The sequence below is a fragment of the Marmota flaviventris genome, assembly GCF_047511675.1.
Source record: "Marmota flaviventris isolate mMarFla1 chromosome 5 unlocalized genomic scaffold, mMarFla1.hap1 SUPER_5_unloc_1, whole genome shotgun sequence".
Classification (NCBI taxonomy): Eukaryota; Metazoa; Chordata; class Mammalia; order Rodentia; family Sciuridae; genus Marmota; species Marmota flaviventris.
The window spans coordinates 12,529-156,707 of NW_027287679.1; the positions used below are offsets into that span (position 1 = coordinate 12,529).

At 35.9% G+C, this 144,179-nt stretch overlaps 1 protein-coding gene and 2 pseudogenes across 1 annotated transcript; all 3 read left to right on the forward strand.

Annotated features, from left to right (window-relative positions):
- Window positions 1–665: 665 nt before the first annotated feature.
- Window positions 666–2,201, forward strand: LOC139703616 (dehydrodolichyl diphosphate synthase complex subunit NUS1 pseudogene; annotated as a pseudogene).
- Window positions 2,202–3,657: 1,456 nt separating this feature from the next.
- Window positions 3,658–113,491, forward strand: LOC114083934 (titin homolog). Its single transcript, XM_071607115.1, has 48 exons — window positions 3,658–3,690; window positions 3,897–3,951; window positions 4,046–4,200; window positions 4,706–4,843; window positions 5,629–5,724; window positions 7,706–7,799; window positions 10,758–10,831; window positions 12,825–12,915; window positions 17,929–17,957; window positions 18,199–18,271; window positions 20,620–20,693; window positions 25,166–25,259; window positions 28,618–28,646; window positions 30,354–30,447; window positions 35,942–36,012; window positions 38,872–38,965; window positions 40,501–40,571; window positions 45,130–45,223; window positions 47,085–47,183; window positions 47,765–47,793; window positions 47,879–47,960; window positions 50,082–50,152; window positions 54,580–54,673; window positions 56,585–56,683; window positions 57,265–57,293; window positions 57,379–57,460; window positions 59,585–59,655; window positions 64,083–64,176; window positions 66,079–66,177; window positions 66,759–66,787; window positions 66,873–66,954; window positions 69,079–69,149; window positions 73,563–73,656; window positions 75,556–75,654; window positions 76,236–76,264; window positions 76,350–76,431; window positions 78,555–78,625; window positions 81,176–81,269; window positions 84,044–84,142; window positions 87,047–87,117; window positions 96,688–96,780; window positions 96,978–97,103; window positions 103,682–103,772; window positions 103,998–104,054; window positions 108,124–108,197; window positions 108,601–108,708; window positions 112,860–112,953; window positions 113,433–113,491. The coding sequence occupies exons 1-48, from the start codon at window positions 3,658–3,660 to the stop codon at window positions 113,489–113,491; spliced, it is 3,831 nt and encodes a 1,276-aa protein (XP_071463216.1).
- Window positions 15,323–17,395, forward strand: LOC139703612 (C-terminal-binding protein 1 pseudogene; annotated as a pseudogene).
- Window positions 113,492–144,179: the final 30,688 nt, after the last annotated feature.

Consider the following 144,179-nt stretch of genomic DNA (forward strand, 5'->3'; position numbering starts at 1 on the left):
GGAGCAGCTACAATATAGTTCAAATGTAAGAAAATAGCTTCTTAATTTTTTGAACATGAATAAATGTGTAAAAACACATGAAAAAAATTCTTTTTTTTTTTTTTTTTTTTTTTTGGTACTAAAGATTGAACTCAGAGGCACTTTACCACTGAGCCACATCCCAAGCCCTATTTTGTATTTTATTTAGAGACAGAGTCTCACTGAGTTGCTTAGAGGCTCACCATTGCTGAGGCTGGCTTTGAACTTGTGATCCTCCTGTCTTAGCCTCCCAAGCCACTGGTATTACAGAGGTGCACCACCACACCTGGCTTAGAAAAAAATTTCTACAGAATGAAGTGTTCTAAATAACATAGCATGCATGAGATGACTGTTAATTAACTACTGAATTCTAAAAATATGCTTTAAGTTTGAATTTTCTTTTGCTATCTGGGATGTATAAATTCAGGCGAGTTATCTTGAATTAGTGCCATAAAGAAGAAGCAAACTAGGGAGGCGGGCCGCTAAGGGAGGAGGAAGATGGCGGCGGGGGCGAGGTGAAGTGTTGGCAGTGGAAAGGGGTTCGGGCGCGGGGGGTGGGGGGACGCGGAGTGATGGCCCGCGACGGCAGCAGGGGAGGATAAAAAGCCATCACGCCGCGGGTGTGGGTGGGAGGGAGGGGTGGGCGCCCGAGCGCCACAAGAGTATGACGGGGCTGTACGAGCTGGTGTGGCGGGTGCTACACGCGCTGCTCTGCCTGCACCGCACGCTCACCTCCTGGCTCCGCGTTGGGTTCGGCACCTGGAACTGGATCTGGAGGCGCTGCTACCGTGCCGCCTCCGCCACGGTCCTAGCGCCGCTCGGCTTTGCGCTCCATAAGCCCCTGGCAGTAGGCAGGAACCGCCGTCACCACCGGCACCCGCGCGGGGGGCAGGGTCCGGCCGCCGCCCACCACCGGCTGCGCTGGCGCGCGGCGGCCGTTCCCTGGAGAAGCTAACTGTACATATGGGCCTGGTGATCACCGCGGAGGAGCAGGAGCCCAGCTTCTCGGACATCGCGAGCATCGTGGTGTGGTGTATGGCTGTGGGGATCTCCTACATTAGCGTCTACGACCACCAAGGTATTTTCAAAAGAAATAATTCCAGATTGATGGATGAAATTTTAAAACAACAGCAGGAACTTCTGGGCCTAGATTGTTCCAAATACTCACCGGGGTTTGCAAATAGTAATGACAAAGATGATCAAGTTTTAAATTGCCATTTGGCAGTGAAGGTGCTGTCCCCAGAAGATGGAAAAGCAGATATTGTGAGAGCTGCTCAGGACTTTTGCCAGTTAGTAGCCCAGCAGCAAAAGAGATCTACAGATTTGGATGTAGATACGTTAGACAGTTTACTTAGTTCAAATGGTTACCCTGATCCTGATTTAGTATTGAAGTTTGGTCCTGTGGACAGCACATTAGGCTTTCTTCCCTGGCAAATCAGATTGACTGAGATTGTCTCTTTGCCTTCCCACCTAAACATCAGTTATGAGGACTTTTTCTCTGCCCTTCGTCAATATGCAGCCTGTGAACAGCGTCTGGGAAAGTAGTGATCCCTGGTTGCATAATTTGATTTCAGGCTTTTGGAGAAAAGGACCCAAGTGACTCTGATGTTTACAAAGCACCTATGAAACCCTGTGCACACCTAGTTCATATTCCTCATAATTTATCAACAAACACAAAAAAGTGTCTTACTTGAGAGTGAGTGTATGGCTGTATGTGTGTGTGTGTGTGTGTGTGTATGTGTGTGTGTGTATGTGTGTGTGTATGGAATTAAACTTATAAATGGGGGAAGTATTGGATAATGAAATATATAGATCTACAACTTTGAGCATATAGCAATGTTATAGGAGCCAAGATTTCAGATATAAAGCTTTGGGCCCCTACCACTTCCCTGTTTTTGTGGGGAGTAGAGGGAGAGAGTGACTAGAACTGTTTGGGTTGTTTGGGGAGAAGGGAATAATTTTTGTTCAGTCTTTCCTAGTGACCAAACTTTAATTTTTAAAAATAATATATTATTAAATCAAGGTATTCTCAGTTTGAGGGAGTTGCAGGGGAGTGGAGTTCTGTGTTGCTCACTTGTTAAAAGCTTGCTCCTCTTCAGAGGAGAGAGAATATCTATCTTGAGATATCCGTCCACTTTCATTTCTTACTTCATTGTAGTTAAACAATGTGACTTGAGAATGTTGCTCTGGTGTCTGTGTTCTGTGTTGTGAAGAACATTTGAAAAGAACTCTTGCTACACTGAAATGCAGAATTTAAAAAAAATTAAATGTTGAATTAGGCAGTCAAAAGGGAAAAAAGTTGAATAAGTTGTAATCTTAAAAGTAAACATGGAAAATTTCCTAGAAAAGTTTTGATTTCCTATTTTGTGTAATGAGTAGTATGCTGCATACTATCCAAAGTTGGTTTAAAAAATATTTCCAGTAACTATTTTTATTTAAAATGAGCATTTGAGAGAAATTATTAGGGCAGCTCTTTTCCTTAGTAGTAACCTATTCATCTTTAAAATAACACCTGGGATTTTTTTTTTTCTTTTCCAGTAAATTCCAGTGGTGACTTTGCATAAAAAATTAAGTAGGATTGAGACCTGTGTGTGGGGAAGAATATTACCAAAGTCTACAAAAATAATTTAGATTAATTTTATATGTTCTCTTTTATGACAGAGAACTCATTGGTTCTGTTTTTTTAAATGAATAAATGATTTCTTGAAAGGTGTTTAATATTTTCCCCTCACTGCTGATCCTTGGACAGAAACCATACTTTATATTTGATGGTCTGTTTTCAGAAAACTCTCTTACAACAAGTGTACAGTAGTTATCTAAAATTGTACTTTTAAAATGGAGTAGTGTAAATACTAGGTCTCAGAAGTCTGAAAAACAGCAAAGAAGACTGAATTTGGAAAGCATGGTCTGGAATTGCTTGTCAGATTCTAAAGTAATGAAGAATAAATGTTTCAACTTTGGATTATAAAACCCCATTTATGATTTTAAAAATACACTTGAAATAAAAATGATTAAACTAAAAAAAAAAAAAAAAGAAGAAGCAAACTAGTCAGGGAAATTTCATAAATATGAAAGTAGGAACCAGAATATTCTTCAAGCATCCTCTCATTATGAGCACAGATTTGGACTTAAGATGAACATTTGTTTCACACTCCTTGTTTATTTTTTTAAAATTATTTAATCCAAGACTCAATATTCTCTTGAAGAAAACTTCTCTTCATTGTATGTTCTTTGAGTCATCTCTGTCTCCATTCTTTGGTTATTTGGTTAATCTTTCCATTTAGTAACTGTGAGGTTTTCATTCAGTGCTATTGCCCCCACGAGGTGGTTTTTGTCATTCTTCTCTATCTTGGAAGGCTCAACATTTATATTAACATTTTTAGCTATTTAACACACAAGATGGACAGAACTCATACTGTTTGTGATTTCTATCAGTTTTATTTATAAGATACTCTTAAAGCTTAGGTCTCATATTTTCCCTCAAGAGATAATTTATGCCAATATAAGTCACAAAAACACATGAAAAATATCACACATAATTATTTTAAATTTCTAAATTTTTTTTTTTTTTCAAAAGCACTATAAACTACGGATGGCTCCAATTACATCCTAGGTCATTTGGATTAATAAAATAATTTAATGGATGTCAGTATTTGTGAAATTATTTTGGAGGTAAGGGGAATAACATTTTGGAGATCTCTCATCATCCTCACCCCATGAGCAGACATAGCTTAGTAAGTGGCAAGATTAAATTGAGTTTACATTGGAATGGCTCAGAAACATATTCTCCTTCTCTTATATCCTGCAGTAATGGAAAATATTAAGCTAATTTTTCAAATTTGGTGCTTATTACACCTAAATATTTTTTTCCTTCCTAGGATATCCCCAAAGAAAATGGAGAATTACCTCACACTAATGAATCGAAGAATGATGGTAAAATATTTGAACAGTATCTATTGCAAGCTGATTATTGATTTAAAATTATGGAGCTTTTACTGTACTCTCTATTTTGCTTTTATTTTTGTAGAAGAAATAAATGAAACTGAGGAACCCAAACTTGAAACATTACCTGGAAACTGTGATGTGGATATTAAAAAGAAATATGTGATTGAAACCACTCCTGTGGAGGAAATCAATATAAAGAACTATCACAATATTTTTTCTTCCTCAGTTGGCTCAAAGGTAAGATTTTTAAAAAATTATTTTTCTTATTGTTTTTGCATATCATCTCTCATATACACATAATGATACCAAACAACCTAGAAATAAATATAAGGCCATAGAGTCCTAATAACAAGGATAGCAACAGTTTTAACTATACCATTAACAATTATAGAATGTGGTGGGACTAATCGTCAGGATGGCCTTAGGCCTGAGCCTAAGCAACTCCATTTTAACTTCATTTTAAAAGACCTGCAGTTTCACCAGGCACATCCACAGATCCCTCCAGAATGGCCTCAAACAATTTACTTCCCCTCACCGTGATAAAAGAGAGTGAAGCCTCTGGCAGGCTGTCCTCGCCTGATAAGAGGGAAAGGCCAGAAGATCAGGGTGGAGACCACCAGACCAGATGTTTCTGATCCCAGGATAAATAATGTCACTGAGAAATCCAGTGGTAGCTCATAAGGATTAAAAAGGGGGGTCAAAAGCCCCCAAATTTAGTATAAATGATAGAGCAAATGAACAGGGATTCAGCCAGCTGAAACAAGGATGCACTGGAGCTGGAGAGCCTTCTGAGGACCTGACATCCCATCACTTGTCATCATTCCTGAGCCTTTGTGTGATCCTCACCACTCTCAAACTCTACTGCCTCTTCTGGACCTTGGTGAGAGCCACAGATCCTCCCTACAACCCCTTCCTCAACCAGTCTTCTGCTCCACACCAGGAAAGCCTGCCTTGGTTCTCAACCTGATCACCGAGGTCTGAGTGAGTGTGCATCTGCTGGAAGCAAATCACATGTTAACTTGTAAAAAACCTTATTTAAAATGATTTCTAACTTTAATAACTGATAAGAAGTGATATGTGATAATGTACAATGTACAAAAAATAGGCACTAGTGATTCCAAAATTAATATTAAAATATATAGGCAAAAAATGGACTGAGAATACTGGTGCATGCCTGTAATTCTAGCATCTTAGGAGGCTAAGGCAGAAGGATCATGAGTATAAAGCCAACCTCAGCAACTTAGTGAGGGGCTAAGCAATCCTTGAGGCTCTATTTCTAATTAAAATATAAAATGATTGGGGATGTGGCTCCGTGGATGAATACCCTGAGTTCAATCCCTGGTGCCAAAACAAACAAAAAAAAAGTGGTGGAGGGGCAAAGGAAGGAGAATGAAGACAAAAATCACAAAATAAAAATTAAGAAGATACAGATGAGAGACAACAAAGCAAGTGCAAAGAAAACTAATAAAACAGTAAAAGATCATATGAATTGGAAAGATAAAAACTATAAAAACCACAAAAATACAAGAAAAGTATATAATTTCTTCATTCTGATGTAACTAAAATGTAGACACTTGTTTCCACAACTTCTAGTTGTATAATACACCAGTTTGGGGAGGTTTCTGTGGAGCAACTATATTTATGCTGTTTTTTTCTCAATTCTAGCCCAAACAGGCCAGAATTTTTTTTGGAGACATTAATGTGAAATCCTTTCATCCTTGCCTACCAGGGAGTGTTATGGAACCCTTTCCAGAACAAGAGGTGAATCACAAACTATATATATATTATATATAAATAATATATATAACCATAGAAGTGTAGTCATAATAGAAACTGTCAACAAAATTGTCACACAAGCAGCCTATGGGCCAGTTTGCACTGAAGACTCCCAATTCTAGAGTTTGACTGTCAGTGAGTTCAGGGATATTCAAGATTCTAGGCCCCTGTGGGGCTTGCTCCATCTCTAAGCATTGTAGAGGTGGACTGATTTCAGGATCCATGTTTGGTTTGTGAAAATCTAGACAACAAGTTCTCCATGAAACTCTTCCCAGCCCTCCCTGAATCTTCTACCTCACAAAACCACCCACAACATAACTCTGTTCCTGTCCCTAATCTCAAAACACCAATTTAAAAACAGAATTATCCCCACTGTCCATCATTTTACAGACTTGCCAAGCAGCAGACCACATTCCTTGTTGACCAGAGTTTTCAGCACATCCCTGTCAATCTATGCTCTGATCCTGGGCAAGTAGGGTGGAAATCCACAATTCCAGTATAGAGAGGTGGTCACTATGTCTTAGAGGTATACACCATGAAGATGATTCTCTTACAGAGAGTCACAACAATGGAATCTTTCTAAATGGGGTGCCCCCTCAGTGCTATACTTGAATTACATAGGAAGTGACTAATATTGTTTCAGGGGAAGAAGTAAGGTTTATTCCTTCAAATGCCTCTGAGCACAGTAAGGTGGTCAGACATGAAAGATCAGCTCAACTCTGTGGAGAGTCTAGCAGCAACTTTTCTACTAGAACCAACCTATCAGATTTCCTACAGCAACATTTAAATGAAATTCACCTCAGCTTCTAAACCTTGTATAGACCATGTGACTATGAATGACTACAGCATCCCAGAGGTTCCAACAGAGCTTTGTCTCAGTTTCTCTTTTAGACATAGTCTGATTCTTGTTGTGGGTGCCTCCTGAACTAGTGAAATCATATCATAGTGGGGTATTATAAATAAAAGAAAGTAAAGACTGGGTTTTCTGATCTCCTGTGAAGAAAGCAGAGGAAAAGGACACTGAGTGGAAAAGATTCCTGGACAAGCACTTTGATATTTCTGGGGAAAATCTGTAGTACACGTATCCTCCCTTGACATCTCAGGAATAAACAAACTTCCTCCTTTGTGGAAACTGTTTATTGGAATTTAGATGAACATGATTTTCTTGAAATTGCAGAGAGTCTTGGCTCACATGTGGGGAGCTTCCCCTCATTGAACCAGCCAGTTTTCACCTAACATTGCTGCAATCTATTTCTTATTTTATTATTCTATTATTATTATTATTATTTATTTTTAAAATATAATATTTATGTACTTCATTGGCCCTGCATTTGCACTCCAGTTTTTTTTTCCTACAGCCCTCTATCTCATTGCAAAGACATACACTAGTTTATTTGACTCAAATTCAGGGCATAGTCACTAAGCATACTATGATTTTAAACCACCATTTTTCTTCCATGGTATACCTTTTTGTAGTTTTTTCTTAAATGGAGATTCTATTTATTGTGTGCTCTCATATTAAGGTAAAATAAAGAAACTTTTTTTCTTACAACTTCATCATATTATAAAGCTAGTTTTCCATTCAATAAAAGTTTCCAAAAGAAATATAGATCTCTTTTCTTAAAGATATCTATCTATCTATCTATCTATCTATCTCTCTCTCTCTCTCTCTCTCTCTCTCTCTCTCTCTCTCTATATATATATATATATATATATATATATATATATATATATGTATAATATTCCCTGTGGTCCTTCTATTCTGGTTTATAAGCTCAGTAGCCAAAGGAAGGTAAAATTTTCCCTATTTGCAGAGAATATATGAGCTTATGGTATAAAATGTGTCAGTTTTCAATGTGTAATTCTCTATTTATTAAATCTAATTTATTTCAACCTGGGAAATTGGGTCTCACCTTAGTGATTAGCAAATCTTTAGGCAACTCATTATTTATATTCTTTTTGCCAGGATATGTCTCTGAGTCCTCCTCAGAAATACACTGGTCTTTTATCTGGTGATGCATATCAAGGAGCGGAATGGGGTATAACTAGACATATAGAAGGTAAGACCATGTACTCTAAAATAACATTGGGTATGATCTTCATTTAAAACATGGACACTAATAGATTCAATTAGTTGAAGAAATGAACCTAATAAGTATGTAGTAAGAAAAAAAGTGAAATGGTAATACGTAGTATATCTTATTAAGTTTCAGCAACAGAGTAAATATAAAGTGTCTCTAGTGGAGTTGAATTCCATTTCAAGACATGTGTAGATCAGAGGAAAGTTTGGAAATAAATAAGGGGTGGGGAGAAGAGAGAATGAAGAATAAGAATGTTAAAGATGACAGACAACAAAAAAAGAAAAGAAAAAGAAGTGCACATTGTGAAAGGAGGAAAATTCAGATTAAACATTAGAAAGTAGAAGAGCAGAGCATCAGAAAAATTTGTGAGTTTTTAGCACCAAAACTGTTTTGAGAGATACAGTAAAATTTTCCAACAGCTGTTTTCTTAATCAATATTGGAAAGTAATGAAGGAATGAATGCCAGATCATTAAGAGCTACATTTGGTTTGCCATAAGTAAAGGTATACCATAATTACTTCCTAGGAAAGTAATTATGGTAAAGAATAACATAATCTGGAAATAAAAAGGGTAGGATATATCATGAAATGATCAGCAAAGTATAACCTGATAAGATGTTCATTGGAAAGATTATGAATGCTAATATGCCTACAATTTGGGAACAAAATAGGAGGATTTTAAAGAGGCAAGTTAAGTTAGAGGAATTGGTAGAAGATGAATTATACCCAAGAATGCTCAAATTCTAGCAAATCATATGTTGGGGACCATATTCAAAATGCACATTCTCACTCAACAGGTCTTTGCTTACATTTCTAAAATATTTAAAGATGGTTCCAATGCTCTTTACCCACACACCAAATTCTGAGTTGCAAGGGAATGATGTACACTTTAGGAAGTCTAAAATGAAGAGCCATTGCATGTTAGTTCAGATATAACAAGATACAGTGAAAGCATAAATGTAGTTATAATTCCCAGCATGTCTCTGGGCAAAGGAAAAGGAAAAAAAGAGGAAGGTATAACAATTATATTTCCATCCAAGTATGGTGACACACCTATAATACCAATGAATCCAGAAGATGATGCAGGAGGATTGCAAGTTGAAGGCCAGCTTCAGGAAATTAGTGAAGCCATAGCAATTTAGCAAGAACTTGTCTCAAAAATAAATAAATAAATAAATAAATAAATAGTGCTAAGGATGAGGCTTAGTCATATAGCACTGCTGGGTTAAATCTCTCGATATTTATATTTTAACATACAGTTGCTGTATGGGGAAGAAATAGTAGTAAGAATAATCCAAACCACGAATGTAAAAGGAAATGACTCAAGACCAAACTCTAGAAAATTCTTTTTGAAAATCTAAAGGGAAGGGGAAATAAGCTAGGTAACTTTGACTGTAATGAAAAGGAAACTGAGAGGATGCATTTCAGCTGCCCCAGCTTTTTAAATTTTGTTCATTTTATTAAACTTCTTTCTACATAGGATATCGAAACTTTTCTATTGTCTGTATTTTTGGAAACATTCCCTCCATTCTTGCCTGCATGAACTTCACACTACACTGTTGCCTTCTCATTAATTTAACTTCACATTACCAGTCATTAACGCTAAGGTTAAAGCTTCCATTATCCCTTGAAATCATCTATATTCATGCACAGGCCCTTCATGTCTACCTGCCCACAGCATTGAGATTGGTCTAGTTAGATATATATGACCATCGGCCTTCTTTAGAATGTGGATGTCCAACCATCCTAAATTTCTTGGGAATCTACTATGATAAAAATTCTGCCCAACTGTGTTTCTTTATCCCTTCCCCTGCCTGTGCTGTCCTCTGTCATTACTCCTCACCCATCCCCATTAGGTCATAGAAATACTGACCCATTTAAACCTTCTATATTCTTACCATTTCCTGCCTCTGGTTGATAATCTCACTCCTTAAGTCTCTCTTCAACCCAACCTCCAGAAAAGCCACCTTTTTCTCCTAAACCCAACCTCCAGAAAAGCCACCTTTTTCTCCCACTACCTCTTACCAAGAACTTATTAGTTATGAGTTCAAATAGATAAGACTGTTGACACCAAAGTGATATAAAAAACATCCCCAACAATCTAGGAACAAATGGATTAGATTTATATAGGTAATTTCACAGGTCAATTTGTATGTCCTAAGTAGAATAGTTGTTGGATTACTAAGGTAGCCCCAAGGCAGGGGAAAACACTTTGTACCAGGAAGAATATCCATAGTCCTAAAGGACTGAACAAATAGATTAACTTCTAAAAGAAGAAAATCCAATTTGTCAGAATAGTGGAAAAAAAACATTTTAGATATAAAGGTATTCATTGACAAAGGTGTGAAAAGTATCAGTCATTAAGAAAACAATATTGATGAAGAGTGGTTGTTGAAAAGTTATTATTATGAGGAGAAAATAGCAAACTGTGAATTTTGATATTTTGCTGTTTTTTTAAGTATTTCTGGGAACTTTTAATTTATCTGGAGTTGATAATTCTTTGAGTTATTTTTATGCATTAAACCTGTTGACATCTAGTTTTTCCCGGATGAGTTTTGAAGTTTTGGTTTAGTAAAAGCATTCCAAAAAGTGGTAAATATTTGCTGGATACAGTTTGTTTCCCCTAAATACAGCTTCTTAGGAGGCTGAGTTGGGTGAATGGCATGATTCAGGACACCCTGAACACTTTAGAGTGACCCTATCTCCAAGTACAATAGGTTTGGCTATACCACCCATTGATAGAGTGATTGCCAAGGTGGTAAAACACCCTGAATAAAACTACAAGATATGAACACACACACACACACACACACACACAAAAGTAGTTTAAAAAATAAATGATCATCTAAAATAAAACTTATTATTAATTTTTAATTTGATAGACTGTCAGACTTTCTAGGAGTCCTTAGTAACTTAAGTAAACCTGTCCATTTTTCAGAAGATATACTATTAGATGTAACATCAGAGGAAGAGGAAGAAAGCCTTTTTGTCACTGAAAATAATCAGCCACAGGTATGTAAACATGTGAATTTGAATTCTTGGTTTCATCCTGTTTTTCTTACATTCAGAATGTAAATTAGGTCAAATGAAATTACCTTTTGGAAAACTCTTTGGAAATTTAAACATCATAAATTAATATTTAGGTCTAGTACAATCTAATTGGTCATGAATCTGAAAATAACATTGGAAGTCATGGCAACCTATAAATAAATTTTATCCTAGTAATTGAGTCAACTTTTTCTGAATATTGTTTGTGTTTTTATTATATAACCTTATTACATGATGAAAACATTAACTATGAGACTTATGAATAACTAGTTGAAATTATGAACATATGTAACTGTGATTGCCACTGATATAATTAATATTAAAGAACAGTTATTCCCAATAGCTCAAAATTTTAATTTCACATTACCAGTCATTAATGCTAAGGTTAAAGCTTCCATTATCCCTTGAAATCATTGTCTATGTTGAGGCAGACAATAGGCCTTTTGATCAAATAGAAACCTTCTAGAAAGGGACCTTTATGTACAAACAGTAATTTTCCAGTTCATTTTCTTTTCATGTAGGATATTAATAAATATCACTAAGCATTTTATCCTAACACTTTAGTGGATGTTACAAAAAAAGAGTTCTTGGGTTGGGGATGTGGCTCAAGCGGTAGCGTGCTCACCTGGCATGCTTGCGGCCCGGGTTCGATCCTTAGCACCACATACAAACAAAAATGTTGTGTCTGCAAAAACTAAAAAAAAATAAATATTAAAAAAGAAAAATAAAAAAGAGTCCTTGGATGCATCAGGGAATTATGAAATTTTGGAGACGTCTTATTACCTTGTTTTCTCATGTAGTCTGTTAATAGGCTGAAGTTTTGCATGCATTTAGATGGATTTCTCTTCCACTTTTATGTGTGGGTCCTTTTGTTGTATAGCTTTCTCTGTGTAATGTGCCTGGGCAATGGTTAGGTCTTAGTGTCAAATCCCCACTGAACTTGACCAACATGCAAGTTCATGGTCCACTTCTTTTTTTCCACTTACTAATTGGTTTGGTGAAATTCTCCTGAGTCCACTAGAGATTTTCTTATCTTTCACTCATCAAGTTTTCCCTGGCACAGCTGTAGACTTTTTCTTCTATGAATTATTTTCTTATTCTGAAAGCCAATACTTCTGGGTTTTATCTGGTAACAGGCTCTCTGTACTGACTCTCTACTGAGTCCCACAGCCCCTCTTTTTCATCATGCATTCACCCATACCAGTCAATCTGATTCCATATATATGGAAACAGTCAGTAAACACTGTATGTATCCATGCTGCCACCATTTTCCATTGGAAGACTTTTTAGTTTTTCTTCAATGAAAAGTATTGCATACTTTAGCCAAAGTGGGTATACTATGTCAAAGTAAAATATCAACATATTTTCATTCTTACTTTCTCATTTTATTGAACTAGATTTCAACTCAGGAAATATTTTTCTGAAAGTTAGGTTTTGGAAAATTCAAAGACCAATATGAAGGAAGTACAACAGTGTTTCATTTCTACTCTATGTGACATAATTCAGACTATCTTATCACACCAAGTATCATACTTTAACACTAAGAAGCATGCCAACCCAGTGTTGCAAATGTTTAGAGCTGTATAATATCAAAGACATTTCTAAAAAGAGTTCTAAATAAGTTTTCTACTGTGTTCCTATGTTTGGTGGGGAATAAAATGTTGAGTATTTATACTGAGGTCAGTTGCTTAGGGATATATGCACATCTTTTAGTATGTTGTCAGTGAATACATTTACTATGTTTTCATCCTGGTTTTACCCCATGAGTATCCAGATGAAAAAAAAAAAGCTGAATCTGTAAAGCATACTTTGTGTTCCTCTATGGAACATTTCACTTTTCAAAATGTATTTGTATTATATTTAATTCCCATAATTATAAAATTAGAAATTTAGGTGACTTCTAAAGAGAGTGGTGATGATATTTCTATGCAACTAATTTTTGACATAATCTTAACAGAGGGTCTCTGAGCATCATCTAACTGTGGGAGTTTCTCATATATCTGGCAAGGCCTATCAAAGAGAAAAGAGAGTAGATGGATATGGAGAAGGTAAGAACTATGTAGTATACAAAAATATTTGGATGGAATTCTGATCTAAAATATGCATATCTATTCAAGTAACATATCTATTAAGTAGGAAGTAAGGAAAAAGAAATGTAATCTAGGTATCTTATCAGGTTTAAGCCACAGTATAAATTAGGAGCTGAATTAGCAGTTGCATTTATATACACATATTTATCACAGAAAATGTAGAAATAGGAAAAGCAGAGGAAAAAAATGGGGATAAAGACTGAGAAAGGTAGAAAATTCAGGAAGACAGTGAAGGAAAAAAGAAGCAGATATACTCAGTGGAGAAATAGAAATTTATGTCACATATGAGAAGAAAAAAAAGAGCAGGGATTTAAAACCATGGGAAGAATTTGTGAATTTTCTTTCCCAAAGTTGAATGATTGGTAGGGGAAAATTTTCCCAATCTTCCTAACTTAGACTCAATTGGAAAGGAATTGAGTCTTGAAGGAGCAATCAGAAAATTTGACTGGTTTACCACAAATACAATTAAATGACATGCAACACACTGCTACTGCCTAGGATTAAAAAAATATATATAGGGCAGAAACAGCAAATGGGGAAGTAGAAAATGTAAGAATGGTTATGGATTGATCCCTATATTCACAGATTTCTAAAACTTATTTTGGAAAGTTATGGCTTCTTGTAAACTTTCATTTAGGGGAATATTATAAGGAGGAATCCAGAGCTAGCTACATTCAAGTTAAGATAGAGGAATTGGAAGCCTAGTAACTTCACACTGGAGCTCTCAATTTAATGTATTGTCTGTTGGGGATAATGTTCAAAGACTCATTCTGACTCTGAAGGTCTTTGCTTCTACATTTCTATTACATTCTAAGGTGATTCCATTAATCCAGGTCTGAAGAAGACCTAGTTTTCAGTGAGGGAAAGGATTTCCCTTAAGGAAAACTAAATAAAAAAACATTGGATGACATATATTATTATAAATCCAGAAAAAAGTGCAACCATAAATCTTGCTTTCATTTTGAGTATGTCCCTTGGTAAATGGGAAGGACTCAAGTCACAAAGGTGTAGAAATTATATTTCTAAGACATATTTGCTATATTGGTAGTCAAGAAAATATGGGAATAATCTACAAAGAATGTAAAATGAAAATAATTATGACCAGAGCTCTAGATGTTGCTTTTGAAAGGCAAAAGGCAGTGGAAAATGAGGACAGAACCAAATAAGGTAGCTAGGTAATTTTGGAGGGAATCAAAAGGACACTAAGAGAATGCAGTTCAGCTGCTTTCATAGTATCTTCATCAAACCCAAAGTGAAACTATTACTAATGCAGAGATAATTGGAGGCAGTAGGAACAGAGGGAACTATAGCAACCTGAAGATATAAAATTCTTCCATGCAAAGTTACCAGTCACTGAGATGTATGCAGCTTTCATGTGAGTTATTTGAATAAGAAACAGCATTTCAGATGCAGATGCAGCTAGATGTTTCTTTATTTTTTTAATTCTTGATTAGAAAATATACATTGGCCCTAGGCATTCCAGAAATGCACTCTCATTTCTGAGCTACATACTCATCCCCATACTATTAATTTTCTGATAATGCTTATGAAAGTATTTGAAAAGCTGAAAAGATATGTAAACCAGATTTATTTTGAAAACAGAAGTCTTTACTGACTTTACACCTTGAAAAACAAGACTGCTATTCTTAGTAGATATAGCATTACTTTAAAATATAAAGTTTATTGATATGTGATAATTTTGTGAGCTTTCAGATCACTTTTTCCTTTGTATTTCCATATCTTAAATCTTTGTTTATCATACATTGTTTCTAAGATGTAGAAACTGTATTTCTTCACAAGAGTGGATCAAGAAACTTGACATTAGATAAACCGAAAGATACAGGAACAGAAGTTTCAGCATGGTCTCACATTAGTATGAAAAAAAAAAAAATATATATATATATATATATATATATATAAATTAGCTGCTATTATAGAAGTGTGTATCTGAACAAATTACATAAGGTAAATTTCTTGATGAGAAATGATGTTATGGACAAAGGGGCCCGCGGGCCGCACAGGCCGCCGCCACCCCGCGGTCCCGGCCCCGCGCAGTCGCTCCGGCCTTTTTCCGGGAGCGGGGGCGCAAGTCCGGAGGTGGGCCTGTCGTGGGGGCGCCGCGAGGCCCGCGGCGACCTGCGGGGCTGCAGGGCCTGCGGCCTCCCCGGAGTTGGTCTGCAGAAGTCGCGGGATCCCGAGGCCCGCCGCTGGGCGTGCAGCCTCCCCATGCCGCGGCGCCCCCAGCTCTTGTCCACGGGCCCCTCCGCAGTGCTCGCGGGAGCGGCAGGGCGGCGTCGGCAGATCCGGGCCGGTCGGAGGCTGGGCTGCCCCTGGCGGGCGCGCGCCGCCGGGCCGGGCCCCGTGCCGAGGAGGCTCCCCGCCACTGGGTAGCGCAGAGAGGCCTTCTAGGAAGGAAACGGGTGCCCTCCATGGTCAGGAAGGCGTCCGACCCCCGATCATGAACGGGCCCATGCACCCTCGGCCCCTGGTGGCACTGCTTGACGGCCGGGACTGCACGGTGGAGATGCCCATCCTGAAGGACGTGGCTACGGTGGCCTTCTGTGACGCGCAGTCCACGCAGGAGATCCATGAGAAGGTGCTGAACGAGGCGGTGGGCGCCCTGATGTACCACACCATCACGCTGACCAGAGAAGACCTGGAGAAGTTCAAAGCTCTACGAATAATCGTGCGGATCGGCAGTGGTTTTGACAACATCGACATCAAGTCGGCTGGGGACCTAGGCATTGCTGTCTGCAACGTGCCTGCAGCATCTGTGGAGGAGACCGCGGACTCCACCATGTGCCACATCTTGAACCTGTACCGTCGGACCACTTGGCTGCACCAGGCATTGCGGGAAGGCACGCGGGTCCAGAGTGTTGAGCAGATCCGCGAAGTGGCCTCAGGAGCCGCTAGGATCCGCGGGGAGACCTTGGGCATCATTGGACTAGGTCGTGTGGGGCAGGCGGTGGCGCTATGGGCCAAGGCCTTCGGCTTCAGCGTGCTCTTCTACGACCCGTACCTGTCGGATGGCATGGAACGGGCCCTGGGGCTGCAGCGAGTGAGCACCCTGCAGGACCTGCTCTTCCACAGCGACTGTGTGACGCTGCACTGCGGCCTCAACGAGCACAACCACCACCTCATCAACGACTTCACCGTCAAGCAGATGAGACAAGGGGCCTTTCTGGTGAACACAGCCCGCGGCGGGCTGGTGGATGAGAAGGCGCTGGCCCAGGCCCTGAAGGAAGGACGCATCCGTGGCGCGGCACTGGACGTGCACGAGTCGGAGCCCTTCAGTCTCAGCCAGGGGCCGTTGAAGGATGCGCCCAACCTCATCTGCACCCCCCATGCTGCGTGGTACAGCGAGCAGGCGTCCATCGAGATGCTGGAGGAGGCAGCCCGGGAGATCCGGCGAGCCATCACAGGCCGGATCCCTGATAGCCTGAAAAACTGCGTCAACAAGGACCACCTGACGGCTGCCACGCACTGGGCCAGCATGGACCCTGCCGTGGTGCACCCTGAGCTCAACGGGGCTGCCTACAGCAGGTACCCCCCAGGCGTGGTGGGCGTGGCCCCCACTGGCATCCCGGCTGCAGTGGAAGGCATCGTACCCAGCGCCATGTCCCTGTCCCACGGCCTGCCCCCTGTGGCCCACCCACCCCATGCCCCTTCTCCTGGCCAAACTGTCAAGCCTGAGGCGGATAGAGACCACACGAGTGATCAGTTGTAGCCCGCGGGGAGCTCTCCAGCCTCGGCCCCTGGGGAGGGCACCGTGCACCCCAGCCCGGAGTGTGCAGAGAGGCGCCCGCGCCCTGCGCCCCAGAGACTGGCCCAGGCGTGTGCAGGGCGCGAGGCAGCGCAGCCTCTGTGTCGACTGTAGTTGTCCCGTCCTGTGGGCTGGCTCACTGTCCTGTGTCCTTTGCGTTCCTCGTTGAGCAAAAGAAGTTAGTAGTCAATTCTCTCGTGGATGTTCTTGTCTGTGTGCAGTCTTTAGGACATGACGGGGGATTCGTTTGCTTAGCTGTCAACAAAAGCCAGCCGCGGGACCTGTGGCCGTGGTCTGAGCTCCCTCTGCTGGACGCCCGCTGCGGCCCCTTCTCAGGACTTGGGTCCTTCCCGCTTCCTTCATGCCGCACAGTGCACTGTTTTTTCTACCTGCTTGTCTTATTTTTAGAATAATTTAGAAAAACAACAAAGGCTGTTTTCCTGATTTTGGCATGAACCCCCTTGTTCCAAATGGAGACGGCATCTCAAGCAGCTCAGAGGAGGGGGCGCCTGGAGCTCCCTGTGCTGACTGACCTGGGGGCGGCGGTTGCCAAGTCCCGCCTGCGCCCATGCCGTCCTGCTGATGTGGTAGGCTAGCAATATTTTGGTTAAAATCATGTTTGTGACTGTAACCATTTGTATGAATTATTTTAAAGAAATAAAAGTCCCAGAAAGAGCCAAAAAAAAAAAAAAAAAAAAAAGAAATGATGTTATTCTAGCCTGGAATCATATCCTTTCTTTGGGCTTACTAAATTGTAGGTCAAATGAAGGGACATGAAATATGGTTATAATAAAATGAATTAAAAAATTCTGATAGGGTTCACTCAAGATATTTGCTATGACACTATTAATTCAGTTTTGACATTGAAACTCTCATGTTCCTCCTTTATTTGTCTCACTGGAAATCACTGTGCTCTCCACAATTCTGCATCTGGACTGGGGTATATGGACCCTGGTATTTATTATTCATGTTCATCAGAAACATAATCTGACTTTGGAAATTAAACTGCATGTTTTGTTATACTTAAATTCCTTATTTGTCTTCATCTCTGTCATATGACTGTCCTAACAATGAAAAAAAGAAACATAGAACACCCAAAGCCAAACTAAATTTTATCAAGTAAAATTTACCAGAATCAGCTCCATAGTAATTCAACAGGAATATTATGGTGGTTCTGTCACATTCAAATTTTGTTGCTTGCTTTTCAGTATCTCGGGACTCGAGTGATTCCTGGAAGGTAAATCATCTTCTATGTTTGTGTTTAATTATTTTATTTATGTTAAATTATGTTATTTTATATTGCATTGTTTGTTAAATTAAAATATTATATATGTATCTAATAATAAGTAATATATTGTATATGATAATATATAATAACATGATATATCATTTACGTTAAATATATTATTTATGTTAAATTATTCACTGAAAACTGGATTCAGTGCACATTATTTACTAATTATTTTGTCTGCAAGCAGACTGAGAATGCCATGAAATGCAAAGATTTTCTTCCAATTAAAGCAAAGAGGGAAGCCTGGACAAAACAATCAGGTAATTTTTGCAGTACAATTTTCTGCAGAGAACTATAATAAACATCTAAGATGCTAGTGGACTTTACACTCGTTTCTTTTTTAATAAAATATTTTGAGGGAATTTGGCCTAATTACATCAGTGCCTATGTTTGTATCAACCTATTAAAATTTTTCAGAAAAAGCATAAAAATATTGTTAAAAAGAACCAAGTCAGCTGTTTCTACAATCAAACTTTCCAACATTATATCTGTTTGTAGGATTATGAGGTGGTTTTTCTTTCTCTCCCATGTTTTAAAAAGCTTGTGGTAGAGCTGGACTATGATCTCAGATGATTGTGAGACCAAGGAAAGAGATTTTTCTTGAAGTCAGTAGGTCAAGGCCAGTATGGGAAACACAGGAAAAGCACATCTAGAAGACAGTATAAACTATCATGACACTGAGTAAATCTACTAATTCCATGGACATTTGTTGGGCTATATGCAAACTATATTCCATGCTCCTCACCCAACATGTGGTCATATCTAAAGGAAGTATCCACACAATAGAGTATCACAAATTTTAATTTATTCATTTCCTATAAAATAAACACTGTTTATGGGAGAACACGATTTCCTACAATTTAGACTAAGAGATATAAATCCAAAAATACTTTTTTTTTCTTACATTTGTGGGGACTGAATCCAAATATTATAAGCAGTTACTTTTCCACTGAGTTTCACCCAATGACTTCATGGAATTACTGGTCAGCTTGATATATCTAGGTTCAAAGAAAATTGCCCACCAAGGATGTAAATGAATTCCCTCAACTTAGGAAGATATTGTCATGGAGAAACTACATGGCAAATGATAGCAACATTTATATTTCTTCTGTTCTATTATACATCTCAATGGATATCTCAAGTAACAGTCACAACCAGAATCTCATATCCAAGGAGCCCAGATCCTTACACTGTTCATTTAATTAGAATCATCCTACACGTGTATTTCTGGAAACATTCCCTCAATTCAGGCCTGCTTGAACTTCACACTGCTCTGTGGCCTTCTCATTATTCAACTGCTTTTATGTGCATGCCACTCACATTTCCCTGCCCACAGCATTAAGTGTGGTCTAACTACACTGCATATATGACCATCAACCCTCTTTACATTGAGACTATCAAAGCCTCTTAAATTTCTAGAAACCATTCAGAATACTAATTCTTCCTACCTTTGCATCATTAGCATTTCCCTACTGGCACTGTTCTCTGGATGTTCTCCTCGCCAATCCCCATGGTTACTAAATATTGTCCCCTTTAACATTGCTTCTATATCATGCTAGAGCCTTCTATTCTCTCTCCATTTCCCTCCCTCTGTCTCAAAACTTCCCTCCTATGTCAGTGTTCATATCTATCCTTAGAAAGGACACCAAACTGACACCTGTTATCTCCTCCAGCTTTACCACAAACTCAGTTATGCGTGGAAATAAATAAACTGTTGAGACAATATGATGTGAAAGCAGCCCCTTCAAGTGTAGGAGCCAAGGGACTAGAAATGGAAAGGAAAAATTTTCAGGTCAAGAGGTTATTCTCCAGTGCCAAAGCTGATTCACTGTCTGAGGTAATCCTAGGAAGAGCAAAATCAATTTGTGTCTGGAATAATAAGGACAGTCAGAGAACATTCACCAAACAGTGTGAGTCCTAATAGAAAAAAAAAAGATAAAAAAAAGATAAAAGTCAAGAAAGGAAAATAACAGAAAGGAACACTGCATTCTTTTGCTAAAGTTGTAATGGGATCGATCACTTGGGACAACAAAATTGATGTCCAATGGTTGTTGAAACCTTATTATTTGTGTGAAGAGATACTAGGCAGTATGATGTTTCTTGTTTCTTGGCAATTTAAATTTTTTTCATGACATTTTCTTTTACTTTGAGTAGATGAACTTTTGTCTAATTATATGCATTGAACCCCTAGTGTCTCCCCAAGTGGTGTTATGAAGTACTGGTTCAATAGAATTACACCTCAATGATCTCAATATATACTGGGCACAAAGGGACACATGTGTAATTGCAAATATTTGGAGACTGATTCAGGCCAAGGGAAGTTTTTCAGCCAGTTAGGGCACTTTGTAGAAAACCTGTCTTCAAATAAAAAGGCCTGGAATAAGGACTTAAAGTAAGTGCTACAATTACTGCCAAAGATACACAAGTTCCTGGGTACTGTCCTCAGATCCATATACAAATAACAATTTAAAAAGTTTAAAAAAATAATTATTCACCAAAAAGTAAGCTTAAATATAAATAAAATTTAGAAGATACAAATGTTATTACTTTTTATTTGCACAGATTGTTACACATTATAACTGTTTAATAAATCTATACTTTTTTTTAGAAAAGTCACATTCTGACATATCATTGTGTAAAACCCATGAGACACCTGATGGAACTGGACATAACCAGAAGCTGGTATGTAAATATGTCAAGTTAAAATTCTGGTTTATTCATCTTTTTCTGCTTTGGAAGATAAATTACTTCAAGTGAAATTACTTTAAAGTATACTCATTTGGGTATAAATATAAAATTTAATTTTAAGTCTAAAAGTATTTAAATGACCATGAATGAAAATAGCTTTAGAAATCATGGCAGCTTAAAGGTAAACTTTAGCATAGCAAATCAGCAATATTTAAAAATATTGTTTGCTTTTATCTGTGTAGCATTTTTAAATGATGCGGAATAAATTCCAGACTTAGGAATAACCAGTTGAAAGTATGAAGTGGTCATTGTACACATTCAAGTTAAGACATCATCATTTCCAATGGCTTAAAATTTTAGTTTTACATTGTCTCTCATTCATGCAGAGGTTAAAACTTTCATTTTCTCTTGACTCCAGTGTCTGTGTTGAGGCAGATAATGAGCCCAAATCAGACACAATACTGCCAGTTAATAGAATCAAAATCAAAAGGATGAGTTCTTTGCTATTAGGATACAAATGATAACTTCCTAGTTCAATTCCCTTGATGCAAGAAATCAATAGAATCAATAAATATTTTTAACCCTACTATGTTAGTGGATATTAGAAAAGGAACATGGATGCAGTTATTGGGAAATTATGAAAATTTTGAAAGTGTCATCTTGTCTCCTTGTGTGTGTTAGTAGGCTAAAATTTTGCATGCATTTGGGTGGACCTTTAGTCCACTTTTACATATGTCCTTCTACTATGCAGATTTATCTTTGGAATATGTCTTATGCTGGTTCATATCTCAACATCAAGTCTGCAACTGAGCATATCCTATGTACTAGTTTCACTCACCAGCATCTCTTTAAGGGAAGAGAACAGCCTGTGGCAACACTCTAAGCTTAAAAGAAAACATGTATCAACTATTAATAAAATAAATATAATTAATTATCTCTAAAACACTACAAACTGAAAACAAGGAGTATAAATAACAATGTACACTTGACTAAAAATACATGCATCGATGATAACAACATCTCTAGCAAATCAAAACTACTCTAAATGTACATGCTGAACTCCTCTGTTCATTGCACTTTGGCCACACCCATAAAAGCTGAGAGAACTTTTTCAAGTTGCACAGCAAAACTTACTCTCAGTACTTGTTTTGTACTTTGATATGTAGGTCTATCAAATGTAGAAACTGCCTGACACTTCCTGTGGTCCATGGAGGCTGGAGACAAGCCTGTAATTCAAAGATATCTTTTGGATTTCTGCAGTCAGAGACCTTGGAGGGTGCAATACTCCAAGTCTGTAAGGGTTTTCATTGCACGCTCTGGGAGCATGGCAGATATGGCATGCTTGCAGAATCTGTGACTTCTTCTGGTGAATGTTAGAAATTACCACTGGAACCAATTCTACCCTAGTTTTCCTGGACTTTTCTGTCAATTGAATTCTCAAACAGCCCTTCTCTCACACTATCATTATTCTCAAAGTACCCTTTGAAAGAGGCAGTACCCCTGTGGACCTGTGCTCTAGAAACTCTTCAGCAGGCATACACACATTTTTTGTTCAGAGTTTTCATCACATTCCTGCTAGTCCATTCCCAAGGCCCATACAGTGTTAACATCCAACATTCTTGGAGGTAAGCTGTCTACTGCATCTTACAGGTATAAACATGCAGTGGTTCCTGATCTCTCATACAGAGAGTCCATACAATAAGGCCCTTCTGAAATTGTTTTGACCTCAGGATTCTATTGAAATTGCTAAGGATACTCTCCAAATATTTTGTGCTCAACAATGAGGCAACAATTCCAAATGCTCTCAGCAGAGTTGGTTGACTGTACCTGATATATCTGCTCATGTTTTGGTTCTGCATGCAGCCAGTTTTCAACCAGACACATCCCTGGCACTTTTTTTTTACAGAGCTGCAACCTCCCCACCACCATTTGAATTGACCTCATGCACTTTAGATAGACCAGAGGGCTATGCTCTATCTGCACAGAGCATTCAGCAGATGTATGTCTCATTTCCTCACCTAAATCTTCCAGGATTTTTGTTGTGGGTGCCTTCAACTCACTGCTTTAAAAGATAAAGTTCAGTCTTAGAAAGTCTAAAAAAAGAAAGACCTTTTTGTTCTGTTATCTCTACAAGAAAGCCTAGATAAATGAACCTGAGTGAAGAGGCACCTGCACACATAATCCAATTCTCTTTAGAAGATTGTGCAGTGAATCCAACTCTACTTGACACATTAGGCAGAATCTAATACTGTTCTTTTCTGAAAATGTTGTATTGGAATTGGGAAAATCTGTATAACTTTGCAATTTTTTTTTCTATAAACTGTTATCCTTTAATAAAATGAGGGAGATTTTGATGTTATATGAGGGAGTTGGTTGATTGTACCTGATGTATCTGCTCAAATATATCTGTATTTGGTTCTGCATGCAGCCAGTTTTCAACCAGACACATCCCTGGCACTTTTTTTTCACACAGCTGCAACTCCCCCCACCATTTGAATTGACCATATATTTTGACCTCATGTTCTTTAGGTAGACCACAGGGCTATGCTCTACCTGCACAGAGCACTCAGAAGATCTATGTCTCAGTTCCTCTCCTAAATCTACTGGGATTTTTGTTGTGGGGTGCCTCCAACTCACTGCTTTAAAGACAATTTTCAGTTTTAGAAAGTCTACAAAAAGAAAGACTTTTTGTTCTGTTATCTCTACAAGAAAGCCTAGATAAATGAATCTGAGTGAGGACGCACCTGTACAATAAATCCAATTCTCCTCAGAAGATTGTGCAGTGAATCCAACTTTACTTGACACATTAGGCAGAATCTAATACTGTCCTTTGCTGAAAATGTTGAATTTGAGTTGGGGATAATCTATATAACATTGAAATTTTTTTCTATAAAGTGTTATCCTTTAATAAAATGAGGGAGATTTTGATGTTATAATTTTTATATTTTGGAAATTATAGGGCCATTCTGTATATTATATGGAGATTCATTTGGATATAATGATATATTATGAAAAACTAGTTTGCTCAAATTCAGTGTCCAGTGTCTCCACATGTTCTTTATACATCCTTCTGTTGATGGGGTACATGGCTATTTCTGTGATATTTTCATTGAGACTAGCATCAAACATTGAAGTTCGTGTGTTAAGCAAGTATGCTAGTTGGGTTGCAGGGCAAGAAGTGGAAAAAGTGTGGGTTATATGGTGGTCATATTCCTACTATTCTTAGGAATACCCATACTGCTTTCCATAGTGGAAGTCCTAAGTTTAGTCTCACAGTGTATGATTGTACTTTATTCTTCACATCCTCACCAGCACTTATAATTGCTATTCTGAATGGGTGAGCTGAAATATCAATGGAGTTTTGGATGTTTTCACCCTGAATGTTTTGAACACAGAAATTTTTTTTAACTTTGTAAGCAATTTGTATATCTTGTTCAGAGATGTATTGCTTTTTGCTATTTCTTAACTGGTTAGGAGAGTCTTCTCACCAACCAGAGAGCATATTCCTGTCTTTTACCCAACTAATTTCCCCTAGCACTGTTGCTGTCTATTTTTTTCTATGATTGCATTTGTTCTTTCCAATCCAATATAGTGTGTTTTATCTAGTCATAGGCTGTCTGTAGTAGCTCTCCAGTGTTTTTCTACACCAGGTTTTTTTTTTTTTTTTTTTTTTTTTTCATATGTAGCAACACACTGGTTCATCTGACTGACTTTCTTCTCTGGAAATAGTCCGTAATGCTCTATGAATCTGTACTGCCTCCTTTCTCCACTGGAATACCTGTTAGTTTTTTTTTTTTTTTTTTTTTTGATGAAAGAGTTTCATATTCTATCCAAATTGCATGTGCTGTTACATTCAAGCAGAATATAGACACGTTTTTCTTTCTATCTTCTACTTTTTCTAAATGCAATTTTAACTCCATAAATATTTTACTGAAATCTATGAAATTTTCAAAGGTTCTGATGACTCAAAGGAAGCAAGTGCAACAGTGTTTTATTCCTACACGAGTTGACAGAATATAAACTCTCTTATCAGTTCAAGCTTCATAATTTAACACCAAAAAATTGCATCCACTGTTAAAAATGTTGAATTCTGTATTACATCAAATGCATTTGTATAGACAGTTTTAAATATCTTTCTCCTGTTGCATAGTTTGGTGGGGAATGTGAAGTTGGCTAATAAAACACTTAGGATACTTTTTTGGGGAATATGCATGTCACTGACTATATTTCCAGGGAAAACATTTCCTATATACTCCATATAGGTTTTACCCCATCAGCAGCCAGATGAAGAGAAGAGCTCAGCTTAACCTGGAATGCGTAGGATGGCATCTCTTTTAGAAAGTGTGGTTGCTACAATATACTTGTATAATTTTTAATTCCCATGACTTTACACTTAGAAATATTGTGATAACTAAAGAGTGATGATGAAATCTTTGTAGAACTCATTATTAACATTAATTTTACAGAGTATTTCTGACAAACAGCCAGAGGTTTGTGCTTCTGGTGATTCTGGTGTGTCCCATCAAAGAGAAAAGTATAGAGAAAATGCACATATACAAGGTAAAAAAATACATATATAAATATATATGAATTACAAAATATTTTGGAGAGAATATTGCCTTCATTCATGAGCATTAGTATACTCTTATTGTTTGAATAATGTTTTTCTTAAATAACTAGAAAGAAAAAACTAAGGTACTATGTGTGTATCTTATTACATTTCAGGCTCAGATTAAATTAGGGATATTACTTAAAGAAGTGAATTATGAATTGCATTTTATACATGCTTTGATCACAGGAAAGTGGAAAATTGAAAATAAATAGAGAAAGAAGGAAGGAAAATTGAGACATGTAGTTAGTAAGGGACTCAATGAAAAAAAAAAAAACGGAGCAATAGTTCTCAGTGAAGGAAAGGAAATTCAAATTACCTATCAGAAGGAAAATAAAAACAGGGTTTTCAAAATGGGGAAGAAATGCAAGTTTCCTGTTCAAATGTTGATTAATGCATAAGTAAAATTATTTCAATCTTTCCTAGTATGGTTTGAAAAAAATTTGAGGAGTGAAGAACTAATCACTCAGACCTAAGCTCTTTTAGCAAAAATGATTATGTATGTACACATTTTAAAGAATGCAACATGTTGCTACTACCTACAACATCAAAAAAATATATAAGGCAGAAACAGAAATGGGGAAATATAAAGAAATATGAATGGTTATAGAGTGATGTCCAAACCACAGATATCTAAAATTCCCATTGGAAATATTATGGCTCCATTTAGACTTTCGTTTAGAGGGACTTCATAGGGAGGAACTGAGAGATGAATTCATGTTAAAGTATGAGAAGTGGAAGAAGACCAAGTTCACACTGGGAATCTCAAACTGCTGTGCATTGACTGTTGGGGACCATGTTCAGAAGCTCATTCTGAGGCAGCAGATCTTTCCTTTTATTTGCTAAGGTCATTCCAAAGAGCCTCATCCACAGACAACATTGTTCATAGCTTGGGAACTGATGTCTTTGGGAAATGTAAATGAACCCTATTTGTTCCTATACTTCAGGAGACAGCAGATGAAGTGTAAGCATACATCTTGCTTTCCTGTGAGGATATATCTTGGAAAGGGAGAAGGTCTAAAAAGAAAAAGACATACAAATTATACTTCCATGATACATTTCCTATATAGCGAGAAAAGAAGGAGTGGGAATAATCAATCCAAAGAATGTAAAATTCACAGTTTCAAACACAAGCCTCTAGAAGTTTCTTTGGAAATTTTAAAAAGAAGGAAAAAATGAAGTAGAATTTCTAAAAATGTAGTAGAAACCAAAGAGTTTTCTAGGTAATTTTGGAGGGAACCATTTTGAAACTGAGAGAAGGCAGCCCAGCTTCTTTCAGTTTATCTGCCTTCAGACCAAAGGTGAGACTATTCCTGGTCCAGAGATAATTGGAACCAGTATGGATTGGAAGAATTGGGGCAATGTGCAGCTACCAACTTCTCCCCTTCATACCTACCAGGTACCATGATATATGTGGCATCCATGTGGTTCATTCAGATGAGAAACCTAGCTTTATTTTTTTAGTTGTAAATGGACATAATATCTTTAGTTTTATTTATTCATTTTTAAGTGATGCAGAGGATTAAACTCAGGGCCTTAGGCATGCAAGCCAAGTGCTCTACCACTGAACTACAACCCTAGTCACAAACTAAATTTTCTATTATTATTATTACTACTATAGCAGTGCTTTGAAATGAAACCCTGTCTCTTGTCCTGCCAGTAATGTACTTTATTACTGAGATAAATTCTTATCTCCAGATAGCTAATTTTCTCTTCAGCCAGACATTTTATGAGAATATTTGAATAACTTTGAAGATATGCCATGCCAGTCTCATTTTTTCCACCTAAAGTTTTTAGGGAGTTTGGTCCTTGAACACCAAGATATTTATCAGGTGTGTGTGTGTGTGTGTGTGTGTGTGTGTGTGTGTACGTGTGTTTGTTTGTGTGTGTGTGTGTGTATGTCAATGATATTGAAGTTAGGGAGTTTATTGATATATTATCATTCTGCAAGCTTTCAGATTATGTTTTATTACTATATCTCACTTTATCATGGAACATGCAGCTACAAACTTCTCACCCACATACCTACCAGGCACAACAATGTATGTGGAATCCATGTGAGATATTCAGAAGAGAATCAGTATTGTTGATGCATTTGTTGTTGTAAAAGTAGCTAGTTGTTCCTTTATCTATTTATTGTTCCCTCAACATAAAAAACTTGTCCTTGGGCATTCCAGGAATATACTTGCATTACTAAACGCCATGTTCATCCTTAGACTACTAATTTTCTGATAATGCAGCATGGCCATGAATACTTGAAAAACTGACAAGATCTACTAAACCAGATTCATTTTGTAAACAAAAGTCATTATTAAGTTTATACCTTGTAACGCAAGACAGTTATTCCTAATATATATATATATATATATATATATATATATATATATATATATATATATATATATATATATATACTTATATATATCACTAACTTTGAAATAGAAAGGTTTACTGATATATGATATTCTGTGAGCTTTCAGATAGCTTTTTCCTTTAGAATGTCATATCTAAATTCTTTATGTTTACCATATATTGTTTCATAGGCTTAGGACTTTTATCTTTTCATGAGAGTAGGTCAAGAAACTTGATATTGGTTACACCAGAGGATAGAGGAAAAAAAATTCAGCAGGGTTCCACACAGATATTTTAAAAAAGAAGCATGCATACATACATGAATTGGCTGCTTTTCTAAAAGTAGATATCTGAACAAATTACTTCATATAAAATCTTTGATGGATACGATGTTTATTTAGCCTGAATTCCTATCATATATTTGGACTTACTAAATGTAAGATAAATGGATGCACAAGATATATAGTTATAATAAAATAGATTAAATAATTCTAATAGCATTAACTCAAGGTTACACAATTAATTCAGCCTTTTTACACAATTTATCCAGCTATTATTCTATTATTTCACCTTTGACATTGAAACTGTAAATATTCTCCTTTACTCATCTCACTGTAGATCACTGTGTTCTCCACAATTCTGCATCTGGATTTGGGTATATGTACCCTTGGCTATATTTTTTATGTTCACCAGAAACATGATCTCACATATGGTAAATTAGTGGATTTCCTCAGTGTCATGATAGAGTTGATACTGCATGTTTTGTTATATTATATTCCTGATATGTCTTCATCTCTGTCATATGACTGTCCTAAAAATGAAAAAAGAAAGAAACATAGAACACCTAAAGCCAAAGTAAATTTTATCAAGTAATTTTACCAGAATCAGCTCCATAGTAATTCAGCAGGAACATTATGTTGGTTTTGTCACATTCAAATTTTGTTCCTTGCTTTTCAGTATCTTGGGACTCAAGTGATTCCTGGAAGGTAAATCATCTTCTATGTTTGTGCTAAATTATTTTATTTATGTTAAATTGTGTTATTTTATATTGTATTGCTTATGTTAAATTAAAATATTATATATGTATCTAATAATAAGTAATATATTGTATATGATAATATATATTAACATAATATATCATTTATGTTAAAATATTATATTATTTATGTTAAATTATTCACTGAAAACTGGATTCAGTACACAGTATTTACTAATTATTTTGTCTGCAAGCAGATTGAGAATGCCATGAAACGCAAAGATTTTATACATCCTTCTGTCGATGGGGGGGGGTGGTACATGGCTATTTCTGTGATATTTTCATTGAGACTAGCACCAAACATTGAAGTTCTTGTGTTAAGCAAGTATGCTGATTTTATAAAGTTAGGATGCAGGGCAACAAGTTGGAAAGTTGGGTCATATGGTGGTCATATTCCTAGTATCCTGAGGAATCTCCGTACTGCTTTCCATAGTGGAAGTCCTAAGTTTAGTCTCACAGTGTATGATGATGATGATGATGATGATGATGATGATGATGATGATTCTCCACATCCTCACCAGCACCTATAATTTGATTACTTGATAAGTGCTGTTCTGAATGGGTGAGCTGAAATATCAATGGAGTTTTAAATATTTTACCCTCAATATTTTGAAGATAGAAAATTTTTCATAATTTGCTATGCAATTTGTATATCTTGTTCATAGATGTGTCTGTCTATTGCTTTTCTCTATTTTCTAATTAGGTTGGTGAAATTCTCTTTAGCCCACAGAGGGGAGATTCCTCGTTTTTACTCAGCTAATTTCCCCTGGCACTGCTACAGTCTATTTCCTCTATGATTGCATATTATATTTCATCTAGTCACAGGCTATCTGTAGTGGCTCTCCAGTGTTTTCCTTCAGTGTGTGTTTTTAATATGTAGCAAAACATTGGTTAACCTTGCTGACTTCATCTCTGGAAATAGTTAGTTATACTCTAAGATCCTGTGCTGCCACCTTTCTCTACCGGAACACTTGTTAGTTCTTTCTTTGAGGGGAATTGTTGCATATTCTATCCAAATTGCATGTGCTGTTACATGCAAGTAAAATGTAGACATGCATTTCTTACTTCCTTCTACATTTTCTAAATGTAATTTTAACTCCATACATATTTTATTGAAATACATGAAATTTTGGAAGTTTCTGATGACTCAAATGAAGCAAGTATACAGTAGTGTTTCATTTCTACACAAGGTGACAGAATTTGAACTGTCTTATCACATCAAGTACCATAATTTAACACTAAAAATAGGCCATATGGTGCTAAAAATGTTGCATTCTGATTTACATCAAGTGCATTTATATAAACAGTTTTAAATATATTTTCTCTTCTTGCATGCATAGATTTGGTGGGTAATGCAATGATTGCTATTTACTTAAATACTTAGTTGTTTTAGATATAGACATGCCATTGACAGTGTTGTCAGAGAAAACCATTTCCCATGTCCTCATTAGGGTTTTACCTCATCAGCAGCCAGATGAAGAGAAGAGCTCAGCTTAACGTGTAATGCGTAGGATAGAGTCTTTTATGGAAATATTTGTTGCTCCAAATGTACTTGTAAAAGTTTTAATTCCCATGATTTTACATTTAGAAATATGGTGATGTCCAAATATGATGATGAAATCTTTATAAAATTCATTATTAACATTAATTTTTCCAGAGTGTCTCTGATAAACAGCCAAAGGATTATGCTTCTAGTATATCTGGTATGTCCCATCAAAGTGCAAAGAAGAGAGAAAATGAATATATAAAAAGTAAGTGTATATATATATAATAAAAAATACTTTGGAGAGAATATTGCCTTCATTCATGAGCAGTAGTCTATTCTTATTGTTTTAATGATGTTCCTTTTAAATAGCTAGAAAGAAAAAAGGAAGGCAATATGTGGCATATACTATTTTATTTCATTCACAGAATAAATTAGGGGTATTGCTAAAAAACTGAATTATGAATTGCATTTTTCTACATGTCATGATGCACAAGAGAATCAAAAAATAGAGAAGGAGGAAAGGAAAACTGATAAGTATAGTTAGTACAATGAGTCAATGAAGAAAAAAGCAGCAGTTGTACTCAGTGGAGGAAAGGAAATTCAAATCACCTATGAGAAGGAAAATAAAAACAGGGTTTTCAAAATGGGGAAGAAATGTAAGTTTCCATTTCAAATATCAATTAATACATAAGTAAAATTATTTCAATCTTTCTTAGTATGTTTTGAAAAAAAATTAAGAGTGAAGAACTAATCACTCAGGCCTAAGCTCTTTTAGCAAAAATTATTATGTATGTACAGATTTTAATGAATGCAACATGTTGCTACTACCTATAACAACAAAATTATATAGGGCAGAAACAAAAATGGGAATATAAAGAAATATGAATGGTTATAGAGTGATGTCCAAACCACAGATATCTAAAATTCCCATTGGAAATATTATGGCTCCATTTAGACTTTCATTTAGAGGGACTTTGTAGGGAGGAACTGAGAGATAAATTCATGTTAAAGTATGAGAAGTGGAAGAAGACCAAGTTCACACTGGGAATCTCAAACTGCTATGCATTGACTGTTGGGGACCATGTTCAGAAGCTCATTCTGAGGCAGTAGATCTTTCCTTCCACATTTCCATTATGAAAAACATTATATTTTTAAACTATGATAAACATTATTTGCTAAGGTCATTTCAATGAGCCTCATCCACAGACAACATTGTTCATAGCTAGGAAACTGATGTCCTTTGGGAAATGTAAATGAACCCTATTTGTTCCTATACTTCAGGAGACAAGCAGATGAAGTGTAAGCATACATCTTGCTTTCCTGTGAGGATATATCTTGGAAAGAGGGAAGGTCTCAAAAGACAAAGACATACAAATTATACTTCCATGATACATTTCCTATATAGGGAGGCAAGAAGGAGTGGGAATAATTGAACCAAAGAATGTAAAATTTACGGTTTCAAACAAAAGCCTCTAGAAGTTGCTTTGAAAATGTTTAAAGGAAGGGAAAAATGAAGAAGGAACCAACGAGTTTTCTATGTAATTTTGGAGGGAATCATGTTGAAACTGAGAGAAGGCAGCCCAACTTCTTTCAGTTTATCTGCCTTCAGACCAAAGGTGAGACTATTCCTGGTCCAGAGATGATTGGAACCAGTATGGACTGGAAGAATTGGGGCAATGTGCAGCTACCAACTTCTCCCCTTCATACCTACCAGGTACCATGATATATGTGCCATTCATGTGATTCATTCAGCTGAGAAGCCTAGTGTTTTTGATGCTGCTAAATTTTTTATTATTAATATTATTACTGTATTGGTGCTTTGAAATAAAATCCTGTCCCTTGACCTGCCACTAATATACTTTATTATTGAGATAAATTCTCATCTCCAGATAGCTAATTTTCTGTTCATCCAGACATTGTATGAGAATACTTGAATAACTATCAAGATATGCCATGCCAGTTTCATTTTTTCTTCTAAAATCTTTAGTGAGTTTTCCCTTGAACACCAAGATGGTGGTTATTCTTTGTATATCAATAACATTGAAGTAAGGGAGTTTATTTATATATGATCACTCTGCAAGCTTTCAGATTATGGTGGTGGTTTGTTTTGTTTATTGTGGATCACTTCATTATGCAGCCTGTAGCTACAAACTTCTCATCTTCGTAAGTATCAGGCACCACAATGTGTGTGGAATCCTTATGAGATAGACAGATGAGTTCATACTGTCTTTGATGTATTTATTGTAAAGACAGCTAGTTGTTTACTTATTGGTTATGTTCCCTCAAAATGAAAACTTGGCCCTGGGCATTCTAGGAATGCACTCGCATTACTGAGCTCCATACTCATCCCTAGACTACTAATTTTCTGATAATGCAGCATGGCCATGAATACTTGAAAAGCTGACAAAAATCTACTAAACCAGATTCATTTTGTAAACAAAGTCTTTATTGAGTTTATACCTTGAAAACAAAGATTGTTATTCCTTGAATATATGACATTAACTTTGAAATAGAAATGTTTACTGATTTATGGTATTCTGTGAGCTTTCAGATCATTTTTCCTTTGGAATACCATATCTTAATTCTTTTTTAAAATATTTTTTAGTTGTAGTTTAAAATATTGTATTTTTTAGTTGTAGTTGATATACAATAAAAATACCTTTATTTTTATTTATTTACTTTTCTGTGGTGCTGAGGATTGAATCCAGCCCCCTGCACCACTGAGCCACAACCCCAGTCCCCATATCTTAATTCTTTATGTTTTTCATACATTGTTTCTTAGATGTGGGACCTGTATCTTCTCATGAGAGTGGGGTCAAGAAACTTGATATTGGTTAAACCAAAGGATAAAAGAAAAGAAATTTCATCAGTGTCCCACACGTGTATGATTAAAGAAACAAACAAACAAAAAAAACCCAAACAAACAAAATAGCTCCTTCATATATTAGCTGCTATTCTAAAAGCATGTATCTAAACAAATTACTTCATGTGAATTTCTTTGAAAAGAAATAGTGTTTATTTAGCCTGGAATAAAACGTAAGGATGGAAGAATGGACAAAAACTATCAGATATGGGGCTGGAATTATGGCTCAATGGTAGAGTGCTCGCCTAGCATGCATGAGGCACTGGGTTTGATCCTCAGAACCACATAAAAATAAAATAAAGATATAGTTTCCACCTAAAGCTAAAAAATAAATATTAAAAAATATATATCAGGTAATTTTTACAGTACAATTTTCTGCAAAGAGCTATGATAAACATCTACAATGCTAGCACACTTTCCACTCATTTTGTTTTAAATACAATATTTTGATAAAATTTGGCCCAATAGACCAGTGTCTATGTTTGCATAGATGTGTTGAAATTTTTTATAAAAAGCGTAAAAAAAGATTTTCAAAAGTAATCAGTAACTCAGATGTTTCTACGTGAAGTTCTCAAACTGGAGACATTAACCCTGTTTGTGGGATTATGAGGTGGTTTTTCTTTCCCCACAATGTTGTAAAAAGCTTATTGGAGAGCTAGGCTGTAGTTTCAGGTAATTGTGAGACTGAAAAAACAGATATTGCTTGAACTCAGTAGGTCAAGGCTATTCTGTGAAACACAAGAAAAACACATCTAAAAAAAATATTGACTCTATTATAACACTCAGTAAATCACCAGATCCATCAAACATTTGTTCTGTTTATGAACATTCCATGTTCTCCACCACTCATGGGTCAAATACTAAGTAAGAAATTACTCAATGTATAATCATACATTCTTCATTTTAATCCCTTTCCTATAAAATGAATACTGTTTATGGGATAAAATACTTTCTTGGAATTTAGACTAAGAGAAATAAATCCCCAAATACTTTTGTTTGGTCACATTTTATTGGTGTGTTTTGTTACTGGCTTTCCCTACATTGTTAGGGACCTTAATCCAAATCTTTTTACATGTTAAGCAGTTTATTTTCCACTGAGTTTCACCCACTGACTTCACGGATTCACTGGTGGGCTTGGTAAATCCAGGCTCAAGGAAATTGCCCACCAAGGACCTAAATGAGTTCCCTCAACATAGGAAGATGTTGCCATAGAAGAAACCACATGGTAAATGAAAGCAAAATTCACAGTTTCTGTGTTTTATTACACATCTCATTTGAAACCTTGAGTAACAGTCAGGAGCAGAATCTCCCTACCCAAGAGCCTAGCTTTTAATTTGTTCACTTCATTGAACTTTGTTATACATGGGCCACTGAAATTCTTCCATTTTCTGTATATCTGGAAACAGTCCCTCCATTACAGCATTCAGGCCTGCAATGCTCTCTCTTTATTCATCTCTATTTATTCACATGCCCCTCACATTCACCAACCCACAGCATTGAGAATGGTCTTGCTATTCTGAATATATGATCATTGGCCCTCTTTAGATTGAGGATGTCAAGCAATCTTAATTTTTTTAGAAATAACTCATGATACAAATTCTTTCTACCTCTGTATCTTTAGCCCTTTTCATGTCTGAACTCTCCTCTGGAAATTATCCTCACCAATCCCTTTATGTTCAGACAAATACTGTCCCACTTAACACTTGTCTCTATATCACACTATAGATTTTTATGCTCTTACCATTTCCTGTGTCTTGATGATGTCCTCACTACTTAGGTCTCTGTTTTTTTCCAGAAAAGACACAAACCCTGGTTATCTCTTCTAGCTCTTCTAGCTCTTACCACATACTCAATCATGGATGGAAATATATAAAACTTTTGACACTAACATGATGTACAAGCAGCCCCCGTAATTCAGCACCACATAAAAATAAAATAAAGATATTGTTTCCACCTAAAACTAAAAAATATCAAAAGCAACTATCAGGTAATTTTTACAGTACAATTTTCTGCAAAGAACTTTGATAAACATCAAAGGAATAATTTTCAGGTCTAAGTAGTTGTAATACAGTACAAAAGCTGGTCAAGTATCTGAGGTAGCCCCAGGAAAAGCAAAACCAGTTTGTGTCAGGAATAACAGGCATAATAAAAAGTTATATGTATATATAAAACTTTCTGTGAATATATATCTCAAGAAAGAAAAGGAAAAGAAATATGAGTTCTCTTGATGAAGGTATAAATTGGAATTCTTATGATGAAGTGTAAATGTGATCAATCATTTGGGCTGCCAAAATGATGTATAGCAATTGTTTATAACTTACCCTTTGGATGAAGAAAAAGAAAACATTGTGATATTTCTTGTTTCCATGGTATTTTTTTTTTTTTTTTGCAATTTTACCTTGAGTGGATGAACATGTGAATTATATGCATTCAACTTGGTGACACCCCATTTCTCTCCAAGTGGTATTCTGAAGTATTGAATCAGTAAAATTACTTTTTAAAGATCTCAATATATACTGGTACAGAGGGGGAATATCTGCAAATGTTGATATTTTATAAGTTGAGGCAGCCCAATGGCATGCTTTCTGCCAGACAGAGAATCTTACAGAAAACCTGTCTGCAAATTAAAAAAAAAAAAAAAAAAGGTTGGGATTTGAAATAAGTGCTACAGTTTTTGCCAACAATACACAAATCCCTGAATATAATATTCAGACCACACACAAACATAAATTTAAAGGTTTCAAAAAATAAATATTCACCTAAGAGTAAGCTTAAATTAAAATTATAGTTGGAAAACTTAACATATACTGTTGTTACAATTATTCCCTTTATTTGTATAGATTTTCACAATTCTAATTGTTTAAATAGTTAAGTAAATCTATTCATTAATCAACAGAGTCACATTTTGGCATGTCATCAGCAGAAGAACAGGAAAGTCTCAAGGACACTGAAAATAACCCACAACTGGTATGTGAATATGTCAATTTAAATTCCTGGTTTATTCCCCCCCACCCACTTTTTTTGCGCTCAGAATGTAAATTATGCCAAATGAAATGACCTCATAGAATACCCTTTTGTAATCCAAACATGGTTTAATATTTAAGTCTAAAGCAAATAACTTGTGATCAACATGAAAATAGCTTAGGAAACATAGTGGACTAAGGGTAAGTTTTGTAAGAGCAATTGAACAATTTTTTGAATATTGAGTGCTTTTATCTCTGTAACCTCATTTAATGATGAAGAATAATTTTGAAACTTATAAATAGCCAGTTGAAATTATGAACATATAACTTAGTAGCCACTGAAAACTCTTGCTCACTGTCATTTTTCTCAAAGCACCCATTTGAAAGAGGCAGTGCCCCTGTGGATCTCTGTTCTACAAACTGCCCAACAGGCACAACCCATCTCTTTCTTATAAAAGTTTTCAGCCCATTTCTGACAATCACTACTCTGAGTCCATATGATCAAGTTGAACATCTACCATCCTGTGAGGATAGCTGGGGTAGCTTCTTGTAGCTACAAGACATGTAGTGGTTTCTGATCTTTTCACACAGAGTCCCTACAATTGGACTCTTCTAAAAGGGTTTTGTAGTGAGGAATCTATTGGAATTCACTAGGTGAGTGACTCCGACCACTGTGTGGTGGAAATGGGGGCAACTACTCCCAATGCCTCTCAGCAGAGTAGGTTGAATATCTTGAATGTCTGCTCATGTGTGTGATTTTGCATGCAGTCAATTTTCTACCAGACTCACATATGCCATGTGCTGTCATGACAGTTTTCTATCAGACACATCTGTATCATAAGCTGCAAATACTGCATTTCAATGAAAGTGCCATGAGATACTTTAGATTAGGTAGACCACAAGACCATGCTCTAGCTGCCCAGAGGTCTCAGCAAATCTATATCTGAGTTCTCTCATACACCCACCTTGATTGTTGTTGTGGGTTCCTCCAACTCACTGTTTTTATGCAATAGTTCAGTCTTAGAAAAGTTAAAAAAAGAAAGGCTTTGTTTTCTGATATCCTAGTAAGCATGCTTAGATAAAAGAGAGAAGAGGCTCCTATCATTTTTCTCAAAGTACCTGTTTGAAAGAGGCAGTCACTACTGTGCATGCACTCAAATTCTGCCTTGAAGTTTCTGCAGTGCACCCATTTTTTTTTTTTTTTTAACAAACTCATTAGAATCCAAGTCTCTCAATGGGTAAGAAAGTTATATTTAAATTTAGAGTAATCTAAATTATGTTTCTATTGTTTTTGTATAAAATATCATGTGTATAAAATAAGGGAGGTTTTGATGATATAATATTTATAATTTAGAAATTTTTAGAGCACTATTTTATATATTATGTGGGTTTCATTTTGACATAATAGTGTACTATGAAAAACTATTATGCTCAAATTCTGTGCCAAGTATCTCCACACGAACTTTTTCAATTCTTCTTTTTATGAACATCTGAATCATTTCCCAAACTTTCTAATTATGATTTCCACTGTAATATTGAAGTTCATATGTCATGTGTGTATACTAATTTTAGTACACAGGGATAAATAGCAAGGGGTGAAAAACCTGGGTCATATGGTGATTATATTCCTAGTATTCTGAGGACTTTCCATATTCCGTTCCAGAGTGGAAGTCCTAATTTTCAGTCTCACAGTGTATGATTGTTTTTCCCCACATCCTCCTCAGCACTTATTATTTGAATACTTGATAATTGCCATTCTGATAGGGGTGAGCTGAACTGTCAATGGAGTTGTGAATGATATTTTCGTGAATGCTAGAGATGTTGAAATTATTTTCATATGTGTTTAGGCAATTTGTTTCTTTTTTATTTTGAGGCCTGTTTATTTATTGCTTTCCTCCATTTACTAATTGAATTGCTGAGATTCTCTTAAACCCACCAGAGGGGAGATTCTTCTCTTTTGCCCAGCTATGTTTCTCCTGGCACTGTTGCATCTTATTTCATTTATGAATGCATTCTGCTTTTAAAAGCCAATATTTCTGGAGTTTATCTAGTCACTGGCTCTCTGTAGTGGCTTTCCACAGCCCATTTTTTGTTATGCAGTCACACACATTTTATTCCCAACTATGAAAATAATCAGTGAGTAAGCACTGTATGATTCTGTTCTGCCATGTTTCTCCACTAGAACACCTTTTATTCTTTCTTCGATGGAAAATGTTGCATACTCTACCCAAATTGTGTGTGCTGTTATGTCCCAGTAAAATATAGGCACATTTATTTCCACATTTTCTCCTTTGTTAAAATAATGAGATTTGACTCAGTAAATATTTTGCTGAAAGATATTAAATTTTGGAAGTGTCTGACAACTGAAATGAACCAAGTGAACAATGTTTCCTTACTAATTCTGGTGATAGAATTGAAACTCTCTTATGACATCAAGTATCAATTTATCACTAAAAATTTGGCCATCCATTATTTAAATGCTTAAAGCTATATAACATGAAGTACATTTCTCAAAAGAGTTTTAAATAAGTATTCTACTGCATTTGTGGATTTGCTATGGAATGGAAATTTGACTAATTAAGCTGATGCTAGTTGATTTGGATGTAGGGACCTCAGATTTTGTTTCCAGGAAACACATTCCTTATGTCCTCCATCTGAGTTTTAACCCATCAACAGAGAGATGAAGAGAAAAATTTAGTTTCATTTGGAGTGCATGGGAGAGTGTCTCTTATGGAAATTTTTGTTTCTCAAAATGTACTGGTCTAAATTCTAATTCCCATGATTTCACAACTAGAAATATGGTGATGTCTAAAAGAAATGATAAAACCTGTATTCAACTCATTTTTGATATAAATTTTATCAGAATGAAACTGAGCAACATCCACAGGTGTGTACTTCTGGTATATCTGATGAGTCCTATCAAAGAGGAAAGAAGATAGTAAATGGACCAGTACAAGGTAAGAACCTTATAGGATACAAAATACATTGATGAGAAAATTGCATTAAAACATGAGCAATAGTATATTCTAATTGTTCACACAGTTCAACTGTTAAATATCTAATAAGAAAAAAAGTTAATAAGTGACATATCTTATTAGGTTTCAGCCCACAGGTATTGCAAAGAAACTGAAATGTGAGTTGCATTTTTGATACATGCTTCAATCACAGAAAATTCATAAATAACAAAAAGGAGCAAAGAAGAGGGAATAAAAATTGAGAAAGGAAGTGATTATAGAGGGAGTCAATGAAGGAAAAGGAAGAAGGTATAGTCAGTGAAGGAAAGGAAATTCAGGTCTCCTATGAGAAGAAAAAAGAGCAGAGCTTTCAAAAATATGGCAAAAAACATGAGTTCCAAAGTTAAATGAGGCATAAAGTAAAATTTCCCCATACTTCATAAATTAGGAAATACTGAAGAAAAATTTGCACTTTATGTGGTTTTGTCCCTAAGTATAGGATCCAATATCCCACACTATCATTATTCTCAAAGGACCCCTTTGAAAGAGGCAGTGCATCTGTTGACCTGTACTCTACAAACTGTTCAACAGGCACTATACACCTTTTCCTTATCGAAGTTTTCAGCACATTCCTGTTAGTCACTTTCTGAAGCCCATACACTCTGTGTTAACATTCAACATCCTTTGAGCATCAAATCAGACCTGATGGACTACATAGAAAAAGGAATAAATTCCAGGTCAAGTGGTTATCACCCAGTACAAAAGCAGGTCAACATATGAGGTAGCACCAGGGGGGCAATACCAGTTTATTTGAGGAATAACAGGCACTATGAGGAGTGCTTCCAAAACCAGAGCGAATCCTGATAGAAGAAATGCAAAAAAAAGGAAAAGAAAGAAGGAAGGAGTTCACTGGTAAATGTGTAACTGTCAACAACTTTATTTTGCTTTGTTTTGTTTTGCAGACACCAAACATTATATGCAGTAGTTATTTAAAAGTTATTATAAGGAAAAAAAATAAAGTAAACAGTGTGAAGTTAATTCTTTCCATTGTAATTTTCACATTTTTTTTCTGCAAAATATCCTTTTTCTTTGAATGAGTAAAACTTTTAGTTATCATATGCATTGAACATGGTGACCTCTAGGGTCTTAAGTATAATTACTCTGTAAATAACTCAATGTGCCTAGGATAAAGAGGGGAACATCTATGACTTCAGATGCTAGTGCAGGCTGATGGCAGGTTTTCATTCAGCCAGGGAATTTACAGACCTCCTGTCTCCAAATATAAAAGGCCTGGATTTGAAGTGAGTGCTACAGCTCTTGCCATGGATTCACAGGTCCCTGGGTACAATCACTAGGCCCCAACACAAACAACAATCAAAAAGTTTCAAACAACATAAACATTCACCTAAAGTTAAGCTTAACTTAAAAAATATAATTGTGAGGATTAAATTATATGATTATTAAAATTTTCCCTTTTTATTTGGGTAGGTTTTCACTCATTCTAACAGTTCTAAGTAAAACTATACATTTGTCAACAGAGTCACATTCGGACATGTCATCAGCAGAAAAGAAGGAGAGGCTTATGGGCACTGAAAAAAGCCAGGAACCGGTATGTAAATGGATCAGTTTAAATTCCTGGTGTATTTCTCTTTGCTTTGATTCCAGAAGGTAAATTAGGCCAAATGAAATGACCTCTTAGCATAGGATTTTGGGAATCAAACATCATAATTTCCACTCACATCTAAAAGAATGTAACTGGACATGAACATTAAAATAGTATTAGAAATCAAGGAAGCTTAATGGCAAACTGTATTCTAGCAATTGAGGCAATTATTTGAATATTCTTTCAGTTTTCTTCTATGTGATCTCCCTACGTGATGAGAAAATGAGACTTAAAAAAAACAGTAAAAAAAAAAAGGAAAATATATAAATAAAATGGCCAGTGAACACATTCTTATTAAAAGACCATCTTTCCCAAAGGCTCAATATTTTAGTTTCTCATTACCAGTAATTCATGCATGGGTTAAAGATTCCATTCTCTCTCAACTCCAATGTCTTAGTCTAAGACAAGGCAAGAAATAGGCTTAATTAGAAACCAAAGAGTCTGTTAATGAAATCAGAATTTTTCAGGAGGTATACATCTGTTAAGGTACAAACAACTTTCTAGTTCATTTTCTTTTTCTTTTCATGCAAGATCAATAAAATTACTAAATGTTTTTATTAGACCTCTTTAGTGGATGTTAGGAAGAAGACCTTGGATGAAGTTTTTGACAGTTTGTGGAATTTTGGAGGTGTCTTAATGCCTCTCTTTCTCCTGTTGCTTTTGTTATTTTTCATGCATTTGAATGGATTTCTCTTCCATGTCATGTATGTGTCTTTTAAGAGTGCAGGTTAATCTATGTGATGTGTCTGGAGCATGGCATATATTTTGGCATCAAACCTATAAATGAACATTTAACAAGCTATATTCACTCACTAGCATCTCGTCTTTTGGAAAGAATAAGTTCTGGAAATAAACATACCTTTAAACAAAACATATATCACATGCAAATAAAATTTAGCTTTTAAATGATATCTAAAACAGCACAAAATTAAAAGAAGGAGTAGGTAATAATAATGTTCATCTTGCAAGACAAAAAAAGCCTCAGGGATAATAAGATTATCATAATAATTTTAAAAAGAACAGAGAATGAAAGTGGTGAGAGTAAGCAGAGACTGAAAAGGAGATGAGGATCAAATTCAAAGAAATGAGAATAGAAGGAGATTTCAAATGGAATAAAAAAGGGATCCAGCAACCAAAATATGAAATGAATGAAAATATATTAGAAAATCAGAACATGAAAAAAACAAATGACATGGAAACCCCATACAAAAACAAAGAAAAAACTGAAAAGAGCAAGAACAACTTTTTCAGATTTCACTTTTACTAAAGCAAATGATATGGAGACAATTTTGGGGGGGGGTATTTCTAATTTTGAAAGCATATAACTATTAGGGGTTTTTGAGATGCAAAAACGGTTCAGCAGGTTTTTGTTGTTGTTGTTGTTGTTATTGTTTTTGCACTAGCTTCAAACAGCCTACCATGATAGTGGAGAGTACAAGCTGATCTTCTTTGCTCCTTTCTCTCCCACACCTCCCAGAGAATGCTGAGGGAACATTGAAAGTTGCAGAGGCAATGCACACTTAGTATTAGTTTATGTACTCAGAGACATGGGTCTATAAAATGTAGAAATTGCCTGATAAACCCTGTGGTCCATGGAGGCTGGGGACTAATCTGTAATGCAGACCCCAATTATGGAATTCCTTACTCAGTGGTCTTATACTGTGCATGATTCCAAGTCACTGAGGCCTTTTCCTACAACCTCTTGGAGCATGAGAGACATGGCCTGGTTTCAGAATCTATGACTTCTTCTAAGAACTTAGTGAAAATTCCATTCTACTGATCCTGCCCAAGCACTTCTGGAATCTTCTGTCCCTTGAATTCTCAACTACCAGTTCTTGCTTACTATCATTATTCCCAAAGCACCAGTTTGAAAGAGGCAATACCTCTGTGGACCTCTACTCTACAGAATGACCACAGCAGCAATACACATCTTCCTGATGAGATCTTTCAGCACATGCCTGTCACTCACTAACCTGAGCCCATAAGTTCAGTAACAATTCAGTTATCTGAAGAATGGTGGCTACAGCATTATGGAAATATAAGGTATGCAGGGGTACCTGATCTTTAACACAGAGTGACTAAAATTAGACCCCACTGAGAGCCTTTGTCCTCAGGAAATATTGTAATTCTTAAGAGGGTGCCTCCAACTGCCTGTGTGATGTTAATGGGGGTAACTATTCCAATTATTCTAGTATTCATTTTCATGTTTATGATATTGCATGCAGCCTTTTTCTACCAGACTTAACCTTGGCACTTGCTGGAAACAAAATGATTCCATGACAGAGCCATGAGCTTCTATTCTTTTTTTATTAAATTATTTATCCACTCTAATTTGTTACACACAATGGCAAAATGCAATTCATTTCATATTACACATATAGAGCACAATTTTTCACTGATTGTACACGATGTATTATTACACCATTCGTGTCTTCATATATGTACTTATAGTAATGATGTCTAACTCATTCCACCATCATTCCTACCCCCTTAACCCTCCCTTCCCCTCCCTCCCCTTTGCCCTATCTAAAGATCTTCCATTCCTCCCATGCTCCCCACCCATCACCATTATGAGTCAGCATCCTCATATCAAAGAAAACATTCAGCATTTATTTTTCTGGGATTAGCTTTCTTCACAAAGCATTATATTCTCCAATTCCATCCATTTACCTGCAAATACCATGATTTTTTTCTCTTTAATGCTGAGTAGGGCTCCATTGTGTATATATACCCAGGTTTCCCAAGCCATTCATCTACTAAAGGGCAAATGGGTTGGTTCCACAATTAAACTATTTTGAATTGTGCTGCTATAAACATTGATAAGGCCAAGTCCCTATAGTATGCTGTTTTTAAGTCCTTTGGGTATAAGCCAAGAAGTGAGATAGCTGAGTCAATCGTGATTTCATTCCAAATTTTCCAAGGTATCTCCATACTGCATTCCAGATTGGCTGAACTAATTTTCAGGTCCACCACCAATTTCTGTCTAATTGTGACAGAAACCACTGTAAACATTGAAGTAAATGTGTCTCATGTGTATACAGAAATTATTATACATTGTAAATAAGAAGAAGGGTTGGGAAACCTAGGTCATATGATGTTCATATCCCTAGTACTCTGAAACTCTCCATACTATGTTCCAAATGGAAAGTCCTAATTTTCAGTATCACAGAGTATGCTTGTATATTTTTACCCATGTCCTCTCCAGCACTGATTATTTGAATACTTTAAGAATGCCTATCTGACTGGCATGGGCTGAAATATCAATGGACTTTTGGATGGTATTTCCTTGAATGCTACATATGTTTAATTTTTTTTTTCACAAAAATATGGTGAGGTAAGTATTCAGCTCTTCTATCAGAAGAGGAAGTGAGAGTCAAAGACACTAGGATCCTTCCCCACAGCAAAACACATTGTCATGACTTAGTTATGACAAGCTTCAGGGATAGAGGGTTGGATGGTATTACCCTGAATGCTAAATATGTTTAATTTTTTTATGTATTTGTAGGGAAATTGTATTTTTTGTTTTGAGAACTGTCTATCCCTGCTTTTCTTAATTTCTTATTTGGAGGGGTGAGATTCTCCTCAGCTCACCAGTCAAAACATTCCTCTCTCATAGCCAGCTAGTTTTCCCTACTGCGGCTTTACACTATTTCTTCCACGAATGCATTTCCTCTTTGAGTATCTCATATTTCTGGTTTCATCTGGTCACAGGCTCTCCATTGTGTCACTCCTGTGATTTCCCACAGCCTGTCTTTTTCTTCAAGCAGCAATGCACCAGTTCAAATGACTCCCACCTCTGCAAATAGTCAGCTTTTCAGAGATGGGAGTCACCTTTCTCTTTTGAAATACCTCTTAGTTTCTTCTCCAATGAAAGTGTTGCATACTTTACCCAAGTGTGTGTGCTGTTATGTTCATGTTACATACAGACACATTTCCTCACTATATTTTACTTTTTTAAAATAAGTTTTGACTCGGTAAATATTTTGCTGAAGTGCATTAAGTTTTCGAAGTCTCTGATGAATAAATGAAGCAAGTACAACAGTTTATCATTCCTACACAAGGTGACAGAATTGAAACTCTCATCTTACCAAGTATCATTCTTTCAGAATAAAAAATTGGCCATTCAAATTTAAAATGCTATGGAACACCAAGTGCCATTCTTAAAAGTGTTTCAAAGCATTTTTAGAACTGCTGGGCAGTGCAAAGTTGACTGATTATATACTGATGCTAGTTGTTTGGGGTATATGCTTGTCAGTGTGTATATTCGGAGGGAACACAGTTCCTATGTCCCTCATCTTGGCTTTATCCAATCAGTAGCCAGAATGATATATGAGCTCAGTTAATCTGAACTGCCTAGGACAGTGAAACTTGTACAATATATTCTTGTTCAAAATGCACTCATCTAATTTCTAATTCTGATGATTTCACAAATATATATATGGTGATAAGTAATATGTGATGATTAAAACTTCATGCAACTTATTATTGGTATTACTTTCCCCAGAGTGTCTGTAAGCAACCTACAGAAGCTTGTGCTTCCAGTATATCTGTTGGGTCCTATACACAAGCAAAGAATAGAACAAACGAACATGGAGAAGGTAAGAATGACAAAAAATGCAAAAGACATTGGTGAGCGTATTGCTTTAAAGCAAGAGCACTAAAATATTGTAATTGTTCCAAGAGTGTATGTATTATCTAGTAAGGAAAAAGAAATATAATGAGTCATATTGTATTAGGTTTCTGTCACAGGTTAAACTGGGGATATTGCTAAAAAATCTGAATTATGAGTTGCATTTTGAGACATGCTTCAATCAAAGTAAAATAGAAATGAAAGAGAAGAAGAGGATATGAACACTGAGACAGGCATTAATTACAGGGAGTCAATGAAGGAAGAGGTAGCAGTTGTACTCAGTGGAAGGAAGGACCCTCAGTTACATAAGAGGGGGGGAAAGAGCAGCATTTTCAAAATTTGGGAAGCATTTTTGAGTTTCCAGGTCCAAAGCTGAATGAAGTGTAAAGTAAAAATTTTCCAACATTCCTGACTTAGTCACAGTTGGAATGGAATAAAATTGAGGAGTGAAGAAGGAATTCCCACATTGTCAAGTTTGTTTATCACAAAAGATTCTTCATGTATAAAATCTAATGACACCAAATGTGTTGCTACTCTGTACAAAAAAATGTATAGGGTAGAAACACCAATTAGGAAAGTGGAAAGAAATAGAAATGGTTACAGAGTGGTCCCCAAATTCACAGATATCTAAAACTAAATTTGGAAAGATAATAGCTTGACTGAACTTTCATTTGAGGGTAACATCCTAGGGAGAAACCCAGAGCTACATTCTAGTTAAGGTAGAGGCAATGGATTCCAACAAAATTTATACTAGATCTCTCAAACTATAATGAATCATCTGTTGAGGCCATGATCAGAAGCTCATTGTGACTCAGAAGTTCTTTCCTTCTACATTTCCTATAGATTCTAAGGTGATTGCAATGATCCTGGTATGCCCACAGCATTTTTTGTAGCCAGGCAAAGAATGTCCCTGTGGGACAAAAAAAAAAAAAACGCTAGTAGACCCTACAAACCAAGATAGAAGAAGATCAACTGCCAGAATAAATGTTGCAATAATTATGTGCATATTTCTTAGGTAGTGGGGATAACACAAAAGACAAAAATTTAAAAATTACATTTCTAACATAAAATTGCTACATTGCCAGGAAGGAAGGAGTTTGAATAACCCATACAAAAAAACAGAAAATGGAAATAAAATAGTCTCCTGCTCTAGAGGGTTTTATGAAAAACTAGGAGAGAGGCAAAATGAGGAAGAAAATAAAGAAGTCAGCAAGGAAATTTTAGAGGGGAAAATGATAAAATGCAATTCAGCATTTTTCAGTGTGCCTGCCTTCAAACCAAAAGTGGGATGATTCCTGGTCCCCAGGTGATTGAAACAAGTAGGGACTGGAAAAATCAGGGCAACCTGCTGTACAAATCTGTCCTGCACACCCACCAGGCCCCACCATGTGTGTGGCATCCTAAGAGTGATTTAGATCAGTGACCAAGTGTTTTTGAAAATTTGTTTTTTTCAAAGATAGTTTTATTTTTGATTATTATTATTATTATTATTATTATCATTATTATTATTATTATTTTGGTTCTTTGGAATGAAACCATGTCCCTTTGTGCTACAGGAATACATTCCACTCCTGTGCTAAATTCTGATAACTAATTTTTGGATCGGCCAGCACACTCAAAAAAATATGTGAAATCATGACTGTATGTGTTATGGCAGACTCATTTTTAAACTAGAATTCCTTATGGAATTTATTCCTCAAATACTAAGAGTGTTACTAATGTGTTTATGTGACAGTCTTTTGAGTCCTGTCAATTCTGCCTGCTTTCAGATCACAGATTGCTGTGGATGACCATATCTAAATTCTTTATGCTTTCTCATATTTTTTAAGATGCAGGACCTGTATCTTCGTACACGGGTGAAAAGGGTAACCCGATATCCACTAAAACAGAGGAAGCAGGATTAGAAGATGTGCCACAGTCCCAGATGGGTATGAAAAAACAATCATGTTCATATTAGCTGTTATTCTAAATGCATATATCTGATCCTATTAGTTCAGAAAAAAAATAACTGATAAGAAATAAAGTATACCTTGCCCTGGATCTTGAGGTACAGGATACTTAGGTATAATAAAATGGATTAAACAATTCATAGGTCACTTGACATATGTGCTGCCATCTGACTACTTCAGCTTTGACATTGAAATTCTCCGTATTCGTCTTTCTTTCTCTGAATACAGATCTCTGTGGTCTCCAGCATTCTGCGTCTTCACATTTGTATATGTACCCTTGCCGAATTATTTATAATGATCACAAAGGTGTTCTTACCTTTTGAAACTCAACTGCAAGACTTATTTACTAAAGATATATTGTCAATATTCATTTAGAACATTTCAGTCTTGTGATCAACAAAAATCCCCAAACTTAAAACTCCAAAGCTAATGTAATCTTTATCAATGCTAATAAAAATAGTTATCATTGGACTGAGCTCTGTACTCACTTAGTAGGAATATGAGTGTGTTTTCTTTTTATGTTCAGATTTTATTGATTATGTATTTCATTTGCTTTTCAGTATCTAAAGACGTACATGCTTTATACAAGGTAAATCATCTTCTATGTTTGTGTTATATTATTAAATGCATGCTGTATGCACTGTAAAATATTTACGTATTATCTTGTCTCCAAGCACATGAAGCCTACCATTAAAAGCAAAGATACAGCTCTCAAAAAACAAAAATGGTGGAAGCAAAAAATAAAACGGAAATCAGGTAACTTTTGCAGTACAACTTCTATAAAACTACCTATGATTAAACCTTGGAAATGATAGCAAACTTTTCACTCCTGATATATCCATTTGTGCCATGTGTTGGGAGGATTTGCCCCATCAGGTCTGTGTTGGTGGTGCATCCACATTTCAAAATATTTCTGTAAATCTATGAGGAAAAGATGTTTTAAAATAACCTATATCCTAGGTGTTTCTACAATTAAACTTCCCAAATCGGAGTCATGACACTTGTCAGTTGGATTGTGAGGCTGATTTTTCTTCCCAACCCAATTTTAAAAGTAGGTCCAGGGGAGCAGGATTGAAATCCAGAATCCTGAGATGATGAGGACTTGTATTTTTCTTGAAGCCAAGATGTCAAGGCCGGTCTGTGAAATACAAGAAAATCTAATTTAAAAGACAATGTGCACTCTACCCTGACATCTAGTGTATCAACCAAATGCATCAAACTTGTTTTTATGCTAATTAGGTACTGACTTTGACAACTCTTGTGGTCAGTTTGAGGCAAGAAATAATAAAAGGAATGATCATATATACTTTAGTTTATCCCTTGCTTCTAAAGTGAACATTTGCTGGTGAACACTCTTTCCTGAAATTTTATCTCAGAGTAATCAATCCATAAATTCTTCCACATCCCAATGGAGTCTTTGCTCATTATTCTTTGACTTGTTGTTTGTCTGTTACCTCTGTATGGTAAAAACAGAACCCAGATCCTTTTGAAGACATTCCTTCATTCAGTCCTGCATCAACCCCATAGTGCACTTTTGCATTTTCTTTATTCATCTCCATTCATGATCATGCCCCTCAAGCTCATGTGCCCACAGATTTGAGATAGTTCCAGCTATATATGGATACATGGCCTAGATGAAAGTGTTAGCTCTGTGTATGTCCAACCATCTCAACATTTCGAGGCATCTTTCACAATGCAAATTCTTCCTAACTGTATGTTTAGCCCGTTTCTACCTGCATGATCTTCTGGCAGTTTTCACCAATCCCTGTATCATCAGACATATACCGTCCCCCTTAACCCTTGTCTCTATGTCATGCTATAGCCTTCCACATTTTCACCATTCTCTGCCTCTGGCTGATGGCCTCACTCCTCGAGTCTCCGTTCATCCCTACCTCGAGAAAAGACACCATCCACGCCAAGTGTTATTGCCTCAGGCACTTACCTGACACTCAATTATGGGGTGTTCAAACCTGTGTGTTTTAAGAACATCTCCTGTAGTCCAGGACCTAGTGAACTAGACAGAGAATGAATAACTTACAGGCCAACTGATTTTTACTCAGTACAATTGCGGGTCAAGATCTGAGATAGCTAACGCCAGAGAAGCAAAAACAGTTTATGTCAGGAATAATAGGCACCATGAGTGCTTCCAAAAACAGAGTGAATCCTAACAGAAGAAATGCAGGTAAAGGAAAGGAAAGGAATATGTGGTTCACTGTCAAAGGTATCACAGTGACCGTATATACACATACTTTTTTGTTGACACCAAAGTTACATGCAGTGGTTCATTAAAAATTACTATTAGGAAAAAGACATAGTAAACAGTGTGAAGTGTCTTCTTTCCATTGTAATTTTAGCATTTTTTTCTTCAAAATATCATTTTTCTTTGAGTGGTTGAATCTTTGAGATATCATGTGCATTGAATATGGTGAACTCTTGTTTTGTTGAAGCATTAGATTAGTAAAAATCCCTGCTAAATCACTCAATACTCCCTGGGTGAAGAGGGACTCATCTGTAATTTCAGCTTAGTTAGAGACTGAGGCAGGCTGATGTCAGGTTCCCAGTGAGCCAGGGAATATTCAGACACTCTGTCTTCAAAAATAAATAAATAAATAAAAATAAAGGCCTTTTATTTGAAGTAAGTACTTGCGTTCTTGCCAAGGATACACATGGCTCTGGGTACAGCCACCAAGCTGACACAAGAATCCAAAAATTTCCAACAGCATAAACATTCACCTAAAATTAAACTTACCTAAAAACGTATCATTATGAAAATCAAATTGTATGATTATTACAATTATGTTTTTAGTTGGCTAGATTTTCACTCAGTCTAACTCTTTTAAGTAGTTTAAGAAAGTACATCTATGCATTTATCCCCAGATTCACATTGCCATATGTCATCAGAGGAATTGAAGGAGGGGGTTGATGGCATGGATAAAAGCCATGGACAGGTAAGTAAATGTGTCAATTTAAATTCATGGTCTATTTCTCTTCTTTGATGGGAAGGAAGATTATGCCAAACAAAATGACATCACACAATACATACTTAGAAATCAAGGTCATAATTTAATATTTAAGTCTAAAAATGTAACACAACATGAACATGAAAATAGCTTTAGAAATCACATGATTTTAAACAGAAGCTTAAAAGTAACCTTCATCTTAGTAATGTGGGGAGATTTTTTTGAGTATTGTTTCAATTTTCTTCTGTGTGACCTCCTCACGTAATGAGGATTAAATCTAAGCCTCGGAAATATCCAGTTGAAAGTTGAAGAGTATATAATTGAAATGGCCAGTGAACACATTCATGTTAAAGATCATCATTCCCAAAGGCTCAAAATTTTAGTTTCCCATTACCAGTAATCCATGATGGTATTAAAGACTCCAGTCTCCCTACACACTCCAGTATGTAGGCTGAGGCAGGAAATAGACTTAAAGGAGAAACCAAACAGCCTATTATAGAATCAGGTCCTTTCAGGATGTATCCATCAATCCTGTTTGAGTACAAACAAAAACTTTTAGTTCCTTTACTTTTCATGCAAGAAATCAAGAAAATTACTAAACATTTTTATTCCACCTCTGAAGTGGACATTAATAAAAAGAACTTGGATGCAGTTACTGGGAAGTTGCAAAATTTTTGTGGTATCATAATGCCCTATATTTTAGGAGGAGAATTTGCAAGCATTTTAGTTCAGCTGTTATGTATGTGTGCTTTTAGTGTACAGATTTTTCTTTGGGATGTGTTTGGGTCAGGCCATCATGTTCAGAATCAAATTCCCAAATGAACATATTTAACATAAAATATTTACTCACCAGTATCTCATCAAGGAGAAAGATGACCCTCTAGGAACAATCATAGCTTAAAGCGAAACATGCATATAAACAAACTGTATATTTAATGTGGTTTCTATAATACTTAATAATTAATCGAAGTTCAAAGGAAATAAGAATACTCGTAAGACTCGAAAAAAGTGATTAGTGACAATAAAATTATCATGATAAATTTTAAAAAGAACAGATAATGAAAGTGGTTATAGTAAGCAGAGATTGAAGAGGAAATCAGGATGAAATTCAATATTAATGACAATAGGAAAGAATATAAAATAAGAATAAAAATGTAATAAAGGAAATAAAATGAAAACTGAAAAAAAAATCTTAGAAAATCATATATATTGTGAAAAAAAAAGGCACAAACAAACTCATGAAAATCTTCACAATCCCCTTAAACTAATATAACTGAAATGGAGACACTTCTGTCCAGGATTTCTAATTTTGGAAAGCTAAAGCTTTTTATGGTTTGGAGGATGCAAATATTGTCCATCAGTTTCTTTATCTGCTCTAGCTCAAAAAGGCCTTCCCTGACATTGGTGTGATCAAGTGGATCTCCTCTGCTCCTTGCTCCCCAACTCCTCCCAGATAATGCTGAGGGAACTTTGAAAGTTACAAAGGAAATTACTCTCAGTATTTGATTTTGTACTCAGAGAGATGGGTCTATGGATGTAGAAATTGCCTGATAAACCCAGTAATCCATGAAGGCTGGGGACTAATCTGTAATGCAGACCCCAATTATGGAATTTCTTACACAGTGGTCTTTTTTTTTAAGAGAGAGAGAGAGAGAGAGAGAGAGAGAGAGAGAGAGAGAGAAAGAGAGAGAGAGACAAGAGAGAGAGGGAGAATTTTTTTAATATTTATTTGTTAGTTTTCGGTGGACACAACATCTTTGTTTGTATGTGGTGCTGAGGATCGAACAGGGCCCGCACGCATTCCAGGCGAGCGCGCACCGCTTGAGCCACATCCCCAGCCCAACTCAGTGGTCTTGTACTGTGCATGATTCCAAGTCACTGAGGCCTTTTCCTATAATCTCTTGGAGCATGGGAGACATGGTCTGGTTTCAGAATCTGTGACTTCTTCTGAGAACTCAGTGAAAATACCATTCTACCTGATCTTGCCCCAGCACTTATGGGATCTTCTGTCCCTTGAATTCTCAACTAGCAGTTGTTGCTCACGTTCATTACTCCCAAAGCACCAGTTTGAAAGAGACAGTACCGCTGTGAACCTCTACTCTACAGAACGTCCACAGCAGCAACACACCTCTTCCTGATGAGAGCTTTCAGCACATGCCTGTCACTCACTATCCTGAGCCCATATGATGAGTAACCAACTAAAGTTGTGGGAGGATACCTGGCGACTGAATCATGGAGGTGTAAGGGATGCAGTGTTTCGTGATGAGACACCACTGAGAGCCCATGTACTCAGGGCAATATTGTAATTCTTAAGAGGGTGCCTTTGACTGCCTGTGTAATGTTAATAGGGGTGTAGGTATTCTAAATTATTCTCAGTAGAGTGGGTTGACCATGCCTAGTATTCATTTCATGTTTATGGTACTGCAGGCTGCCCTTTGTCTATCAGATTTAGCCTTGGCCCTTGCTGTCACAGAGCTGCAAGCACCATATGATGCATGACAGTGCCATGAACTACTATTCTTAACATAGACTACAGGTGCCAGCTCTCTCAGCAGCTCTATGTCTGGGTTTCTCTCCTGCTCCCGCCTTGATTATGGTTATGGGTACCTCCAAACCACATTTTTATGCCAAATTCAGTCTTTGAAAAGTTAGGAAAAAACTGGGTAATATTTTTCGGATATCCCAGAAAGAAAGTCGCGATAAAGTAACAGGAGTGGAGAGGCTCCTAAACACACGCTCAGATTCTGCCTGGAAGGTTTGGATTACATCAAATATTCCTTGACATTGCGGGGAAAATGAAGTCTTTCCTTTGCTGAAAAGGTTCTATTTGGCCTTAGAATAATAAGTTTCCTACTTGTTTGCTTTAAAATATCATCCTTGTATAAACTTAAGGGATTTTGATGTTACAGGTTTTATATTTTAGAAATTTTTAGGGCAGTGTTTTTATATGCTATATGAGGACTCATTTTGACATGATGGTGTATCATGAAAAACTAGTTTGCTCAAATTCAGTGCCAAGTTTCTAGGTGTTTATTTATCCATTTTTTGTGTTAAGGTGCATCTGGGCTCATTTCATATCTTTCTAATTGTGATAGAAACCACTGTAAACATTGAAGTTCCAGTGTCTCATGTGTATACAGAATCATTGTAAATTGGGTATAAGAACAAGGATTGGGAACCCTGGGCACAGGATGTTCATATTCCTTATCTTCTGATGACTCTCCATACTGCTTTTCAGATGGGAAGTCCTGATTTTCAGTCCCACAGTGTACGGTTGTACATTTTTACCCACATCCTCTCCAGCACTTATTATTTAAAGTCTTGATGAATGCCTCTCTGGATGGCATGAGCTGAAATATCAATGGAGTTTGGGAGGGTATTTCCCTGAATGCTAGATGTATTTTATGTATTTATAATGAACTTGTGTTTGTGGTTTTGAGAACATCTATCTCTTGCTTTTCTCCATTTCCTAATTGGATGGGTGAGATTCTCCTCAGCTCACCAGTCAGCATATTCCTCTCTCATAGCAAGCTAGTTTTCCCTACTGCGGCTTTACACTATTTCTTCCACGAATGCATTTCCTCTTTGAGTATCTCATATTTCTGGTTTCATCTGGTCACAGGCTCTCCATTGTGTCACTCCTGTGATTTCCCACAGCCTGTCTTTTTCTTCAAGCAGCTATGCACCAGTTCAAATGACTCCCACCTCTGCAAATAGTCAGCTTTTCAGAGATGGGAGTCACCTTTCTCTTTTGAAATACCTCTTAGTTTCTTCTCCAATGAAAGTGTTGCATACTTTACCCAAGTGTGTGTGCTGTTATGTTCATGTTACATACAGACACATTTCCTCACTATATTTTACTTTTTTAAAATAAGTTTTGACTCGGTAAATATTTTGCTGAAGTGCATTAAGTTTTCGAAGTCTCTGATGAATAAATGAAGCAAGTACAACAGTTTATCATTCCTACACAAGGTGACAGAATTGAAACTCTCATCTTACCAAGTATCATTCTTTCAGAATAAAAAATTGGCCATTCAAATTTAAAATGCTATGGAACACCAAGTGCCATTCTTAAAAGTGTTTCAAAGCATTTTTAGAACTGCTGGGCAGTGCAAAGTTGACTGATTATATACTGATGCTAGTTGTTTGGGGTATATGCTTGTCAGTGTGTATATTCGGAGGGAACACAGTTCCTATGTCCCTCATCTTGGCTTTATCCAATCAGTAGCCAGAATGATATATGAGCTCAGTTAATCTGAACTGCCTAGGACAGTGAAACTTGTACAATATATTCTTGTTCAAAATGCACTCATCTAATTTCTAATTCTGATGATTTCACAAATATATATATGGTGATAAGTAATATGTGATGATTAAAACTTCATGCAACTTATTATTGGTATTACTTTCCCCAGAGTGTCTGTAAGCAACCTACAGAAGCTTGTGCTTCCAGTATATCTGTTGGGTCCTATACACAAGCAAAGAATAGAACAAACGAACATGGAGAAGGTAAGAATGACAAAAAATGCAAAAGACATTGGTGAGCGTATTGCTTTAAAGCAAGAGCACTAAAATATTGTAATTGTTCCAAGAGTGTATGTATTATCTAGTAAGGAAAAAGAAATATAATGAGTCATATTGTATTAGGTTTCTGTCACAGGTTAAACTGGGGATATTGCTAAAAAAATCTGAATTATGAGTTGCATTTTGAGACATGCTTCAATCAAAGTAAAATAGAAATGAAAGAGAAGAAGAGGATATGAACACTGAGACAGGCATTAATTACAGGGAGTCAATGAAGGAAGAGGTAGCAGTTGTACTCAGTGGAAGGAAGGACCCTCAGTTACATAAGAGGGGGGGAAAGAGCAGCATTTTCAAAATTTGGGAAGCATTTTTGAGTTTCCAGGTCCAAAGCTGAATGAAGTGTAAAGTAAAAATTTTCCAACATTCCTGACTTAGTCACAGTTGGAATGGAATAAAATTGAGGAGTGAAGAAGGAATTCCCACATTGTCAAGTTTGTTTATCACAAAAGATTCTTCATGTATAAAATCTAATGACACCAAATGTGTTGCTACTCTGTACAAAAAATGTATAGGGTAGAAACACCAATTAGGAAAGTGGAAAGAAATAGAAATGGTTACAGAGTGGTCCCCAAATTCACAGATATCTAAAACTAAATTTGGAAAGATAATAGCTTGACTGAACTTTCATTTGAGGGTAACATCCTAGGGAGAAACCCAGAGCTACATTCTAGTTAAGGTAGAGGCAATGGATTCCAACAAAATTTATACTAGATCTCTCAAACTATAATGAATCATCTGTTGAGGCCATGATCAGAAGCTCATTGTGACTCAGAAGTTCTTTCCTTCTACATTTCCTATAGATTCTAAGGTGATTGCAATGATCCTGGTATGCCCACAGCATTTTTTGTAGCCAGGCAAAGAATGTCCCTGTGGGACAAAAAAAAAAAAAAAAAAAAAAACAAAAACAAAACAAAACAAAAAAAAAAAACGCTAGTAGACCCTACAAACCAAGATAGAAGAAGATCAACTGCCAGAATAAATGTTGCAATAATTATGTGCATATTTCTTAGGTAGTGGGGATAACACAAAAGACAAAAATTTAAAAATTACATTTCTAACATAAAATTGCTACATTGCCAGGAAGGAAGGAGTTTGAATAACCCATACAAAAAAACAGAAAATGGAAATAAAATAGTCTCCTGCTCTAGAGGGTTTTATGAAAAACTAGGAGAGAGGCAAAATGAGGAAGAAAATAAAGAAGTCAGCAAGGAAATTTTAGAGGGGAAAATGATAAAATGCAATTCAGCATTTTTCAGTGTGCCTGCCTTCAAACCAAAAGTGGGATGATTCCTGGTCCCCAGGTGATTGAAACAAGTAGGGACTGGAAAAATCAGGGCAACCTGCTGTACAAATCTGTCCTGCACACCCACCAGGCCCCACCATGTGTGTGGCATCCTAAGAGTGATTTAGATCAGTGACCAAGTGTTTTTGAAAATTTGTTTTTTTCAAAGATAGTTTTATTTTTGATTATTATTATTATTATTATTATTATTATTATTATTATCATTATTATTATTATTATTTTGGTTCTTTGGAATGAAACCATGTCCCTTTGTGCTACAGGAATACATTCCACTCCTGTGCTAAATTCTGATAACTAATTTTTGGATCGGCCAGCACACTCAAAAAAATATGTGAAATCATGACTGTATGTGTTATGGCAGACTCATTTTTAAACTAGAATTCCTTATGGAATTTATTCCTCAAATACTAAGAGTGTTACTAATGTGTTTATGTGACAGTCTTTTGAGTCCTGTCAATTCTGCCTGCTTTCAGATCACAGATTGCTGTGGATGACCATATCTAAATTCTTTATGCTTTCTCATATTTTTTAAGATGCAGGACCTGTATCTTCGTACACGGGTGAAAAGGGTAACCCGATATCCACTAAAACAGAGGAAGCAGGATTAGAAGATGTGCCACAGTCCCAGATGGGTATGAAAAAACAATCATGTTCATATTAGCTGTTATTCTAAATGCATATATCTGATCCTATTAGTTCAGAAAAAAAATAACTGATAAGAAATAAAGTATACCTTGCCCTGGATCTTGAGGTACAGGATACTTAGGTATAATAAAATGGATTAAACAATTCATAGGTCACTTGACATATGTGCTGCCATCTGACTACTTCAGCTTTGACATTGAAATTCTCCGTATTCGTCTTTCTTTCTCTGAATACAGATCTCTGTGGTCTCCAGCATTCTGCGTCTTCACATTTGTATATGTACCCTTGCCGAATTATTTATAATGATCACAAAGGTGTTCTTACCTTTTGAAACTCAACTGCAAGACTTATTTACTAAAGATATATTGTCAATATTCATTTAGAACATTTCAGTCTTGTGATCAACAAAAATCCCCAAACTTAAAACTCCAAAGCTAATGTAATCTTTATCAATGCTAATAAAAATAGTTATCATTGGACTGAGCTCTGTACTCACTTAGTAGGAATATGAGTGTGTTTTCTTTTTATGTTCAGATTTTATTGATTATGTATTTCATTTGCTTTTCAGTATCTAAAGACGTACATGCTTTATACAAGGTAAATCATCTTCTATGTTTGTGTTATATTATTAAATGCATGCTGTATGCACTGTAAAATATTTACGTATTATCTTGTCTCCAAGCACATGAAGCCTACCATTAAAAGCAAAGATACAGCTCTCAAAAAACAAAAATGGTGGAAGCAAAAAATAAAACGGAAATCAGGTAACTTTTGCAGTACAACTTCTATAAAACTACCTATGATTAAACCTTGGAAATGATAGCAAACTTTTCACTCCTGATATATCCATTTGTGCCATGTGTTGGGAGGATTTGCCCCATCAGGTCTGTGTTGGTGGTGCATCCACATTTCAAAATATTTCTGTAAATCTATGAGGAAAAGATGTTTTAAAATAACCTATATCCTAGGTGTTTCTACAATTAAACTTCCCAAATCGGAGTCATGACACTTGTCAGTTGGATTGTGAGGCTGATTTTTCTTCCCAACCCAATTTTAAAAGTAGGTCCAGGGGAGCAGGATTGAAATCCAGAATCCTGAGATGATGAGGACTTGTATTTTTCTTGAAGCCAAGATGTCAAGGCCGGTCTGTGAAATACAAGAAAATCTAATTTAAAAGACAATGTGCACTCTACCCTGACATCTAGTGTATCAACCAAATGCATCAAACTTGTTTTTATGCTAATTAGGTACTGACTTTGACAACTCTTGTGGTCAGTTTGAGGCAAGAAATAATAAAAGGAATGATCATATATACTTTAGTTTATCCCTTGCTTCTAAAGTGAACATTTGCTGGTGAACACTCTTTCCTGAAATTTTATCTCAGAGTAATCAATCCATAAATTCTTCCACATCCCAATGGAGTCTTTGCTCATTATTCTTTGACTTGTTGTTTGTCTGTTACCTCTGTATGGTAAAAACAGAACCCAGATCCTTTTGAAGACATTCCTTCATTCAGTCCTGCATCAACCCCATAGTGCACTTTTGCATTTTCTTTATTCATCTCCATTCATGATCATGCCCCTCAAGCTCATGTGCCCACAGATTTGAGATAGTTCCAGCTATATATGGATACATGGCCTAGATGAAAGTGTTAGCTCTGTGTATGTCCAACCATCTCAACATTTCGAGGCATCTTTCACAATGCAAATTCTTCCTAACTGTATGTTTAGCCCGTTTCTACCTGCATGATCTTCTGGCAGTTTTCACCAATCCCTGTATCATCAGACATATACCGTCCCCCTTAACCCTTGTCTCTATGTCATGCTATAGCCTTCCACATTTTCACCATTCTCTGCCTCTGGCTGATGGCCTCACTCCTCGAGTCTCCGTTCATCCCTACCTCGAGAAAAGACACCATCCACGCCAAGTGTTATTGCCTCAGGCACTTACCTGACACTCAATTATGGGGTGTTCAAACCTGTGTGTTTTAAGAACATCTCCTGTAGTCCAGGACCTAGTGAACTAGACAGAGAATGAATAACTTACAGGCCAACTGATTTTTACTCAGTACAATTGCGGGTCAAGATCTGAGATAGCTAACGCCAGAGAAGCAAAAACAGTTTATGTCAGGAATAATAGGCACCATGAGTAATGCTTCCAAAAACAGAGTGAATCCTAACAGAAGAAATGCAGGTAAAGGAAAGGAAAGGAATATGTGGTTCACTGTCAAAGGTATCACAGTGATCGTATATACACATACTTTTTTGTTGACACCAAAGTTACATGCAGTGGTTCATTAAAAATTACTATTAGGAAAAAGACATAGTAAACAGTGTGAAGTGTCTTCTTTCCATTGTAATTTTAGCATTTTTTTCTTCAAAATATCATTTTTCTTTGAGTGGTTGAATCTTTGAGATATCATGTGCATTGAATATGGTGAACTCTTGTTTTGTTGAAGCATTAGATTAGTAAAAATCCCTGCTAAATCACTCAATACACCCTGGGTGAAGAGGGACTCATCTGTAATTTCAGCTTAGTTAGAGACTGAGGCAGGCTGATGTCAGGTTCCCAGTGAGCCAGGGAATATTCAGACACTCTGTCTTCAAAAATAAATAAATAAATAAAAATAAAGGCCTTTTATTTGAAGTAAGTACTTGCGTTCTTGCCAAGGATACACATGGCTCTGGGTACAGCTACCAAGCTGACACAAGAATCCAAAAATTTCCAACAGCATAAACATTCACCTAAAATTAAACTTACCTAAAAACGTATCATTATGAAAATCAAATTGTATGATTATTACAATTATGTTTTTAGTTGGCTAGATTTTCACTCAGTCTAACTCTTTTAAGTAGTTTAAGAAAGTACATCTATGCATTTATCCCCAGATTCACATTGCCATATGTCATCAGAGGAATTGAAGGAGGGGGTTGATGGCATGGATAAAAGCCATGGACAGGTAAGTAAATGTGTCAATTTAAATTCATGGTCTATTTCTCTTCTTTGATGGGAAGGAAGATTATGCCAAACAAAATGACATCACACAATACATACTTAGAAATCAAGGTCATAATTTAATATTTAAGTCTAAAAATGTAACACAACATGAACATGAAAATAGCTTTAGAAATCACATGATTTTAAACAGAAGCTTAAAAGTAACCTTCATCTTAGTAATGTGGGGAGATTTTTTTGAGTATTGTTTCAATTTTCTTCTGTGTGACCTCCTCACGTAATGAGGATTAAATCTAAGCCTCGGAAATATCCAGTTGAAAGTTGAAGAGTATATAATTGAAATGGCCAGTGAACACATTCATGTTAAAGATCATCATTCCCAAAGGCTCAAAATTTTAGTTTCCCATTACCAGTAATCCATGATGGTATTAAAGACTCCAGTCTCCCTACACACTCCAGTATGTAGGCTGAGGCAGGAAATAGACTTAAAGGAGAAACCAAACAGCCTATTATAGAATCAGGTCCTTTCAGGATGTATCCATCAATCCTGTTTGAGTACGAACAAAAACTTTTAGTTCCTTTACTTTTCATGCAAGAAATCAAGAAAATTACTAAACATTTTTATTCCACCTCTGAAGTGGACATTAATAAAAAGAACTTGGATGCAGTTACTGGGAAGTTGCAAAATTTTTGTGGTATCATAATGCCCTATATTTTAGGAGGAGAATTTGCAAGCATTTTAGTTCAGCTGTTATGTATGTGTGCTTTTAGTGTACAGATTTTTCTTTGGGATGTGTTTGGGTCAGGCCATCATGTTCAGAATCAAATTCCCAAATGAACATATTTAACATAAAATATTTACTCACCAGTATCTCATCAAGGAGAAAGATGACCCTCTAGGAACAATCATAGCTTAAAGCGAAACATGCATATAAACAAACTGTATATTTAATGTGGTTTCTATAATACTTAATAATTCATCGAAGTTCAAAGGAAATAAGAATACTCGTAAGACTCGAAAAAAGTGATTAGTGACAATAAAATTATCATGATAAATTTTAAAAAGAACAGATAATGAAAGTGGTTATAGTAAGCAGAGATTGAAGAGGAAATCAGGATGAAATTCAATATTAATGACAATAGGAAAGAATATAAAATAAGAATAAAAATGTAATAAAGGAAATAAAATGAAAACTGAAAAAAAAATCTTAGAAAATCATATATATTGTGAAAAAAAAAGGCACAAACAAACTCATGAAAATCTTCACAATCCCCTTAAACTAATATAACTGAAATGGAGACACTTCTGTCCAGGATTTCTAATTTTGGAAAGCTAAAGCTTTTTATGGTTTGGAGGATGCAAATATTGTCCATCAGTTTCTTTATCTGCTCTAGCTCAAAAAGGCCTTCCCTGACATTGGTGTGATCAAGTGGATCTCCTCTGCTCCTTGCTCCCCAACTCCTCCCAGATAATGCTGAGGGAACTTTGAAAGTTACAAAGGAAATTACTCTCAGTATTTGATTTTGTACTCAGAGAGATGGGTCTATGGATGTAGAAATTGCCTGATAAACCCAGTAATCCATGAAGGCTGGGGACTAATCTGTAATGCAGACCCCAATTATGGAATTTCTTACACAGTGGTCTTTTTTTTTAAGAGAGAGAGAGAGAGAGAGAGAGAGAGAGAGAGAGAGAGAGAAAGAGAGAGAGAGACAAGAGAGAGAGGGAGAATTTTTTTAATATTTATTTGTTAGTTTTCGGTGGACACAACATCTTTGTTTGTATGTGGTGCTGAGGATCGAACAGGGCCCGCACGCATTCCAGGCGAGCGCGCACCGCTTGAGCCACATCCCCAGCCCAACTCAGTGGTCTTGTACTGTGCATGATTCCAAGTCACTGAGGCCTTTTCCTATAATCTCTTGGAGCATGGGAGACATGGTCTGGTTTCAGAATCTGTGACTTCTTCTGAGAACTCAGTGAAAATACCATTCTACCTGATCTTGCCCCAGCACTTATGGGATCTTCTGTCCCTTGAATTCTCAACTAGCAGTTGTTGCTCACGTTCATTACTCCCAAAGCACCAGTTTGAAAGAGACAGTACCGCTGTGAACCTCTACTCTACAGAACGTCCACAGCAGCAACACACCTCTTCCTGATGAGAGCTTTCAGCACATGCCTGTCACTCACTATCCTGAGCCCATATGATGAGTAACCAACTAAAGTTGTGGGAGGATACCTGGCGACTGAATCATGGAGGTGTAAGGGATGCAGTGTTTCGTGATGAGACACCACTGAGAGCCCATGTACTCAGGGCAATATTGTAATTCTTAAGAGGGTGCCTTTGACTGCCTGTGTAATGTTAATAGGGGTGTAGGTATTCTAAATTATTCTCAGTAGAGTGGGTTGACCATGCCTAGTATTCATTTCATGTTTATGGTACTGCAGGCTGCCCTTTGTCTATCAGATTTAGCCTTGGCCCTTGCTGTCACAGAGCTGCAAGCACCATATGATGCATGACAGTGCCATGAACTACTATTCTTAACATAGACTACAGGTGCCAGCTCTCTCAGCAGCTCTATGTCTGGGTTTCTCTCCTGCTCCCGCCTTGATTATGGTTATGGGTACCTCCAAACCACATTTTTATGCCAAATTCAGTCTTTGAAAAGTTAGGAAAAAACTGGGTAATATTTTTCGGATATCCCAGAAAGAAAGTCGCGATAAAGTAACAGGAGTGGAGAGGCTCCTAAACACACGCTCAGATTCTGCCTGGAAGGTTTGGATTACATCAAATATTCCTTGACATTGCGGGGAAAATGAAGTCTTTCCTTTGCTGAAAAGGTTCTATTTGGCCTTAGAATAATAAGTTTCCTACTTGTTTGCTTTAAAATATCATCCTTGTATAAACTTAAGGGATTTTGATGTTACAGGTTTTATATTTTAGAAATTTTTAGGGCAGTGTTTTTATATGCTATATGAGGACTCATTTTGACATGATGGTGTATCATGAAAAACTAGTTTGCTCAAATTCAGTGCCAAGTTTCTAGGTGTTTATTTATCCATTTTTTGTGTTAAGGTGCATCTGGGCTCATTTCATATCTTTCTAATTGTGATAGAAACCACTGTAAACATTGAAGTTCCAGTGTCTCATGTGTATACAGAATCATTGTAAATTGGGTATAAGAACAAGGATTGGGAACCCTGGGCACAGGATGTTCATATTCCTTATCTTCTGATGACTCTCCATACTGCTTTTCAGATGGGAAGTCCTGATTTTCAGTCCCACAGTGTACGGTTGTACATTTTTACCCACATCCTCTCCAGCACTTATTATTTAAAGTCTTGATGAATGCCTCTCTGGATGGCATGAGCTGAAATATCAATGGAGTTTGGGAGGGTATTTCCCTGAATGCTAGATGTATTTTATGTATTTATAATGAACTTGTGTTTGTGGTTTTGAGAACATCTATCTCTTGCTTTTCTCCATTTCCTAATTGGATGGGTGAGATTCTCCTCAGCTCACCAGTCAGCATATTCCTCTCTCATAGCAAGCTAGTTTTCCCTACTGCGGCTTTACACTATTTCTTCCACGAATGCATTTCCTCTTTGAGTATCTCATATTTCTGGTTTCATCTGGTCACAGGCTCTCCATTGTGTCACTCCTGTGATTTCCCACAGCCTGTCTTTTTCTTCAAGCAGCTATGCACCAGTTCAAATGACTCCCACCTCTGCAAATAGTCAGCTTTTCAGAGATGGGAGTCACCTTTCTCTTTTGAAATACCTCTTAGTTTCTTCTCCAATGAAAGTGTTGCATACTTTACCCAAGTGTGTGTGCTGTTATGTTCATGTTACATACAGACACATTTCCTCACTATATTTTACTTTTTTAAAATAAGTTTTGACTCGGTAAATATTTTGCTGAAGTGCATTAAGTTTTCGAAGTCTCTGATGAATAAATGAAGCAAGTACAACAGTTTATCATTCCTACACAAGGTGACAGAATTGAAACTCTCATCTTACCAAGTATCATTCTTTCAGAATAAAAAATTGGCCATTCAAATTTAAAATGCTATGGAACACCAAGTGCCATTCTTAAAAGTGTTTCAAAGCATTTTTAGAACTGCTGGGCAGTGCAAAGTTGACTGATTATATACTGATGCTAGTTGTTTGGGGTATATGCTTGTCAGTGTGTATATTCGGAGGGAACACAGTTCCTATGTCCCTCATCTTGGCTTTATCCAATCAGTAGCCAGAATGATATATGAGCTCAGTTAATCTGAACTGCCTAGGACAGTGAAACTTGTACAATATATTCTTGTTCAAAATGCACTCATCTAATTTCTAATTCTGATGATTTCACAAATATATATATGGTGATAAGTAATATGTGATGATTAAAACTTCATGCAACTTATTATTGGTATTACTTTCCCCAGAGTGTCTGTAAGCAACCTACAGAAGCTTGTGCTTCCAGTATATCTGTTGGGTCCTATACACAAGCAAAGAATAGAACAAACGAACATGGAGAAGGTAAGAATGACAAAAAATGCAAAAGACATTGGTGAGCGTATTGCTTTAAAGCAAGAGCACTAAAATATTGTAATTGTTCCAAGAGTGTATGTATTATCTAGTAAGGAAAAAGAAATATAATGAGTCATATTGTATTAGGTTTCTGTCACAGGTTAAACTGGGGATATTGCTAAAAAAATCTGAATTATGAGTTGCATTTTGAGACATGCTTCAATCAAAGTAAAATAGAAATGAAAGAGAAGAAGAGGATATGAACACTGAGACAGGCATTAATTACAGGGAGTCAATGAAGGAAGAGGTAGCAGTTGTACTCAGTGGAAGGAAGGACCCTCAGTTACATAAGAGGGGGGGAAAGAGCAGCATTTTCAAAATTTGGGAAGCATTTTTGAGTTTCCAGGTCCAAAGCTGAATGAAGTGTAAAGTAAAAATTTTCCAACATTCCTGACTTAGTCACAGTTGGAATGGAATAAAATTGAGGAGTGAAGAAGGAATTCCCACATTGTCAAGTTTGTTTATCACAAAAGATTCTTCATGTATAAAATCTAATGACACCAAATGTGTTGCTACTCTGTACAAAAAAATGTATAGGGTAGAAACACCAATTAGGAAAGTGGAAAGAAATAGAAATGGTTACAGAGTGGTCCCCAAATTCACAGATATCTAAAACTAAATTTGGAAAGATAATAGCTTGACTGAACTTTCATTTGAGGGTAACATCCTAGGGAGAAACCCAGAGCTACATTCTAGTTAAGGTAGAGGCAATGGATTCCAACAAAATTTATACTAGATCTCTCAAACTATAATGAATCATCTGTTGAGGCCATGATCAGAAGCTCATTGTGACTCAGAAGTTCTTTCCTTCTACATTTCCTATAGATTCTAAGGTGATTGCAATGATCCTGGTATGCCCACAGCATTTTTTGTAGCCAGGCAAAGAATATCCCTGTGGGACAAAAAAAAAAAAAAAAACAAAAACAAAAACAAAACAACAAAAAAAAAAAAACGCTAGTAGACCCTACAAACCAAGATAGAAGAAGATCAACTGCCAGAATAAATGTTGCAATAATTATGTGCATATTTCTTAGGTAGTGGGGATAACACAAAAGACAAAAATTTAAAAATTACATTTCTAACATAAAATTGCTACATTGCCAGGAAGGAAGGAGTTTGAATAACCCATACAAAAAAACAGAAAATGGAAATAAAATAGTCTCCTGCTCTAGAGGGTTTTATGAAAAACTAGGAGAGAGGCAAAATGAGGAAGAAAATAAAGAAGTCAGCAAGGAAATTTTAGAGGGGAAAATGATAAAATGCAATTCAGCATTTTTCAGTGTGCCTGCCTTCAAACCAAAAGTGGGATGATTCCTGGTCCCCAGGTGATTGAAACAAGTAGGGACTGGAAAAATCAGGGCAACCTGCTGTACAAATCTGTCCTGCACACCCACCAGGCCCCACCATGTGTGTGGCATCCTAAGAGTGATTTAGATCAGTGACCAAGTGTTTTTGAAAATTTGTTTTTTTCAAAGATAGTTTTATTTTTGATTATTATTATTATTATTATTATTATTATCATTATTATTATTATTATTTTGGTTCTTTGGAATGAAACCATGTCCCTTTGTGCTACAGGAATACATTCCACTCCTGTGCTAAATTCTGATAACTAATTTTTGGATCGGCCAGCACACTCAAAAAAATATGTGAAATCATGACTGTATGTGTTATGGCAGACTCATTTTTAAACTAGAATTCCTTATGGAATTTATTCCTCAAATACTAAGAGTGTTACTAATGTGTTTATGTGACAGTCTTTTGAGTCCTGTCAATTCTGCCTGCTTTCAGATCACAGATTGCTGTGGATGACCATATCTAAATTCTTTATGCTTTCTCATATTTTTTAAGATGCAGGACCTGTATCTTCGTACACGGGTGAAAAGGGTAACCCGATATCCACTAAAACAGAGGAAGCAGGATTAGAAGATGTGCCACAGTCCCAGATGGGTATGAAAAAACAATCATGTTCATATTAGCTGTTATTCTAAATGCATATATCTGATCCTATTAGTTCAGAAAAAAAATAACTGATAAGAAATAAAGTATACCTTGCCCTGGATCTTGAGGTACAGGATACTTAGGTATAATAAAATGGATTAAACAATTCATAGGTCACTTGACATATGTGCTGCCATCTGACTACTTCAGCTTTGACATTGAAATTCTCCGTATTCGTCTTTCTTTCTCTGAATACAGATCTCTGTGGTCTCCAGCATTCTGCGTCTTCACATTTGTATATGTACCCTTGCCGAATTATTTATAATGATCACAAAGGTGTTCTTACCTTTTGAAACTCAACTGCAAGACTTATTTACTAAAGATATATTGTCAATATTCATTTAGAACATTTCAGTCTTGTGATCAACAAAAATCCCCAAACTTAAAACTCCAAAGCTAATGTAATCTTTATCAATGCTAATAAAAATAGTTATCATTGGACTGAGCTCTGTACTCACTTAGTAGGAATATGAGTGTGTTTTCTTTTTATGTTCAGATTTTATTGATTATGTATTTCATTTGCTTTTCAGTATCTAAAGACGTACATGCTTTATACAAGGTAAATCATCTTCTATGTTTGTGTTATATTATTAAATGCATGCTGTATGCACTGTAAAATATTTACGTATTATCTTGTCTCCAAGCACATGAAGCCTACCATTAAAAGCAAAGATACAGCTCTCAAAAAACAAAAATGGTGGAAGCAAAAAATAAAACGGAAATCAGGTAACTTTTGCAGTACAACTTCTATAAAACTACCTATGATTAAACCTTGGAAATGATAGCAAACTTTTCACTCCTGATATATCCATTTGTGCCATGTGTTGGGAGGATTTGCCCCATCAGGTCTGTGTTGGTGGTGCATCCACATTTCAAAATATTTCTGTAAATCTATGAGGAAAAGATGTTTTAAAATAACCTATATCCTAGGTGTTTCTACAATTAAACTTCCCAAATCGGAGTCATGACACTTGTCAGTTGGATTGTGAGGCTGATTTTTCTTCCCAACCCAATTTTAAAAGTAGGTCCAGGGGAGCAGGATTGAAATCCAGAATCCTGAGATGATGAGGACTTGTATTTTTCTTGAAGCCAAGATGTCAAGGCCGGTCTGTGAAATACAAGAAAATCTAATTTAAAAGACAATGTGCACTCTACCCTGACATCTAGTGTATCAACCAAATGCATCAAACTTGTTTTTATGCTAATTAGGTACTGACTTTGACAACTCTTGTGGTCAGTTTGAGGCAAGAAATAATAAAAGGAATGATCATATATACTTTAGTTTATCCCTTGCTTCTAAAGTGAACATTTGCTGGTGAACACTCTTTCCTGAAATTTTATCTCAGAGTAATCAATCCATAAATTCTTCCACATCCCAATGGAGTCTTTGCTCATTATTCTTTGACTTGTTGTTTGTCTGTTACCTCTGTATGGTAAAAACAGAACCCAGATCCTTTTGAAGACATTCCTTCATTCAGTCCTGCATCAACCCCATAGTGCACTTTTGCATTTTCTTTATTCATCTCCATTCATGATCATGCCCCTCAAGCTCATGTGCCCACAGATTTGAGATAGTTCCAGCTATATATGGATACATGGCCTAGATGAAAGTGTTAGCTCTGTGTATGTCCAACCATCTCAACATTTCGAGGCATCTTTCACAATGCAAATTCTTCCTAACTGTATGTTTAGCCCGTTTCTACCTGCATGATCTTCTGGCAGTTTTCACCAATCCCTGTATCATCAGACATATACCGTCCCCCTTAACCCTTGTCTCTATGTCATGCTATAGCCTTCCACATTTTCACCATTCTCTGCCTCTGGCTGATGGCCTCACTCCTCGAGTCTCCGTTCATCCCTACCTCGAGAAAAGACACCATCCACGCCAAGTGTTATTGCCTCAGGCACTTACCTGACACTCAATTATGGGGTGTTCAAACCTGTGTGTTTTAAGAACATCTCCTGTAGTCCAGGACCTAGTGAACTAGACAGAGAATGAATAACTTACAGGCCAACTGATTTTTACTCAGTACAATTGCGGGTCAAGATCTGAGATAGCTAACGCCAGAGAAGCAAAAACAGTTTATGTCAGGAATAATAGGCACCATGAGTAATGCTTCCAAAAACAGAGTGAATCCTAACAGAAGAAATGCAGGTAAAGGAAAGGAAAGGAATATGTGGTTCACTGTCAAAGGTATCACAGTGATCGTATATACACATACTTTTTTGTTGACACCAAAGTTACATGCAGTGGTTCATTAAAAATTACTATTAGGAAAAAGACATAGTAAACAGTGTGAAGTGTCTTCTTTCCATTGTAATTTTAGCATTTTTTTCTTCAAAATATCATTTTTCTTTGAGTGGTTGAATCTTTGAGATATCATGTGCATTGAATATGGTGAACTCTTGTTTTGTTGAAGCATTAGATTAGTAAAAATCCCTGCTAAATCACTCAATACACCCTGGGTGAAGAGGGACTCATCTGTAATTTCAGCTTAGTTAGAGACTGAGGCAGGCTGATGTCAGGTTCCCAGTGAGCCAGGGAATATTCAGACACTCTGTCTTCAAAAATAAATAAATAAATAAAAATAAAGGCCTTTTATTTGAAGTAAGTACTTGCGTTCTTGCCAAGGATACACATGGCTCTGGGTACAGCCACCAAGCTGACACAAGAATCCAAAAATTTCCAACAGCATAAACATTCACCTAAAATTAAACTTACCTAAAAACGTATCATTATGAAAATCAAATTGTATGATTATTACAATTATGTTTTTAGTTGGCTAGATTTTCACTCAGTCTAACTCTTTTAAGTAGTTTAAGAAAGTACATCTATGCATTTATCCCCAGATTCACATTGCCATATGTCATCAGAGGAATTGAAGGAGGGGGTTGATGGCATGGATAAAAGCCATGGACAGGTAAGTAAATGTGTCAATTTAAATTCATGGTCTATTTCTCTTCTTTGATGGGAAGGAAGATTATGCCAAACAAAATGACATCACACAATACATACTTAGAAATCAAGGTCATAATTTAATATTTAAGTCTAAAAATGTAACACAACATGAACATGAAAATAGCTTTAGAAATCACATGATTTTAAACAGAAGCTTAAAAGTAACCTTCATCTTAGTAATGTGGGGAGATTTTTTTGAGTATTGTTTCAATTTTCTTCTGTGTGACCTCCTCACGTAATGAGGATTAAATCTAAGCCTCGGAAATATCCAGTTGAAAGTTGAAGAGTATATAATTGAAATGGCCAGTGAACACATTCATGTTAAAGATCATCATTCCCAAAGGCTCAAAATTTTAGTTTCCCATTACCAGTAATCCATGATGGTATTAAAGACTCCAGTCTCCCTACACACTCCAGTATGTAGGCTGAGGCAGGAAATAGACTTAAAGGAGAAACCAAACAGCCTATTATAGAATCAGGTCCTTTCAGGATGTATCCATCAATCCTGTTTGAGTACAAACAAAAACTTTTAGTTCCTTTACTTTTCATGCAAGAAATCAAGAAAATTACTAAACATTTTTATTCCACCTCTGAAGTGGACATTAATAAAAAGAACTTGGATGCAGTTACTGGGAAGTTGCAAAATTTTTGTGGTATCATAATGCCCTATATTTTAGGAGGAGAATTTGCAAGCATTTTAGTTCAGCTGTTATGTATGTGTGCTTTTAGTGTACAGATTTTTCTTTGGGATGTGTTTGGGTCAGGCCATCATGTTCAGAATCAAATTCCCAAATGAACATATTTAACATAAAATATTTACTCACCAGTATCTCATCAAGGAGAAAGATGACCCTCTAGGAACAATCATAGCTTAAAGCAAAACATGCATATAAACAAACTGTATATTTAATGTGGTTTCTATAATACTTAATAATTAATCGAAGTTCAAAGGAAATAAGAATACTCGTAAGACTCGAAAAAAGTGATTAGTGACAATAAAATTATCATGGTAAATTTTAAAAAGAACAGATAATGAAAGTGGTTATAGTAAGCAGAGATTGAAGAGGAAATCAGGATGAAATTCAATATTAATGACAATAGGAAAGAATATAAAATAAGAATAAAAATGTAATAAAGGAAATAAAATGAAAACTGAAAAAAAAATCTTAGAAAATCATATATATTGTGAAAAAAAAAGGCACAAACAAACTCATGAAAATCTTCACAATCCCCTTAAACTAATATAACTGAAATGGAGACACTTCTGTCCAGGATTTCTAATTTTGGAAAGCTAAAGCTTTTTATGGTTTGGAGGATGCAAATATTGTCCATCAGTTTCTTTATCTGCTCTAGCTCAAAAAGGCCTTCCCTGACATTGGTGTGATCAAGTGGATCTCCTCTGCTCCTTGCTCCCCAACTCCTCCCAGATAATGCTGAGGGAACTTTGAAAGTTACAAAGGAAATTACTCTCAGTATTTGATTTTGTACTCAGAGAGATGGGTCTATGGATGTAGAAATTGCCTGATAAACCCAGTAATCCATGAAGGCTGGGGACTAATCTGTAATGCAGACCCCAATTATGGAATTTCTTACACAGTGGTCTTTTTTTTTAAGAGAGAGAGAGAGAGAGAGAGAGAGAGAAAGAGAGAGAGAGACAAGAGAGAGAGGGAGAATTTTTTTAATATTTATTTGTTAGTTTTCGGTGGACACAACATCTTTGTTTGTATGTGGTGCTGAGGATCGAACAGGGCCCGCACGCATTCCAGGCGAGCGCGCACCGCTTGAGCCACATCCCCAGCCCAACTCAGTGGTCTTGTACTGTGCATGATTCCAAGTCACTGAGGCCTTTTCCTATAATCTCTTGGAGCATGGGAGACATGGTCTGGTTTCAGAATCTGTGACTTCTTCTGAGAACTCAGTGAAAATACCATTCTACCTGATCTTGCCCCAGCACTTATGGGATCTTCTGTCCCTTGAATTCTCAACTAGCAGTTGTTGCTCACGTTCATTACTCCCAAAGCACCAGTTTGAAAGAGACAGTACCGCTGTGAACCTCTACTCTACAGAACGTCCACAGCAGCAACACACCTCTTCCTGATGAGAGCTTTCAGCACATGCCTGTCACTCACTATCCTGAGCCCATATGATGAGTAACCAACTAAAGTTGTGGGAGGATACCTGGCGACTGAATCATGGAGGTGTAAGGGATGCAGTGTTTCGTGATGAGACACCACTGAGAGCCCATGTACTCAGGGCAATATTGTAATTCTTAAGAGGGTGCCTTTGACTGCCTGTGTAATGTTAATAGGGGTGTAGGTATTCTAAATTATTCTCAGTAGAGTGGGTTGACCATGCCTAGTATTCATTTCATGTTTATGGTACTGCAGGCTGCCCTTTGTCTATCAGATTTAGCCTTGGCCCTTGCTGTCACAGAGCTGCAAGCACCATATGATGCATGACAGTGCCATGAACTACTATTCTTAACATAGACTACAGGTGCCAGCTCTCTCAGCAGCTCTATGTCTGGGTTTCTCTCCTGCTCCCGCCTTGATTATGGTTATGGGTACCTCCAAACCACATTTTTATGCCAAATTCAGTCTTTGAAAAGTTAGGAAAAAACTGGGTAATATTTTTCGGATATCCCAGAAAGAAAGTCGCGATAAAGTAACAGGAGTGGAGAGGCTCCTAAACACACGCTCAGATTCTGCCTGGAAGGTTTGGATTACATCAAATATTCCTTGACATTGCGGGGAAAATGAAGTCTTTCCTTTGCTGAAAAGGTTCTATTTGGCCTTAGAATAATAAGTTTCCTACTTGTTTGCTTTAAAATATCATCCTTGTATAAACTTAAGGGATTTTGATGTTACAGGTTTTATATTTTAGAAATTTTTAGGGCAGTGTTTTTATATGCTATATGAGGACTCATTTTGACATGATGGTGTATCATGAAAAACTAGTTTGCTCAAATTCAGTGCCAAGTTTCTAGGTGTTTATTTATCCATTTTTTGTGTTAAGGTGCATCTGGGCTCATTTCATATCTTTCTAATTGTGATAGAAACCACTGTAAACATTGAAGTTCCAGTGTCTCATGTGTATACAGAATCATTGTAAATTGGGTATAAGAACAAGGATTGGGAACCCTGGGCACAGGATGTTCATATTCCTTATCTTCTGATGACTCTCCATACTGCTTTTCAGATGGGAAGTCCTGATTTTCAGTCCCACAGTGTACGGTTGTACATTTTTACCCACATCCTCTCCAGCACTTATTATTTAAAGTCTTGATGAATGCCTCTCTGGATGGCATGAGCTGAAATATCAATGGAGTTTGGGAGGGTATTTCCCTGAATGCTAGATGTATTTTATGTATTTATAATGAACTTGTGTTTGTGGTTTTGAGAACATCTATCTCTTGCTTTTCTCCATTTCCTAATTGGATGGGTGAGATTCTCCTCAGCTCACCAGTCAGCATATTCCTCTCTCATAGCAAGCTAGTTTTCCCTACTGCGGCTTTACACTATTTCTTCCACGAATGCATTTCCTCTTTGAGTATCTCATATTTCTGGTTTCATCTGGTCACAGGCTCTCCATTGTGTCACTCCTGTGATTTCCCACAGCCTGTCTTTTTCTTCAAGCAGCTATGCACCAGTTCAAATGACTCCCACCTCTGCAAATAGTCAGCTTTTCAGAGATGGGAGTCACCTTTCTCTTTTGAAATACCTCTTAGTTTCTTCTCCAATGAAAGTGTTGCATACTTTACCCAAGTGTGTGTGCTGTTATGTTCATGTTACATACAGACACATTTCCTCACTATATTTTACTTTTTTAAAATAAGTTTTGACTCGGTAAATATTTTGCTGAAGTGCATTAAGTTTTCGAAGTCTCTGATGAATAAATGAAGCAAGTACAACAGTTTATCATTCCTACACAAGGTGACAGAATTGAAACTCTCATCTTACCAAGTATCATTCTTTCAGAATAAAAAATTGGCCATTCAAATTTAAAATGCTATGGAACACCAAGTGCCATTCTTAAAAGTGTTTCAAAGCATTTTTAGAACTGCTGGGCAGTGCAAAGTTGACTGATTATATACTGATGCTAGTTGTTTGGGGTATATGCTTGTCAGTGTGTATATTCGGAGGGAACACAGTTCCTATGTCCCTCATCTTGGCTTTATCCAATCAGTAGCCAGAATGATATATGAGCTCAGTTAATCTGAACTGCCTAGGACAGTGAAACTTGTACAATATATTCTTGTTCAAAATGCACTCATCTAATTTCTAATTCTGATGATTTCACAAATATATATATGGTGATAAGTAATATGTGATGATTAAAACTTCATGCAACTTATTATTGGTATTACTTTCCCCAGAGTGTCTGTAAGCAACCTACAGAAGCTTGTGCTTCCAGTATATCTGTTGGGTCCTATACACAAGCAAAGAATAGAACAAACGAACATGGAGAAGGTAAGAATGACAAAAAATGCAAAAGACATTGGTGAGCGTATTGCTTTAAAGCAAGAGCACTAAAATATTGTAATTGTTCCAAGAGTGTATGTATTATCTAGTAAGGAAAAAGAAATATAATGAGTCATATTGTATTAGGTTTCTGTCACAGGTTAAACTGGGGATATTGCTAAAAAAATCTGAATTATGAGTTGCATTTTGAGACATGCTTCAATCAAAGTAAAATAGAAATGAAAGAGAAGAAGAGGATATGAACACTGAGACAGGCATTAATTACAGGGAGTCAATGAAGGAAGAGGTAGCAGTTGTACTCAGTGGAAGGAAGGACCCTCAGTTACATAAGAGGGGGGGAAAGAGCAGCATTTTCAAAATTTGGGAAGCATTTTTGAGTTTCCAGGTCCAAAGCTGAATGAAGTGTAAAGTAAAAATTTTCCAACATTCCTGACTTAGTCACAGTTGGAATGGAATAAAATTGAGGAGTGAAGAAGGAATTCCCACATTGTCAAGTTTGTTTATCACAAAAGATTCTTCATGTATAAAATCTAATGACACCAAATGTGTTGCTACTCTGTACAAAAAAATGTATAGGGTAGAAACACCAATTAGGAAAGTGGAAAGAAATAGAAATGGTTACAGAGTGGTCCCCAAATTCACAGATATCTAAAACTAAATTTGGAAAGATAATAGCTTGACTGAACTTTCATTTGAGGGTAACATCCTAGGGAGAAACCCAGAGCTACATTCTAGTTAAGGTAGAGGCAATGGATTCCAACAAAATTTATACTAGATCTCTCAAACTATAATGAATCATCTGTTGAGGCCATGATCAGAAGCTCATTGTGACTCCGAAGTTCTTTCCTTCTACATTTCCTATAGATTCTAAGGTGATTGCAATGATCCTGGTATGCCCACAGCATTTTTTGTAGCCAGGCAAAGAATGTCCCTGTGGGACAAAAAAAAAAAAAAAAAAAAAAAAACAAAACAAAAAAAAAAAAAAAAACGCTAGTAGACCCTACAAACCAAGATAGAAGAAGATCAACTGCCAGAATAAATGTTGCAATAATTATGTGCATATTTCTTAGGTAGTGGGGATAACACAAAAGACAAAAATTTAAAAATTACATTTCTAACATAAAATTGCTACATTGCCAGGAAGGAAGGAGTTTGAATAACCCATACAAAAAAACAGAAAATGGAAATAAAATAGTCTCCTGCTCTAGAGGGTTTTATGAAAAACTAGGAGAGAGGCAAAATGAGGAAGAAAATAAAGAAGTCAGCAAGGAAATTTTAGAGGGGAAAATGATAAAATGCAATTCAGCATTTTTCAGTGTGCCTGCCTTCAAACCAAAAGTGGGATGATTCCTGGTCCCCAGGTGATTGAAACAAGTAGGGACTGGAAAAATCAGGGCAACCTGCTGTACAAATCTGTCCTGCACACCCACCAGGCCCCACCATGTGTGTGGCATCCTAAGAGTGATTTAGATCAGTGACCAAGTGTTTTTGAAAATTTGTTTTTTTCAAAGATAGTTTTATTTTTGATTATTATTATTATTATTATTATTATTATTATTATTATTATTATTATTTTGGTTCTTTGGAATGAAACCATGTCCCTTTGTGCTACAGGAATACATTCCACTCCTGTGCTAAATTCTGATAACTAATTTTTGGATCGGCCAGCACACTCAAAAAAATATGTGAAATCATGACTGTATGTGTTATGGCAGACTCATTTTTAAACTAGAATTCCTTATGGAATTTATTCCTCAAATACTAAGAGTGTTACTAATGTGTTTATGTGACAGTCTTTTGAGTCCTGTCAATTCTGCCTGCTTTCAGATCACAGATTGCTGTGGATGACCATATCTAAATTCTTTATGCTTTCTCATATTTTTTAAGATGCAGGACCTGTATCTTCGTACACGGGTGAAAAGGGTAACCCGATATCCACTAAAACAGAGGAAGCAGGATTAGAAGATGTGCCACAGTCCCAGATGGGTATGAAAAAACAATCATGTTCATATTAGCTGTTATTCTAAATGCATATATCTGATCCTATTAGTTCAGAAAAAAAATAACTGATAAGAAATAAAGTATACCTTGCCCTGGATCTTGAGGTACAGGATACTTAGGTATAATAAAATGGATTAAACAATTCATAGGTCACTTGACATATGTGCTGCCATCTGACTACTTCAGCTTTGACATTGAAATTCTCCGTATTCGTCTTTCTTTCTCTGAATACAGATCTCTGTGGTCTCCAGCATTCTGCGTCTTCACATTTGTATATGTACCCTTGCCGAATTATTTATAATGATCACAAAGGTGTTCTTACCTTTTGAAACTCAACTGCAAGACTTATTTACTAAAGATATATTGTCAATATTCATTTAGAACATTTCAGTCTTGTGATCAACAAAAATCCCCAAACTTAAAACTCCAAAGCTAATGTAATCTTTATCAATGCTAATAAAAATAGTTATCATTGGACTGAGCTCTGTACTCACTTAGTAGGAATATGAGTGTGTTTTCTTTTTATGTTCAGATTTTATTGATTATGTATTTCATTTGCTTTTCAGTATCTAAAGACGTACATGCTTTATACAAGGTAAATCATCTTCTATGTTTGTGTTATATTATTAAATGCATGCTGTATGCACTGTAAAATATTTACGTATTATCTTGTCTCCAAGCACATGAAGCCTACCATTAAAAGCAAAGATACAGCTCTCAAAAAACAAAAATGGTGGAAGCAAAAAATAAAACGGAAATCAGGTAACTTTTGCAGTACAACTTCTATAAAACTACCTATGATTAAACCTTGGAAATGATAGCAAACTTTTCACTCCTGATATATCCATTTGTGCCATGTGTTGGGAGGATTTGCCCCATCAGGTCTGTGTTGGTGGTGCATCCACATTTCAAAATATTTCTGTAAATCTATGAGGAAAAGATGTTTTAAAATAACCTATATCCTAGGTGTTTCTACAATTAAACTTCCCAAATCGGAGTCATGACACTTGTCAGTTGGATTGTGAGGCTGATTTTTCTTCCCAACCCAATTTTAAAAGTAGGTCCAGGGGAGCAGGATTGAAATCCAGAATCCTGAGATGATGAGGACTTGTATTTTTCTTGAAGCCAAGATGTCAAGGCCGGTCTGTGAAATACAAGAAAATCTAATTTAAAAGACAATGTGCACTCTACCCTGACATCTAGTGTATCAACCAAATGCATCAAACTTGTTTTTATGCTAATTAGGTACTGACTTTGACAACTCTTGTGGTCAGTTTGAGGCAAGAAATAATAAAAGGAATGATCATATATACTTTAGTTTATCCCTTGCTTCTAAAGTGAACATTTGCTGGTGAACACTCTTTCCTGAAATTTTATCTCAGAGTAATCAATCCATAAATTCTTCCACATCCCAATGGAGTCTTTGCTCATTATTCTTTGACTTGTTGTTTGTCTGTTACCTCTGTATGGTAAAAACAGAACCCAGATCCTTTTGAAGACATTCCTTCATTCAGTCCTGCATCAACCCCATAGTGCACTTTTGCATTTTCTTTATTCATCTCCATTCATGATCATGCCCCTCAAGCTCATGTGCCCACAGATTTGAGATAGTTCCAGCTATATATGGATACATGGCCTAGATGAAAGTGTTAGCTCTGTGTATGTCCAACCATCTCAACATTTCGAGGCATCTTTCACAATGCAAATTCTTCCTAACTGTATGTTTAGCCCGTTTCTACCTGCATGATCTTCTGGCAGTTTTCACCAATCCCTGTATCATCAGACATATACCGTCCCCCTTAACCCTTGTCTCTATGTCATGCTATAGCCTTCCACATTTTCACCATTCTCTGCCTCTGGCTGATGGCCTCACTCCTCGAGTCTCCGTTCATCCCTACCTCGAGAAAAGACACCATCCACGCCAAGTGTTATTGCCTCAGGCACTTACCTGACACTCAATTATGGGGTGTTCAAACCTGTGTGTTTTAAGAACATCTCCTGTAGTCCAGGACCTAGTGAACTAGACAGAGAATGAATAACTTACAGGCCAACTGATTTTTACTCAGTACAATTGCGGGTCAAGATCTGAGATAGCTAACGCCAGAGAAGCAAAAACAGTTTATGTCAGGAATAATAGGCACCATGAGTAATGCTTCCAAAAACAGAGTGAATCCTAACAGAAGAAATGCAGGTAAAGGAAAGGAAAGGAATATGTGGTTCACTGTCAAAGGTATCACAGTGATCGTATATACACATACTTTTTTGTTGACACCAAAGTTACATGCAGTGGTTCATTAAAAATTACTATTAGGAAAAAGACATAGTAAACAGTGTGAAGTGTCTTCTTTCCATTGTAATTTTAGCATTTTTTTCTTCAAAATATCATTTTTCTTTGAGTGGTTGAATCTTTGAGATATCATGTGCATTGAATATGGTGAACTCTTGTTTTGTTGAAGCATTAGATTAGTAAAAATCCCTGCTAAATCACTCAATACTCCCTGGGTGAAGAGGGACTCATCTGTAATTTCAGCTTAGTTAGAGACTGAGGCAGGCTGATGTCAGGTTCCCAGTGAGCCAGGGAATATTCAGACACTCTGTCTTCAAAAATAAATAAATAAATAAAAATAAAGGCCTTTTATTTGAAGTAAGTACTTGCGTTCTTGCCAAGGATACACATGGCTCTGGGTACAGCCACCAAGCTGACACAAGAATCCAAAAATTTCCAACAGCATAAACATTCACCTAAAATTAAACTTACCTAAAAACGTATCATTATGAAAATCAAATTGTATGATTATTACAATTATGTTTTAGTTGGCTAGATTTTCACTCAGTCTAACTCTTTTAAGTAGTTTAAGAAAGTACATCTATGCATTTATCCCCAGATTCACATTGCCATATGTCATCAGAGGAATTGAAGGAGGGGGTTGATGGCATGGATAAAAGCCATGGACAGGTAAGTAAATGTGTCAATTTAAATTCATGGTCTATTTCTCTTCTTTGATGGGAAGGAAGATTATGCCAAACAAAATGACATCACACAATACATACTTAGAAATCAAGGTCATAATTTAATATTTAAGTCTAAAAATGTAACACAACATGAACATGAAAATAGCTTTAGAAATCACATGATTTTAAACAGAAGCTTAAAAGTAACCTTCATCTTAGTAATGTGGGGAGATTTTTTTGAGTATTGTTTCAATTTTCTTCTGTGTGACCTCCTCACGTAATGAGGATTAAATCTAAGCCTCGGAAATATCCAGTTGAAAGTTGAAGAGTATATAATTGAAATGGCCAGTGAACACATTCATGTTAAAGATCATCATTCCCAAAGGCTCAAAATTTTAGTTTCCCATTACCAGTAATCCATGATGGTATTAAAGACTCCAGTCTCCCTACACACTCCAGTATGTAGGCTGAGGCAGGAAATAGACTTAAAGGAGAAACCAAACAGCCTATTATAGAATCAGGTCCTTTCAGGATGTATCCATCAATCCTGTTTGAGTACAAACAAAAACTTTTAGTTCCTTTACTTTTCATGCAAGAAATCAAGAAAATTACTAAACATTTTTATTCCACCTCTGAAGTGGACATTAATAAAAAGAACTTGGATGCAGTTACTGGGAAGTTGCAAAATTTTTGTGGTATCATAATGCCCTATATTTTAGGAGGAGAATTTGCAAGCATTTTAGTTCAGCTGTTATGTATGTGTGCTTTTAGTGTACAGATTTTTCTTTGGGATGTGTTTGGGTCAGGCCATCATGTTCAGAATCAAATTCCCAAATGAACATATTTAACATAAAATATTTACTCACCAGTATCTCATCAAGGAGAAAGATGACCCTCTAGGAACAATCATAGCTTAAAGCAAAACATGCATATAAACAAACTGTATATTTAATGTGGTTTCTATAATACTTAATAATTAATCGAAGTTCAAAGGAAATAAGAATACTCGTAAGACTTGAAAAAAGTGATTAGTGACAATAAAATTATCATGATAAATTTTAAAAAGAACAGATAATGAAAGTGGTTATAGTAAGCAGAGATTGAAGAGGAAATCAGGATGAAATTCAATATTAATGACAATAGGAAAGAATATAAAATAAGAATAAAAATGTAATAAAGGAAATAAAATGAAAACTGAAAAAAAAGTCTTAGAAAATCATATATATTGTGAAAAAAAAAAAAAGGCACAAACAAACTAATGAAAATCTTCACAACTCCCGTAAACTAATATAACTGAAATGGATATACTTCTGTCCAGGATTTCTAATTTTGGAAAGCTAAAGCTTTTTATGGTTTGGAGGATGCAAATATTGTCCATCAGTTTCTTTATCTGCTCTAGCTCAAAAAGGCCTTCCCTGACATTGGTGTGATCAAGTGGATCTCCTCTGCTCCTTGCTCCCCAACTCCTCCCAGACAATGCTGAGGGAACTTTGAAAGTTACAAAGGAAATTACTCTCAGTATTTGATTTTGTACTCAGAGAGATGGGTCTATGGATGTAGAAATTGCCTGATAAACCCAGTGATCCATGAAGGCTGGGGTCTAATCTGTAATGTAGACCCTAATTATGGAATTTCTTACACAGTGGTCTTTTTTTAAGAGAGTGTGAGAGAGAGAGAGAGAAAGCGAGAGAGAATTTTTTAATATTTATTTGTTAGTTTTCGGTGGACACAACATCTTTTTTTGTATGTGGTGCTGAAGATGGAACCGGGGCCGCAAGCATTCTTAGTTTCTTCTCCAATGAAAGTGTTGCATACTTTACCCAAGTTTGTTTGCTGTTATTTTCATGTTACATACAGACACATTTCCTCAGTATATTTTACTTTTTTAAAATATGTTTTGACTTGGTAAATATTTTGCCGAAATGCATTAAGTTTTCGAAGTCTCTGATGAATAAATGAAGCAAGCACAACAGTTTATCATTCCTACACAAGTTGACAGATTGAAACTCTCATCTTACCAAGTATCATTCTTTCAGAATAAAAAATTGGCCATTCAAATTTAAAATGCTATGGAACACCAAGTGCCATTCTTAAAAGTCTTTCAAAGCATTTTTAGAACTGCTGGGAGTGAAAGTTGATTGATTATATACTTTTTTTATTGGTTGTTCAAAACATTACAAAGCTCTTGACATATCATATTTCATACATTAGATTCAAGTTGGTTATGAACTCCCAATTTTACCCAAAATACAGATTGCAAAGTTGACTGATTATATACTGATGCTCGTTGTTTTGGGTATATGCTTGTCAGTGTGTATATTCTGTGGGAACACAGTTCCTATGTCCCTCATTCTGGCTTTATCCAATCAGTAGATTATATAAGAGCTCACTTAATCTGAGGTGCCTAAGACAGTGAAACTTATGCAATATAATCTTGTTCAAAATGCACTCATCTTATTTCCAATTCTGATGATTTTTAAATAGACATATGATGATGAAATTAATGTAATGATGAAATCTTCATGCAACTCATTATTGGCATTATTTTCCCCAGAATGTCTGTGAGAAACCTCCAGAGGTTTGTACTTCTAGCATATCTGGTGTGTCCTCTTCACAATCAAAGAATAGAATAAATGGACATAGAGAAGGTAAGAGTCACGAATAATGCAAAATTCATTGCTGAGCCTATTGCCTTAAAACATGAGCACTAGTATATTTTAATTGTTTAAAGAGAGTATGTGTTACCTAGTGAGGACAAAGAAATATAGTGAGTCATATGGTATTAGGTTTGTGTCACAGGTTAAACTGTGGATATTGCTAAAGAAACTGAATTAGGATATGCATTTTGATACATGCTTCAATCAAAGTAAAGTAGAAATGAAACAGAAGAAGAGGGTATGAACACTGAGACAGGCATTAATTACAGGGAGTCAAGGAAGAGGTAGCAGTTGTACTCAGTGGAAAGAAGGACCCTCAGTTACATAAGAGGGGTGAAAGAGCAGTGTTTTCAAAATATGGGAAGCATTTTTGAGTTTCCATGTTCAAAGCTGAATGAGGTGTAAAGTAAAAATTTTCCAACCTTCCTGATTTAGTCACAGTTGGAATGGAATTAAATTGAGAAGTGAAGAAGGACTCCCAGATTGTTATGTTTGTTTATCACAAAAGATTATTCATGTAAAAAATCTAATGACACATAATGTGTTGGTATCTGTACAAAGAATGTATAGGGTAGAAACACCAATTAGGAAAATGGAAAGAAATAGAAATGGTTACAGAGTGGTCCCAAAATTCACCTATATCTAAATTTGGAAAGTTATAGCTTTTTATAAACTTTCATTTAATGGGTACCACTAGGGAGAAACCCAGAGCTACATTCAAGTTAAGTTAGAGGTATTTGATTCCAACAATGTTTACATTGGAACTCTCAAACTGTAGTGAATCATCAGTTGAGGCCATGTTCAGATGTCATTATGACTTAGAACGTCTTTGCTTGTACATTTCCTTTAGATTCAAAGGTGATTCCAATGATCCTGGTATGCCAACAGCATTTTTGTAGCCAGGAAAAGAATGTCCCTTTGGGAAATTAAAAAAAAAAACAAAAAACACTAGTAGATCCTACAAACTGGGAAAGAAGAAGATCAAGTGCCATCATAAATATTGCTATAATTCTGATCATATTTCTTATGTAGTGGGGATAACACAAAAGACAAAAAATTTAGAAATCGTATTTCTTTTTTCTCTTTTTAATATTTTATTTTAAATTATTGCATATGACAGGATGCATTACAATTCATAGTATACTTATAGAGCACATTTTTTTTATATCTCTGTTTGTACACAAAGTAGAGTCACTCCGTTCATATACATGTATGAAGATACATGTATTTAGGTCACAAGTACATTCTTATTAATATTTCCACATATTAATCTTAGTTTTCAAACCCTAACCCCAGCTCACTAAAAATATTTGATATTACCCTTTCCAAAATTCTGTATCTATAATTACTGTAATTAAAGTTTATGTACACAAAATAAATTTTAGACTGTATTTTGCCATTTTTTTTAATTTTGGATGTTAAGTTTGCTTACATATCAAAATATATCTTATATAGGAATTATTAATTTGTCCCCTTATACACAAACTATATATTCATAGGACTTACACTTTACTGTTCCCTGTGTCAGATCCTGTATATTTATATTAGTTTCCATGTATATTTTCAAAGTATAGTCCTTTTTGTTAATTAATTTTTTTTATTTATATATGACACCAAAATTAATTACCATTTATATTACACATGTAGAACACAATTTTTCAAAACTCTGTTTGCTTACAAAGTATGTTCACAAGGATTCGTGTCTTCATACATGTACTTTAGATAATGATGTCAATCACATCTCACCATCATTTCTAACCCCATGGCCCCCTCCCTTCCACTCCACCCCTCTGCCCTAGTTCATCTATTCCTCCCATGCTCCCCCTCTGTACCCCACTATGAATCAGCCTCCTTATATCAGAAAGAACATTCAGCATTTGGTTTTTTGGGATTGGCTAACTTAACTTAGCATTGTCTTCTCTAACTTCATCCATTTCTCTGAAAATTAGAAATCATATTTCTAAGATAAATTTGCTACATTGGCAGACAGGAAGTAGTTGGAATAACCCGTACAAAGAATGTAAAATGGAAATAATGAAGTCCTCTACTCTAGAGGGTTTTGTTTTTGAAAAAGCTAGAAGGGAGGCAAAATGAGAGAGAAAATAAAGAAGTTAGCCAGGTAATTGTGGAGGTGAAAAAGAGAATGCAATTCAGCATTTTTCAGTGTACCTGCTATCAAGCCAAAGGTGAGATGATTCCTGGTCCAGAGATGATTTAAACATGTAGGGACTGGAAAAATCTGGGCAACCTTCTGAAACAAATCTATCCTGCACACCTACCAGGCCACACACCATGTGTGTAACATTTATAAGAGTGATTTAGATCAGTGACTTAGTGTTTTTGTACCTTTTGTTTATTGGAAGATAGTTATTTTTATTATTCTGGATGATGATGATGATGATGATGATGATGATGATGATGATGATATTGGAGCTTTGGAATGAAACCATGTCCGTGGTGCTGCAAGAATGCACTCCATTCCTGTGCTTAATTCTGATCTCTAGATGCCTCATTTTCTGATGAGCCAGCACTTTCAGAAAATATGTGATATCATGTCTGGTGTTTTATGTCAGACTCATTTTTTTTTAACCAGAATTCTTTATGGAATTTATTTCTCATACACCAAGACTGTTTCTAACATGTTTATATGAAAGACTTGGAAACACAATACTTCATTCCTATCTGTCAATTCTGCCTGCTTTTGGATCACAGTTTGCTGTGGATAGCCATATTTGAATTCTTTATGCTTTCTGATATTTTTTCAGACGCAGGACCTGTATCTCTGTACAAGGGTGAAAAGGAAATCATGATATCGACTAAAACAAAGGAAGCAGGATTAGAAGATGTGCCATGCTCCCAGATGGGTATGAAAAAACACACATATATGTATTACCTATTATTCTAAATGCATATATCTAGTCCAATTAATTCAGAAAAAAACAGTTTGATGAGAAATAAAGTGTACATTTCCGCAGATCTTGGATGAAAACTTTTTAATAATAAGACAAATGAGGTAGAGGATACTCAGTTATAATAAAATGGATTAAAGAATTCATAGGTCACTTGACATATGTGCTGCCATCTGACTACTTCAGCTTTGACATTGAACTTCTCAGGTTTCTCTTTGCTTCTCTGAATACAGATCACTGTGGTCTCCAGATTCTGCATCTTCACATTTGTATATGTACCTTGCCTAAATATTTATGATGATTGCAAAGGTGTTCTTATTATTTGAAACTTAACTACAAGTTTTAATTACTAAAGATATTTTCTCCATATTGATTTACTACATTTCAGTCTTGTGATTGTACTCAACAAAATCCACAAACACAAAACCCCCAAGAGAATGTAGTTTGTATCAATGCAAACGAAAATTGTTATCACTCAGACTGAGCTCTCTACTTATTTCATAGAATGATGAATGTGTTTTTCTTAATATTCAGGTTTTATTGATTATATATTTCACTTGCTTTTCAGGCTCTAAGGATGTACATGCTTCCTACAAGGTAATTCATCTTCTATATTTATGTGATATTATTAACAGTATGCTGGATGTACTGTAAAATACTTATATAATATCTTGTCTCCATGCACATCAAGCCGACCATCAAAAGCAAAGATAAAGATCCAAAAAAACCAAAATGGAAGAATGGAACAAAAACACTGGAGTCAGGTAACTGTTGCAGTACAACTTCTATAAAACTGCCTGTGTTTAAACCTTGGAAATGATAGCAATCTTCTCACTCTTAATATATCCATTTTCTGCCATGTGTTGGGAGGAGTTGCCCCATCGGGTCTGTGTTGGTGCTGCATCCACATTTCAAAATATTTCTGTAAATGCCTGAGGAAATGATGTTTTAAAATAACCTATATCATAGATGTTTCTACAATTAAACTTCATGACACCTGTTAGTTGGATTGTGGGGCTGATTTTTTTTCCCACCCAAATTTTAAAAATAGGTCCAGGGGAGCAGGACTGAAATCCAGAATCCTGATATTATGAGGAATTCTAGTTTTCTTGAAGCCAAGATGTCAAGACCAGTCTGTGAAATACAGGAAAATCTCATTTATAAGACAATGTGCACTCTACCCTGACATCTAGTGTGACATCACATGTCTTATGTGCATCAAAGTTGTTTTTATGCCACTTATGCCCTGACTTTGAAAACTCTTGTGGTCAGTGTGTAGCAAGAAATAATAAGATGTATGGTCATATATACTTTAGTTTACCCCTTGCTTCTAAAGTGAACATTTGCTAGTGAACACTCTTTCCTGAAATTTTAACTCAGAGTAGTCAATCCATACCTGCATATCCCAATGGAATTTTTGCTCATTGTTCTTTGTCTTGTTGTTTGCTTGTTTCATCTGTATGGTAAAAACAGAACCCAGATCCTTTTGGAGACATTCCTTCCATTCAGGCCTGCATCAACCTCATAGTGTACTTTGCATTCTCATTATTCATCTCCAATCATGAACATGCCCCTCAAGTTCACATGCCCACAGAATTAAGATGGTTCCAGATTTATATGTGCCCATGGCATAGATGACATTCTTTGGTATGTGTATGTCCAAGGACCTTAACATTTTGAGACATCTTTCACAATGCTAGTCTTCCTAAATCTATCTTTAGCCTGTTTTTCTAGTGCATGAACTTCTGGCAGTTTTCACCAATCCCTGTATCATCAGACATATACCATCCCCCTTAACCCTTGTCTCTAAGTCATACTATAGCTTTCCACATTTTCACCATTCTCTTCCTCTGGCTGATGGCCTCACTCCTCAAGTCTCCATTCATCCTTACCTCTAGAAAAGACACCATCCACGCCAAGTGTTATTGCCTCAGACACTTAGCTGACACTTTATTATGGGTGTTCAAACCAGTGGGTTGAAAAGGAGACCCTGAAGTCCAGGACCTAGAGAACTAGACAGAGAAGGAATAATTTACAGGCCAACTGGTTGTTAACAAGTACAATAGCGGGTCATGGTCTGAGGTAGCTAACACCAGAAAAGCAAAAACAGTTTATTTCAGGATTAACAGGCACCATGAGGAATGCTTCCAAAAACATAGTGATTCCTAACAGAAGAAATGCAGGAAAAGGAAAGGAAAGGAATATGGGGTTCACTGGCAAAGGTATGACAGTGACCTCTTTTTTTCTCTTCTCCTTTCTCTCTCTCTTTTTTTTTTTTTCCAGAAACCAAACATCGTGTGCAGTGATTCATTAAAAATTACTATTAGGAAAAAGACATAGTAAACAGTGTGAAGTTTCTTCTGTCCGTTGTTATTTCAATATTTTTTTCTGTAAAATATCATTTTTTAATGGCTGAATCTTTAAGATATCATGTTTATTGAACATGGTGACCACTAGTGTCTCTGAAGTTGGATTAGTAAAACTATTCCCTAAATCTCTCAAAACGCCCTGGGTATTTCAACTTAGTATATTTCAACTTAGTGGGAGGCTGAGGTAGGCAGGTTTCCAATGAGCCAGGGTATATTTAGACACTCTGTCTCCAAAAACATTTAAGGCCTCAGATTTGAACGTAGTGCTACAGTTGTTGCCAAGGATGCACATGGCTCTGTGTACAACCGCCAGGCCCACATAACAATCAAAAAATTTCAAACAACATAAACGTTCACCTAAAATTAAATTTAACTTAAAAGTATCATTGTGAAAATAAAATTTTATGATTATTACTTTTGTAGTTGGCTATATTTTCACTCAGTCTAACTCTTTTAAGTAATTTAAGTACATCTATGCATTCATTCCCAGAGTCACATTGGGACAAGTCATCATCTGAAGAGAAGAAGTGGCTTGATGTCACAGAAAATAGTCCTCAACAGGTATGTAAATGTATCAATTTAAATTCCTGGTGTTTGTCCCTTCTTTGCTTTGGAAAGGACATTGTGCTGAACAAAATGAGCTCAAACAATATTTACTTGGAAATCAAATATCCTAATTCAATATTTAAATCTAAAGTATGTAACAGGAAACAAACATGAAAATAGCTTTAGAAATCATGGAAGCGGAAGCTTTGAAGTAACCTTCATTTTAGCAATAGAGGAAATTTTTTGAATATTGTATCAGTTGTCTTCTATGTGATCTCCTCACATCATAAAGAATAAATTTGAAACTCTGAAAGACCCAGTCAAAAGTCAGAAAATACTTAATTATAATGGCCAGTGAAAACATTTCTGTTAAAACATCATCATTCCCAAAGGCTCAAAATTTTAGTTTCCCATTACCACTAATCCATGCCGGTGTTAAAGATTCCATTCTCCCTTGACTCCACTATGTAGGTTGAGGCAGGAAATAAGCTTAAATGAGAAACTGAACAGTCTGTTAAAGGAATCAAAATCCTTTCAGCATGTATCCTTTCTCTTAGTGTACAAAGAGAAACTTTCTAGTTCATTTACTTTTCATGCAAGAAATCAAGAAAATCACTAAACATTTTTATCCTACCTCTGAAGTGGACATTAGTAAAAAGGAAGTGCTACAGTTCTTGCCAAGGATACACATCATGGATGCAGTTATTGGTAACTTTTAAAATGTTGGTGGTATCTTAATGTCCCCTTTTTTTCCCTTTTTTCTACAGTAGTAGGAGGCGATTTTGCAATCATTTTAGTTCCAATGTTATGTGTGTGTCCTTTCAGTGTGCAGGTTTTTCTTTGGGATGTGTTTGGTCAAGCCATCATTCTCAGCATCAAGTTCCAGATGAGCAACTCATCAAGGAGAAAGAGTAATCTCTGAGAACAATCATAGCTTAAAGCAAAACATACATACCATAAAAATTATATATATATATATATATATATATATATATATATATATATATATATATATATTCTATAATACCAAGAAATGAACTAAAGTTCATAGGATATAACAATGTGCACCTGGCTGGAAAAAAAAAAAAAGCCTTAGTGACAATAAACATATCATGATCGATTTTAAAAAGAACAGACAATGAAAGTGGTTATAGTAAGCAGAGACAGACTAAAGAGAAGATGGCAATGAAATTCAATAAGAATGAGAATAGGAAAGAATTTAAAATAAGAATAAAAATGTAATCAAGGAAATAAAACAAGAAATGAATGAAAATATCTTGGAAAATCAGATCTATTATGAAAAAAGAAATAATTTGGCAAACCCAAAGAAATAGCAGACCAAAAAAAAAGTCACAAATAAAACCATGGAAATCTTCACAATTCCCTGAAACTAATGTAACTAAAATGGAGATACTTCTGTCCAGAATTTCTAATTTTGGAAAGCTAAAGCTTTTTGTGGTTTGGAGGATGTAAATATTGCCCATCAGTTTCCTTACCTGCTCTAGCTCCAAAAGGCTTCTGCTCCTTGCTCCCCCATACCTCCCAGAGAATGCTGAGTGAACTTTAAAAGTTGCAGAGAAAATGCACTCTCAGTATTAGTTTGTGTACTCAGAGACATGAGTCTATATAATGTAGAAATTGCCTGATAAACCCTGTGGTCCAAGGAAACTAATCTGTAGTACAGACCCCAATTATGGAATTCTGTACTCAGTGGTCTTGTACTGGGCATGATTCCAAGTCACTGAGGCCTTTTCCTACAATCTCTTGGAGCATGAGAGACATGGCTTGGTTTCAAAATCTGTGACTTCTTCAGATAACTTCCTGAAAATATCATTCCTTCTGATCCTGCCCCAGCACTTCTGGAATCATCTGTCCCTTAAATTTTCAAACAGCACTTCTCCCTCACTATGATTATTTCCAAAGCACCCATTTGAATGAGGCAGTGCTCCTGTGGACCTTTACTCTATAGTTTGTTCAACAGGACCAACACTCGTCTTCCTGATGAGAGCTTTGAAAACATTGAAATCAATCATTATCTTGAGGCTATAAGATTGAGGAACCCTCCAACATTTTGTTAGGAGGTCTGGCTGCAAGTCTTGGAGGTGTATAACATGCATGGTTTGTGACCTTTCACTGAGTATTGCTAAAATTGTACCCTTCTGTAAAGGATTTTGTCTGAGTTGTATATTGTAATTTTCAGGATGCTGCCCCTCAACACTAGTATGGTATAATGGGAGCAATATCTCCAAATGACTCTCAGCACAGTTTGTTGACCTGGTATATCTGCTCATGTGTATTGTTCTGCATGCAGCCAGTTTTCTACCAGACTTATCCCTGGTGTTGTCACAGAAATGAAAACACCATGAATGTGTTTCAATGAATGTGCCATATGCTTCTATTATTTAGATATAACCTAAGACCATGCTCTAGCTGCACACATCTACATCTGACTCTCTCTACTATACCCACCATGATTCTTATTGCAAGTGCTTTATGCTTTATGCTTTATGCAACTGTTTTATGCCACAGTTCAGTCTTACAAAAGTTAAGAGTACAAATTAGTGGGGTTTTTTGATATCCTAGGAAGAAAGCCTACATAAATTAACATTAGTGAAGGTGCTCCTGCACAGACACTCTGATTCTCTCTGGCAATTTTTTTAGTACACTGAATTTTCCTTTTGGAAAAATCCAAGTCTTTATTTTGCATAAAATGTTGTATTTGAATTGAGAGGAATTTATATAAGTTTCATGTTTTTACTACAAAATATCATACTTTTATAAATTTAGGAAGATTTTGATGTTACAACTTTCATATTATAGAAATTTTAGGGAACTGTTTTCATCCATGATATGCAATTTTTTTTTACAAAATGGTGTATCATGAAAATCTAACTTGTTCAAGTTAAGTGCCAAGTATTACCCCAAATTTTTATCTTTTCTTCTGTTGGAGAGTGTCGGGGTTAGTTCCATAACTTTCTGGTTGTGACTTGTACCACTATAAATATTGAAGTTCATATGTCACATGTGCATAAATATTTAAGTACATCGGGGAAAAAAGCATGGACTGGGAAATCTGGGCCATATGGTATCATTTTTCTAGTATTCTGAGCAATATTCATACTGCTTTGCAGAATATAAATGCTAAATTTTAGTCTCATGGTATATTATTTACTTTTCCTTCACATGTTCACCAGCACTTATTATTTGAATACTTGATGAATGTTATTTGACAGGGTCAGCTAAAATGTCAACGAAGTTTTGAATGGTATTTCCCTGAAAGCTGGAAATGTTAAAAAAAAAAAAAAAACTTTTTCATATGGTTATAAGCAATTTGTATTTCTTATTTTTGGGAACACTCTATCTACTCATTTCTCCATTTCCTAATTGGATTGGTGAAGTTTTCCTCAGGTACCAAAGGGAAAATTCCACTTGTCCACCCAGCTAGATTTCCCCTGGCATTTCTACAGCTTTTTTTCTTATATAAATGCATTTATTCCTTTACAAGACACTGTTTCTGATTTCATCTGGTCACAGGCTCTCCATAGTGGCTTTCCTGTGTTTTCCCATAGCCCATCTTTTTCATCATGCAGTCACACACAAAATCATCTGACTCCTATCTCCAATAATTTGCAGTCAGTAAGCAGCATATGATCCTGTGCTTCTACCATTGTCCCTTTGAATTCTTTTTAGTTCTGTCTTCAATGAAAAGTGTTGCACACTGTATCCAAATTGAGCCTTCTTTTTTTTTAATTGCATGATCTTATATGTGGAATATTAAAAAAATCCAATATACAAAAGTAGAGTGTAGAATGAAGGTTGCTATAGGTTAGGAATAGGGGAAAATGAGATGTTGATCAAGAAGTACAAAGTTTTGTTTTTCAGAATGATAAATCCCTAGCTTCTTAATGTATGATAAGGATATCTTATAAAGTGTACTTGATTATTGTGTATTTAAAATTTGCTAATAGGTCTATTGTCATTGTTCTTACAACAAATAAAAGGAAGAAAGTGATAACTGTTCAAGATTATGTTATATTATTTAGCTTATTTGTAATGATTATATCATAAAGTATATGTACATTGAATCATTAAGTTGTATACCTTTAATTTACATAATAAACCTCAATTTTAAAAAAGTAAGTTACCACCAAAATAAAAATGTTTCTATCTAAAATGATGAAATAAAAATAAAAATTCCTAAATTTTGATGAAATAATAAATATTATCAAATACGAATTATGTTAGATGAGAAAAAATAACTCACATTCCTGCTTCTATTCAACATAGTGATCTTAAAATTTATGTTTAAATCCCTTATTCTTAGTATGAAAATATTGTTCTCTACTGAGACAAGCAGTACACTTTAATTGTATTTCAATTTTGGTTCAACTTTATGTTTTACACAAATAGATGATTGTATTTTTCATTTGCATAATTTCACTGAATTTATGGAAAATCACTGTAGCATATTTCTCACCATAATTTTCTACATTTTTAATTCTTTCACATAATTAAATACCTTATTTTCCTCATTGGAGATATCCTTCCTCTTCTTATTCTCCACTATAGAGCTAGGGTTTCTTTCTGTTTTGATTATGGGAATCGCCTTTATGTCTTCATGGTTTCCTATACACGTTACATGTGAGGCATGTGTGTGTGTGTGTGTGTGTGTGTGTGTGTGTGTGTGTGCTTATTACTATTTGTGCTGGATTCATTGCCTAAAATCAAGCCTCTTTCCTTTTGTAATGCTTTAAAACATGTTAACAAAGACCCAGATCAGATCAATTTCCTGAGATGCCAGAGAATAAATTTACTTTATACTTAACATTCACTGAATAATTTTTATGGATATCAAATTCTACATGAAAAAAAATATTTCATAATATTGAACAAATATACTATTGAATTCTATCTAGTTCATGATACTGATGATCAGACAGAATTTATATTTTAAATCCTGTTTCATTTTACCTGATTTCAGTTGTCTTATGAAAAATTTTCATATATTTCCCCATGTTTCTGAAATTTTATATTGAAGTACCTTCACATGAATCCATGAATCTGTTTCAGTAATTGAGTTGGGCTATGAGTTTTCTTCCCATCTGGATATATATATATATATATATATATATATATATATATATATATATAATGTCCAGTTGAAAGTAGACACATTTTCTGTGCCAAGTACATTTTTAAATGTGTAAAACTCAGACTCAGTTAATTTAAATGGAGCAAGTGCAACACTATGTCATTCTTACACAAAGTGACAAGATTAAACATGAAGTAACATATTTTACTTTAAAATTTTGGCCTTCTAATGTTTAAAATGTTGAATGCTGTATAACATAAAATACTTTTCTCAAGAGATTTAAATAAGTTTCCTATTGTGTTCATAGATTTTCTGGGGCATGCATAATAAGCTAGTTAAACATTGATGTGAGTTGTTTTGGATATATCCACATCAGTGAGTTTGTTGTCAGGGAATACATTTCCTATTTCATCCATCTTAGTTTACCTAAGAGTAGCCGGATAAAGGGAGGAGCTCAGCTTCATCTGCAGTATATAAGATAGTGTCCCTTAAGAAAATATGGTGCACAAAATGTAGTGGTCTAATTTCCAATTCCATTGATTTCATCACTAGAAATATGGTGATGTCTAAAGAGTGATAATAAAATCTATATGCAACTGATTATTGCCATTATTTTTATCAGAGTCACTCTGAGCAACATCCAGAGGTGTCTGCTTCTTGTATATCTGGTGAGTTTCCTCGAAGAGCAAAGAAAGAAGGTAATAGACATTGTAGAATATACAAATCATATGGGATTAAAATGTTTTAAAGTGAATGTGCCTTAAATCCTGAACACTAGAATATTGTAAGTTTTTCAAAGAATGTACCTATCAAATAGAAAAAGAGTGGAATAATTATTAGGTTTTAGTCACAGGTTAAATTGGGTGTATTGTTAAAGGAACTGAAATATGAGCTGCATTTGAAACATGCTTCACTCCCAGGAAAGTTGGAAATAAGGAAAAGGAGAGAAGAGGAGGCAATGAAGATTGAGGATGATAATAAAAACAGGGAGTCAAAGAAGGGAAAAAAATAGTTGAATTCAGTGGAGGGTAGGAAATTCAAGCCATATTTGAGAAGGGAAAAGAACAGGTTTTTGAAAATGTGGGAAGAACTTGTGAGTTTCAAGTTCCAAAGATGAATGAAGGGTAGTTAATGTAAAGCTTTCCCAACTTTCCTGACTTATTCACAGTTGGAAATGAATTGAGAAGTGAAGATCTGATCCCACAAAGCTAAGTTCACTGACCATGAATGATTAGGCATATATACAATTTAATGATATGCAACATGTTGCTACTCCCTAGGACAAAATTCAGGGAACAAATAGCAAATGGAATAATAGAGAGAAGTAGGAATGGTTATGGAGCAATCTCCAAATCCAAAGATATATAAAATTTACTTTGGAAAGATTATAGTTACTTTTACATTTTATTTGAGGGGAAAGCATAGGGAAGAAATGATAGGTACATTCAAATTAATATAGAATAATTGGAACTGACAGTGTTCAAACTGGAACTCTTAAACTGTAAGGAAACATCTCTTGGGGACCATGTTCAAAACATTTTGACTGAGTAGGTCTTTGCTTCTACATATCCATTACATTTTAAGGTTATTCCAAAGATTCCTGTCACAGACAGTATTTGGAGCCAGGGAATGGATTTTGTGGGGGGGGGGAATTTTTAAAAAAAACAGCTATTGGTTCCAACAATTCAGGACAGAAAATGATCAAGTGCAAGCATAAATTTTGCTTACATTCAAGCATGTCTCTTGGTAATTGGGACTGACTCAAAAGACAAAGATGAAGAAATTATGTATCTTAAGGAGGCTGATTCATAGTGGGGCGGGGAGCATGGGAGGAATAGAAAAACTCTAGATAGGGCAGAGGGATAGGAGGGGAAGATAGGGGGCATGGGGTTAGAAATGATAGTGGAATGTGATGGACATAATTATCCAAAGTACGTGTATGAAGACACGACTTGGTGTGAATATACTTTGTATACAATCAGAGTTATGAAAAATTTTGCTCTACATGTGTAATATGAATAGTAATGAATTCTGCTGTCATATATAAATAAAAAATTAATTTAAAAAAAGAAATTATATATCTAAGATAAAGTTGCTACATTGGCAGGCAAGGTGTGAAAACTAATCAAAACAAAGAATGTAAAATGGAAAGAATCAAGCCCCCTCTGTGGGTGTCTTTGAAAAGCCAATAGGGAAGGAAAATAATGTAGGAACTGAATAAGTTAGCTAGGAAAAATGAGAAAATGGACAAAATGCTATTCAGCTGTTTTACGTTTATCTGCCTCAAATCAAAGTGAGACTGGTCCTGGTCCAGAGATGATTGGAAGCAGTAGAGACTGGAAGAATCAGAGCAACCTGCAGCTAAAAATTTCTTTCCTCTATATCTAGTAGGCACCATAATGTAGAAGATACCTTAGCAGTCACTCAGATGAGCAACCTAGCATTTTTGACACATTGATTGTTAAGGACAGCTAATATTCTATGGTTTCATTGATTAAGATTTTTATTAATATTATTGTATTTCTCATTATTTTATTGGTGTGTTGCAGTGAAAATATGTTCCCAAATGTGTCAGGAAAGTACAGTACTCCTGAGAAAAATTCTAGATAGCAAATATTGTGTTCAACCAGCCCTTTCGTGAAAATATTTGAAAAGCTGTCTAGACTTGCCACATCAGATTCATTTTTTTTAATTTTTATTGTTGGTTGTTCAAAACATTACATAGTTCTTGATATATCATATTTCACACTTTGATTCAAGTGGGTTATGAACTCCCATTTTTACCCCATATACAGATTGCAGAATCACATCAGTTACACATCCATTGATTTACATATTGCCATACTAGTGTCTGTTGTATTCTGCTGCCTTTCCTATCCTCTACTATCCCCCCTCCCCCTCCCTTCCCCTCCCCTCCCATCTTCTCTCTCTACCCCCTCTACTATCATTCATTTCTCCCCCTTGTATTATTTTCCCCTTTCCCCTCACTTCCTCTTGTATGTAATTTTGTATAACCCTGAGGGTCTCCTTCCATTTCCATGCAATTTCCCTTCTCTCTCCCTTTCCCTCCCACCTCTCATCCCAGTTTAATGTTAATCTTCTTCTCATGCTCTTCATACCTACTCTGTTCTTAGTTACTCTCCTTATATCAAAGAAGACATTTGGCATTTGTTTTTTAGGGATTGGCTAGCTTCACTTAGCATAATCTACTCTAATGCCATCCATTTCCCTGCAAATTCTATGATTTTGTCATTTTTTAATGCAGAGTAATACTCCATTGTGTATAAATGCCACATTTTTTTTTATCCATTCGTCTATTGAAGGGCATCTAGGTTGGTTCCACAGTCTTGTGAGCCACTTTCTTTCTTTGTTCATTTAATTAAAAGGGGTTCCATAAATCTCACTGAAAATTTTATACCCTCTGTATTTTTGGAAAAATTCCATCCAGTCAGGCCTGCATCAATTTTCAGGTGCACTACTGCCTTCTCATTATTCATCTCCATTCACGCACATTCCACCCATGGTCACATGCTTATCACATTGAGGTTGGTTTTGCTATTTATGCATATAGTGCACATATGACCATAATACCTCTCTAAAACATGGATTTCCAAGCATCTTAAATTTCTTAAGAATCTTTCTTAATACAAATTTTTCCTCACTATGTATTTTGATCCCTCTCTCTGCCTGAGATGTCCTCTGGCAGTTCTCCTTGCCAATCCCTATAGTCAGTCAGGCATGTTCCATTTAAGCCCTGTGTGTATGTACAGTCTCACATGCCCTCAGCATTTCCTCCCTCTGGCAGATAACCTCACTTTTGAAGTCTCCATTAATCTCTATCTCTAGAAAAGACATCATCCCTGGCCCCTATTTTCTCCTCTAGTTCTTACCACAAATTCAATTACAGGTGGAAATAAATAAAGCTTTTGACAGTATTATGATATAAAAGGAGTCCTCTCAAGTCCAGTAACTGATGAACTGGGTAGGAAAATGAATACTTTACAACTCACATGTTTATTACTCAGCACAAAAGTTGTAATCTGTCTGAGGTAGTCCCAAGGAAAGAAAACCATTTTATGTCAGGAATAACAGGCATAATCATGAATGTTTTGCAAGACAGAGGCAATTTTGATTGAAAAAAAAATATATGAGAAGAAATGGAACCTAAAAAGAAAAATAATATGGAATTCATTCTATTAAGATGTAAATGCAATCATTTATTTGGAACACAATGAAGTACAATGGATTTTTAAAATTTAATAATTGAGGAAGAGATAGTAAAAGTGTGATGATTATAGTGTACATAGAAAAATTTTTTACTGTGAAATTTTCATTCAACTTGAATGGATCAAGTTGTGAGTTATTATAGGCATCATACATGGTGGATACCTAGTGTCTCCCCATGTGGTTTTCTGAAGTATTGGACCAGTAAAATTACTCTTCAATGACGTCAGTATGCATGGGGTTCAGAGATAACACATCCATAATTGCAGGTACTTGAGAGGCTGAAGCAGCCTCTCAGGTTTCCAGAAAACCCTGGAATTGAAAAACACCCTGTCTCCCAGGATAAAGACTTGGGATCTGAAGTAAGCATTATAGTATTTTCCAAGGATACACATGTTTTGGGGTAAAATACATAGGCCCACACACAAACAGCAATACAAATTTTACACATGATATATATTCTTCTAAAGTAAAACTTCAATAAAAATATAACTGGACAAATAAAATTATATGATTATTATTACTCTTCCTTTTTATAATTTGGATAATTTGTCTTTAGCATGAATTTTTAAGTACTTTAAGTTTATCTGTGCATTTGTCAGCAGAGTCAAATTTGTACAGATCATCTGAGGCAGAACAGAAGAGGCTTCATGATATGGATGCTAATGCACATCACCAGCAAAAGGTAGGCATATGTGTCAATTTAAATTCCTGGTCATTTTTTTTTTCTTGCTTCCAGATGCCAATTGAAATGACCTACTACAATACTCTTTGAAACTCCAAACATAGTAATTAAATATTTAAGTACAGATAAGTTAACTGGTCATCAATATCAAAATAGCTTTAGCAATCAAGGTGCATGCCAGATAAACTTTATGCAAGCAATTGCACTAATATTTTCCAATAATGTTTGCATTTTCATCTGTGTGACAGCCTTAAATGGAGAATGATAAATTGGAGACTTATAAATATCACATATCAGGTGAAACTAGGAACATTCATAAATGCAATGACCACTGAACACATTCATGTAAAAATAGCTTCATTCCCAAAGGCTCAGTGTTTAATTTCACATTAGCTGTCACCCATGCCAAGGTTAAAGATGTCATTCTCCATGGATTTCTGTGTCTTTACTGAGGAAGATACCAGACTCAAATGAGACACAAAACTGCCTGTTAATGGAATTAGAATGATTCAGGATGGGTACTTTTCTGTTAATATACATATAATTTCTATTGATTTTATGTCCTTTCCCTTCAAGAAATCAATTCACTTATTAAACATATTTTTTCTTAGTATCTAGTTGTTGTTAGACCTAATGTATTTAGGATGTAATTATTGAGAAATTATGAAATTTGAGAGGTGTATTTTTCCTCTGTTCTCATGTTATCTGTGTTAATAGATGGTGGATTTCCATGCATTGGAATGGATTTCTGTTCCATAGTGTCTCATAGGTACTTGTAGTGCGCAAGTTTCTCTTTGGGATGTTTCCTGGACAAGGTTTATAGATGAGGATCACATCTGAAAAATGAGCATGTTTAACATGTTACTTTCACTCACAAGTATCTCTGTAAGGGGAGAATATCACAGAGCCGCCATCACCCTGCCAGGGTAGTTTCCTGCTCAGAAAGTGTAAGCCACCTGGGAAAAAGAAAGTCTCAAATAATTAGTAAATAAATAAGAGACAGAGCCAGAAATTAAGTTTGAAAAGGAAAGCAGAGCTCCTGAAAAGTTCCCCAATCCCAGTAGAAGCTGGAACTGAACAACTAGAAAAAGGATCAAGTTGTTTATTTAAGGGAGAGTAGATCAAAGGCAGAGATAAGGTTTTAGCAGGAGAAATATTGCTTTTGGTGTGTTAGGATTCTTGCAACAATGAAGTTGATTTGGCATCTTGACAGGCCACACCCAACTCTGAAAGGCTGTGTAGCTGTGTGGCTCCAGCGGGTCCACCCATCTCCAGTGCAATGCTGAACCTGACACAGCTTTCTGGTCAATTTGCTTCACACCAAGTTCACATTGGCTCCTGTCAGGAGAGAATAAACTCCAATAATGATCACAGCATAAACCAAAATATGTATCCACTGTACATAAAATATTATGTTTTAAATGATCTCCAGAACAGCACAAAATGAAGAGATGGAGTAGGAATAAAAAGGTTTACCTGCAAAAAAAATGTCCTAGTTATAATATAATTATTGGAGCATATTTCAAAAAAGTAAGTAGAGGGAAAGTGGTGAGAATAAGCAGAGTCAGAATAGGAGAAAAGGAAAAAATGCAATAAAAATGAGAAATGAAAATATTTAAAATGAGAATTAAAGTTGTCTCTGGCTAACAACAAAAATGAATGAATGGAATAAAACTCTCAAATAAATAGAGAAAAATAAATAACATGGAAAACTCATAAAAATTATCAAACAAAAATATCAAAAACAATAATATAAGAAGCTTGAGATTCTCTAATATTAACATAGTAGAAAAGAAGATATTTCTGTCCAGGATTTCTAATTTTACTCACACATAACTTTGGGGGTTTCTGGGAAACAAATATTATTCAACACTTTATTTGTTCTAGCTCCAAAAGGCCTAACCTGTTATTTGCATGAATAAGCTGAGCTTCTCTGCTCCTTTGTCTCTCACCACATACAGAGAATGCTGAGGGAACTTAGCAATTTCAAGGAGAATCTCACCATCATTACTTGTTAATCTACTCAGACATGTGGGTCTATCTAATGTGGAAACTTCCTGACACACACTCTGGTTCATGGAGCCTAGGGACCAGTATGTAATGCAGACCACCTGATGGATTTCTGAAGTCAGTGGTCTAAAGGTGGGCAAGATTCCATGTCTCTGAGGGGTTTCCTGGCAACTTATTTGAGCATGGCAGTCATAGCCTGCTTGCAGAATCTTTTGGGAACTGAAGGAACATACCATTGCACCTGACAATGCCCCAGCACTGCTGGATTCTTGCGTCACTTGAATTTTCAAAAAGCATTCTCCTTCACAATCATTATTCTAAACAACCTATTTAAACGCTATTCAACTAACTGTCCAACAGACACAACACATGTGTTCCTGATGAGAATTTTCAGCCCATTCCTATCACTATCCTGAGAACATATGAAGAGGGTGAACCTCCACCATTCTGTGTGGAGAGTTGGCTATGCATCTGGGAAGTTCAAACATGCAGTGGTTTCAGATCTTGCCCACAGAGTTACTACAATGGAACACTTCTTAAAGGAGTCTGACCTCAGGATTTTATTGTAATTCCCTGGATGGTGTCTACAATATCAGTATGGCAATAATATGGAGAAGAACTTGAAATGCCTCTCAGCTGAGTGGCTTGAACCTACATGGTGTGTATGCACATGTATGTTGTTTTACCTTGGCACTTGCTGTCACAGAAAATCAAACAACATGTTTCAGTGAAAGTGCCAGGAACTTTTAATCTTTAGGTGGACCACAGAACTAAAATGTAGCCGCCCAGAGCTATCAACAGATCTATGTCTCAGTTTCAGTTTTATACCACCCTAATACTTGTTGTGAGTACCTCCATTAACCACTGTCTGTGACAGAGGTCCATCTTATTAAAAAATAGGAATGAATTTTTTTTCTGAAATCTGGGAAAAAAGTATGGATAATGTGCATTGGGCAAAGAGGCTCTTGAATATTGCCTAGAATGTTTGGCAGTATTTTGAATACTGGTTGATTCACCTTAAAAAATTTAACTCCCTCCTTTGCTGAGAATGTTGTATTTGAACTGAGAGGAATCTACATTAATTTCCTATTTTTACTAAAATATTTTTCTTTATATACTTAAGGAGATTTTGCTGTTGTGCCTTTTGTATATTAGAATATTTTAGGGTGCTGAATTCATATAAAGCAGTTGGAGATTCATTGATTCTAAGAATAAGTATATTGCCATATTGTTCCTTCCAACTTATTCGTAAGTATCTCTCGGATCAGAACCCCAGTGGTGTACCAAAACCAGAATGCACATGTGATTTATGATGTTGCTGTTTTAGCACTGAAATCTTGACTTTCAGTGCTAAAACAGCAACATTCATAAATCACATGTGCATTCTGGTTTTGGTACACACTGGGGTTCTGATCGAGGAGTAGAAAAGTTGGGTCATATGGCAGTCATATTCTTAGAATCCTGAGGAATCTCCAAAATGCTTTCTAGTGTGGAAGTCTTAATTTTCAGTCTGGCAGTATAGGATTGGTCTTTCCTGCTACATCCTGCACTGCATGTATTTTTTGACTACTTGATAAATGTCATTCTTACTGGGGACATCTGAAATATCAATTCAGATTTAAATGATATTTCTTTTTCATTGATTAAAAAATAAATTACAGTAGGATGCATTAAAACTGTTAATACACATGTACAGCACAATTTTTCATATTTCTGGTTGTATATAATGTATGTTGACACCAATTCACACATGTCTTCATACATGTACTTTGGATAATGATGTCTATCACTGTCTACCATCCTTACTAACTCCCTGCACCCTTCTTTTCCCTCCCATTCCGCTGCCTTATCTAGAGTTCATCTATTCCTCCCTTACTCCCCCTCCTATAGCAGCACAATTCACAATAGCTAAATTGTGGAGCCAATCTAAATGACCTTAGTAGATGAATGGAAAAAAATGTGGCATATATACACAATGGAATTTTACTCAGCAATAAAAGAGAATAAAATCATGGTATGATGTTGACCAAATGTGATATATCTATGAACAATTTGTAATTCCTGATTTGAGAACTTCCTATTTCCTGCTTTTTGCCATTGCCTAATTGGGTTTGTGAGACTCTCTTCAACCCACTAGAGGGGGAATTCATTGCTTGCACATCACTAGTTTTCCCTGGCACTGTTGCCATCTATTTCTTCTATGAATGCACCTCTTGTTTTTTTTTTTTTTAATTTTTTATTGTTGGCTGTTCAAAACATTACATAGTTCTTGATATATCATATTTCACAATTTGATTCAAGTGGGTTATGAGCTCCCATTTTTACCCCATATACAGATTGCAGAATCACATCAGTTACACATCCATTGATTTACATATTGCCATACTAGTGTCTGTTGTATTCTGCTGCCTTTCCTATCCTCTACTATCCCCCTCCCCTCCCCTCCCCTCCCCTCTTCTCTCTCTGCCCCCTCTACTGACATTCGTTTGTCCCCCTTGTATTATTTTTCCCCTTCCCCTCACTTCCTCTTGTATGTACTTTTGTATAACTCTGAGGGTCTCCTTCCATTTCCATGCATTTTCCCTTCTCTCTCCCTTTCCCTCCCACCTCTCATCCCTGTTTAATGTTAATCTTCTTCTCATGCTCTTTGACCCTACTCTGTTCTTAGTTACTCTCCTTATATCAAAGAAGACATTTGGCATTTGTTTTTTAGGGATTGGCTAGCTTCACTTAGCATAATCTGCTCTAATGCCATCCATTTCCCTGTAAATTCTATGATTTTGTCATTTTTTAATGCAGAGTAATACTCCATTGTGTATAAATGCCACATTTTTTTTATCCATTCATCCATTGAAGGGCATCTAGGTTGGTTCCACAGTCTAGCTATTGCGAATTGTGCTGCTATGAACATCGATGTAGCAGTGTCCCTGTAGCATGCTCTTTTTAGGTCTTTAGGGAATAGACCGAGAAGGGGAATAGCTGGGTCAAATGGTGGCTCCATTCCCAGCTTTCCAAGAAATCTCCATACTGCTTTCCAAATTGGCTGCACCAATTTGCAGTCCCACCAGCAATGTACAAGTGTACCCTTTTCCCCACATCCTCGCTAGCACTTGTTGTTGTTTGACTTCATAATGGCTGCCAATCTAACTGCTAAAAAGTTTTTTCTCAGCAAAAGATACAATAAGAGAGGTAAATAGAGAGCCTACATCCTGGGAACAAATCTTTACTCCTCACACTTCAGATAGAGCCCTAATTTCCAGAGTATACAAAGAACTCAAAAAATTAGACAATAAGAGAACAAACAACCCAATCAACAAATGGGCCAAGGACCTGAACAGACACTTCTCAGAGGAGGACATACAATCAATCAACAAGTACATGAAAAAATGCTCACCATCTCTAGCAGTCAGAGAAATGCAAATCAAAACCACCCTAAGATACCATCGCACCTCTTGTTTTTAAAGCCATGATTTCTGTGTTGCCCACAGAGGTACTACAATAGAACACTTCTCAAAGGTGTTTGCCCTCAGGATTTTATTGTAATTTCCAGGATGGTGTCTACAATATCAGTGTGGTGATAATATGGAAAAGAACTTGAAATGCCTGTCATCTGAGTGGCTTGACCCTACATGGTGTGTAGGCACATGTGTGTTCATCTGGTCACTGATTCCTGTTGAGAGTCCCCAGTATTTCCACACAGGCTGTCTTATTCATTATGCAGATTCATCAGTTTTTCTGGTTCAAAACTTTGAAAGTAGTCAGTCAAGAAACTCAGTGTGATGCTGTGCTACTGCCTTACTGTTTTGAAATTCCTTTTAGTTCCTTCTTCAATGAAAAGTATTGCATACTCTAACCAAATTGAGTGTGCTTCTTTGTTCACATAAAATATGCACTATATATACAACCAGAGATATGAAAAATTATGCTCTTTATGTGTAATATGAATTGTAATCATTCTGCTGTCATATGTAACAAGTTAGAATACAAAATAGATACATTCTCTTATTGACTCTCTCTTCTTTTAGTACTCAATGAGGTAAATATTTGGAAGTTTCTGGAGTCTCAAATGAAACAAGTCCAAGAGTATTTTCTTCCTACTGGAGGTGACCCATTGGAAGGGTCTTATCATAACAAGTATCATATAAATCAATAAAACAATTGGCCCTTCATTGTTAGAAATACTGAATCTGTAAAACATGAAATCTAATTCACAAAAGCATTTTAAATAAATTTTCAACTCTGTTTTTAGATTTGAGTAAGAATGCAGAGCTTACTAATTAAACACTGATGTTAGTTGTTTTGGATATATGTATATCAGTGAGTTTGGTGTAAGAGAATACATTTCCTCTTTCATTCTTCCTGATGTTCCCCATCAGTAGCCAGATGAAGAGAGGAGCTCAGCTTCATCAAGACAGCATGTGAAATTGTGTCTTATATGGAAATATTGTTGCAGAAAATGTAATGGTGTAATCTGCAATTGCAATGTCTTCCTAAGTATAAATATAATGATGGTCAGAGAGGGATGCAGAAAGCTATATGAAACTTATTATTGTCATTATTTTTACCAGAGTGATTCTGAGAAACATCAAAAGGTGTGTGCTGCTTGTGGGTCCAGGATATTTGAACCAAGCACAAAGACAATAAATGGACATGGACAAGGTAAGAACCATATAGAATACAAAATACATTGTAAAGGGCATTGCCAAAAAATATGAGCACTGGCATACAGTACTTGTTAAAGAAATATGTCTATTAAAATAAATAGTAGGGTTAAATAAATATAAGAAATGGTGTATTTCATTACTTTTCAGCCACAGGTTGAATTGAATGTATTGCTTAAGGAATTGCATTGTGAATTGCATTTGACACATGCTTCTCTCACAGGTAAATCTGAAATAAGGAAAATAACAGAAGAAGAGGGAGTGAAGACTGAGAAAGGCAGTAAGTACACATAGTAAAAAAAATAGAAAGAATAAATGGTAGTCAGGATAGGGTAGGAAATTTCAACAACACTTGAAAAGGGAAAAGAACAGGGTTTTCAAAATGTGGGAAGAATTTGCATGTTTCCATTCCCAAAGTTGAGTGAAGGGGAAAGTAAAACTTTCCCACCCTTTTTGACTTATTCACAGTTGGGAATAAATTGAGGAGTGAATACCTGTTGCCACAGAGCTAAGTTCAGTTACCCCAAATGATTTAATGACATATAATATGTTGATACAGCCTAGGGCAAAATGATAGTGCAGAAACACCAAATGTAAAAGTAGAAAGAAGTATGAATGGTAATTAAGCATGTCCAAAATCCACAGATATCTAATCTAAAATTAATAATGAAAAATTATCAATGAAGATATTACACATCCTTATGAATTTTAATTTGTGGGGACATTTTAGGGAGGAATCCACAGATACATTGAAATTAACTTAGACGAATTTGAAGATGACAAATTTCACACGGGAACTCTGCAACTATAAGGAATCATCCTTTGGGCACCATCTTGAAACTCTTGCTTCTACTTGTCCATTAGAATCTAAGGTGATTCCAATGATTCTGATGTATAAACAACATGATTTGGATCTGTGCATTGTATCTCCTTTTGGGAAATATGCAAGAATTGCTATTGATTCCTACAGTTTGAGGACACAACCGGATCAAGTGCAATCATAAATCTGGCTTTCATTCTGAGCATGTCTCTTGAGATGTGCAAAGGACATAGGACTAAGATGAAGAAATGATATTTCTAAGATAAATCTGTTACTTTGGCAGGCAACAAATAGTGGCAAAGATCCATATAAAGGGTGTAAAATGGAAAAAGGGAAGCTCCCACTTTATGGATTTTTTGGAAAAACTAAAGGGAAAGTGAGGGGGGAGGAAATAGCATTTAGGTAGAAAATAGAAGTAAATGGAGAGAATTCTAGTCAGCTCTCTTCAGTTTGTCTGCTTTCAAGTCAAAATCTGGTGCTAAGATGATAAGAACGAGTAGCAGCTGGAAGAATCAGGGTACCCTACAGCTACCAATTTCTCCCCTTCTTATTTAGTAGGCACCACATTGTGTGAGGTATTTGTATGTGTCATTCAGAGTAGCAACATTGCATTTTTTAAGGATTCTTTACTTTAAAGAAGTCTAATATTTTCATCTATACATTTCTTATTAACATCCTTAATATTTTGCTTTCATCATTATTTTATTGATTTTTGTGAGAAACCATGTCCCTGGACATGACAGGAATGCACCGTATTACTGAGAAAAATTCTGAACTCTAGAAAGCAGATAGATGTTGGGATGATCTGGGACTTGTGTGCAATTCCTTAAAAAGCTGTCTACATATGCCACACCAGACTCAAATTTTAACCAGAAACTTTTATTCAGTTTACTCCTCAAACACTAACACTATTACTCTTAATGTATTTACCGATTTCTTTAAAACACAATGGTTTATTGATATCTGATAACTCTTTAAGTTTTCAAAACAATTTGTCTTTGGGTTGGCCTTGTCTGAATCCTTTGAGCCTTATCATACATCTTTTTTTTTTTCCATACATGTTATATCACTTTCTTCATACAAGAGAGGAAATATAAAACTGATGTTGGTTAAACGAGTGGATAAAGGAAAAGATGACACACCAGTTTCCCACATGGGTATGAACAAACATTGAGATGGTGTTAGCTGATGCTCTCAGCACATATATCTGAGCTAATTATAGCTCAGAAAACTCTCCATGATGAGCAAACAATTATATCTTCCCTGGGAATTTCATAACAATTTTGGAATTATTAATTATAAGGCAAATGAAGATTAGGAAACATAATAAAATGTATTAAATGATTCTGGTAAGATTCACTAAAGATTTGCACTGCCACATTTTTAACTCAGCTTTGACACTGAATTTCTCAGGCTTCTTCTTTCCTCCTCTGACTACAGATCATTCTGCATCTTGACACTGGTATATATACCTATGTCTTTCTATAATTGGTCATTCCAAAAATGATTTTTCCTTTAAAACTCAACTGTGTAAATATTACTGAGCCCATATTCCTGATTTTGTTTAAGTACTTTGAGTCTTGTGGCTTTACTCAACACACATATTTAATTCATTTTACTGCTTTTATTGGCCCTTTTTTGCACATAGATATCCATTTGTTGGAGTACAGTTTTCCAGAAATTTTGACTAAGAGTTGTAAATCAAATATATACTTGCATATACCAAAGAAACATTTGCTCATATTTCTTTGACACGGTTTGTTTGTTCCTATTCTTCTCAATGCTGGGCACTGAACAGGATCCTTTTACATGCTAAGCAGTGATCTCCCACTGAACCTCTCCCACAGACCTCTCTCATTTTCTGGTGTGTTTCATATATCCAAGATTCAGAAAATTGCCCACCTTCTTCCTAAAGGAGTTTCCTGAACATAGGAAGATGTTACCGTAAGAAAGACTACTTGGTAAAGAAAATCAACATTCACATTAGCTGTACTTTACTGCACTTCTTATTTGAAATCTTTGTAACTGTGAGGTAAAAAACCATACATTCCTGTGGCCTACCTTTTTTCTTTGTTCATGTCATTAATCTTCATTGTAAAAAGGTCACTGACAATTTTCTATCCTCTGTATTTCTGGAAATATTCCCTCCATTCAGGCTGGCATCAACTTGCTAATGCACTTATTGCCTTCTCATTATTCATCTCCATTCATGCACAGGTCCTTCTTCATCATCATCACCTGCTCATAGCACTGAGGATGGTCCTGTTATTTATGCATATACTGCACATATGACCATTGTCCCTCTTTAGAACATGAATGTCCAAGCATCTTAACTTTCCTAGGAATCTTTCATAATGTAAATTTTGCCTCAGTCTCTATCTTGTTCCCTCTATCTGCCTGCACTGTCCTCTTGCTCTTCTCTCACCAATCCCTAAATCATCATAAAACATGTTCCTATTTAAACCCTGTCTCTATGTACAGCCTTTCAGCTCTGAGTATTTCTAGCCTCTGGTAGGTAATCTCACTTCTGAAGTCTCCACTATCTCCATCTCTAGAATATAAATCATCGCTAGCACCTGTTTTCTAAGGCTCTTATCACAAACTCAACTGTGGTGGAAATTAATAAAAATGTTGACTGCAACATAATATAAAAGTAGTCCACTCAAGTCCAGGAAATGAGGAAGTAGACAGGAAAATGAATACTTTACAGGTCACATGTTTATTACCCAGTTTGGAAGCTATAAAATGTCTGTTGAAGCCCCAGCAAAAGAAAAAAGACTTTACATCAGGAATAACAGCAATAATCATAGATGCTTCACAAGTCAGACTGATTCCTAATAGTAAAAATGAAAAGAAACAAAACAAATTTTTAAAAACTATGAAATTTGTTGATAAAGATGTAAATGTGATCACTTTTGCAAGATATCATAAATGATGTACAATGGACATTTTTAAATATAATATGTAAAAGAAGAGATAGTAAAAATTCTGATGCCTCCTATTTCCATAGAAATATAATTTTTTCTCTGTGAAATTCACTTTCACCTAAAGTAGATCAACCTGTGAGTTATTTTAGCATTGTACATAGTGACACAGGGTATGACCCCAATTGGTGCTCTGATGCATTGATCACTAAAATTATTACTAATTGATATCAATATGTACTAGCTTCAGAGGGACACGTCTATAATTGCAGGTACTTAAAAGGCTGAGGACAGATCCCTGTCAGGTTTCAAGCCAACTTTGGTACTTACAGACGCCCTGTCTCCAAATATTAAGACAGGGAATTTGATATAAATGCAATAGTTCTTGCCAAGGATATACATGTTCCTGGATAAAATACCCAGGCCTTCATGCAAACAAAATAAAAATTTCAAACATGAGATTTATTCACCTAAAATTAAGCTTGATTGAAACTGTATTTTGAGGAAAGTAAAATGATAGGACTATTACTACTGTTCCTTTTTACTTGGATTAATTGCCATTCACATTATTTTCTAAGTAGTTTAAAAATTTGTGCATTTTTCAGCAGAGTCCCATTTGGGCAAGATATGCCAAGAAGAGCAACAGAGACTTGAAGGTTCTGGGCACAGCAAACAACAAGTATGTACATGTGTCAAATTCCAAATTACTTCTATTTTTCTCATTCTCAGTAGATCAATTAGGCCAAGTGAATTGAACTCATAGAACACTCTTTGGGGATCCAAACATCACAAATTAATATTTAAGTGTAAAGATGTTAACAGATCATTAATATAAAAATAGCTTTAGAAATCAAGGTGATTACAGGTAAGCTTTATATTAGCAGTGTTCCTATATTTTTGAAGAATGTTTGTGTTTGCATCTGTGCACCATCCATAAGTGGAGGGTGATAACTTGGAGACTTAGAAATAACCATTTGAAACCAGGAACACATGAAAGGCAATGACTCACTGAATCCATTCATGGAAAAAACATCTTCATTCCCAAAGGCTTAACATTTAATTTCACATTACCTGTCATCTAGGCCAAGGTTTCCAGTGTCTCCATTGAGGAAGGGAACAGGCTCCAATCAGAAACAAAACTCTCTCCTTATGGGATGAGAACACCTCAGGATGGGTATTGTTCTGCTAATGTACAAACAATACTTGTTTCCTATCCATTGTCTGCAAGAAATCAATAAAATTATGAAAATGTTTACTTTACCTCTTTATGTGAGGTTAGACCAAAGATTTTGGATGCTATTTTTGGGAAATTATGAAATTCTGAAGGGTTGTTTTCCTCCTGTTCTCATATGATCTGTGTTACTATGTAAAGGACTTACATGCATTTGCATGGGTTCTCATCCACATTTACACATGGGTCCTTGTAGTGTTCAAGATTCTCTTTGGGATGTGTCCATAGCAGGAATTATATCTGAGTATCAGGTTTGAAAACCAGCATTTTCCACATGCCAGTTTCACTCACAGGTATTTCTGTGATAGTAGACAATAAACTCCCAACAATGATCACAGTTCATAGAAAAACACAACTGTAAATAAAATGTATTTTTAAAATCATCTCTAGAACACGACAAAAGGAAGAGATGAAGTAGGAAACAACAATGTTTACCTGGAAAATCAAAAGGGCCTTGGTTATAATACAATTATTAGAACTTCTGTTAAAAATGAAGGAAAGTTGGGCTGGGGATGTGGCTCAAGCGGTAGCACTCTTGCCTGGCATTCGTGTGGCCCAGGTTCGATCCTCAGCACCACATACAAACAAAGATGTTGTGTCCACCAAAAACTAAAAAATAAATATTAAAACTCTCTCTCTCTCTCTCTCTCTCTCTCTCTCTCTCTCTCGTTGAAAAGAAAAATTAAAATGAGAACTAAACTGGCCACTTCATAGTGAATGCACAGCCCCCCGCCCACACACACACACACACACACACACACACACACAGAGAGTAATGGAATTAAATTTTAAGAAAAAAAAATAAGATTGATGGTGAAAAACTAAATAAGGTGAAAACTCTATACCAATAGCAGACAAAAATATATCAAGAACAACAACAGCAAAAGCTTCAGATTTCCCTTATACTAACATTATAGAAGATAGTTTGTCCAGGATTTCTAATTTTAGAAACCTACTTTGGCAGGTTTCTGGGAAACAAAAATAATCCAGCTCTTTCATTATTTGCTCTAGCCCCAAAAGGCCTAACCTGCTATTGGCATGAATAAGCTGAGCTCATAGACTCCTTGGTTCCCCACCTCACCCAGAGAAATGAGGGAACTCTACAATTTGAAGAAAATCCTCACCCTTAGTACTTGTTCATATACACAGGGCTGTGGACCCATCTAACATGGAAACTGACAAACACTCTGGCCCTTGAACCCTGGGAACTACTCAGTAATGCAGACTCCAAGGATGGACTCCTATAATCAGTGATGTAGAGGTGGGCAAGAGTCCATATCTCTGTGGGGTTTTCTTACAACCTATTGGAGAAGAGCAGGCATGATCTACTTGCAGAATCTGTGATTTCCTCTGGGAACTGAAGGCAAACACCATTACACCTTATAATGCCCCAGCACTACTGCATTCTTCTGTCACTTGAATTTTCAAAAAGCACTTCTCCTTCACTGTCATTATTCTAAACAACCATTTCAAGAGATAGTGTTCTGTGGATCTCTACTCAAAATAACTATCCAACAGGCACAACGCATGTATTCCTGGTGAGAGATTCCATCCCACTCTAATTATCACTATCCTGACACCATTAGATCAGGGTAAACTTCTACCATTCTGTAAGGAGACTAGATTCTGTGTTTTGAAGTTGGAAGACCTGCAGTGGTTTCCGATCCAGCACACAGGGTCACTACAATGGGACTCTTCTCCAAGGTGTGTGCCCTGAGGATTTTATTGTAATCCCCAGGAGACTTTCTGTAAGCACCAGTGTGTTGGAAATATGAACAAGTCTCCAGATGCATCTCAGCTGAGATTGTTTACCATCCCTGGTGTGGCTGTTGATTTGTGCTTTTAGAATGAGGATTCTTAGAGCTTCAAACAACACATTTCAATGAAAGTACCATGACTTTTTAGTCTTTGTCAGACCACAGGTCCAAGCTGCAGCTATGCAGAGCTCTCAGCAGATCTGGTCTCAGATTCTTTTTAAAACCCATTTTAATTCTTCTTTTGGGTGCCTCCTAACCATTGTTTTGTGCCATGGTTTCATCTGATAGAAGTTGAAATAGGAATGTATGTTTTTTCAGTTATCCCAGGAAAAAAGCCTCTGTGAGGTAACCAGAGTGAAAAAGATCCTGCACTCACCATCTAATTCTGCCTAGGAATTTGGGCAGTATTTTGAACTTTGTTTGAAAACCATGCAAAAATCCAAGTCTCTCCTTTGCTGAAAATGTTGTATTTGAGTTGAAAGGAGTCTATATTAGCTTCCTATTTTCTCTCTAAAATAATTTTTATACATTTAAGAAGATCTTGCTGCTATAACTTTTATATGTTTGAAAGATTTAAGGCAGTATTTTAATACACAATATGAGGAATCATTTTGCCATAATGATTTATCAAGAATAACTAAATTGCTAAAAATCAGTGCTGAAGAGGCTGTGGTTATGGCTCAGTGGTAGAGCACTCACCTCGCAAGTGCAAGGCCCTGGGATCAATCCTCAACACCAGATATAAATAAATAAATAAATAAATAAATAAATAAATAAAAGTTATTGTGTACAACTACCAAAAATAAATATTAAAAAAATCAGCGCTGAAAATTCCATGTGTTTTCTTTAATCCATTCTTTGTTGGTGGGTATCAATTAGTTCTATAACTCTATAAATGTGACTTTCAGTGCTAAAATTGAAGTTCATATATCACGTGTGCATTCTGATTCATACATTGGGATTAATTGGAAGGAGTGGGAAAGCTGGATTGTATTCCTAGAATCTAAAGGAATCTCCGTAATGCTTTCCAATGTGGAGGTCTTAATTTTCAGTCTGGCAGTGTAGGATTGGACTTTCCTGCCACATCCTGAACTGCACTTATTATTGGAATACTTGAAAAATGTCATTCTGATTGGGGGCATCTGAAATGCCAATGAAGTTTGGAATGGTATTTCCTTGAATTCTAGTGGGCATTTTGTAATTCCTGATTTAAGAACTATGTATCTCTTGCTTTTCCCATTGTTTAATTGGGTTAGTGAGATTCTCCTCAGCCTTCAAAAGGAGAGATTCATTACTTGTGCTCTGCTACTTTTTCCTGGCAATGCTGCAGTGTATTTCTTCAATGAATGCATTTCTTTTTGAAAAAAATCCATGAATTCTGTATTTCATCTCATCACTGGTTCTCTGTTGTGGCTTTCCAGCATTTCCAAACAGCCTGACTTATTCATTATGTAGCCATACACCAGTTTTTCTGGCTCAAATCTCTGAAAATACTCAGTCATTAAATAGTGTATTCCTTCCATGGAATTCCAAGACTTTCTTCAATGAAGATGTTTGCATACTCTACCCAAATGCAGTGTTTTCCTTTGTCCACATTAATTGTAGACATATTTTCGTTCCAAATTTCTCTTCCTTGAAAATGAAATTTTCATAAAGTAAATACTTTGCTGAAACATATTAATTTTTGGAAGATTCTATGACTCAAATTAAACAATTCCAAGCATATTTTCTTCCTACTTGACGTGACACATTTGAAAGTCTCTATCACATGAAATATCACATTTTGACATTAAGTATTTAACCCTCACAGGCTGCAGTTGTGGCTTAGTGATAAGACTGTTTTCCTTGCATGTGTGAAACCCAGGATTTGATTCAGCATCACATAAAAATAAATCAATCAAATAAATGAATCATGCCCAACCACAAGCAAAATTTTTAAAAAATTAAATTTAACCATCCTATGTCTAAAATTTCAAATCTATATAACATCAAGTTCCAGTCTCAAAAGAGTTTTGATTGTTTTCTACTGTGTTCTTAGTTTTGTTGGGAGAATGCACACATTGCTAGTTAAGCACTGATGTGAGATGTTTTGAGTATATGAGTATCAGTGATTGTTGTCAGAGAACACATTTCCTCTTTCATTTTTCCTAGTTTTATCCTATGGGTAGCTAGATGAAGAGAAGAGCTCAGCTTCATTGGGGCTGCATAAGATCATGCCTCATAAGGAAATATTGTTTCACTAAGTGTAATGGTCTAATCTCCAATTCAAAGACTGCACAAATGTAAATATGGGGATGTGCAAAGAGTGATGATATTATCTATATGTAACTCATTTTGTCATTATTATTACCAGAGTGATTCTGAGAAACATCAGGAGATGTGTGCTGCTTCTGAATCTGTTGAGATCAATGCAAGCACAAAAAAGGGTATAAATGAACTTGTAAAAGGTAAGAACCACATAGAAGACTAAATACATTGGAAAGAATATGGCCAAGAAATATGAGCACTGGTAAATACTAATTGTGCAAGACATGTGCATATTAAATAAGTAGTAAAGTTTAAGAAAAAAATGTAAGAAGTGGAGTATCTCATTAGGTTTCAGCCACAGGTTAAATTGGATGTATAGATAAAGGTACTGAACTGTGAGTTGCATTGAGACATACTTTTATCACAGGGAAATTTAAATAAGGAAAAGGTCATAAAAAAGAGGGAATTAAGACTGATGAAGGTAGTGAGTACACATCATCAAAAAGAATAAAAGTAAAGAAGAACAAGTGGTACTCAGGAGAGGGTAGGAAATCCCAACAACATGTGAGAAGGGAAAAGAACAGGGTTTTCAAAATGGGGGAAGAATTTGTGTGTTTCCAGTTCCAAAGTTGAATGATGGAGAGGATTTAACTTTTTCACTCTTCTGACTTACTCACAGTTGGGAATGAATTGAGAAGTGAAGACCTGTTTCCACAGAGCAAAGTTCACTTACCCTAATGATTAGGCAGGTGTACAAGTTAATGACATACAACATGTTGCTACTCACTAGGGCAAAATTTTAGGGCAGAAACAGCAAATGGATTAGTTGAAAAAATTAGGAATTGTTATTGGGCATTTTCCAAATCCACAGGTATCTAAAATTAACTTTGGAAAGCTTACAGATTCTTCTAAACTTTATTTTGAGGGATGAATCCAGAGCTACATTCAAATTAACCTAGAGGAATTAGAAGCTGACAAATTTCACACTGTCACTCTGCAACGGTTAGGAATCATCTCTTAGTGACCATGTTCAAAATCTTGTTGTGAGTCAGCAGGTCATAGCTTCTATATGTTCATTATAGTCTATGGTGATTCAAATGATCCTGGTCTGTAGAAAAAATGATTTGGAGCTGTGCATTGGATATCCTTTTGGGAACTATGCAAGAAACACTATCAGTTCCTACATTTCAGGACACAACCAGGTCAAGTGCAAGCACAAATCTTGCTTTTCATTCTGAGCATGTCTCTTGAGATGTGGGAGGGACCCAAAGACTAAGGTGAAGAGAAGATATTTCTAAGATAAATCTGTCACATTGACAGGCAGCAAGGTGTGGCAAAGAGCCATACATAAAATGTAAAATGTAAGGAGACACGCTCCCACTTCCATGGGTTTCTTTGGAAAAGCTAAAGGGATGGGAATGTGATGAAGGTAACATAGAATTTAGCAATATGGAATATGGAAACAAGCAATAAGGAAATATGAGAAGCAGGAGAGAATTCTCGTCAGTTCTTTTCACTTTGTCTGTTTCAACTCAAAATCCCAAGCAGTCATGATAGGAATCAGTTACAACTAGAAGAATCTGTGTAACCTGCAGCTACTCATTTCCCCCGTCTATATCCAGAGGCATCACAGTGTGTGAGGCATCCATGTGTCATTCAGATGAGCACTGTTGCATTTTTGAAGCATTCATTGCTTTAAAGGACACTAATATTTCCATACTTACTATTCTCATTATCATCCTTAATATTGTTGATTTCATTATTTTATTGGTGCTTTGTGAGAAACCATGTCCCTGGATGTTCCAGGAATGCACCATATTGCTGAGGTAAATTCTGAACTCCAGAAAGCAAATGTTGTGATCATCTGGAACTTATATGCAATTACTTGAAAAGCTGTCAAGATAAGCCACACCAGACTCATTTTTTAACCAGAAAACTTTCATGAAGTTTTCTCCTCCAACACCAATATGATACTCTTTTTGTATCAACAAATTTCTTTGAAACACACTAGTCTATTGATATATGATAATTCTGAAAACTTTCAGAACACTTTTCTTTTTGGAAAAGTGCCTAGTATTTCCTAGTCTGCACACTTTAGCTTTACTGTATATTTTTTTCAATGGATAAGGAACCACTGTCTTCCAGGAGAGTGCAAAAAGAAAGTAATTATTGATTAAACAAGTGTTTCTGGGAAAAGAATCAGTTTTTCACATAAGTTTGAGCAATATGTGTATTACTTTTTATTCTAAAAACACATATCACATAGCTCAGAAAACTCTCTCTGATGTGCACATAAGTATACCTTCTCCTGAAAACTCATTGCAAAAATGGATTTGTTAATTATGAGGCAAATGAGGGACAGGAAGCATACTTATAATAAAATGGATTAAATGATTCTGATAGGGTTCACTCGAGATATGTCCTGCCACATTTTAAACTCAGTTTCCTTATTGCACTTCTCAGGGTCCTTTTTTCCTCTTCTGAAAACAGATCACTGTGCTCTTCAGCATTCTGCATCTCTAGCATTCTATTAAAGACCATTGCAAAAGTGATTTTACTACTGGAAACTTAACTGCAAGTTTTCTGAAACCTATATTCCTGATTCTGATTTAGTACATTTGAGTCTTCTGTCATTGCTCAACATAAAGCCCCCAAATGAAAGAGGATTCCTAAAGCTAAAATAGTCTTCACCAATGCTAACTACCAGGACTAGGGTCCATATTCATTTAGTGTGTAATGAGGGTAGTTTTGTTATATTCAGATTTTTTTGAAAGTAATTAATTTTAATTAGGTATATACATGACAGCAGAATGCATTTTGATGCATTCTCCGCAGTTGCAGCACAGCTTCACATTTCTATGGTTGTACACAGTGTAGTGTCACCATATATATACAGTACCTAGGGTAATTATGTCCATCTATTCCACCATCTTTCCTGCCCCCACATACCCTCCCCCCTCCCCTTTGCATATTCAGATTTATTTGAGCATCATCTCAATCTCTTTTCAGTTCTTCAGGATTTATGTGATTCCTTCAAGGTAAAATTCATCTTCTATGTTTATTTTACATTATTAAGTGCATGCTGGATGGGATCAAATCTAAAATATATATTATATCTTTTATCCAAGAGCATCCAGCCTATGAAAAAAATAGAAGAAAAAAGGGTAAAATTGACGATGGAAACATGGAACCTCAATATAGGTAATTTTGTGGTACAATTTTTCTAGAAACCATATAATGAAACCTTTGAAAGGATAACAAACTATTCACACATGATATATATATTCCACAATGTGTTGTGATTATTGCCACAACATGTGGATGTTGATGCTTGATCCATTTTTCAAAATATTTTTGTAAACTCATGAGGAAAATATATTTAAAAGTGCTTATATCATACTTATCTTTAAAATTATGTTTCCCAGACTGGAGTCATTATAGTGGTTAGTTGAAATGTGAGGCTGATTTTCTTTCTTCCCTAAATTTAAAAAGAGCTTAAAGGGGCAGAGCTAGAACTGAGATGCCTGAGAAAATGAAGATATGATTTTTGCTTGAATCCAGGAGGTCAGTATCAGCCTGTGACATAGGAGAAACCCATTGAAAAGAGAATGTCAATTCTACTATGACAACTTGTGTATGGACTAATTCCATGACCTTGTGTTTTGTTTCATGCTTTACTTTTGTTCATGCCCTTCATCATTGATATGATCAGTCTATAGCAAGAAAGGATTATCATATGTAATCTATTTTACTCCTTTCCTATAAAATGAATCCATTATTGCTGGAGAAACTTCTTTCCAGGAATTTGGACTAAATGATCTAAATCAAAAATAAACTTCCACATAGCAATAAGAAATTGCTCATATTCCTACGACATGGTTTGTTTATGTTGTTAATGCTTGGCATTGAACTGGATTCTTTTGCATGCTGGGCAGTTGATCTCCAATTGATCCTCTCCCACAGACTTTTCTGATAGTCCTGTGGGATTTGTAAATCCAATTTCAGAAAATTTCACACCAAGCTTCTAAATGAGTTATCTCAACACAGGAAGATTTTGCTACAGGAGAAACTACATGCTAAATGAAAGCAACATTCACAGTTCCTGCACTGTATTAAGCATCTCATTTGTGAACATGAATAACAGAATCTCAAATTACTCAGACCCACCTTCTGTCTTTGTTCATTTAATTAAAATTGATTCTTACATCTCACTGAAATTTTTCTACTATCTATATTTTGAGAAAAATGCCATCCAATCAGGATGCATCAATTTTCTAGTGCACTGTTGCCTTCTCATTATTCATCTCCATTTCATGCACATGCTACTCAAGGTCACCTGCATATTGCATTGAAGTTGGTTCTGCTATTTATGCATATACTGCATATCAGCCCACTTTAATACAAGGATGTCCAAGCATCTTAACTTCCCCAGGAATCTTTCATAATACAAATTTTTCCTCACTGCGTATTTTATCCCTCTCTCTGCCTGCAATATCCTCTGGCCATTCTCCTTGCCAATCCCTATATAGTCAGAGAAGCATGTCCCATTTAAACCTTGTGTCTATGTATAGCCTTCCATTCTTTTAGCATTTCCTCTGTCTGGTGAATATCCTCACTTTTGAAGTCTCCTTTCATCTTTATCTCTAGAAAAGTATTTACCCCTGGTCCCTAGTTTCACCTCTAGCTCTTATCACAAATTCAACTATAGGTAGAAATAAATAAACCTGTTGACAATAACATGATATAAAAGCAGTTCCCTCAAGTTCAGTAACTGATGAACTGGCTAGGAAACTGAATACTTTACAGCTCACGTGTGTATTACCCGTACAAAAGTTGTAATATGTCTAAAGTAGTCCCAAGGAAAAGCAAAAACAGTTTATGTCAGGAATAAGAGGTATAATCATGGACGTTTTGCATGACAGAGGCAATTTTAATAGAAAAAATATGAAAAGAAAGGGAAATTAAAAAGAAAAATAATATGGAATTCATTTTATTAAGGTGTAAATGTGATCATTTATCTGGGACACAATTAAGTACAAAGGATTTTTAAAATTTAAAAATTGAGCAAAGAGTAAACAGTGTGATGATTTTTGTTTACATGGAAATTTAATTTTTCCTATAAAATATTTATTGAAGTCGAATGAATCAAGTTGTGAGTTATTATAGACATCATACATGGTGAATACCTAGTGTCTTCCCCAGTGGTTTTCTGAGTTATTGGACCAGTAAAATTACTCTTCAATGATGTCAGTATAAATGGGGTTCAAAGGCACACATCCATAATTGCAGGTACTTGAGAGGCTGAGGCAGGCCCCTGCAGGGTTTCCAGTAAACCTTGGACTTTACAGACACCCTGTCTCCCAATATAAAGACTTGAGATCTGAAGTAAGCATTATAGTATTTGCCAAGGATACACATGTTTTGGGGTAAAATACACAGGCCCACACACAAATAAAAATTTCACACATGACTACATTCTCCTAAAGTAAAACTTCAATAAAAATATAACTGGACAAATAAAATTATAAGATTATTCATACTCTTCCTTTTTATTTGGATAATTTGTCCTTCACATGAATTTTTTAAGTAGTTTAAGTTTATCTGTGCATTTCTCAACAGAGCCACATTTGGACAGATCATCCAAGGCAGAACAGAAGAGTTTTCATGATATTGATGATACTGCACATCGCCAGCAAAAGGTAGGCACATGTGTCAATTTAAATTCCTGGTCATTTCTTTTTCTTTCTTTTTTTTTTTTTTTTTTTTTTTTGCTTCCAGACATTAAACTAGGCCAATTGAAATGACCTACTACAATACTCTTTGGGAATCCAAACATAGTAATTAAATATTTAAGTACAGAGAAGTTAACTGGTCAGCTACAACTAAAAAAAAAAATTAAAGAAATCAATGCAACTATTAATTATATTTACCTTATCTATTTAGTTGTGGTTAGACCTAATTCTTTGGATGCAATTTTGGGGAAATCATGAAATTTTGGAGGTCTTTTCCTCTGTTTTCCTGTTGTCTGTGTTAGTAGGTGGTTCATTTCCATGTACTTGAATGGATTTCTATTCCACAGACTCATGTGGGTACTTGTAGTGTGCAAGTTTCTCTTTGGGATGTTTCCTGGGCATTATTTATTTCTGAGTATCACAGCTGAAAATGAGCATATTTTATGTTCTACTTTCACTCACAAGTATCACTGTAAGGGGAGAGTATCATGAGGCCACCATCACCCTGCTCATAAGGTGTAAGCCATCTGAGAAAAAGAAGGTCTGAAATAAATAGTAAAGAAATAAGAGCCAGAGCTAGAAATTAAGTTTGAAAGGTGAAGCAGAGCTCTTAAATGGATCCCCAATTTCAGTGGAGCTGCAGCTGAGCAACTAGAAAATGTCTCCAGTTCTTCATTTAAAGGAGAGTGTATCAAAGGCAGGGATAAGTTTTCAGAAAAAGGAAACGTGTGTGTGTGTGTGTGTGTGTGTGTGTGTGTGTGTGTGTGTGTGTACTAGGGATTGAACTCAGGGCCACAAGAACACTAAGCCACATCCACCACCCTATTTTGTATTTGATTTAGAGACAGGGTCTCACTGAGTTGCTTAGCACCTCACTCTTTGCTGAGGCTGGCTTTGCACTCATGATCCTCCTGCTCAGCCTCCTGTGCTACTGGAATTACAGGCATGCACCACTGCACCTGAAAACAGGAGGAATATTCTTTTTGGTGTGGTAGGTGTCTTGCAGCAAAGAGTTTGATTAGCATACTGGCCACACCCAACTCTGGCTGTGTGGCTGTGTGGCTTCACCTGGTCAACCCATCTCCAGTGCAGTGCTGAACCTGATGGAGCTGTGTAAGAAGTCACACGTATGGGGCCAGTCTCTCAAACCAGCAAGATTGCTGATGGAAATTCCCAGATACCAGACTTTTTCTACGCAATGGCTTCTATGTCTATTTGATTCTCATAAAGTGCATGGCTGGTTCCTGTCAGGAGAGAGTAAACTCCAACAACTATCACAGCATAAAGAAAAACATGTATTCACTGTACACAAAATGTATGTTTTAAATTATCTCTAGAACAGCAATAAATGAAGAAATGGAGTAGGAAATAACAAGGTTGATCTCCAAAAACACCTGCCTTGGTTATAATACAATTATTGGAATATATTTTTAATATGAAGTAGAGTGAAAGTGGTGGGACTAAAGAGAGACAGAATAGGGGAAGAGGAGAAAATGCAATAAAAATTAGAAATGAAAGGATTTATAGTGAGAATAAAAATTGTCTCTGGGTACCAACCCCCCCCAAAAATAGAATGAAACTCTCATTTAAAAAAGAGAGAGAAAAATGAAATAACATGGAAAAACAATACAAATAGCATACCAAAAAATAATGAACAATAACAGCAAGAGTTTGAAACTCCCTAATAATTAACACAGTAGAAAAGAAGATATTTCTATCCAGGATTTCTAAATCTAGCCACAAATAACTTTGGGGGTTTTCTGGGAAACAAATATTATCCAACACTATCTTTATTTGCTCTAGCTGCAAAAGGCCTAACCTGATATTTGTATGAATAAGCTGAGCCCCTCTGCTCCTCTGTCTCCCACCACACTCAGAGAATACTGAGGAAATTTAGCAATTTCAAGAAAACCCTTACCCTCAGTACTTGTTCGTGACTCAGACAAGTGGGTCTATCTAATTTGGGAACTTCCTGACAAACACTCTGGTTCATGGAGCCTAGGGACTAGTATGTAATGCAGACCACCTGGTGGATTCCTGTAGCCAGTGGTCTAGAGATGGGCAAGATTCCATGTCTCTGAGTAGTTTCCTGGCAAACTATTGGAGCATGACAGTCAGAGTCTGCTTGCAGAATCTTTTGGAAACTGAAGGAAAATATCATTGCACCTAACAATGCCCCAGCACTGCTGGATTCTTCTGTCACTTGAATTCTCAAAAAGCACTCTCCTTCACTATCATTATTCTAAATACTTATTTAAAGAGGCAGTGCTCTGTGGACTTCTACTCAAGTAACTGTCCAACAAGCATTACACATGTATTGCTGATGAGAATTATCAGCCCATTCCTGACTATCACTATCCTGAGAACATATGATGAGGGTGAACCTCCACCATTCTGTGTGGAGAGTTGGCTATGCATCTGGGAAGTTCAAGACCAGCAGTGGTTTCTGATCTCACCCACAGAATTACTACAAGGGGACCCTTGTCAAAGGTGTCTGCTCTCAGGATTTTATTGTAATACCCAGCAGGGTGTCTACAAGTATAAGCATGGTGGTAACAGATAAGAACTTGAAATGCCTCTCAAGCCAGCTGACTGGCTTGACCCTATTTGCACATGTGTGTCTGCACATGTGTGTTGTTCTGTAGGAGGACAATTTTTCTACCAGAAATAACCTTGGCACTTGCTTTCACAAATCTTCAAACAACATCGTTCAATGAAAATGCCAAGAACTCTTCATCCTTAGGCAGACCACAGGACCAAAGTCTAGCTGCCCAGAGCCATCAGCAGATCTATCTCAGTTCTCTTTTACACCTACCTTAATACTTGTTGTGGGTGCCTCAATGACCACAGTTTATGAAAGAGTTCCATCTTATAAAAGTTAAAATAAGAATGAAGGTTTTTTTCTGAAATCTTGCAGTGCCATTCTGCCTATGCAATTTGGCAGTATTTTGAATTCTGGTTGATAACTTTGAGAAAATTCAAATACCTTCCTTGCTTAAAATGTTGCATTTGAATTGAGAGGATTATACATTAGTTTCCTTTTTTCACTAAAGTATTTTCCTTTGTATAATTAAGGAGTTTTTGCTGTTGCAACTTTTATGTTAGAACATTTAGGGCACTGAATTCATATAAAATATTGGGATTTATAAATAACTAATCTGCTCAAAATCAGTGACAAGTATCTTTTTTATATACATTTTCTCCTTGATGGATATTAGAGTTAGTTCCACCACTTTATAATTGTGATTACAGTGCTAAAACATTGACATTAAAAAGTCACATGTACATGCTGGTTTTGGTACATTGGCGTTCAAATCAAGAAGTGGAAAAACTGGGTCATATGGCAGTTATATTCCTAGAATCCGGAGGATTCTACATATTGCTTTCCAGTGTGGAAATCTTAATTTTCAGTCTGGATGTGTAAGATTATACTTTTCTCCCACTCCCTGCACTTCACTTATTATTTGAGAGCTTGATAAATGTCATTCTGACTGGGGACATCTGAAATGTCAATGCTGTTTTGAATGCTATTTCCTTGGGTGCTAGTGATGGTGACTAATGTTTATATGGCTGTGGGCAAGTTGTAGTTCCTGATTTGAAATATGTCTATCTCTTGCTTTTTTGTCATTTTTTAAATTGGATTGGTGAGATTCTCCTCCGCCCTCCAGAGGGGAGATTTGTTGCTTGCCCTATGCTAGTTTTGCTGGCACAGCTGCAGTCTATTTCTTCTAGGAATGCATATTTTGTTTTAAAAGCCATGATTTCTGTGTTTCATGTGGTCACTAGTTCTCTGTCATGGCTTTCCAGTTATTCCACACAGCCTGATTTATTCATTATTATGCAGCCGTACACCAGTTTCTCTGGGTCCAAACTCTGAAAGTAGTTAGTCAGGAAACACAGCGTGATGCTGTGCTACTGTCTTACTTCTTTGAAATTCCTTTTAGTTCTTTCTGCAATAAAGAGTTTTCATTCTCTAAGCAAATAGAGTGTGCTCATTGGTGTGCATAAAATACAGACACATCTTTCGTACTGAATCGCTGTTCTTTTAAAATGAAATTTTGACTATGTGAATATTTTGCTCAATGAGATGCATATTTGGAAGGCTCTGGAGACTCAAAAGAAACAAGTGCAAGAATATTTTCTTCCTATTCAAGATGACCCATTTGAAAGACTCTTATCATATCAAGTATCATATGTAGGCAATCAAAAAAAATTTGACCTTTCATTATTCAAAATGTTGTATCTCTATAACATCAAATCTAATTAAAAAACATTTTAAACAAATTTTCTACTCTTTATTTTGTGGGAGAATGCAGATTTTACTAATTGAGCACTGGTATTAGTTGTTTGGGATATATGCATATCAGTGAGTTTGTTGTAAGGGAACAAATTTTCCTCTTTCTTTCTTCCTGATTTTCCCCATCAGTAGCCAGATAAAGAGCAGAACTCAGTTTCACCTGGACTACATGTGTCTCATGTGGAAATATCATTGCAGAAAATGTAATGGTCTAATCTGCAATTGCAATGACTTCATAACTATAAATAGAATGATGTTCAAAGAGAGGAGCAGAAATCTATATAAAACTCATTATTGTCATTATTTTTACCAGAGTGATTCTGAGCAACTTCGAGAGGAGTGTGCTGCTGGTGTATCCAGTAAGTTTGATCCAAGCACAAAGACAATAAATGGACATGGAGAAGGTAAGAAACACAGGATACAAACTGTATTGGAAAGAGAATGGCCAAAAAATATGAGCACTGATATACAGTACTTGTTCAAGGAATGTGCCTATTAAATAACTAGTAGGGACAAACACATTAAATGTAAGAACTGGTGTATCTCATTGGGTTTCAGCCACAGGTTGAATTGAGTGTATTTGCTAAAGGAATTGTATTGTTAGTTGCATTTGACACATGCTTCTCTCACAGGTAAATTTGAAATAAGGAAAAGGACGGAAGAAGAGGGAATGAAGACTGACAAAGGCAGTGAGTACACACATTCAAAAACAAATAGAAAAGAATCAGTGGTAGTCAGGAGAGGGTGGGAAATTCCACCTACAGATGAGAAGGGAACAGAAGAGGGTTTTCTAGGTAACCTAATCAATAAATGGGCCAAGGACCTAAACAGACACATCTCAAAAGAGGATGTAAAATCAATCAACAAATATATGAAAATTGTTCATTATCTCTAGCAATTAGAGAAATGCAAATCAAAACTACTCTTAAGATTTCATCTCACTCCTGTCAGAATGGCAGCTATTATAAAGATAAACAACAATAGTGTTGGCGATGATGTGGGGGGAAAAGGTACACTCATATATTGCTGGTGGGACTGCAAATTGGTACAGCCAATATGGAAAGCAGTATAGAGAATCCATGGAAAACTGGGAATAGAACCACCATTTGACATGCTATCCCTCTCCTTGGTCAATAGACAAACACTTAAAACAGCATACTGCTGGGATACAGCCACATCAACGTTCATAGCAGCACAATTCACAATAGCTTAACTGTAGAACCAACCTAGATGCCCTTGAGTAGGTGACTGGATAAAAATGTGGCATAAATACACAATGGAATATTACTTAGCAATAAAAGAGAATAAAATCATGGCATTTGCAGTTAAATGGATGGTGTTGAAGAAAACAATGCTAAGTGAAGTTAGCCAATCCCAAAGAAACAAAAGCTGAATGTTTTCTCTGATATAAGGAGGCTGATTCATACTGGGGTAGGGGAGGGGTAGCCTGAGAGGAATAGAAGAACTACTGATAGGCAAAGGGGTGGGAGGGGAAGGGAAGAGGCAGGGTGTTAGAAATGATGGTGGAATGTGATGAACATCATTATATCCAAAGTACATGTATTAAGACATGAATTGGTGTGAATATACTTTGTATACAAACATAGATACGAAAAATTGTGCTCTGTATGTGTAATATGAATTGTGATGCATTCCATTGCCATTTAATAAAACCATTAAAAAAAGAAAAAAAAACAAAATTGCTTAGAAATAAAAAGAGGGAATACATTATATTAACTCATTAAACTATATTTCTGTTCAAAAAAAAGAAAAGGATTTTCAAAATCTGGAAAATATTTATGTGTTTCCAGTTTAAAAGTTGAATGAAAGAGAGAATAAAACTTTCCCACCCTTCCTCACTTATACACGATTAGGAATAAATTGAGGAATTAAGATCTGTTTCCACAGAACTAAGTTCAGTTACCCTAAATGATTAGGCATGTATATAATTAAATGACTTGAAACTTGTTGCTACTCCCTAAGGCAAATTATAGGGCAGAAAAAGCAAATGTAAAAGTAGAAGGAAATATGAGTGGTAATTGAGCATTACCCAAAACTACAGGTATCTAAAATTAACAGTGGAGAGATTACAGATATTTCCAAACTTTACTTTGATGGAACATTTTTGGGAAGAATCCAAAGCTACACTCAAATTGCTATAGAGGAATAGAAGCTGACAAATTTCATACTGGAACTCTGGAATTTTAAGGAATCATCCCTTGAAGATCATGTTCAAACTCTTGTTCTCACTCAGCAGATCTTTGCCTCTACATGTCCATTACATTCTAAGGTGACTCCAATTATCCTGGTCTTTAGACAACATGATTTGGAGCTGTGCATTGGATATACTTTGGGGAAATATACAAGAACCACAGCTGGTTCCTACACTTCAAGACACAACAACCAGATTAAGTGCAAGCATTAATCTCACTTTTTTTCTGAACACGTCTCTTGAGATGTGGGAAGAACACAAAGGACTAAGATGAAGAAATTATATTTCTAAGATAACTGTGTTACATTGGCAGGCAACAAGAGTGGCAAAGATCCATATGAAGGATGGAAATGGAAAAACACAAGCTCCCACTTTTATGAGTTTCTTTGGAAAAGTTGAAGGGAAGAGAAAGTGAGGGAGAAAACATACAATTTAAAAGGGAAAAAAACAAGTAAATAGGAGAATTCTAGTCAGCTCTCTTAGCTTTCCTTTCTTCAAGTTGAAGTCTGGTGCAGAGATTGTAAGAACCAGTGGCAACTGGCAGAATTAAGATAACCTACAGCCATCCCTTTCCTGCCTCTATATCCAAGAGGCATCACAGTACTTGAGGCATCCATTTGTGTCCTTCAGATGAGGATCCATGCATTTTTGAAGCATTCATTGCTATAAAGAAGCTGATAATTCCAATCATACTATTCCTATTATCATCCTTAATGTATCTATTTCATTATTTTATTGGAATTTTGTGAGAAACCAAGTTCCTGGACATGCCAGGAGTCCATTATATTATTGAGATAAATTCTGAAGCCTAGAAAGCAAATGTTGTGATCATCTGGGACTTTTGCGCAATTACTTCAAAATCTGTCTACATAAGCCTCACCAGACTCGTTTTTTAACCAGAAAACTTTATGAAGTTTGCTCCTCAAACACCAACATGGTTACTCTCCATGTATTTACCAACTTTTTTGAAACACATTAGATTATTGGTATGTGATAATTCTGCAAGAATTCAGAACACTTTTCCTTTTGGATTGCCTTGTCTGAGCTCTTTATGCTTTACCATAGATTTATTGCATAGATGTGGGACCACTATCTTTGCACAAGATTGCCAAAAGAAAGTTGGTATTGGTTAAACCAGAGTTTCTGGGAAAAGAAGATCACACCAGTTTTTTACATGAATATGAGCAAAGACCATTAGCTGTGACTCTAAACACATGTGTCAGAGATAACTGACTCAGAGAACTCTCTATGATGAGCAAACAAGTGTACCCTCCTCTGAAATCTTATCACAAATTTGGGTATATTAATTATAAGGCAAGTGAGGGACAGGAACATACTTATAATAAAATGGGTTAAATAATTCTGATAGGATTTACTCAAGATATTTGCTGCCACATTTTTAATTCCGCTTCAACATTGAACTTCTCAGGGTCAGTCTTTCCTCCTCTGAAAACAGATCACTGTGCTCTCCAGCATTCTGCATCTTGACATTGGTATATATGCCAATGTGTTTCTATTAATGGTCATTGCAAAAATGACTTTGCTGTTGGAAAACTCAACTGAAAATTTTCCTAATCCTATATTCCTAATGCTGATTTCTCACTCAACATGAAGTCCCCAAATGAAAGAAGATACTTAAAGCTAAAATAATCTTCATCAATGCTAACTAGCAGAACTAGGGTCCCATATTCATTCAGTAGAACCACGATTGTAGTTTTTTCATATTCAGGTTTTGTTGAGCATACATCTCAATCTCTTTTCAGGATGTCAGGATTCATGTGCTTCCTTCAAGGTAATTCATCTTCTGTTTATTTTAAATTATTAAGTGCATGCTGGATGGGATGGAATTTAAAATGTTTATATAATATCTTCTCTCCAAGAACATCAAGCCTATGAAAGAGGATTCGCTTCCCCAGAGACCAAAATTGAAGATAGTAACATGCAAAGTCAAAACAGGTAACTTTTGTGGTACAACCTCTCTGGAAAACATGTAGAGAAAGTTTGAAATGATAGCAACTCTTCACACCTCATGTGTGTTATTTTCCCACAGTGTGTAGGAAGAATTTGCAACAATATGTGGATGTTGATGCTTACATCTCTTTTCAAAATATTTCTATAAAATCATGAGAAAATTATACTTAAAAATAACTTATAATAGATGTCTCTAAAATTATGTTTCCACATTTGATTCATTACAGTAGTTAGTTGGATTATGAGGCTGATTTTCTTTCACCCTCGTTTTAAAAAAGCTTATGTTGGGGCACTGCTACAGTTGAGAAACCTAGGAGAATGAGGATATGGTATGGGATTGAACCCAGGAGGTCAAGAACAGTTTGTGAAACAGAAAAAAAACTCATCTACAAGATAATGTCAACTCTATTATGACCCCTTGTATATGAACTTTTTCCATTGTATCTGTGATTTGTTTTATGGTTTTTGACATTCACCAATAATGTGGTCAGTCTGTAGCAAGAAAAGATACAATGTATGATCATATGTAATTTATTTTACTCCTTTCTTGTAAAATGAATCCATTATTGGCTGGAGAGCATTATTTTCATCTCCCACTGAAGCTCTCCCATAGACGACTCTGATTCTCTGATGGGAAGCATACTTATAATAAAATGGATTAAACAATTGTATTTCCAAGGTTCACAAAATTGCCCACCCTCTTGTTGAAGTAGTTTCCTCAACATAGAAAGATATTGCCATGAAGAAACTACATGATAAAGGAAAGCAACATTCACAGTAGCTGCACTTACTACACATGTTATTTGAATCCTTGAGTTATGGTCAGGAGCAGAATCACACATTCCTGTGGCCCAGCTTCTTTCTTTGTTTCTGTAATTAGTCTTCATTCTACACAGTTCACTGAAATTGTTCTATCCTCTGTATTTCCAGAAACATTCCCTCCATTCACGCTGGCATCAACTTCCAGTGCACTGTGGCCTTCTCATTATGTATCTCCATTTGTGCACAGGTCCTTCATATTAACCTGCTAGAGCACTGAGGATGGTCCTGTTATTTATGCATATACTGCACATATGACTATCAGCCCTCTTTAGATCATGGATGTCCAAGCACCTTTACTTTCCTAGGAATCTTTCAAAATACAAATTTTTCCTCACTGTGTATATTGATCCCTCTCTATGCCTGCAATATCCTCTGAAATTCCTCTTACAAATCACTATATCTCCATAAAGACATGTTCCCTTTTAAGCCCTGTTTCTCGATGTACAGCCTTTCATGCTCAGCATTTCCACCCTCTGGACATAACCTCACTTTTGATGTCTCCGCTCATCTCCATCTCCAGAAAAGAAATCATGGGTACTTTTCTGCTAATGTACAAATAATATCTATTTCCTATTTTCTCCTCAAGATCTTACCACAAACACAATTGTGGGTGGAATAAACAAAAAATACTGTTGACTACAACTTGATGTAAAAGTAGTCCCCTCAAGTCCAAGAACTGATAGACTAGATAGGAAAAACAGGACTTTACAGGTCACATGTTTAATACACATTTCAGAAATGAAGTAGCCCCATTGGACAGTTTATGTCATGAACAACAGGCATAATCATGGATACTTCTCAAGGCAGAGTGATTCCTAATGTAAAGAATGAACAACAGCAACAACCAAAAAAAAAAAAAAAAAAAAAAAAAAAAAAAAAAAAGGAAAGTAAATTAAAAAACAACATGGAATTTGCTGATCAATGTGTAAATGTAATCAGTTTGGGGGGACATGACAAATGATGAACAATGGATTTTTTCTATGATATTTGAAAGAAGAAACAGTAAAAACTCTGATGCCTCCTTTTTCCATAGAAATATAAATCTTTTTCTGTAAAATTCAGTTTCACCTAAAATAGATCAACCTGAAAATTATTTTAGCATTGTATATGGTGACACCCCAATTGTAGGTGTTCTGATGTATTGATCACTAAAATTACTACTAATTGATGTCAGTATTTACTGGCTTCAGAGGGACACATGTGTAATTGCAGGTACTTGAAAGGCTGATGATAAATCCCTGTCGGGTTTCAAGCCAACATTAGTATTTACAGACGCCCTGTCTCTAAATATTAAGACAGGGAATTTGATATGAACATCATAGTTCTACTAAGGACATACATGTCCCTGGATAAAATACTCAGGCCCACATGCAAACAGCAATAAACATTCCAAAAATAAGATATATTCACCTTAAATTTAGCTTGATTGAAACAGTACTTGAGGAAAGTAAAATTATACGATTATTACTACTGTTCATTTTTACTTGGATTAATTGACATTCACATTATTTTGAAGTAGTTTAAGTAAATCTGTACATTTGTCAACAGAGTCCCATTTGGGCAAGTCATCACGAGAAGCACAACAGAGTCTTGAAGATACTGAATACAGTCAGCTACAGGTATGCACATGTCAAATTCCCAATTACTTTTATTTTTCTTCATTATAGAAGGTCAATTAGGCCAAGTGAATTGAACTCATAGAACATTCTTTGGGAATTCAAACATCATAATTTAATATTTAAGTATAAAGATGTTAAGACATGAAATGTTATATTAATTAATATATAATAATAAAAATTAGCTTTAGAGATCAAAGTGGATTACACATATGCTTTATGTTAGCATTGTGCCTATATTTTTGAGAATGTTTGTGTTTTCCTCTGTGTGACATCCATAAATTGGAAGCAATAAGTCAGAGACTTAGAAATAAGCAGCTGAAATCATGAACATACATAAATGCGATAACCACTGAACCCATTCATGTAAAAACAATTTAATTCCCAAGGGTTCAACATTTAATTTCACATTACCTGTCATCTGTGCCAAAGTTAAAGATGTCATTCTCCATGGATTTCAGCATCTCCATGGAGGGAGGGAGCAGGCTCAAATCAGGCACAAAATTTCTTGTTGTATCAAAACACTTCAGGATGGGTACTTTTCTGCTAATGTACAAATAATATATATTTCCGATCCATTATCTGTAAGAAATCAATAAAATTATGAAACATATTTACCTTACCTCTTTATGTGAAGTTAGACTAATGATTTTGGATATCATTTTTGGGAAATTATGAAATTTTGAAGATCTAAATTATGAAATTTAGATCTCATATGATCTAACATAGATAATATGAGAATATGCCTCCTGATCTCATATGATCTGTGTTAGTATGTAAAGGATTTGCATGCGTTTGCATGGGTTCCCTTCCACTATTACACAAGGGTCCTTGTAGTGTACAGATTTGTCTTTGGTTGTGTCCTGGGTATGGTTTATATCTGAGTATCAGGAGTGAAAACCAGCATGTTGCACATGCCAATTTCACTCACCAATATTTCTCTGAGGTCACAGAATGAACTACACAAATGATCAAGGTTTATAGCAAAACACTTGTCACCTGTAATAGAATATAACACTACAAAAAGAAGAGATGAAAAAGGAAATATCAATGTTTACCTGGAAAATCAAAAGAGGCCTTGGTTTTAGCATAATTATTAGGGCTTGTTTTAAAATAGAAGGAAAGAGGTGGGATTAAAGAAGGCCAAAGAGGAGATGAGGGGAAATGAACTCAAATTGGAAAGAAAAAATTTAAAATGAGAGGTAAACTGGTCACTTCATAGTGAACACACAAACCCACAAACACACACACACACACACACACACACACACACACACACAGAGTAATGCAATGAAATTCTCAAAAAAAAAAAAAAAAATAAGATGGAAGGTGAAAAATGAAATAATGTGAAAACCCCATTCCAATAACAGACAAAAACACATCAAGAACACCAATTTAAAAAGCTTAAGATTTCCCTTATACTAATGTTAGGAGATATTTCTGTGCAGGATTTCTAATTTTAGAAACCCTCTTTCTTTGTTTGCTTTAGCTGCAAATGTCCTGACCTGCTATTGCCATGAATAAGCTGAGCTCAGATACTCGATGGCCCCCACCTCACCCAGAGAAATGAGAGAACTTCACAATTTGGAGAAAATCCTTACCCTTAGTTCTTGTTCATGTACACAGGGATGTGGGCCCATCTAACATGGATACTTACTGACAAACACTCTAGTGAGCAATGCAGACTCTAAAGATGGGCTCCTATAATCAGTGATGTAGAGGTGGGCAAGAGTCCATATATCTGAGGGGTTTTCTTACAAGCTATTGGAGTACGGCAGTCATGACCTGCATGGAGAATCTGCAATTTCTTCTGGGAACTGTAGGAAAATGCCATTGTACCTAACAATTCCCAGCACTGCTAGATTCTTCCATCACTTGATTTCTCAAATAGTCTCTTTCACTGTCAATGTTCTCACCAACCATTTAAAGAGGTAGTGTTCTATGGACCTCTACTCAAATAACTGTCCAACAGGCAAAACACATGTATTCCTGATGAGAGTTTCCATCCCATTCCTGATTATCACTATCCTGACATCAATGGATCAGGTTAAACTTCCACCATTCTGCAAGGAGACTTGGTTATGCATTCAGGAGTTGCAATACCTGCAGTGGTTTCTGATCCAGAAAACAGAGTTACTACACAATGAAACTCTTCTCCAAGGTGTTTACTCTTTGAATTTAATTGTAATCACCAGAAGGGTGTCTACAAAAACCAGTGTGTTGGAAAAGCCAACAAATTTCTAAATGCCTCTCAGCTGAGTTTGTTTACCATCCCTGGTGTGGATTGTCATGTGTGTTTTCTGCATGCATCCAGTTTCCTACCAGCCATTGCCCTGGCACTTGCTATCAGAGACCTTCAAACAACATATTTCAATGAAAGTACCATGACTTTTTAATCTTTGGCAGACCACAGGTCCAAGATCTAGCTACTGAGGGCTCTCAGCAGCAGATCTGGTCTTGGATTCTGGTCTCAGATTAGAACCCACCCTAATTCTTCCTTTGGGTGCCTCCCAACCATTGTTTTGTACCATGGTTTGATCTGATTTTAGAAGTTGAAATAGGAATGTATGTTGTTTCAGTTATCCCAGGAAAAAAGCCTCTGTGAGGTAACCAGGGATAAAAGGATCCTGCACTCACAGTCTAACTCTGCCCAGGATTTTAGGCGGTATTTTGAAATTTGCTTGATATCCATGCAAAAATCCAAGTCTCTCCTCTGCTGAAAATGTTTTATTTGTGTTCAGAGGAATCTCTATTAGTTTCTTATTTTCTCTCTAAAATAATTTTTACACAATTAAGAAGACTTTACTGCTCTAACTTTTATATGTTTGAAAGACATTTAAGGCAGTATTTTAATACATTATATGTGAAATCATTTTGCCATAATGGTTTATCAAGAATAACTAATTTGCTGAAAATCAGTGCTGAATATTCCATGTGTTTTCTCTAATCCATTCTTTTGTTGATGGGTATCAGTTAGTTCCATAATTCTATAAATATGACTTGTAGTATAAAATATTGAAGTTCATATATCACATGTGCATTCTGATTCATACATTGGGGTTAATTGGAAGGAGTGGGAAAGCTGGATCATATTCCTAGAATCTAAAGGAATCTCCATAATGCTTTTCAGTGTGGAGGTCTTTATTTTCAGTCTGGCAGTCTAGGATTAGTTTTCCTGCCACATCCTGCACTGCACTTATTATTTGAATACTTGAAATATGTCATTCTGACTGGGGGCATATGAAATGCCAATGCAGTTTTGAATGATATTTCCTTGACTTCTAGTGGGCATTTTGTAATTCATGATTTAAGAACTGTGTATCTCTTGCTTTTTCACATTTTTTACTTGTGTTAGTGAGATTCTCCTCAGTCTTTGAGAGAAGAGATTTATTACTTGCCCTCTGCTAGTTTTTCCTGGCAATGCTGGAGTCTATTCCTTCAATGAATGCATTTATTTTTTTAAAAGCCATGGATTCTGTGTTTCATCTGGTCACTGGTTCTTGTCATGGCTTTCTAGCATTTCCAAACAGCCTGACTTATTCATTATGCAGCCATACACCAGTTTTTCTGGCTCCAATCTCTGAAAATACTCATCATTAAATAGAGCCTTCCTTACATGGAATTCCAAGACTTTCTTCAGTGAAGATGTTTGCATACTCTACCCAAATGCAGTGTTTTCCTTTGTCCACATTAATTGTGGACACATTTTTGTTCCAAATTTCTCTTCCTTGAAACTCAAATTTTGATGAAGTAAATACTTTGCTGAAATATATTACTTTTTAGAAGACTCTGGTGAATAAAATTAAACAATTCCAAGAGTATTTTCTTCCTACTTGATGTGACACATTTGAAATCTCTATCACATCAAATATCATATTTTAACATTAAATATTTAACTCTCCCAGGCTACGGTTGTGGCTCAGGGATGAGTGTTTGCCTCGCATGTGTAAAACCTGGGTTTAATTCAGCATCACATAAAAATAAATCAACCAAATAAATGAATCCTGTCCAACCACAAGCAAAAAAATAATAATTAAAAAAAATTAACCCTCCTATGTTTAAAATGTCAAATCTATATAACATCAAGTTCCAGTCTCAAAAGAGTTTTGTTGGAGGAATACACACATTGCTAGTTAAGCACTGATGTGAGAGGCTTTGAATATATGGATATCAGTGCTTGTTGTCAGAGAACACATTTCCTATTTCATTTTTTCCCCAGTTTTGCCCCATGGGTAGCTAGATGAAGAGAAGAGCTCAGCTTCATCTGGAGTGCATAAGATCGAGTCTTATAAGTAAATATTATTTCACTAAATGTAGTGGTCTAATCTCCAATTCCAAAGATTGCACAATTGTAAATATGGGGATGTGCAAAGAGTGATGATAATATCTATATGTAACTCATTTTTGTCATTACCAGAGTGATTCTGAGCAACATCAGGAGATGTGTACTGCTTCTGAATCTGTTGAGATCAATGCAAGCACAAAAATGGGAATAAGTGAACTTGGACAAGGTAAGAACCACATAGAAGACTAAATATATTGGAAAGAAAAATGGCCAAGAAATATGAGCACTGGTATACACTAATTGTGCAAGACATGTGCCTATTAAATAAGTAGTAAAGATTAAGAAAAAAAAAGGTAAGAAGTAGAGTATCTCATTAGGTTTCAGCCACAGGTTAAGTTGGGTGGATAGCTGTGAATTGCAGTTGAGACATGCTTTTATCACAGGTAAATTTAAATAAGGAAAAGGACATTAAAAAGAGGGAATGAAGACTGATGAAGGTAGTGAGTACACATTGTCAAAAAGAATAAAAACAAAAAAGAACCAGTGGTACTCAGGAGAGCGTAGGAAATTCCAACAACATGTAAGAAGGGAAAAGAACAGGGTTTTTAAAGTGCGAGAAGAATTTGTGAGTTTCCTGTTCCAAAGTTGAATGATGGAGAGGGTACAACTTTTCCACCCTTCCTGACTTACTCACAGTTGGGAATGATTTGAGCAGTGAAGACCTGTTCCCACAGAGATAAGTTCACTTACCCTAAATGATTAGGCAGGTGTACAAGTTAATGATATGCAACATGTTGCTACTCATTAGGGCAAAATTTTAGGACAGAAACAGCAAATGGATTAGTTGAAAGGACTAGTAATTATTATTGAGCACTTTCCAAATCCACAGGTATCTAAAATTAACTTTGGAAAGCTTAAAGATTCTTGTAAACTTTATTTTGAGGAAAGAATCCAGAGCTACATTCAAATTAACCTAGATGAATTAGAAGAGGACAAATTTCACACTGACACTCTGCAACTGTTAGGAATCATCTCTTGGCGACCATGTTCAAAATCTTGTTCTGACTCAGCAGGTCGTAGCTTCTATATGTTCATTATAGTTTAAGGTGATTCAAATGATCCTGATCTGTAGAAAAAATGATTTGGAGCTGTGCATTGGATATCCTTTTGGGAACTGTACAAGAAACACTATCAGTTTCTACATTTCAAGACACAACCAAGATCAAGTGCAAGCACAAATCTTGCTTTTCATTCTGAGCATGTCTCTTGAGATATGGGAGGGACCCAAAGACTAAGGTGAAGAGAAGATATTTCTAAGATAAATCTGTAACATTGACAGGCCACAAGGCATGGCAAAGAGCCATACATAAAATGTAAAATGTAAGGAGACAAGCTCCCACTTCTATGGGTTCCTTTGGAAAAGCTAAAGGGATGGGAATGTGATGAAAGTAACATAGAATTTAGCAAGGAAATATAAGGAATGTGAGAGAATTCTCGTCAGTTCTTTTCACTTTGTCTGTTTCAACTCAAAATCCCAAGCAGTCATGATAGGAATCAGTTACAACTGGAAGAATCTGAGTAACCTGCAGCTATCCATTTCTCCCATCTGTATCCAGTGGCATCACGGTGTGTAAAGCATCCATATGTGTCATTCAAATGAGCTGTGTTGCATTTTTGAAGCATTCATTGCTTTAAAGGACACTAATATTTCCATACTTGTTATTCTTATTATCATCCTTAATATTCTTGATTTCATAATTTTATTGGTGATTTATGAGAAACCATGTCCCTGGACATGCCAGGAATGCACCATATTGCTGAGATATATTCTGAACTCTAAAAAGCAAATGTTGTGCTCATCTGGGACTTTTGTGCAATTACTTGAAAAGCTGTCAAGATAAGCCACACCAGACTCATTTTTTAATCAGAAATCTTTTTATGAAGTTTGCTCCTCAAACACCAATATAGTACTCTTTGTGTATCAACCAATTTCTGTTTTTTGAGAGAGAGAGAGAGAGAGAGAGAGAGAGAGAGAGAGAGAGAGAGAGAGAGAGAATCTTTTTTTTTACTAGATGGACACAACATAATGCCTTTATTTTTATGTGGTGCTGAGGATCGAACCTGGGTCCCGCCCATGCTAGGTGAGTGCTCTACCACCGAGCCACAATCCCAGCCCTCAACCAATTTCTTTGAAACACACTAGTCTATTGATATCTGATAATTCTACAAACTTTCAGAACACTTTTCTTTTTGGAAAAGTGCCTCATATTGTCTAGTCTGAACACTTTAGCTTTACTGTATATATTTTTTTTTTTCATGAATGAGGAACCACTGTCTTCCCAGGAGAGGGCAAAAAAAGAAAGTAATTATTGATTAAACAAAGGATTCAGGGAAAAGAAGGTACACCAGTTTTCACATGAATATGTGCAATATGTGTATTACCTTTTATTCTAAACACACATATCTGGGCTAATTAGTTCAGAAAACTCTCTCTGATGTGCACACAATTATACCTTCCCCCAAAAAAACTCACTGCAACATTGGATTTGATAGTTATGAGGCAAATGAGGGGACAGTAAGCATACTTATAATAAAATGGATTACATGATTCTGATAGGATTCACTGGAGATATGTCCTGTCACGTTTTAAACTCAGTTTCCTTATTGCATTTCTCAGGATCTTTTTTTCCTCTTCTGAAAACAGATCACTATGCTCTCCAGCATACTGCATCTCCAGCATTCTATTAAGGGCCATTGCAAAAGTTATTTTACCCCTGGAAACTTAACTGCAAATTTTCTGAACTTATATTCCTGATTCTGATTTAGTACATTTGAGTCTTCTGTCATTGCTCAACATAAAGCCCCCAAATGAAAGAGTATTCCTAAAGCTAAAGTAGTCTTCACCAATGCTAACTACCAGGACTAGGGTCCATATTCATTTAGTGTGAAATGAGAATAGTTTTGTTATATTCAGATTTTTTGAAAGTAATTAATTTTAATTAGGTATATACATGACAGCAGAATACATTTTGATGCATTTTATGCAATTGCAGCACAACTTCACATTTCTATGGTTATACGCAGTGTAGTGTCACACCATATATACAGTACCTAGGGTAATGATGTCCATCTATTCCACCATCTTTCCTGCCTCCACATATCCTCCCTTCCCTCCCCTTTGCATATTCAGACTTATTTGAGCATATATCTCAATCTCTTTTCAGTTCATCGGGGTTTATGTGAATACTTCAAGGTAAAATTCATCTTCTATATTTATGTTACATTATTAAATGCATGCTGCATGGGATAAAATCTAATATATATACATATTATATCTTTTCTCCATGCACATCAAGCATATGAACAAAATAGAAGATTCTCTTCCAATAAGAGCAAAATTGACGATGGAAACATGGAACTTCAAATTAGGTAACTTTTGTGGTAAACTTCTCTAGAAAACATATATTGAAACTTTTGAAAGGATAACAAACTAATCACACATGATATATATAGATATTCCACAATGTGTTGGGAGGATTGCCACAACATGTGGATGTTGATGCTTGCATCCATTTTTCAAAATACTTTTGTAAATTCATGAGGAAAATATATTTAAAAGTGCTAAAATTATGTTTCCCAGACTGGAGTCATTATAGTGGTTAGTTGGAATGTGAGGCTGATTTTCTTTCCTCTCTAAATTTAAAAAGAGCTTAAAGGGGCAGAGGTAGAACTGAGATGCCTGAGAGAATGAAGATATGGTCTTTGTTTTAGATAGTATGGTCATTTTGATAATATTAATTCTGCCTATCCAAGCCAAGGTAGATCTTTTCATCTTCTAAGGTCTTCTTTGATCTCTTTCTTTAGGGTTCTGTAGTTTTCATTGTATAGATCTTTTACCTCTTTCATTAAATTAATTCCCAAGTATCTTTTTTTTGAGGTTATTGTAAAAGGAGTCATTTTCCTCATTTCCCTCTCAGAGGATTTCTCAGTGATACACAGAAATGCCTTTGATTTTTGGGTGTTGAGTTTATATCCTACTACTTTGCTGAATTCATTTACTAGTTCTAGAGGTTTTCTGTGGAGCTTTTTGGGTCATCAAAGTATACATATCCCTTTAATTTCTTTCATCTGTCTGATTGCTCTGGCCAGTGTTTCAAGAACTATTTAAATAGAAGTGGTGAAAGAGGGCATACCTGTCTTATTCTAGTTTTCAGAGGGAATGCCTTTAATTTTTCTCCATTTAGAATGATGTTGGCCTGAGACTTAGAATAAATAGCCTTTATGATGTTGAGATAAGTTTCCATTATACCCAGAGTTTTCTAGTGTTTTGAACATGAAGAGGTCCTGTATTTTGTCAAATGTTTTTTTTTTTTTCTGCATCTATTGAGATGATCATATGCTTCTTATCTTTGAGTCTATTGATTTATTTATTATTTATTGATTTCTATATGTTGAACCAACCTTTCATCCCTGGGATGAATCCCACTTGATCATGGTGCAGGATTTTTTGATATATTTTTGTATTCAATTTGCCAGGATTTTATTGAGAATTTTTCTGAAGTATTGGAGCAATAAAATTATTCCTTAATGATGTCAGTATACATGGGGTTTGAGGCACACATCCATAATTGCAGGTTCTTGAGAGGCTGAGGCAGGCCTCTGTAGGTTTTCAAACAAACTGTGGACTTTATAGAGTCTCCCAATATAAAGAGTTGGGATTTGAAGTAAGCATTATAATACTTGCAAAGGATATACATGTTTTTTTGGGTAAAACACACAGGCCCACATACAAACAGCAATAAAAATTTCACATATGACATATATTCTCCTAAAGTAAAATTCAATTGAAAATACAACTGGGAAAAAGTAAATTATATGATTATTCATACTCTTCCTTTTAATTTGGATAATTTGTCTTTCACATGAATTTTTTAATTAGTTTAAGTTTATCTGTGCATTTGTCAGCAGAGTCACATGTGGGCAGATCATCCCATGCAGAACAGAAGAGGCTTCACCGTATGGATGAAACTGCACATAGCCAGCAAAAGGTAGGCACATGTGTCAATTTAAATTCCTGATCATTTCTTTTTCTTGCTTCCAGATGTTAAACTAGGCCAATTGAAATGACCTACTACAAGAGTCTTTGAAAATCCAAACATAGTAATTAAATATTTAAGTACAGAGAAGTTAACTGGTCATCAATATCAAGGTAGATGCCAGATAAACTTAATGCAAGCAATTGCACAATATTTTTAATAATGTTTGCATTATCATCTGTGTGACATTCTTAAATGGTGAATGACAAATTGGAGGCTTATGAAGAACCAGCTGAAACTAGGAACATGTATACATGCAATGACCACTGAAGCCATTCATGTAAAAACAGCTTCCTTCCCAAAGGCTCAACATTTAATTTCACATTAGTTGTCATCCATGCCAAGGTTAAAGATGTCATTCTCCATGGATTCCAGTGTCTTTACTGAGTAAGATATCAGGCTCAAATGATACACAAAACTGCCTGTTAATGGAATTAGAATGATTCAGGATGGGTACTTTTCTGTTAATATACATACAATTTCTATCGATTTTATGTCCTTTCCCTTCAAGAAATCATTACATTTATTAAACATATTTTTCTTACTATCTAGTTGTTGTTAGACCTAAGTCATTGGATGCAATTATTGAGAAATCATGAAATTTGGGAGGTGAATTTTTCCTCTGTTCTCATGTTGTCTGTGTTAGTAGATGGTGGATTTCCATGCATTGGAATGGATTTCTGTTCCATAGTGTCTCGTGGGTACTTGTAGTGTGCCAGTTTCTCTTTGGGATGTTTCCTGGACAGGGTTTATAGATGAGGATCACATCTGAAAAATGAGCATGTTTAACATGTTACTTTCACTCACAAGTATCTCTGTAAGGGGAGAGTATCACAGAGCTGCCATCACCCTGCCAGGGTAGTTTCCTGCTCAGAAGGTGTAAGCCACCTGGGAAAAAGAAAGTCTCAAATAATTAGTAAAGAAATAAGAGACAGAGACAGAAATTAAGTTTGAAAAGGAAAGCAGAGGTCCTGAAAGGTTCCCCAATCCCAGTAGAAGCTGGAACTGAACAACTAGAAAAAAGATCAAGTTGTTTCTTTAAGGGAGAGTAGATCAAAGGCAGAGATAAGTTTTTAGCAGGAGGAAAACTGCTTTTTGGTGTGTTAGGGTTCTTGCAGCAATGAAGTTGATTTGGCATCTTGACAGGCCACACCCAATTCTGAAAGGCTGTGTAGCTGTGTGGCTCCAGCTGGTCCACCCTTCTCCAGTGTAGTGCTGAACCTGACACAGCTTTGTAAGAAGCCAGTGGCTTCTAAGTCAATTTGCTTCACACCAAGTTCACATTGGCTCCTGTCAGGAGAGAATAAACTCCAATAATGATCATAGCATAAACCAAAATATGTATCCACTTTACATAAAATATATCTTTTAAATGATTTCTAGAGAAGCACAAAATGAAAAGATAGAGTAGAAAATAACAAGTTTTACCTCCAAAAAAATTATGTCCTGGTTATAATATAATTATTGGAACATATTAATTATTGGACATATAATTATTGGAACATATTAATTATTGAACATATAATTATTGGAACATAAAAGTAAGTAGAGTGAAAGTGGTGAGAGTAAACAGAGTCAGAATAGGAGAAGAGGAAAATGCAATAAAAATGAGAAATAAAAAGATTTAAAATGAGAATAAAAATTGTCTCTGGATAACAACAAAAAAAATGAATGAATGGAATATAACTCTCATAAATAAATAGAGAAAAATGAAATAATGTAGAACACCCATACAAATATCAGACGAATATATCATGAATGATAAAAGGAAAAGCTTGAGATTCCCTAATGTTAACAGAGTAGAAAAGAAGATATTTCTGTCCAGGATTTCTAATTTTACTCACACATAACTTTGGGGGTTTCTGGGAAACAAATATTATTCAACACTTATTTGTTCTAGCTCCAAAAGGCCTAACCTGTTATTTGCATGAATAAGCTGAGCTTCTCTGCTCCTTTGTCTCCCACCACATACAGAGAATGCTGAGGGAACTTAGCAATTTCAAGGAGAATCTCACCATCATTACTTGTTAATCTACTCAGACATGTGGGTCTATCTAATGTGGAAACTTCCTGACACACACTCTGGTTCATGGAGCCTAGGGACCAGTATGTAATGCAGACCACCTGATGGACTCCTGTAGTCAGTGGTCTAGACGTGGGCAAGATTCCATGTCTCTGAGGGGTTTCCTGGCAACTTATTGGAACATGGCAGTCATAGTCTGCTTGCGGAATCTTTTGGGAACTGAAGGAACATACCATTGCACCTGACAATGACCCAGCACTGCTGGATTCTTGTGTCACTTGAATTTTCAAAAAGCATTCTCCTTCACTATCATTATTCTAAACCACCTATTTAAAGAGGCAGTACTCTATGGAACTCTACTCAACTAAATTTCCCACAGATACAACACATGTATTCCTGATGAGAATTTTCAGCCCATTCCTAACTATCACTATCCTGAGAACATATGAAGAGGGTGAACTTCCACCATTCTGTTTGGAGAGTTGGCTATGCATCTGGGAAGTTCAAGCATGCAGTGGTTTCAGATCATGCCCACAGAGTTACTACAATGGAACACTTCTCAAAGGTGTCTGCCCTCAGGATTTTATTGTAATTCCCTGGATGGTGTCTACAAGTATCAGTGTGGTGATAATGTGGACAAGAACTTGAAGTGCCTGTCAACTGAGTGGCTTGACCCTACATGATGTGTAGCACATGTGTGTTGTTTTACAGGGGAGCAATTTTTTACTAGACATAACCTTGGCACTTGCTGTCACATAACGTCAAACAACATGTTTCAATGAAAGTGCCAGGAACTTTTAATCTTTAGGCAGACCACAGAACCAAAATGTAGCTGCCCAGAGCTATCAACAGATCTGTGTCTCAGTTTAATTTTTATACCACCTTGATACACCTTGTGGGTGCCTCCATTAACCAGTGTCCATGACAGAGGTCCACCTTATAAAAGTTAAAATAGAAAGGAATTTTTTTTTTCTGAAATCTGGGGAAAAAGTATGGATACTGTACATGGGATGAAGAGGCTCTTGCACTTGTAATCCCATTCTGCCTAGAAGATTTGGCAATATTTCAAATACTGGTTGATACACCTAAAAAAATAAACTCCCTCCTTTGCTGAGAATGTTGTATTTGAACTGAGAGGAATCTATATTAGTTTTCTATTTTTACTAAAATATTTTCCTTTATATACTTAAGGAGATCTTGCTGTTGCACCTTTTGTACATTAGAATATTTTAGGGCACTGAATTCGTATAAAGGATGGTACTGATTTTGACATAGTGGGGTACAATGAATAAGTATATTGCTAAGAATCAGTGCCAAGTGTCTTTTTGTGTTTTTAAATACATTTTACTGTTGATGGGTATCAGATTTAGTTCCATAACTTTATAATCATGACTAAAACAGCAGTGCTAAAACAGCAACATTCATAAATCACATGTGCATGCTGGTTTTGGTACACTGGGGTTCTGAATGAGGAGTGGAAAAGTTGGGTCATATGGAAGTCATATTCCTAGAATCCTGAGGAATCTCCATAATGCTTTCCAGTGTGGAAGTCTTAATTTTCAGTCTGACAGTGTAGGATTGGACTTTCCTGCCACATCCTGCACTGCACATATTTTTTGACTAGTTGATAAATGTCATTCTGACTGGGAACATCTGAAATATCAATTCATATGTGAATGGTATTTCTTTGAATGCTAGTGATGTTAACCAAATGTGGTATATCTATGAGCAATTTGTAATTCCTGATTTGAGAACTACCTATTTCTTGCTTTTTGCCATTGCCTAATTGGGTTGGTGAGATTCCCCTCAGCCCTCCAGAGGGGAAATTCATTGCTTGCACATCACTAGTTTTCCCTGGCAATGTTGCCATCTATTTCTTCTATGAATGCACATCTTGTTTTAAAAGCCATGATTTCTGTGTTTCATCTGATCACTGATTCTTGTTGAGGGTCCCCAGTATTTCCACACAGGCTGTCTTATTCATTATGCAGATCCATCGGTTTTTCTGGCTCCAAACTGTGAAAGTAGTCAGTCAAGAAACAGCAGGATGCTTTGCTAATGTCTTACTTTTTTGAAATTCCTTTTAGTTCCTTCTTCAATGAAAAGTGTTGCATACTCTAACCAAATTGAGTGTGCTTGTTTGTTCACATTAAATATAGACTATACTTTGTATACAACCAGAGATATGAAAAAATTGTGCTCTTTATGTGTAATATAAATTATAATCATTCTGATGTCATACATAACAAATTAGAATATAAAATATAGACACATTCTCTTACTGACACTCTCTTTTTTTAATGAAATTTTGACTATGTAAATATTTTGCTCAATGAGGTGAATATTTGGAAGTCTCTGGAGACTCAAATGAAACAAGTTCAAAAGTATTTTCTTCCTACTGGAGGTGACCCATTGGACAGTCTCTTCTCAGAACAAGTATCATATAAATCAATAAAACAATTGGCCCTTCATTGTTAGAAATATTGAATCTGTATAACATGAAATCTAATTTACAAAAGCATTTTAAATAAATTTTCTACTCTGTTTTTAGATTTGAGTGAGAATGCAAAGCTTAAAAATTAAGCACTGATGTTAGTTGTTTTGGATATATGCATATCAGTGAATTTGGTATAAGAGAATATATTTCCTCTTTCATTCTTCCTGATGTTCCTCATCAGTAGCCAGATGAAGAGAGGAGCTCAGCTTCATCAGGACAGCATGTGAAATCATGTCTCAGATGGAAATATCATTGCAGAAAATGTAATGGTCTAATCTGAAATTGTAATGTCTCCCTAACTATAAATATAATGATGGACAGAGAGGGATGCAGAAAGCTATATGAAACTTATTATTGTCATTATTTTTTCCAGAGTGATTCTGAGAAACATCGAGAGGTGGGTGCTGCTTGTGTATCCAGTAAATTTGAACCAAGCACAAAGGCAATAAATGGACATGGACAAGGTAAGAACCACATAGAATATAAAATACATTGGAAAGAGCAAAGCCAAAATACATGAGCACTGGTATGTAGTACTTGTTCAAGGAATGTGCCCATTAAATAACTAGCAGGGGTAAACAAAGATAAGAAGTGGCATACTTTATTAGGTTTAGCCACAGATTGAATTGGATGTATTGCTAAAGGAACTGCATTGTGAGTTGCATTTGACACATGCTTCTGTCACAGGTAAATCTGAAATAAGGCAAAGGATAGAAGAAGGGGAAGTGAAGGCTGAGAAAGGCGGTGAGTACACACAGTAAAAAAAAAATATGTATATATATATATATATATATATATATATATATATATATATATATATAAGAATCACCGATAGACAGGAGAGGGTGGAAAATTCCAAAAGAAAGAAAAATGCA

Coding starts and splice junctions, on each gene's coding strand:
- LOC114083934 (XM_071607115.1), top strand. CDS start 3,658: ATGGATGTCAGTATTTGTGAAATTATTTTGGAG. Junction 76,265..76,349: donor ACGTACATGCTTTATACAAG/GTAAATCATCTT, acceptor CTTGTCTCCAAG/CACATGAAGCCTACCATTAA. Junction 108,709..112,859: donor ATGGGTATTGTTCTGCTAAT/GTACAAACAATA, acceptor TATTATTACCAG/AGTGATTCTGAGAAACATCA.